The sequence below is a fragment of the Argentina silus genome (assembly GCF_951799395.1).
Source record: "Argentina silus genome assembly, chromosome: 11".
In the NCBI taxonomy this organism is placed as follows: domain Eukaryota; kingdom Metazoa; phylum Chordata; class Actinopteri; order Argentiniformes; family Argentinidae; genus Argentina; species Argentina silus.
In genome coordinates, this window is record NC_139665.1 from 19,058,534 (window position 1) to 19,202,712 (window position 144,179).

General features: G+C 44.3%; 3 protein-coding genes across 7 annotated transcripts; all 3 read right to left on the reverse strand.

Moving 5' to 3' along the window:
- Positions 1–9,625: 9,625 nt before the first annotated feature.
- LOC310811812 (receptor-type tyrosine-protein phosphatase U-like) lies at positions 9,626–112,871 on the reverse strand. Of its 2 annotated transcripts, XM_083680116.1 has the most exons (31): positions 112,764–112,871; positions 82,297–82,425; positions 60,989–61,260; positions 55,495–55,576; positions 51,376–51,491; positions 48,898–49,069; positions 47,751–48,044; positions 45,581–45,901; positions 43,267–43,376; positions 41,640–41,841; positions 39,774–39,876; positions 39,306–39,585; positions 36,785–36,821; positions 32,991–33,129; positions 31,894–31,923; positions 31,384–31,544; positions 30,841–31,028; positions 28,508–28,580; positions 28,205–28,281; positions 26,211–26,228; positions 24,309–24,345; positions 21,006–21,103; positions 19,468–19,584; positions 19,122–19,276; positions 18,802–18,937; positions 17,155–17,304; positions 15,064–15,378; positions 13,060–13,185; positions 11,720–11,871; positions 10,952–11,087; positions 9,626–10,738 (listed from the first exon to the last, which is right to left on the reverse strand). In XM_083680116.1, the coding sequence occupies exons 1-31, from the start codon at positions 112,831–112,833 to the stop codon at positions 10,676–10,678; spliced, it is 4,359 nt and encodes a 1,452-aa protein (XP_083536242.1). In that variant the 5' UTR covers positions 112,834–112,871; the 3' UTR covers positions 9,626–10,675. The 2 variants fall into 2 exon arrangements, with proteins under 2 accessions (XP_083536242.1, XP_083536241.1); XM_083680115.1 differs by lacking the exons at positions 26,211–26,228; positions 31,894–31,923 and having other exon boundaries at positions 11,720–11,877.
- A 10,003-nt stretch (positions 112,872–122,874) lies between these two features.
- gmeb1 (glucocorticoid modulatory element binding protein 1) lies at positions 122,875–129,963 on the reverse strand. 4 transcript variants are annotated; one of them, XM_083680189.1, is made up of 11 exons: positions 129,925–129,945; positions 129,762–129,839; positions 128,656–128,794; positions 128,323–128,384; positions 128,025–128,146; positions 127,658–127,761; positions 127,294–127,442; positions 126,877–127,014; positions 126,520–126,657; positions 126,054–126,191; positions 122,875–125,828 (listed from the first exon to the last, which is right to left on the reverse strand). In XM_083680189.1, the coding sequence occupies exons 3-11, from the start codon at positions 128,775–128,777 to the stop codon at positions 124,951–124,953; spliced, it is 1,851 nt and encodes a 616-aa protein (XP_083536315.1). In that variant the 5' UTR covers positions 128,778–128,794; positions 129,762–129,839; positions 129,925–129,945; the 3' UTR covers positions 122,875–124,950. The 4 variants fall into 4 exon arrangements, with proteins under 4 accessions (XP_083536315.1, XP_083536314.1, XP_083536316.1 ...); XM_083680188.1 differs by lacking the exon at positions 129,762–129,839 and having other exon boundaries at positions 129,925–129,963; XM_083680190.1 differs by lacking the exons at positions 129,762–129,839; positions 129,925–129,945 and adding an exon at positions 129,640–129,729.
- Positions 129,964–134,311: 4,348 nt separating this feature from the next.
- rab42a (RAB42, member RAS oncogene family a) lies at positions 134,312–136,323 on the reverse strand. Its single transcript, XM_083681068.1, has 2 exons — positions 136,103–136,323; positions 134,312–134,870 (listed from the first exon to the last, which is right to left on the reverse strand). Exons 1-2 carry the CDS (start codon positions 136,315–136,317, stop codon positions 134,444–134,446), a joined length of 642 nt encoding a protein of 213 aa, XP_083537194.1. The 5' UTR covers positions 136,318–136,323; the 3' UTR covers positions 134,312–134,443.
- Positions 136,324–144,179: the final 7,856 nt, after the last annotated feature.

Consider the following 144,179-nt stretch of genomic DNA (forward strand, 5'->3'; position numbering starts at 1 on the left):
ATTTCCTGGGCAAAACAATGTAGCACTTACAGACTGTACTCCACTCCGTCAGCATGTTCTTGAAACCTATAATTTGTAGGTCTAGCATGTGTGGGAACGTATGCTTCCATGAGGACTCCTTCATGGTACGCTGCAGGTGAGATTAAACCATGAGCACTGCTGCGCATGTGCATCCAATTAAAGCCAGTTAAACCAAAGGCAACTTGATGTTGCAATTGAGTTTACACTTTAAACTTTTCAGAACACTGCCGTGGTAATAAACCGGGGAAGTAACAGTAATTCCTGTACATTGCAAGAAGCCCACAGTCCTTCTAGAACTGTCTATATTGCAATTCAACTAAAGGTTGTTCAGAGTGCATTAGCAAGCCATTATCTCTCCGAAAAGTGATCCATTTGCATTTGATGGCCACTGTAGCCATAGCCCCTTGACTGTGTGTGCTCTTTTTCACTTCTCTTCAGTAGGCGTTCTGGATGACTCAAACCACTGCATCAAAGGGAAGTTTGTTTGTACTGGCTGGTCCGATGGCAGGACAACAGGGTTGTTCGATGTCCCTAATTAGGGTGAAAAACGAGCGAGCTGATAGTGCTCTTGTTCTCCACGGACTCTTAGCTTAACAATCAACAGCTGTTATCCTGTTTAGTTTAGTGTCCAAGAGGCCAGGAGTATGTCATAAGGAGTGATGCAAAGAAGTTAATCTACTTAGTGTGAAATGAGGCTACTATGGGATATGCCTGGCGAATTGCCAAATCAGGGTTGGTGAGCGAGTGAGTCAGTCGGGGAGTGTGTGTATATGTTTCTGTGTGCAAAGGTGTGTGCATGTACACTCACTGAACACTTTATTAGGAACACTTTACTGATACTGGGTAGGGCCTCCCTTTGCTCTCAAAACAGCCTCGATTCTTCGTGGCATTGATTCCACAAGATGTTGTAAACATTCCTTTGAGATTCTGGTCCATGATGACATGATTGCATCACGCAATTCCTGCAGATTTTTCAGGTGCATTTTCAAGCTGTGAATCTCCCGCTCTACCACATCCCAAAGGTGTTCTATTGGACTCAGATCCGGTGACTGGGAAGGCCACTGAAGAACACTGAACTCATGTACATGAAACCAGTTTGAGACAACTTTTGCTTTGTGACAGTGCATTATCATGCTGGAAGTAGCCATTAGAAGATGGGTAAATTGTGACCATGAAGGGAAGCACATGGTCAGCAACAATACTCAAGTAGGCTGTGGCATTCAAGCGATGATTGATTGGTATTAACGGGCCCAAAGTATGCCAAGAAAACATTCCCCACACCATTACACCACCTCCACCATGAGAAGGTGTACAGGTGTTCCGAATAAAGTGTTCAGTGAGTGTATGTGTGTTCACAATTAAGAGATAGTATGACACATCCTTTGATACTCATACCAATTGGACATAGCCTTGCTATGACTTCCCTTTATTGTTCTGTTGCGTGACTAAGCCTTAGATCTTTTCTAGGACCCTCTGGTCCTCTTAAAAGAAGTCTAACTAGCCAAAACAGAATTTAATTGGTGTGGCCGAGGGCGAGTATGGTGTGTATCTCATTAAAGTTAGCTTTAACGAACTAGTGTACTTGCGGATTAAGAGCAGAGGATACAGAGCCGGTGCTCTGGCATATTAGTGTGCTTTAAGGTCTGACAAGAGCAGGGCTGTGCCGTCATGGGAGTTAGTGAGTATCTTTTAATCTCTCAGATTTACCTTCAGAGGGTCATTCTTCAATTTTGAAGTGAAATACCGAAAATATTGTTTTAGCCCATACTAAAACCAAACAAATCAACCTAAACATCTTTTCACATCAAAGGCAACAGCTCAGTAAAGCAAACACAGCTGTGTGAAAACAAATAATAATGCACCGTAAAAAAAAAGGTCCCTCAGCTTAATCCATCTTTAATCGAGAGGGCTGTGCAAGTGCCTGTATAACAACCACTGGTGCATTCTTTATATCCCCCATATAAGCCCATTCTAGCAGTTATCTCTTAACATGCAACACTGATTTTATCCCGCAGCTCCATACGGTATTGCTTTCAATACATAGACGCACGTGGTTTGGTTTAGCCTGCTGCACACATCATCATTCAACCTGACTGTTTTACTATAAATCCAGCACAGCTATGGGGCTTTGATCTTGATGATAAAATTTAGTGCTTTTGGCAATTATTCTGAAATGAACATGTCCGTATTGATTTCTGTCTTAAATCACCTTTAATTGCTGAATGCTGTGTTAACCTTACAAATACGCTCTCAAAAAAGATGAACCAGGAGTGAACTCGCAGTGCTTTGTCAGTCAATCCTCACGGTAGTTTCATTACTGGGTCTACTACACCAACCCACAGTGAAGCACATTAGAGCACATTAGAGACATGAGGTGTCTATGACATTTCAGGAACATTGGCTAAACCAGATTGCCAATAGAATACCCTGCACTGAAGCCCAACTGACTGGGTGATGATGACAAAAACAGTGGCCACTATTGATTGTATTTCCCTGGTCCCTGCACAGAGATCATGAACAAAGAGAGTGTGGATGGACTACACAAGCCATGGAGAAGAACAGGTACAAATAGTTCATCAGACAAAATAATGTATTGTTTGTTTGATTCGAAGGGAACACACCCAGTGATGGTGAGTGTACTGCAGTTACCCAATTAATGTACATGTCCAACTGTATCACCTCTGTCTTTCTTTCTCTCCCCCCATCTCTCTCCCTCTCTCTCTCTCTCTCCCCCCCGTCTTCCCTCTCTGTGAAGCAGCTTTATCATGCAGCAACAGTTATGATGGGCCATTACAGTGCAGTTTAAGTGAGCTATGAGCCAGAAAATACATTTTCTCACATCACACATATAAATCACACAGTTTGCTTTTTATAACACCAAATCTGGTATTATAGCTGGCAGAACCTAGAGAACCAAATGAGTAATGACTTGTTCTTTATTTTATAGCACAGAAATTACCAGGTATTTACATACAAATGACACAGTAAAATGGCAATTACACAATAATAATTTATGAATTACTTCATTTTCTTTTCTTTGGGACATTTCATTCACCACAACACACAATTTGTGCTACTTAGCTCTCAGAGTCATATTCACAGTATGACATTACACTGAACAACAAACACACCTACTGTACTGTACATATAGTATGGTCATATACTGTGAAAGTGTGCACAAACACACACACACAAATGAGCACACACACTTGCGCACACTCACAAGCACACACACTATAAAATGGCTAAGACCATAGAAGTGTCTCTACAAAATGACCCAAGAGCTCTTTTGGTATCTTTCTTTCTTATCAATGAATGGAAGCATTTTACCCTCAGGTTAACCAAGTACACCTTTCCCTGTCTTTTCTGGGTGATTGGGTATTGATTTTATGTCTGCATTTTAGATTGGACCGGTACTGCTCTGGTAACTGCTGAACAGAGACAGATGAGAGGAGTTCTTGTGCCATTTCATTTTCACAACCATTAGAGGGAGAGGAAATTATCAAGCATTATACAGGCTTATTACACAGTGATGATATGTTCAAAAGTGAGGCCGCTTTGTTGCGCAAGAGTCTGCTAAGCCTAACCAAAATGCTACAGTATGTAATCACTTCAGTGATGATGGTTTGCAGTACATATTCTTTAAAGTGATTGATAATTTGTATAATTTCTGCCTGTAGTTTGTAATTGAGCGCTTATGAGCCAAAATGGGTCCCCATCCTGTGCCACCTGTGCATGTCAGTGCGTGCGCATTGAGATTCACTGAGCAAGAGCCACTGGCACGTCAAGTAAAACTGAAAGTAAAAATGGCTGCCTGTCAGCTTTATTATATTGGTGCTGATGAAGAGGGATTACCTGGGATTCTGTGTCTGTATGAGATAATACAGTGATTTAGTTCATAGATTATATTTGTGCGAACTCGGCATTGACCACCCCGGCCCTAAACATGAGGTTTAAAAAATGCAGACATACTCGCGAAGATCTTGTTCGATCGAAGTGCTGTAGGCATAATTCAAACCACACTACTGCCCATTACTACTACTGCCCATTAATGCTTGTCCAATACAGTTTATAGTTATATGCATACTGTAGATCACCTGTGGAAAAATGTTCCTGTCCTATTCCATGCCATTGGACAAAGAATGTTCTAAGCAGGAACAATGGTGGACCCAGGTGCTGCTTGGGAGGTTCTATTATGTGGGATTACCTTGGCTTTTCAGACATTCAAGCCCAGTCAAGTCAAACCGAGGCTGGAGCCCCATATGTTTAATGAATAGTAAGTGTGTATTAGTATTCTGTCTGTGCAGACAGCCCAGTCCTTCCGAAGCTCTCCTCTATGTGAATGACATATAGAAACCAAATGTATGTCAGACAGCCCCCCAGTCCTTTCATCTGCTACAATGCGAAACGAACTGACCAGCATGGGGCTGGGGAGAGATACATAGAGAGAGACCAAGACATTAGACTCACTCTTTGTACTCTGTATGCTGTAAAGTTCCATTTTGTTTTTAGTGGTGACCACCCCCCCCCTCCCTTCCCCCACAAAGCATACAGCTGTGTTTCAGAGATAATACATACTAATCTGAAGAAGTAAACACTTGTGAATGGGAGGGAATTCAACACATCTGTTTATCAGGAACAAACGTTTCCCTAGTGCCCGTATGGCTGATGTTAGTTAATGAGTCTGACTAAGGTGAGAGGAGCCTGCAATGAAAAAAGATAAAAGAAGTTTGAGGAGTGCAGAGAGATCAAATTATGTGTTGGCTGATAGGGGACCAGCGATGTAGACATACAGTACAGTTAGTCAGAGTAAGTTAGTGAGAGCGAGTCAGTGTCTGTCTGAGGTTGAGTGTCCGTGAGAGGTTTAGGAGAGTGCACATTTAGAGGAGACAATCATTTAGTCATGTGTCTGTGTGTGTGGGAACAGAACTTTTGACCACTATCTTAGTATTTACATGTGACTCACTTGTGAAGGGTGACCAATGCTCCTTTCTCTCACTCTAAGAGTTATCTGGATCACATTGTCACAGAAGAGTGGGCATGCCTGGTCAATGTCCTGCAAGATCTACCGCCTGATAACTCTGATAGTAAATTCATCGCTATTGTAATGTATAGTTTGCCAAAAGGCCAGTGGCATGTGATGTTTTATTGCTTGTTGGGATGGTACTATATCAGGAGGGAATAGGGATGTATATTTTGAGGATGGTTTAGGCCTGCAGTGCACCAACTCCTGTGTGTCGCACACAGCCTTATAGGCTTAAGGTAAAACTTATTTTTGTTTACAACAGTCTTCTATTTGTTTCTATTACGTTGTTTATTTTTTTATTGATTTATATTTATTACATGCCATCCATTATTCCTATTTTGCCTCAATCTGATATTATGCGCTGCTGGTAACGTTATATCAGTAAGTTGCATTGTAAACTTAAGCGCCACAGTGCCAAGTATTGGCCATAAACTCTGCATTTACTTTCTTACTTATACTGGAAGAGATATATTTCCGATGTACATAGCACGACAGGAAACATCCCTTCTTAAACTGGTTATCTGCATATGGATTCCCAAATATTTCTATTAAAAGATTCTAGGACATAGTAGATCTTGCTGAAGCCACAGCACACAGAGAATATTGTCTGTAAACATCGGCTCACATATTAGGCTGTTTATGAAGGGATGAGCAAATCATTATTAATCATTTTATTCATATTATCTTTTGTCAGTTTGTGAGAGTCAGATATTACTTAACGTTAACTTGTGTCACTAGGTCATGTGACCACTATTGAGTGTGCTTTTATCAAGTCCATCACCGTCTGAAGTTTATTCGAGAACAAATGTACAGCTCTTTACCGCTATCGTGTGTACTTGTGTGTACTCTTCAGCCAGGCATTGATTTACACTGATATGAGGGAACTGTGGGCAGCGGCCAGAGTAGTATAACTCATCTCAATGAGAAATAGGCAGGTCACGTCACCTTGGCCCCCAGAGTTATACGTAAGATAGATGCAGGCCTGGAGAACTGCAGGCCACTGGTATAATACAAGGTCATTATCGACGTGCCCTCGCCTCGCATCCTCCTCTGTGCCTCCATAGATTATGCCATGGGAGAAAAGAACAACATTAAATGTCATCCTTTCCCTGTCCCAAGAGATTTCAGCACTGCCTGGGGCTATCATCTCTGATGTGATTCGTTTTTACCAATGACAGATTTGTCATTAAATAATGCCTTCATGGACATTCTGTCATCTATGCCTGACATAATCAATGAGCCTTGCTGTATTGAATTAGACACTTTTCAAAACATTGGTTTTCATCATTACTGGAATACCTTGCAGCGGCTGTTCTCTGCAGACCTCTGCTGACTTTCACTACAACAGTCTGATAGCCTTTGATTTGAGTGCACTTCGAATGAATGTGTGAAGGATTTTGTCCCGAGAAGTGCATTTTAAATTAATGCAACGCAAAGTCATGCCAGAGATGAGCTGAATTCACACGCAGATAAAGTGGGCTCAAATTGAATTTGCCGTCGGGCAGGGGGGGGGAGCACACGCAGATCTCCACACGCCACCTGGCCCGCGGTGCACCTCCCGTAGGGAATCAGTGTCAGAAAGAGAGAGATATTAATTGATTCATGTGTCTATCCACTGCATGACTGGATCCTTTAAAATTGGGTTTAGACAAGGCCAGTGGGGAGAGATAAGCGTTCCGTATTAGCGTATTTGAGTCGCAGTCCTGCCGTCTTGAGGCTTTCCAAGATGCCACGGCAACCGGCCAGCGCCAGCTGCTCACACTGCTCGTCAGTAAACCTGGCCAGAAAGATCTGGAAGCCCCAAAACATTCTGTGACATTTTAAGAAGTCAAAAATGACGGGGACCTGCGTGAGAGTGATAAGGGAGCCACTCTATGTGGCTCGTGGCTCCTGGTGGTTGAGCGAGTCCTGGCATCCTACTGAGCCATCCTCTAAAGACCAGAAGCGTCCTCAAGCCAACAGGTGTTGAACAGGTTGAGGGGATGAGATCCAGCATTGTTTAGCATTGGCTCCCAGTCTCTTGAATGAGTCTCGGTTTCAGCTCCTCCTACTGCAGCTCTTATAACAGGAAGCATGTGAGTGTTTGAAAGGTAAATAAAGCAAGAACGCTGCGGCGTTTTGTACAAACAGGATCCATCAGAAATTACAAGTGAAGAAAATGTACTATTAAAACAAAAACGTTCACCATCGAGATGTGTGATAGGGTATGGTCTAGTGGGCTCAACTCAAAGTAAAAAGTAACAACTGGTATTAGGACCCAGTGTTGGGATGGACCCTAACCCCTAACATAGCGAAAACTTAGCCTAACTTGGTGTATATCATTGCTTTAATGCCTCTTCTTCAACTGGAAAAGATGTCATTATAGTATATATTTTCTGTGTGTGTCTGTGTGTGTGTGTGTGGGGGGGGGGGGGAGACAGCTTGTCAAATAAAGACAAAGACATCCAAGTGGGGGTCCTTAACCACCAACTGTATGACTGTCTCTTAACCGCCATGTTCATCTGCTTGACCCCCATTCAAGCACTCAAGAGCACCCATTGAATTTCAAACAAAGGAGCCTCTGCGCAGGAACAATGACTGACATTGCCTGAGCATTCAGATCAGCCTCGAGAGAAAGAGAGAAAAATGATCCCTGGAGATGTTTTTCTGTCCAGGAGTGAACACAATAGTGGATACATCTCCAGGTGTGTTTAATCTGACACACACAGGTGCTGAGTGAGGGGCTTCTTGCCCAAGCCCTTTTATATGAACACAATGGTAATTGTGTTTTACACCCATCATTCACAGTTATTCATAGCCTTCCAAATACAGTAACAACAATCACCTCCACTGTAGAACTCCCTTGTGGAGGGGTCAGTGGGCACACTGCATCATGTAACCTTGTTCTGGAAAGAATCCTTTGTTGATTGTTTTCACATTATCAATTGTTCTCACATTATCAATTGTTCTGCTCATGGGTGTTTGATATCATTTGTGTGTGTGTGTGTGTGTGTGTGTGTGTGTGTGTGGGGGGGGGGAATTGTTTTTGAAAATTGTAAGCATATTTTCTGCATTTCTACGCAATTTACCAAGACTCATACCACTTCTAGCAGGTCATTTAGAGGACAGCAAAAACTATGCAAAAATTGTTAAATTAAGTTAACATTAACATTGATAATAGATATCACTAGAAGAGAGGTAAGTCATATCAAATATCATCTTATTTAATTTAAGATATAATTTGGAATGGCCTCTCTTCAATGTCTAGAATGTAATTGAGTATTAGCATTAAAATAATACATGCATTTTGATAGAGGGGGGAAGCAGTTAGTTATGTTTTTAAATCCTAACTAAAAAGGATGGTAAATATATCCTGAGAAAGTCATCTGAAAGGTGGCTACAAAGTTTTAAGAAAGTTCTTAAAAGGTCCCCACAACGATGTATGTCCCTAGAATGTCATGAGAACGTCCTGGGGGACATGAGTAGATAACTGTTGTAAGAACATTCCAATAAGTTCCTAGTTTGGTCCCTAATGACGTCCTGGAGATGTCAACAGACCTTAGGAGGTCCCGAGGAGATGATTTTCATTGCTGTGACTTTTCCTTGTTTCTTTCTGATATGTATACAATGATACATACGGCTGACAAGATCTGACCTTTTACAATAATGCGAAAATCCTATTGAGCAATTGACATGCAGTTTTACAACTGGAAGCTAGCAGTGGTAAAGAAAAGGCACCTGCTATATGACGGCAGCAGCCAGCACGTTGGCGATGGCTATTTTGTCATGTTATTGGAATCCTGTAATATTACAGTGAACATTTATAGGAAATATCAGGGAACTCTTTGGCAATTGTGAGGCTCCAAGTATTCACTTCACTTGTCGGCTGGGCCAGCTCTGATCCTCTAATTTGGCTTTTTAATGCAATCCGTCGTATAAAAAGTGAGGAGGGGGACAGAAATGTCCCACCCATGCTTAATTAAACCTACACCCCTGGTTCTGCGATCAATGCATTCTCCTCAGTTATAAGGAGAGAGAGATAGTGAGATGGCCACAGATCAATGATCAGGCGTAAATTGAGAGGTGAGGGGGGTCAAACATCAATGCTTAGCAGGCAGTCATAAAAACAGACCAAATGGATTTGATACTCTTAATAGAACATGCAGAATGAAACCAGGCAGAATGAGTGGGGTGGGCTTGGGATCAATGGATCATCAAGCCTCTGTAACAGAACCAGACGGTCTATTTGGTTGCATGATAAAAAAGGCCATTATAGCTGGTAATTAAATGATAAGACTTAATGAAATCACAGGTCAACAGAATAGACTCTGGTACTTGTTTAAGCAGGAACTTCTCAATGGTTGTGCGCCCTGAAAGAAAATTGTCTTGGCATAAACACTTTCATGCTGCCTGCTCAAAACTGATAGTCCAAGCCAATTTGAGTGCATTGTAGATAAAAAGACTAATTCACATGATAAAGAACTAAATATAAATCACATATATTCTATTTATATTGAATATATTATATCTATGTTGCTATTGCCGGCATAATCATGTTTTAGAAACTTAGAAATAACCATAATCATATGATAAGCAACATCAGAATATTTTATTTCTTTTCATTTATACACTATTTAGAAAATAAAACACATTGAATAAATACAAATTTAAAAAGCAACTTGTTTGGTGAATTGAACACCTTGTTCCCACAGCAACACATCTTTTTGTTATTTTTACATAGCTCTCTCTGACAATGGGAGTCTCACATAGCGGACCCCTGAAGCAGACTGGGTCACAAACAATGGAACACTTACGGCTAGCATGCAGATGCTTAAGTGGTCCCCATTTACAGACACAAAGAGAATGGATTGGCACAGTAAAGACAACAACATCTAGAAACATCTGGAAAATACCTATTTACACAAACAATAAATAAACGAATAAAGAAAGTCTCATTCCAAGACGGTTCTCCTGTACAGTATGTCAATAGTCTAGCTAGCCAAGTCATTACTTTGTAAACTTCTCCCCCAATCAAGAAAGAGCCTCTCTTCACCATCACCAGCCTTATCCAAGAAAAATTCAATGTACAGAACAACATGGGGATATTCACCAACAATAGATCATAGACCATTTGCAGAGTATTACAAAACAACGCACAATATCATCCATTGGTTGGCATTTTTTTTGCTGCTGTGTTGTTGATGTCAAACTACAGCTTCTTCTTCGTGTTTGTTGTTGTTGTTGTTGTCATAAGTAAGGCAGGAAGTTGCAGAGCTCTGTAAGTCAGAACCACTCTGAGTACATCACTAGTGGTCAGGTGACCAGGAAAACGTCCTTCCAAAATGAAGTGACCGATCCGATACCAATTTCCTGGCCATGGTTTGGCAGAGGTGCGTGGCACAAAAGAGTACAAGTTGGATAAGAATGCAGGGTAAAGTAAAATAACTCCAGTAGTACAGTATGTTACAAGGTTGAAAGTGAGTGGTTGAAGGTTGAAGGTCTTATGTCAATGTCCTTTATGGTAGATGTAGTATTTCCTCCAGGCCTGGAAGGAGTTTTAGAGAAGGATCCAGAGCGGTGTGGACCCAGCCCTGGGCCCAGGATGCCATCTCCTTCCCTGGGGGCTGAACAGTATCTCTGCGATCAGTGCTATCTCACCTCCAGGCAGTCAAGGTACTCCAGTGCCAGGTCATAGCAGAACCGATACTGCTCCTGAAGAACAGGACAGGTGTTAACATCCTCTACAAGAGACTGTACTGATGACTATGGCCTATATTCAATGATATGGCAAACTGATGGTTCACACAAAGATGAAATATAGTTATCGCCTCCAATACAGTGTCATCAGTCTGAGTGAACCAGCAATGTGGTTTGCCTTTACCTCACTGATTTAGGGCCAATGACACACTGATACCCGACACTTACCATGGTCTCTACCATGTTGGGCTTGGAGTTGCGCAGCGTCTTGGCGGCGTAGAAGACGTCCACCATGCTCTGGTGGCGGATCATCTCCAGCAGCATGGTGCAGGCGCAGAAGGTGCCACTTCGACCGCCGCCATTTCTGTGGAGAGGACAAGAAGACACACACCCAGGCGTGAGTCACTTCTTAATGCAAGGCAGAGGCTCAGACAAGCTTTTTGGAGGGGGAGCTGTAAAGTTAAATGTCACATCCTGACTGAGCTCAGATCAAGAATGCTGCCAGAAAAAGGGCAACTTGGCAGGCTTTAAAGATTGAGGAATGTTCTCATTAAATGCAGAAACGTGAAGAAAATCGAATAGGCGTTTTGAACATGCAGCATGAACCCAGAGACATTTCCTGTAGATATGTAGTGTATGGGAATCCAGGGAAATGCATATGTATTTTTGCACTAATTATGAACATTGTTACGTTAAAAGAAGCAGCGTGCACTTAGGGTTTGACTTCTGATCCTGCTTCATTCAACAGCCAGCATTGTAAAAACTAATATCTTTGAAACATTTACCTTTTGAGGACTTGACCAGGTGTGATGGGAACCCACAGACTAACCTCTGGCGAGGTGTGAACTTAGACAGCATTGGCTCACACCTGCGTTCTGGATACTCACAGGCTGAGCCAATGAGAGCTGCTTGAACACTATTAAGGTATATCAGAGACAGCCGGCGTGCTTGCACCAGCGAAGAATAAAGCTGAGAGAATCAATAAACATTACTCACAGGCAGTGGACGATGGTGCGTCCCTCCCCACACTCCCTCTGCCAGTTGTGCACCTGGGCCAGTAGACTGAGGAAGGCCTTCTTGGAGTCGGGCACGTCACGGTACGGCGACCAGCGCAGGAACTGGAAATGACGCACCACCAGCTGACCCTCCTGAAGCTAGGGGGAGGTGGGAGGAAGAGAAAGAGAGTGAGGGGGGGAGAGAGAGAGAGAGGGAGGGAGGGAAGGAGGGAGAGAGAAAGAAATAATTGTTTTAAGGCTCAGGGGTCAGACTATATCCCTTGACAGGAACACAACACGCTGCACACCCTCAACACCTTTCAAACATGGAAAAGGCTAGTCTTGACACTTCTAATCCATAGGGGTACTAATAGAAATGCCCTGCCTCTGCTGACTCAGTACAAACCAGACCCCTCCCCCTGGGGCCCTCCTGTCAATCACTTTCACTTTTTCTATGCTACGGCGCTTCCCTGTTTGGAGATGGAATACCTTTTGGGTAATGTGATTATAATCCTCCCGCTCTAGGCAGCTCTGATTGGTGGGATCCTGTAGAGAGGCAATGTGGAATAGTTTCTGATTGTGACAGTGACATGGTGTGTGCTGTGCCTGCCCCCCCCCCCCCCCCTCTGTATGGTGTAACAGAGAGAGAGGGAAATGGGGGTGACACAGCTCTGACATGGCCGACTGTGGGTTGACATAGGGGGGCGAAGGGGAGAACAGGACTAGAGTTGCTACCTGACAAGGGCAATTCTTTTGCTACAGGGTTCTAGAGGAGACAGGTTAGCGTGTGTGGTCATAGGGGAGACTGAGGTCAAAAGGAGGTGTTAGGAAGGGTCTGTCTAATCTATAGACAGATAGGTAGTCGAAGCTAGTCAAAAACACTCAGACGACAATCAGTCTACGACAAAGAAAAGCACACATACACAGCTATACAGCACACACTCGCGCTCTCGCTCTCACTCACACACACACACAGTCAGGAACTGTCAAAAAGCATTAAAAGGCTAACAATTTCACCATTACTCTGTCAAAAAGGCATTTAAGTCATTGACAATAATTTAAACTTAACACTAATGCATGTCTGAATTTTCCCCATTTTCCCTGTTAAAGTAGACAGCCGATGAAAAAATAAGTTAGGCAACTAGCTCACTCTGCGAAATAAGCCTGAAAAGAAAATAAGTTAAAATAACTTTATAAAGATATTGAAAAAAATTACAGACTTGGCTTATGGAACCAGCAGATACTACATGAAATCAAACTGATAGACCACTGGTGGCAACCTTGACTAATTACAGCAACAACAGTGACCTTAACAACCCCAGAGTTGCAACGATGACCTACCCGAGTGATGTTCTGAACCCGGAACAGGCGAATGATGACATCGTCATCAGCCGACCGGGACAGGAGCTCCACTGTCATTGGTCCAAACTGCTGCAGGCCCGGTTCTGGCCAGTACTGGAGACAGGGCTGAAAGGAGGGGGGAGAATGAGAGAGGAAAAGGAGGTGAAGAGGGGGATAGCAAGTCATTAGCACACTACCGTAGATTGAGGGAAAACAAATCATTATGTCACCGACCAGGATGGCAAAACCCAATAACAAGACACCTGAGTATTAAGAGGAGAGACATTACCCTAAATGACAATGATTATCTACAAATAGCATTGTCAATTAAATTAGCAAAAACACCACTCAATCCCTCACATAAGCCAGCCACAGTTCCCTGTTTGAATAATTCATAACCGTACATAATTAACATTTCCACATTGTAAATGAATGCAGTGGGGACCCTGGCCTGAGTCTTTGAGAGATAAACAGAGGTGTTAGTTAGGGTTTGGTGCACTCAAACCCAAGGTATTTAGTCAATACCACACTTTACTGCTTCACAGCCTCTTGTCGGCCAATGGAAGTGAGAGGGACACAGGGGAGTAGTGTTTACATGCTAACGGTGTTACCAGTGACAGTGAGGGGAGATGGGTCCCCGGGAGAGGGATGCGATAATGCTTTGTTACAATGATAGAAGGGTATTAACAGGGTGACACAGGGCAGGGGGGAGATAAATATTTATACACAGAGACAGGCAGCAGTGTTAATCTACTGGCTGGCAGAGAGAGTGAGAAAGAGAGTGAGAGAGCTATGGAGGGAGCAAAGGGAGAGGTAGAGAGAAAAAAAGAGAGGGAGAGAGAGAGAGAGACTTTGTCTTTTAACACTAGTCGTCCCAAATGGACGTCCACAAGCCGACGTGACGCTATAATAAATCTGCCATTGTGAAACCCATACCCTCCTCCTTCCCTGACTTCTCCTAAATGTCTGTTTTTAACATAATAGGGTTGTTACAATTTCAAAATCACACATAGAAAAACATTTGGAAGCATTTTTCATGACTACCACAGCTTTTTTTGACAGCCAAGTCACGCCCTGAACAACTGTTCCCAAAAGGCTCACCGTAGCTTTTATCCTCATAGTGAATCGAAACTGACCTCCCAGTTATGAACGGCTTCCCCATTTCAACCATAACGGGTCACACACACAGACAGAAAGATAAGTATGCATTCATGCATGACAAGGTTGTGACAGAGCATGAGACTGTGGGTAAATAAAAAGTCCATCATCATCAGCATTGCACAGCGCATTATTACAGCACCAAATGTTCTTTAAACCTCATTGACAGCTAAGTTTCCAGTCGAGACCAACCCTAGCCACAACTAAGGACTTGAAAAGTGCTATGGTGTCTAGGTCCATGCCCTCCATCTTCGTTTATGTGCTTTACATATGACCAACTTAGCCTGGCCACAAACATTAGCAAGTCCTCAACTACAGCATGCCCTCCTACTCTGGGTATGCTTTACCCCCAAAATAAAGCCGACAGTGGACAACTTAAAAGACTAGACTTTGAAATAAAGGTTGCAGAAACATAAAAAGTGGGAGCAAATGGAAGAGAGAGAAAGAGAGAGAGATAGAGGGGGTGGGGGGTGGGGGGTTGTAGATGACAGCCGTGCAGCGGGCACCACACTGTGACAGGATAAAGATAGGGAAGCGACAGAACAAACCCACACATGAGCAAACACGGGAGACGCAAAAATGACAAGGATGTGTTAAAACACTGACAACCAGGTTAAAAATTAATCCTCATTTCAATTATTCAACGTTGCATTTCGGTAGTGCAGCAGCCTTGTTAGTGTCAGTTAATCAGACAGACAGTCAGTCAGTCAGTCAGTCAATCAGTCAGCCTTTCATTCATTCAACTCTCTCACAGATAACACCCAGACCCTTTTACCAACCCATTCCCTCCTTTCCTCCCTCCCCCTCTATCCCTCCTTCCAGTCCCTTCCTCCCCCCTTCTCTTACCCATGCAGAGTTGGACTGGTTCAACTGGTTGAGCATGACCACAGAGGTGCAGCCGTAGTCATACACTAGCCTCCAGAAGTCTGCCGTGGTGCCGGGCAGCGGGTGTGGCGTGACCACAAAGGCGGCAGGCCGGTGGAAGCTGTCGGTAAGCGCGGCATTGATGTAGTTGTTGCCCTCGCCCTCGGTGGTGACGAGGAAGGCCAGGGCGCGGTCGGGCGGGAGAACGTCCATGCTCCGGTTCTTCTCCCGGTTCCTGGGAAGCAGGGAGATGCTGCACTCCTCCACATCCAGGTGTGGGGTGACCGAGTTCAGGGTCTGAGGCAGAGGGGGGATGGAGAAGAGGAGTGATGGAACAGAGGATAATGCAAAAGAGGAGGGAGGAAATATGTATGGAGGAGAGAGAGAGGAAATACAGACAAATGGAGAGAGACACAGAGAGTGTGTGTGGGAGGGAGAGGGAGAGTGAATGAGAGATTGTGATAAGAACAGACAGACGAAGATGGAGAGAGAGAGGTGATGAAAGAAAGACAGACAAGGGCAATGAACATTTACTTGGCTCAAATTGTCCAACTTTCAATATTTGACAACTGCAAATATTTCACAGTCTAATCATCCCGCTGAAAGTTATAAATGCTTTTTCAGCATCACTCAAAACCTTGAAGGGGCTTAATGGATAAAAACACATTTGGAGCAATCGCATACATTATGAATGAGCACATTATGAGGCCTTGGAAAATGAAATTGGAGGGTAAATTAAACTGATTATTTAACTGGATGTATATTGTGCACAACTCCCTTTTGGTTTTGACAGTATGAATGGAGCATTCCGATTATCAGTATTTCGCATCAGGGTTACATCTGGGATGTGTGTTGAAATTGTAATCTGCAAACGCCCAATTTCAGTTAGGGTATTTCACTGGACTATAAGCATCATGGCATGCATCGAATCGCTTAGTTTGAAAGAAAGAACTGTAATTATTCTTGTTAAAGGTCACTTATAATGTGGGTCATTAAAATGGGAGAAGAGGAATGCATCTAGTCAGATGAAGCAAGATCATTTCATATAGAAATAGCACTTAGTGTACAATCTAATAATGTACCACATGAGAGCATAGAGTATGACTTATTTGCTTAAGAATACTGTACTGTGATATTTGGCACGGAAGTGGCACTGGATTTAAATTTGCATCACCACCCATGTTTTCAGTATGTGTGGTATACAATAGCCTTAGTGGGTAGCACCCATTCATTTACTGTAAGATATCTTACCCACTACTCTATTACAGGTTTTTCTTTATCGCTTAAAGCCTTTGTATGAAACCAGCGTTTCCATGCCCAACACAATAACATGTTTTTTGGCAAAACAGTTAAGTCATTTCTCATTGTTCACACAAAATGCAAATGCTAAGCACCTTTTTGCAAAACAGTAAACACAACTCTCTACATAAGAACTATTGTGAATTGAGTAAATGTTGACAAACAAAACTGAATTGTTTTCTTATAGCATATATTCTATTTCTACCATTATAGTAGTAATAATGCTAATCCATGTAAAATCTCATTGCTCAACAGTTCAACTGACAGTCAGTAATGCCATTTATGTTGTTGGAACTATCTGCTTCTTTCTGAATATTTTAGATGAATTTGATTTATATATATATATGGTAAGCATTCACATACTCTGTAACAGAAGCAGGAGTACAAATAAATATGTAGTACAATGTTTTTCTGCTGAGTGAAATTCTGACTAAAAGTAAATTAAAATAAAATAAATAAAAGTGATTTGTTCACCTTTGTTTGCAATTGAAAGTTTGTCAACCTGCACAATGTATATTGATGTTTATAGATACAATTAAGTGTGTCAATATGAAATTAATGGTAGAATGAATTTTTCATTAGATGACAAATTATGCTGTTTTGATGCATTGATATGCTTTTGTAACATGTATTGTGACATACGTTTTGAGAGTTAAAAACTCTAAAAAAATCTATAACAATGATCAAATGAGGAGTTTGACTATTGTCCTGGTCGGGAAAGCCTACTGTACCAGAGTTTGTGTATATACCGTAGTACTTGTGTGTGTCATTTACCTGGAATTCCTCTCTGAGCTGTGAGGTGTTACTCTGGGAGTCCACTTTTAGCATCTCCTTATAGGTGAGGGCAAACTCATTAACAGGGATGGCCGTCTCCCCACACAGACAGGCCTCCAGTATGGCATCATGGATGAACACATACTGCTCCTGAGGGAGGGAGGGACGGAAGGAAAGGAAGGGCGACAGACACAGATAGAGATTCAGAGATAAATACGAATTGTACTGCATCTTATCTTGCTGTGATAATAGGGTCCATAATTGCTTGCTTTGAGTATAATACTGTATATGATTTCTGTTGCCTAACTGTTAAAAAAGTCACATCACCATACCCACACAGACACTTTGTTTTTCTACCACTAAACTGTCTATAAACTGTCTACAAGTGAGGAAAATGATATGTCTATATATATCGTTTTAGGCAGAGCAATTAGCTGGTCCATTTGTTTTGACAGTTTGGAATAAAAACAATTACAGGAATCAGACTATAGAAGTTTTAGCTATAATATAATCATATATGCCATTTAGCTGATGCTTTTATCCAAAGCGACTTACATTGTAGTGAATGCATACATTTTCCTGCATATATGGTCCCAGCGGGAATCAAACCCATAATCTCAGCATTGTTAGCGCCATGCTCTACCAACTGAGCAATAGAGGACCAGCTGGGCTGCGCATATGTTTGTAGTGGATATCCCCTGGTGAAGAGCTTCACTTCCCCTCCCCTCCCCCCACACACACAACACACATACTTTTCCTTTCTTAGGTGGGAGACAAGGAACTAAGAATATGGCTGGTTTAGCTCACCTTCCCATGACCACAACAGAACTACCATTTTGTTGTACTGAGTGAAGAGAGGTGGCAGACTAAAATGATGTGTAATATGTGCTATGTTTTAAGATATTTTACTTGTGTAATCATGACATTTATGTGACTAAACACTCAACATGTGGTATATAGTACAAATATTGTTCTGATATTGAACACTTTCAGACATCATTGTACAGTTGATTGTATGTATTAAATAAAGGTATGAGATAACACGTTCCATAAAATAATCCATAATAAGAACAAGTACATTTAGAATTCAATGTTGAATGATCTTTGACCAATTTAGGTTCATTTGGTCATAAACTTGATCCAAACACCTCCCCTTATCAAAGACTATACAGAGGTCACATTAAGACACTCCCCACAGACAAGCAAACTCATGACTGACATGGCCATGTCACCTGGGAAGCTTAAAGTCCCTCCTCTAAATGGATCCACCGGATGTAAACAAAAGACAACGAGGCTCAGCTGCTTGGAAAGCATCGATTACCACCACCTAACATTAGCCAAAAGGCTAACCCATTAGTACAAGATTGAACAACCAAACCATCACAGCTAAGGCTGCAATGATACAAACTTTATCCAATCTGGCCAGATTCACTCGCTGAGTGTTTTCTTGAGATCACCAACAGAGTTGGACTTCCACTGCGTTTCTTCAGGAATCAAAGCTTCAAGACGCCTCAAAGTAATTAACAGTGTTTGCATGATCTATTTTGTACAGGGCATTGTGTGCTAGATGTAATGTTAGATAGGTTATTATTGTATTGTGTAGACTGTAGTCTTGTCAACCATTTATTATATGTCTCTCTGGCTCACCTCTGTTTGTATCATGTTGATGCGTCTAGAGCAGAGTGTCTTGACACAGTTGTAGATGTCCACCACTCCCTCACACTCAGCCATATCCAGCATGACGTCCAGCACAATGTAACAGCCTGTCCTGCCAGCCCCCATACTAGCACAGAGGAGAGAGTTCAGGGGTCAAACAGGGTCAACACATGGCGAGGTTACAGGTGGAGAGGGAGTAGATCTTCCCATCCTTTAGCCAGGCTAGGTCAAATGTCCACTTAATGCAGGGAGGACCATTTGACCCTAGTAGCACTCAGAGACAGGGGGGTGATGTTTGTTTGGTCAGTTACCTGCAGTGGACCACCACAGGCCCAGCGTCGGGGGGTGTGGAGGCCTTGACCCTGTGGAGGAAGGCCAGCAGGCCTGTGGCGTGGTAGGGCACCCCGTGCTCTGGCCAGGACGTGAAGTGGAATTGGCACACCTCGTGTTTGGTAGGGTAGCCCCTCTGTAGAAACAAGAACACAGTCAGTGGAGTACTATTATCAACATGCGGACATTAGAAACCTACCCAACTATTTACGCATTATAAGGATGGCTATCAATATAATTGTTTAAATGGGTACTGACCCAGGGATTCATTCATACCTAAACGTTTAATTATTTGTCAGAAATAAATGCGGCGAGGCGGTCACTCACCCGTTCCATGGCGAAGGTGCGTACAGTGTACTCTGCTAGTGTTTCAGTCTTCAGCAGTGTGATCTTGATGTCTCCATACAGTTCACTATCTTCAGGCCAGTACTTACAGCACTTCATCTGGACACACAGAGCACATACAGACAATACTGACTTAACCAAGAGTCACACTGTTATAGCTTTAGCTGGCTAAGCGTTAAACCTACATTCAAGAGCTAAATCAGTACAAAGTCCTTGACAATCATCTAGTTTATGTCTCTATGCTGTCACAGAGTAGTCTCATAGGTTACTCCATACAGTAGGCAGTTACTATGGTATAAGGCCTACTGTATACCAGCAGCCACACCGCCCGGCATCCCTCTGTTGGCTTGTGTACGAAGCTAGGCAGCTTCTGGGCAGACCTCTGCTGATCGAGCATGCGCACTGGGTTACATTGTTAGGATCACGCGGTATTGGGTCTTACCAACGCAAGAAGCAAACGGGAACGCGCCTCGGCCAGCAACAGAGCAACACAGGCTCAACCATTGGGTAAAAGCACTGGTTATGAATCTGATAGTAGCCTGTCGCTTTCTATTCTCAATCTGATAATGCATGGCGCTAGAAATATTTTCTATAATAATTTTCTTTTATGTTTGGACAGTTCCGTTCATTATCACAAATTATCCCATTATCACAAATCTCTCTACACAGTATGTGCCATCATTGTGTCATGATTGTCAACATCAGTAGCCTAATGTCATAATGAACAACTTATTATACATAGTAATCCTGAACAATTTATAATGCATCATTGTGTCATTATTGTAATTGTATTACCCTATATTATAGACGGACAACTTGGTTCATCATCACAAAGTTCTAATTTTAGAACATCATGACATTACAATCATTCCTTGATCATCGCAGACTTTTTCTAAGGCTAGTTTACCATCTTACATGATCTTGCAGTAGCAAATTAGAACCATTGTTGAGAACATCTGACAGAGAGTCTAATCTAATGTTCTGTACTAGTTGCGGCTGTCTCAATCAGTTTTCCACGTTGCTCACACATTCTCTGCACATGCTCCGGCTGGGTGCCTTGGCTGGCGTAGGCGTCAGTGCTTTATAAAAGTAAGAGAAATGCTTCTATTGTTCGATCTGGGCGATGAAAAACATTACAAAAGGCCAAGGTGTGAATTTGCAAAACATGAAAGTCATGCTGGAATCGACCTAATTTGGCCAGAAACAAAACCGACCGCCGTTGGAATAACATTGGGGAATTGAGCAGAACTACAAATGAAAACTACAGCGGTACCTAGAGTGGCCACTAGGTTTTCAGGCGTGCCCTTGGTGGCCTCACCATCAGTGAGAGTGGTCATCATTCATGACCTGAAGGTGGATTAGATGAGCTACTCCCACGTAGTGTAAAAGGCCGTTGATGTACGATAAATGATAAAGAAAGCTATACAAATATAACTCATTCATCCATCATCCTGGAGGAGGTAGAGGTCATGAGAGAGATAGAGGGAGGGAGAGAGAGAGAGAGAAACCGACAAACCTACCCTGCCCACCTCCACCAGTTTAGTGATCATGACGATACTGAAGCAGTTCTCCTGCCACACCATCCTCCAGAAGTCATAGATCATCTCTTGTTTGGGACCTGTGGAGGCAGAGGAGAAAAGGAGGGGGAGGAGGAGGAAAGGGGGGATGGGGGAGGGGAGGAGAAATGGGTTGATAAGTCAGGGGGAATAACAGCAATAACCATCACGCGCCCGTAGTACAATTCATGCCAAAGCATAGAGTAACAGTGTGTCATTTTATGGACTATAGATCTCTCTGTGTTGTTGCAATATCAGGAGAAATGTCATTTCAATACCCTCACAAATCCATGGCTGTTGTGCAAACAAGTTCTGCATATGTCTTTCTCAGTGTCGACTTGCTGACACAAATCACAAACTGCGGGGGCTGTGTACTTTCATTGATTTCATTATACTATGTGATAACATCATACGGCTATATCTCCCATACCTCTAGTATGCCAGTATAACGGTAGCTATGGCTTTTCAATGATAAAGATACAATACCAATTAATTCCAACCACTGCTTGGCATCTGAATAGTGTATTTAATATAAATACAGTGACCTACAGTATGCTGTAGTTAACAGTGTAATGTCTCGTCCTGTTTCTTAGTTTATGTTTGTCATTGTTTGATGTTATTCATTTAGTGTTTCCTGTTTATTTTTGTGTTCCTCACCTTGTCTCTCCTTTCAGACACTTCACCACCCTTGTGTGTTGTTTGCCCTTGTGTGTTTCCTGGCTGTGTGATTGTCTACCCCGCCCTGATTGGCTTCACCTGTTCCTCATCATCCTTCCCTGTGTATTTAGTCTGTGTTCCCTGTCTCTGTGCCAGTTTGTCTTTGTACCTTTGTGTTATACGTCCCAGCATTTCCTAGTGATAAGTATTCCTTTTTTATTTATTTTTTTATCTCCGAGTGTGTTTCTGACTTTGCCTTTTTGCCTACCCCTTATCAGATTACCTGCCTGCCTTTTTAAACTGCCTGCCTGTGTACCAAACCCTGCTTTGCCTACCCCCTTGGATTTAAGTTTTGTCTCTGAGTCGTGCATTTGAGTCCTCTGCCTAAGTACAACAGTCATTACACATAGATAAGGCATTGTTAAAAGAAGGTCATGCCGTATCATACATGGCCATTTCTTGTGACGGTGACAGGGTGGGATTGCTTTCTGCATTCTATTGCATATCATAATAGTAGATTTGGATGCTTTGTTTTTTTATTACTCTATTTTATTTCTATCTATACTAGGATATAGAACATGTAGAGTGTATTGTGCTTTGCTGTCAAGAGATAAGCTCAGGTACATGATCAAATACAGTCAAGGGAGAAGTAACAACACTCTTGTGTATCTCATAGTTGTCTTAACACAATGACTCAAGGATAAGCATTCGACGGCTCGCCCCAGGGCAAACTAGGCAAGGCTCTGTGAAGGCTGTATGCTACACTAGGGGGAGGAAAACCTTGCCTAGCATTGAAAAAGGGCTTCCACGGGAATTGCCTGCCAGGCATTGAGTACTATTTTCCCCTCCAAATCCCCCGTGACTGGGCTGTTCTGTGGCTGTCTGACCACAGGTGACTTGGTGACAGGCGCCTTGGGCTTTAAATATAGGATGTGAGTTGAGTTTTCTAACAACACTCCCTATGCCTCTCTGTGGGGTAATCCAGTACAGTGCTCCCACTTGAGAAAGGCTGCCAGTGAACCAGGCTCCATGTATATTATTGATATGTGAAGTTTTTCTTGTCATTTTCATCACTGCAGCGCCAACAGCCCCGGTCTGTCAGACGAGGGCCAGATGAGGCTTGATGTGCATGCTGTTGGCATGGATGCAGGGATTCAGAGCTCACAAGGCATCCTTCTTCTTCTCCTCCTCCTCCTACACCTCATCCTTGGACACGATACACAGTTGGCCCTGAGCACCTGCTTCCTCCTACAGTGGTATGTCTGCCTTCAGGCTCATCTGAGCTAAAGCACACCAACAACAATTTCCAACCTCCCTCTTCTTTCTCATACATATATACACTCACCAAACACTTTATTAGGAACACCTGTACACCTTCTCATGGTGGAGGCGATGTAATGGTGTGGGGAATGTTTTCTTGGCACACTTTGGGCCCAATAATACCAATCAATCTTTGCTTGAATGGCACAGCCTATTTGAGTATTGTTGCTGACCATCCCTTCATGGCCACAATTTACCCATCTTCTAATGGCTACTTCCAGCATGATAATGCACCATGTTACGAAGCAAAAGTCGTCTCAAGCTGGTTTCATGAACATGACAATGACTTCAGTGGCCTTCCCAGTCACCAGATCTGAATCCAATAGAACACCTTTGGGATGTGATGGAACGGGAGATTCACAGCTTGAAAGTGCATCTGAAAAATCTGCAGGAATTGTGTGATGCAATCATGTCATCATGGACCAGAATCTCAAAGGAATGTTTCCAACATCTTGCAGAATCAATGCCACGAAGAATTGAGGCTATTTTGAGAGCAAAGGGAGGCCCTACCCAGTATTAGTATCGTGTTCCTAATAAAGTGCTTAGTGAGTGTACGTGTATTTCTAGTCAATATACACTCACCAAACGCTCAAGGGAGGAACACTCAATTCTTCGTGGCATTGATTCCACAAGATATTGGAAAAAATTATTTGAAAAACATTCATGAGAAGGTGTACAGGTGTTTGTAATAAAGTGCTTGGTGAGTGTACATACAGAGTATAGTGTGTGAGCATACGTGAGAAGTGAGAAGAGAAAATGAGTGAGGTGAACTCACAGCACTTCTGTGGAGTAGTGGGAATTAGGACCAAAGAGAAAGAGGGAAAGACACCAGAGGGGAATTACACACTGAGAAAAGAAGATCAGAGCTAAGAGAGAATGAATTATATGTTTCTCTCTCTTTCTTTTGTTTGCGTGTATGTGTGTGTATGTGTGTGTGTGTGTGTGTGCGTCATCTGTTTGGGGGAATGTAACTTATATTCTGACTTCTGACTTCAGGGAGATGGCGCACATGTAGACTGAGAGGAGGAGAGACACTGAGAAACTACTGAGCAGTGTTAAAAAAACAAAACAGCGATGTTCGGGTTGTAAAGATCTTCCCAGAGTGTGTGATGAAAGACCAGTCTGTGTGTTTAGGCATGAATTATTCAAATCACTCATTTAATTTAACGGGGAGGCTTAGCTGTTCTGTACATACAGTACACACTCAGAAAATATAGGAAAAACCCACGCAGACACAATAAACAGTCCTAACAAATATTTTAGAGAGAAAAGTGCACCATGGACACTCACCTTGGGTGGCAATAAAGTGGTTTGAACGCTGGTATCCCTGTGATGAAAATAGAGAGACAGAGAGAGGGAGACAGATAGTTAATAATTACAACAGTATGAACAAAGACCCTGGGGACTTGAACACTCATCTTGAACACCCCACCGAAAAACATTTTTGAGTTTGCATTGCATCTACTCTGTGAATAATACAGCAGTTTTCATATTGTTAAGCGTGGATAACTGATTACTGAAGGGACAATTGTCTGAAGTGGTATTGAGGGGGCTCTCTTTTGAATGGGCAGATTTCTTCCAATTGCTTTGTGATTACTGTTGAGGCCACGTTCCGCCATTATGGCGCAGAGATTGAGCATTAAACACAAAGGGTCCCATAAGAGTAAACACATTACAATAATTTCAGGTTGCTTCTGCCAGGTCGGTGACAGTCCATTTCCAGCCGAGTGACTGGGGCACCATTTTACAGATAGGCTGACAGTTCTTTGCATGCAGTGCAATGTGATGGGCTAATCAAAAGCGCAGCGACAGTGAGGAATCTTTGACTCCAGGAGCAATTCCACCTGAGTGACAGTGACTGATGTGGCTCTCTCTTTTCTCCTCAGCTTTGCATTAGTGCTGGCATGATGCAGCATGGAGAAGCTATTCAGTGTTCACTGGCCCTCACCATGCCAACCCTATGAGGCGAATGCAAAGCAGTAAAGCAAGACAAATTCCTGGCCTTAACCTTGGTCCCCTCATGTATAATGGAATCCCTCCCCACCCAAAGCCCCGCCCCCACACACATGTTCACACTCACCCCAACACATTCCATAACCGCCATGCTACATAGAGGGAAGTGGAGATGGATGACCATTGCCATGCAAGAGTACAGTGAACCGTCTTCCCATGAGCCTCTGGTGCTGAACTGCCCTGGGCATCGCTAGCTCAAACACTCATCCTGTCACCTAGGCAACCACACTGTCCAACAGCAGACAGGCAGGAACATATCAAGCATTGTGAATTCAAAATGAGATGAAATTATAATAAAATAGGAACTTTCCATGCTTACCACAAAACATGATGAAAACCAATCATTCACATCACAAAAAAATATGTTTTTACAAGATGTCAAACCAAGAAGTTTTTAATGAATTAGCAGTTTCTTCCACTTTTGACAAATCTAGTATATCTTGATGGCCCAACAGAAGGGCCACCTGACTCGTAAATATTTCGGATGTTATCTATATCCAAAACAACAGATGTTTTACGTTTGAATAAAGTAAATATACTGTACTGTATATACTATGCAGTGTGTGAAAAAATCCTCACAAAATGGGACAAGGGGGCAGTAAACAGACTAAAAATCCCTGAGTTGATGTTAGTGTGCGTTGTGTCTGGCTCTACCCAGAACATGAGCATGCTGTAGTGCACCTGCTGTGTTGTGGCGTGTTATATATTCTGGCTGCTACCTGTGCATCTGCGTGGTCCCCTCTATCGCCTACAGTTAAACCCCCCTCTGGGTTGCTGCTATAGCTCTTTCTCGTGCCAGTTCGGATGGGTGGAGGCCTAATCCAGACCCCTAACTCCAGGTGAGTCCCATACCTAATCCAGACCCCTAACTCCAGGTGAGTCCCATGCCTAATAGAGAGCCCTAACTCGATGTGAGTCCCTTGCCTAATAGAGAGCCCTAATTCCATGTGAGTCCCAGACTACAGATGAAAGAGTGGGGGAGACAGCAGTAGTAAGTTTGGGTAAATTAAGACTCGGGGGAGCAGCAGTGGCCTCAGGCAGAGAGGTGGCTCAGAGCAGGAAGCACTAAGAGCTTTGGTTTGGGAGGAGCAGTGGAGCGGTGGAGAGGTGGCAGGGGGTACAGAGAGGGCACAGGGCGAAAGTAGGAGAGATGGAAAGAGAGAGAAGCAGAGTACTTACTTCCCTGTTTATCCGAATCTAAGAGATCCCAAAGGTTGAGAAAGAGGGGAGGGAAACGAGAGAGAAAGAGAAGAGGAAAGGAAGGAAACAGAAGCTATTTAATGTGGTCAAAGAGCAGGAGAAGAGGAGTGAGAGGTTAGAGAACATCATACCAGGCCATCTGTAGAGAGAACATTATTCTTAATTGCCTGTTACTGTACCATGACAAAGAAGTGAGAACCATATATTATTGTCACCTACTTGACAAGATTAAGCACCATTTACAATTTCTCCATAATGAGCGTGGTTACATTTGGGTGACGTACAGTATCTCAGATAAACATGAGAGACACAATATGCTGGTAAAGTGGAACACAACTGGAGACAGACAAACAAACGTTCGGAACTGCAAAACCGACATGAAAAAAATTGGATTATATGGGTTCTTAATGTACTCCCACCATAATATCATTGAATATTCTTCTTTATTTCGCTTTCCCCACCATCCCAGAAACAGTTAGATGATTTATTTTCAAAAATCGTTTTTCGGCTATATTAACGACTGGTCACAGCCACGTTACTTCTACTAGCACACGTCTCGAATACCAAATACAAATATTTGCTCACGTTTAACAATCGAGCTAAAATAGCTGTATTTACAATATCCTATGGAGCTTCCTATACAAAGGTGTCTCTTGATATTTTCGTTGTCATGGTATTCTTTTCACTTTACCAGCGTATAAAGGTACTAGACACCAGAATTCTAGAATTGCCTGGAAAAAAAAATCCTTTGGAGCATGCGCTGTTTTTCTGTCATAACCTCCTTCCTCTTACTCAAACCCCAGCCCCATCATCCTTGAAAAAATGTTAAATAAACCCAAATCGTGGCGAGACAGAGGTGGTTGCTTTTCCAGTTAACCTTTGGAGAATGGCAGTGGTCCCACCATTCAGCCCCCGGCTCCTCCCATTAATCATTTACCGCTACGACTAGCCAGGGGTCCTGCCATGACACGGAGGCAACAGTGTAGACAGCACGCTTAATGATGCAGGGGTCCTCACGGCTCCCATGCTAATGGAGCCCTTAGAAAGGGTGAGGGGGATAAACTGGCAGAGCGCTCAGCGGCGAGTGCTGACCTTAAGCACTCCCTTTCAACCAACCTCCACCCACACATGCTGAGTCAGGCCTCCACTACCAATCTAGCTCCTTTTGTCCATTTTACCTTTCTTTTGTTAGGAAAGACACTGGTGAAACAATGGGCGATAATAAAGCATTCAGGGAGTGAAGCGAGCCCTGCTGAAATGCTGTCCAATGTTCTCCGCTCTTATTGGGCACTTAACTTGACAGGGCTGCGTTTACAGCAGAGGAGTAATTGTTAAGAGACGTTTTTGCAGTCCCCTTTGAGTAACCTGTACTGTATGAGTGAATCACACATTAGCATACACGCTAGCACACTAACATGTCACTGTCTGGGCCCCAGCTCAAGCACAGAGTGGATATCCCTCCGACACTATACTGTACATGTCGCTATGCTTAACACAAAGCTGGCTAAGATAACATCTAGCAGGATTATGAACTGCTGCTAGGATGGTGCAGGCTCCCTGGAAAATTCACTGAAGCTGAACTATAGGTGAGATCAAAATCAGCCATTTTATAGCAGACCAATTGTTGCTCGGAGTCGGACTTAAAAGAGCATTTGGCGAGTCAGAGAGCAGACATTCCAAGCTTACGGGATCATGCCGGATCTTCGGTGTTACTGAGACAATGCCTATCTCAAAGCCCGTATCTACGCTGTGCTCGGATACAGGACAATGCTAGGCTGTGTAATCACTTGAGGGACAATCCTCAGAGATTTACAGAGGTGTCACATCCTCTATAAGAGTACCCAGGAGTCTCCTAGTCTACCAGTGGGCTACACAACCCTCACGGGAGGGACCCCATACCTGTCTCAACTCTAGGAGACAGCAGTCGGAAAGAGGTGAGGAAGAGGACAAGCAAGGGTAAGAGGGTAACTTACGTCGATGTAGTTGGCGTTGACGTAGTCTGAGTTGGGGTCTGCGAGTAGAGAGTGAAGCTTGACCCGATGACGATCATCTGTGAGAAACACGGAGGGAGGGACTTAGATAGAGGTTCCATAAAAAAACAAGTTGGGAGGTTGCAAAAAGTATGAAATGTGTTGCATAGTGGATCTTTCAAAATGAATCTTGCATTAACAATTCTAGAAGAAATAAGGTCACACTTTACCCACTGACTGAAATTGTATGGTAATGAAGTTGAGTGGTTTGTGTCAATATGCAAGTGGAATAAGGGTTGAACTTACGACCAAGCAAACTATCATGTCTCCCCTTGGTCTTGTCCTTCTTCTTGGTGACATCCCAACCATCAAAAAAACTCTGAAAAGACAGCAATTGATACCAAAGGAAGTGATATAGTATATGTGTGTCATCAGATCGAAACATCTTATTGAACCAAATACTTAGCTACTCTGTTACCAAAGCAGTATTACCCTGAGCTTGTCTGATTAACTTCACTATCACACACCACTTGTCTTTTTGTTAGCCACCATCTTTTTGTTAGCCGACATCCGCTGGAGCATTGTGAGGAGAAGCAGAGGCTGAGAGATGACACACGCCTTTGAAAGATGGCTGTGGCCTTGAGGAGGGGAGGGGAGGAGGGCTGGCAGACTGGAGTTACTCTCATCCCCTATGCAGCTTTGCGCCCCACAGCCCCAGTGCTTTATAATACCAGTGTTAAAGTGCTAAATTTGTGACAGCTGTTTATGACACCCATCTCCAAAACCTGGCAGCGTGGCTGAGCCATTGAATCTCAGTTCACGTTATGAGAGTGAGAGTCTTTGAAAGAAAAAAAACAAAAAACACAAAAACAGAAAATGAGCGATGTCGAACACCTGGGCCAAGTCATGTCACGTTCCCACCCTGCCAATGTTAAGTCAGGATGATCTCCTCTCTGTGTCCGTGGGCACATCCAGGCGCTCCGACCGTAGTGCGCTAAGTCCCTCATCAGATCCGGCCCAATCCCTGTGGGCGAGGGGGCCAGAGCCAGCCCACCTGGGGCCCAGGGCCAGGCCAGGGAGAGCATGCTGATTAGGGGATTACACCTGCGCCTGTCTCCTACACAGGTAATTCCAGGTTATCTAATCCTTCTTAAGAAATGCTCCTTCTCTCACTCTTTCTCCATTTCTCACTCTCTTCTTGAAGCTTTGCTGACAGCCAACCCAACCCAAGGACTCCGCTCTCTTTTCATTGCTCATGCCATTCAGAACCAGTGCCTCAGCTGCTGTACAGCAGTAGATTATCACTGATGGTGTGGTTTTTTAATCATTGTTCCCTCTAACCATCAAGCCCTATGTTGATAAAGACTACAGAGGGGTCCTGACGTTAGGGTGATTCATGAGGCTTAGATCTACCATACATTAGGCCTGTGTCATGCCACACACAAACCCCCACAATGCTTTGCGAAAGCCTGATCAATGGCAGCCGCAGCGCCCCTATGGGAAATAAGGGTTATGAAGTCTGACAGGAGTGCTCACGCTGATCCCCTTCATCTTGTTTATTTCTCCAGGCAATGGGGAGCGAGATGGGGGAGTGAAAAAGCAACCTGGGTATTGATTTTTTGGGAGAATTTGTAGGCCCCTCAGGGGATGGCTTAATGAATCGAAAAGCGCATCTGGATTCCTGGAGGTGGAATTCAGGTACAAACATGGCTAAACACCGCTGGGTGCATAGGGGGACTTTGTTATAAAGCACAAAGAGAACAAAAAAAGTCACTTGAAAGGCTTTAACGTGTCTACACAGCAGCAGAAATGTACCTGCAGTGGAGATGGAATGAAATAGCTTTTCAATGAATGCTTCTGAATTATAACTTCCAGCCCAACCTTCAACACAGAGGGCTCCAATTTGCTGGAAAGTGTTTAGCAGAGCAAAAAATATCACCAACAAGAATACTCTGCAGCATGACTTTTATTCAACACAATCTCCTAATCAAATTGCGTACCTACAGTAAAAATATACACTACAGTACGTGTAATTTGCGTGACTTACAGTACATAAGAAGTTAATCTTGATTTGTGTGCCGGTTAGGCAGTATTAGGCATTAACTTTGAGTGGTTAAGGTAAGGGTAAGTTGTCAGGGAAAGAAATTAGCAAACATTAGCATTAGCAACAATCATTTGCAAATGTTGTGGTTCATAGTGCAATTCGACATCCAGCAAAGGCAAGCAGTATTCAAAACTCACATTGGATCATGTATCATTGTGTCTATTAGAAATATTAAGGTAAATATGGCAGACTTTGCTCCCATTTTACACATTTTTGCATATGCAAATTGGAGTATACTGAACAGCCTGTACTGTACCTTCTACCTCCAAATTAAATCTCAAATTCCTGAAGGATGCTGCCTCCCACTTTCATTCTTCATTCCACATCTCCTCATCCCCCCCGCCCCCTCTCTCTCTGATAGGCCAAACAAAGTTAGTGACTTGGAAGATCAGAAAGCATAAGATTGTAGGGCAGGGTCTACAGATGTTAGAGCTATAATGATGGGACTGGTGGTGGCAAGGCTACGGTTGGAGTTTGGTTATTACAACCCTGTCAACACACACACACACACACTCACTCTCTCTCTCTCTCTCACCTCATACTCGTGTTTGAAGCCATAGCCCTCAGCAGTCTTCATCTGGTTGATGTGTTGGAGGAGATCAGCCACGCGTACTGCGGGGTGAAGCTGACCCGTGTGATAGGGTGAGCTCTTCCTCCGACAGTGTCGGCGAGGGGAACCACCAAGAAGGCTGCTGGACTCGTTCACCGAACTTCGCTGCTCATCTAGGCACACAGACATAAATGTTATTAAGGATAACACAACATTATAGATAGTTAAATAAGCTTTGGCTGTGGATGTGTGTTTTCTAAATGCATGGCTCTGTGAGCGGAGGTCAGTCTACACCTGCTCAAGCCCACTCAATTCACAGCCTGATGAGTCAGCAAACATGTGTGATAACTGGCACTGTGAAATACAGTATTTCAATTGAGGTTGGAGGCAATTTCTGTGCAGCAGCACATTGAGGTGTGCAAGTGAACAGATGGAGATACAGTGCACAGTGAAGTAAACAAGACTGATAGACTGTATAAGGGAGGAGAAGACCGCAGTGCCCTTGCTCAGAGTACAGGGTGTTCTTACTTCGAGTGTTGCAGCTGCTGGCGTCCATGAAGGAGTGTGCTGTCCGTTCATCCTGCTGCAGGGTACTCTGGTCCGTCATGCTGCAATCTAAGGAGCCCTGCTTCCTCGTCTTCTCCTGCCGATATGCCATGGCCGCCTTGTTGATGGCTACTTTCTTCCTGCTGCAGAGGTAATGTCAGAGAGGGGACAGAGGAAGGGGGGCAGAATGAGAGAAAGCGAGATAAGGAGATAGGAAGTAAAGAGGAAGGGGGTTTGAGGAGATGTTGAAATTGGAAGGAGGGGGGATAAGAGGTACGAGATTGAAACGGGGGAGAGGGAAGGGGAGATTTGGTGATAGCAGAAGAGGGAGGGGGAGAGAGAGAGAGAGAGAGGTAGAGAGAGAGAGAGAGAGAGAGGGGAAGGATGAGGTGGAGATAGACTATGCTTGTCTCATAAGTGTCATCCTGGCCTATAGAGGGCAAGCAAGTGAAGATGGGCCCCTGAGTGGAGGGGGAGAGAAAAGTCACTTACGGGTAGTAAGAGTAAGAATAGAAGTCCCTTCTGATTAGCATGAAGAAAGGGGGAGAGATAGAGAGAGAGAGAGAGAGATAGAGAGAGAGTGAAGAAAAAAAAGAGAGGTGAGAGGTGGCCATGGTTATCAAGATGGCCTCCAGAAAGGCAAATGAAAATGCTCATTGTTAAATGTTGAAATGTGTTCTGGCAAGCGACCATGGAGCAAACAAACTAGACGTAATAGGTAAGATTCCTAAATAAATTGCTTATCATCACTTTTGGAGCACACATGATCAACTAGAGAAACAGTTAGCTAAGCTTGATGTTTGATTCATGGCACAAGGGGGAACACAGAGGCTGCACTATATTAGCTTATGGCTGGCTAGCATTGTGCAGTCGATTGGCCGAGTGGAATCAGCCTTATCTGTCTGTCACTATTCTCCTCTGCTTTCCTCCAGACATTCATTCTCTCCCCCATAAGAGAAAACCCTGAGGTGGAGGAGCACAGTAATTCTATCCAAAAAGGCAAAAACACCATTCCTACCCAATTACTAGCTCATCCACCGGCACCACACAGCTGCTCTCTGCATGTAATTGAGTGGGCAATGGAATAACATGCCCCTTGATGAAATATTTCACACTCAGATGAGAGTTCCACCCCAGCACGGCGAGGAGAGAGGAAGAATACAGTGCAGGTGCTGTCTACAACAGAGGCAATTTAAAGGTGGAATACAGCCAATGAAGGCACATTTGAATTTTCGGGTTAGGTGTGTGCAGCCAATAGACAGACCTTGAAATTGAAAAATGAGATGAAACACAAAAGCTTGGCTAGTACTGTATAACTGCACAGCATTTAGAATTAATGCTTTGCCATGTCCCTAGTTCTGGGGGTAATTTGGTCTCAATACCTGCTGCTTAGAAAATGGCGGTGGACTATAACTGCCAAGATTTGTGATAGAGAAATTGTCACTCCATGAATAGGATGTGCAGAGCACAGTAGAATTGGGACATTGGTGACAGGCAGGCAGGAGTTGGCCTTATATAGGCCCCTCTCACCTTATATAGGCCCCTCTCACCCGGAAAAACCTCAAGGATGGCCTTTATAACACACTCACCCCTTCTTGACCACGATGACAATGGCCCCCAGAAGCAGGATGAGGACCACCAGCCCCCCAGCACAGGCCCCCAGAATCAGCCCCATGTCCTCTGCATGCTGGGACACCTCCAGGGCTCGCTTATGGTCCTTACAGGCAGCTAGAGGACAGTGACAAAGACAGATCAGCATCGAACAAACAGGCCACCAGTGGGAGGTGAGTCAATGGAGCACTAATTAACACCTCTGCCAAGAGTAGCATCCAATGATCTATCATGGTTAGGAGTCGGAGACGTCATTGCATTTTAATGATTGATGCATGCCGAAGTAAACAAACCAACTACAAAAGTAAACACACTACACCGGGACATAGATTGATGCATGTCAATGCATGTTTTGATGAAATGACATATCACGTATGGCAAAACTAGGAATGTGCAAGTCATTGCATTTTAAATCATTCAATTTGTGATTTGTCATCGCCTCGTTCATCGTGCGATGTGCTGCATATGGGAGGCTCAACATTTCATCCCAGGGATGTGGAAAACATGAATGTGTAATTTAATTACCATGGGCTAGGCTTCTGCTGAAACAAGCCAAATCTCAGCATTACAATGATGTGAAAAGTCACCTCTCTATCCCCAATATTGAGCGATTGACATGTCATTTTCCAACTGGCACTATACTGAAAAAAGGCAACCACAACAGCCGCGGTAAGGTGGCAGTGCGGGTAGGCAATTAAGGCTGGAATTCTGTCATATGACAGTCAACAAAATAATATTTATCAGAAATATACAAATACTGTATATAGCCCTAGGGTCACTTGTAGGGTGGGCTGGCTCTGTGTTGCAAGTGATTTTCCGCACTTTGTGGGCTAATATATTCCATTAGACCAACAATAGCATGTGTTCCATAAGTAACATTGAATACATTGCATCACTGTATGTCAAAATGTTCATATTTTACAGGAGAGTGATGGGCTGTATTGCACTTGAATAATAAAAAAAAAAAAAAAAAAAAAAAAAAAAAAATATATATATATATAAAATTGTTTTCTTGCAGTTATTCCTCATTTCAAGTAATTCACATCATGGCTTCTTAATAAATGTGTTATTGTTTTCCTCAAATAAAGAACAAGTACTAATGTCAGAATTAGTCCAAATTAGATGCAGACATAATATAGCAGACATAACATCGATAATTATATTTAATATATAATTAATATTTAATGTTATATTTATATTTTTTATATACAGATATATTTTTTTTAATCTTATTTTCATATCTCATGATGAAGTTAATTGAGTTTAAACATGTGAGTAACCTAGAAAATAATACAAATTTAACTCATTTAACTCATTTCATAAGAAATGTAAGACACTGAAGTACTGTGTGTGAAATTGCGTTGGTTTCTATGGGACAAGTGAGCCACTTGGGTGTAGTTGATGAAATCATGCAGTGGCATCATTATAGCGCCCCCTACCTCCTATCCAGGTATATAGCTCAGTGTGCCATCCTGAGCCAATGGCAGACTAACAGTTTTTTCAAGAAAATACAGCTGACATCACATGATCTTCCTGTGATTCTTCCCCAGGTTCAGCTCCATACAGAAACAAAACACTGCAATAGAACACTGCTGCATGGGGAAGACCAGTGATCCCAATAGCAGCAGGTGTTGTGGTATTGTAGTTACGTAGGTAGCTTGTCAACTATTTTTTAAATGATTAATCCTTAACAGGTTTATTGTGCTGCTCAGAGAGACAGAGCGAGGGGCTATCAGTGGAAAGCAGGTTATTATCCTCATACAGGGGAATTATATTCACCTGGGTGAGTCCACTGGTAAGGAGAGAGAATCGGGCTTTGTCACAGGAGTGCAGCTTGTCACAGTGGTGCAGCTCTGGCTTTGTCACAGGAGACCACTGATCCACTTCTGTGTTATTGAAAAATGCCTGCAGCTAGAGGACTCAGAGTCCAAGCACACTTCCGCACGTACTCCCAGAAACACAGACACCCACACCCCTCACAATGTTCCATCCTACTAAACAGGCTTGGAAAAGGGGGAAGGACATTTAGTATTGAATAGTTTTGTTTTCAAATATTTCAGTCTGAGCAGCCAGAGTGTGTGTGTGGCCAGAGTAGAGTAGCAGCTGGGCACGCTTGGCTTGCTTTAGGGAAGGCCCTAGTTACCACAGTGATTACATTCAGATTCATTCAGTCAACCATTTTCCTGAACATATGTCACAGTCTCACCGTTTTTCTCCCTATAAATGTCCATCTCAGCCAGAGAACGGCATGAAATCTCTTCCCAGATGAATCTGAGCTCCCATCACTTTTTTTTTTTCCAGAAATGAAAATTGCCATTTAGAGATACTGACATGGAGAAGCATTATTCTGCTGTGCCCCTGCTAGCCTACTGTTAATTAAAAAGTCGTCTCTGAGACGAGCAAACAAATAAGGAAGCGGAAAAAAATCCATCGCTGGAGGCAAAACCAAAAAGCAATTCTCTACTGTATTTTCATCTTCTATCCTGGTGTATCCAGTAAGCTACTATACAACACATTTAGACATTACCCCGACACTTTGTGTGCGGAGGGTTAATTTGTTGAACGCCTATACAGGGACTGAATAGCATGCTGTGGCACGATGTGGATTGGTGATGATTGTATCTACTGGCTTTCCGGCCCCCAGGCCCGCTATCAAACCAGAACCTCGCGATGAGTCACTCTGCTCTTATCTGACTCATCAGAAGAACGTTGCCATGGAAAAGTTCAGACCATAAAACTTTCAGCTGCTCTGAGACAGCGAGGGAAGGGTTGAGGGAAGGGGTGATGAAAAGCACAGAACACACATTTCATCTTCATCTCCCCGCATTAGTCTGTAATTAATCAGATATTGTCATTGTGTCAGCGAGGAGCACCTGAGGTGTGACGCCAGTGTAAAAAGCTGCCCTGTCTTCCTGCTTGACATGAGCCTGTACCCTTTCATTACATAGTCAAAGAGGGGGAGAGAAGGAGATAATACATGAGAGAGAGAGTGTGTGTGTGTGTGAGAGAGAGAGAGAGACAGACAGAGAGAGAGAGAGAGAAAGCGAGCAGGGACCCTCTTCATAGGAACCTCCATGCCACCTCAGAAAGAAATGGAGCGGAGCCAATCAGTCCTCAGGGCCTGCTACTGCCATGTACCAAATGACAGGCACTATAAATATGCCCAGAAACCCTCCCCTGCTCTGCGCGTGTGTGTTGCGCCGGCAGACACGGTGAACCGAAACCCTTTGATGTCATCATGCTTCACATAAGAGAGTAAGAGCAGGGAGAGGAATGGAGTTTTTACAGACCCCCCTCTCATGTGCACTCCGAACTCCTGACACAAAGAAATGGGGAGACGAAGGAAAAAGCCTAACATTTTTTCTCTCACTTCTACTGCACAATCTGATAGACTTTCTCTCCTCACACACACACACACACACACACACACACACACACACTAAGAGGATACTCTATTTCAAACCCATCTCTGGGTGTCATGAGGGGATGCCAGAATGTCAAGGCTGCATGTTTGTTTTCACTTCTCCTCTGCATCTTCTGTTCAGGGAAACATGGCTAAGGCTTGACTGACAGGGAACTTCCTCTTTCAAAGTGCTCCCTGCAGCACCCTAAACAACACTACCTTCGCTTCGAGTCCATGTAAGATCAGCCTGAACCACAATAACCGTGTTGGTCTGTCATATGTAAAACAACTTGCCATTAGGTAGCATTTATTCCTAAAATTAATCCACACTATAATGCAACATTAAGAGAAATAGCTGAACTAGGTTACCTTTACGGGCGATCCTGATGCAGTTGATTCTTGTCTCCTGTGAAAAGAATGGCAGATTATCAATTATCCAGGCATGGCAGGGACAACAGCCAATGGTGGTGTCAAAGTCTTTTAGCCTTTTGTGTTATGTAAAGTCAAATGCTAATTGAAATCTCAGAGCAGGTGACATTTCATTGTGATGTGAGAGACCTCTGTCCCCCATCAACACGTGAGGACCTGTAGCCTAATACACCCCATGCCCCCCATCCTGTCAGAGAGATAGAGAGACACATTATCAAATTAAGATTTACAGATGCTAAATCAGGCTTTATGGGCAATTATGCAAATCTCTGTTCCTAGATTGGAGTCAAAACCCCTTCACCTAAACTGCTGCAGAATTGCCTTTTTTAATTGAAAATCTGTTTCAAGTGGATTTCCATCTCCGCCCACCTTTTACCCTGGCAGATACGTCATATTTACCCTAATTCATCTGTTAATAAAGCACCTGCAGGTGATGTCATGTGTCATCTTGTCCTCTGTCAAGGTTGCCTTCAAAACATTAGGTGATATTAGCAGACGCCATACTGATTTTTATCTTATTAAAGGATCCACAGATATGCCAATATTATCAGCCAATATTAAGGGTTGGTAAGTGACATGTAGTTTCTGATCATGATTGATGATAATGAAAAACTGTACATGATGTTGAAGGGAAATTAGCCATCAGGCTCAACAGTGCGTAGCATTTCAATAGGCGGGACCTTAATGCCATTCAATCTTGACATATTGCCTCAATGTAGAATGGCAGAAGTGTCAATTGATTTATGACGTTTAGTAATAATTAGTTGGAAAGCAAGCCCTGAAAACATATTGTGGTTTCTCTTCAGGTTGATTAGAAACACTGTAATGTATGTACGTAAGACAGCAATATAGAGATAGAGATACAAAATGTGTGTGTGTGTGTGTGTGTTTCTAAAGAACTGATTGCACAGATCTTCGGTCTTTCAAGCTTCAGTTAAGACATATCCGTCAAAGCAATTACAGTGGCAGCTCATACTGCATGCTAAACCTACATCTTTTTATCCAGAATAATTGTCAAAATAATGTGCTTTTTGCCTCTTTTTCAGAGCAGCCCACATTAACCAAGTCTCAGGCTGACTCAAACAGCCATGGTTTATTGAGATGAACATGTTTGCCGGGCAAAGAAACAATAATCTACATGAATTGAATATTCAGAGGTTGTTTTGACTTACGTCAGAGTGGAGTGGCTCAAAGTGCTTAGAGAGGCTTCAGTTCTAAATGAGGTAAACATGGATATCACGCAAATAATAGGAATTACTATTCAAATACACTCCATAAAATCCATTTAATTAGGTCTTATGGGAGAACTTGTTCAAAATAAAAGTCCTTGCCATAAAATAGTTAGCACAGTATTCCCTCTAAAAATCGATACAAGCAGATTTCAATCAGAGAGTACAGACCAGGGACCACAAAACTGAACTTCTACTCATACAATAATTGTACCAGTCTTATATAAGCTACTGTACAGGGCTACAAAATGACCATCAGAATGTACAGTAGTTCGTTGAACTTACTTTCGGTTCAAGCCCATTTATATTTCCCATCCAGATTTTTTCAAATAGGTAATATAACTAATAGGTAACATATAGACTTACAGTTTATTGCACGTCTTCTTGTCCGTGTTTGATAAGTCTCTAAGTTAGCTTAATCATTTTCATGTTTTGACTTGAAAACAACAATTGAAAAACGTTTACCAGAACCAAAGTACGCCTACTGTATGTGTCACACAACACTTATATTAGCTATTTGAAAATATAAATCAGAGGTAAGTTCACAGACGTCATTTTGATTAAACCACTTAAACCACTTAACCTCCCTGGAAAGCTTCATTCAATGCTACAGTACCACAACAACACAAAGTGATTGCACCCTCCAAGACAAAGAAACCAGTTCTCTATGAGAGGCTTCAGGCAGACCACAGTTATTCTCCACCATCTGGGCATAATGATTTCAACAGTATTTACTTTCCTCACACCTGTGTCTACTGCCCACCACGTTGCCTATTTATCCATGCTTGAGACTATTTTTTCTTTAGACAGATGTTCCTTTTTTGAGAGGCTTCTATAGTGAGTGAAAGTAGTGTATGGTGTCCCCTGACAGATGGGCAAAATAGTCTAGGTAGTGTATAAAGCTGATTGTCCTCTGCTATAGTGTCAGGGCAGTATTTCCTCAGATCCTAACCTAGACCAGGGCACTGGTACTTTATTGACAGTATTGCTATGACGTCCCTGAGTGATGTTGAGATATGAATATACATGTGGGGTGATCAACTCCGGTCTGGAGAACAGCAGGCTTTTGTTCCATCCAACACTAACACACCTATTAAAATAATCATGGTCTTCAATTCAGACCACACGTTTAATCAGACGTTGGACCTGGGCTGGAACTTAAGCCTCATTGCGTTAGCTATAATCCGGTTACTTCCACTGCACAGACAACTGACTTCCACAATCATCCTTACCCCTCTGAAGTTACTGGCAGCTTGGAAGAAGATGAGGTAGTTCTTGGTGGGGTCCAGCGGTGTGTTCCAGTAGCCATTATAAGTGTGGTTGTCTCCCACAGTGAAGGGAGTGGCCTCGGGCAGGCTACTGGGTGGAAGCTCGGCGGTGTAGTAGTGGGGTGTCCCTTTGGCCTGGGCCTCGCCGTGGGATGCGGGCACAGGGAAACAGTCCGCCATGCCCAGCTCCCTCCTCCTGACCTGCCTAGAGCCATCCTCCTCCACCACCACCAGCTGGTAGGCACTGGAGCAACAGGACAAACAGCACACTGAGGTTATGGAGGGCTGGAGAGCACAGACATAATTGAACACAATGGAAGTGGAGCAGCCATTTTTGGACAAAGTATGCATTTTGTTTGTGGTTGTACTGTACAGTGTCGAGTCGTGAACATGATTGGCAGGTGGGAGGTCCATTACTGTGAAGACAGTTACCTGACTGGAGCACCTCTTCCCAGCGCTGGCCGCAGCAGCACTGTAATGGTGCTCTCTGACTCACTCAGCGGAGACGGAATGTCCTCATAGTCAAACACAGGAGCTGAGAGAGGGAGGAGAAGTGGGAGACAGAGAACAAAAGAGAGAGAGAGGGGGCAGACATTGAGAATTAGTAACACTCAAAGATCACATATAGCACAGAAAGCGGTAGAAAAAAATACCTGCCTCTCCAACAAAGAAAGAGGCTGCATTCCTATCTTTATGCAATTCTTGTGCACACAAAAGCAGCCAGAGCTCTCACACAGCACGTAGGCAATTAGCCGACGGAATAGATCAGGCTTGATCACAAAAACAATACAAGTGCCCTGCAATTATGGGAAGGCCTAGGAGGCACTTCCAACAACAGGGTGAAGAGAACAACAATACCACAGAGTGTTCCTGTTTCTGTTTACTATCGGAGACAATGAGTCAGAGTGCAGCGAAGCGCATCAGTCAATGGCTTTCTTAGTAAAGAATGATAATTCATAATCAGCTAAACCAACAGTCTCTGAAATTAAAACAGCAGTCTCATTTGTGTGCAGAGAGTCAATGGATCATACTGTGCTGTACTGTACATGAAGCCACACCGCAGGGGAACATATATGCACACAAGCAGAGACTGCAAGAACAGATACAAGTACACACACAAGTACACACACACACACACACACACAAGTACACACACACAAGTACACACACACACAAGTACACACACACACACACAAGTACACACACACACAAGTACACACACACACAAGTACACACACACACACACAAGTACACACACACACAAGTACACACACACACAAGTACACACACACACACAAGTACACACACACACACACGCACACACAGTTGGCTCCCGACATGCCAGTCCTGCATTAAACATACAGGTGTCCGTATGTAGTTAAAACCAGCATGAATTATAGACAGACTAAAAGTGTTACATTACGCATTAATGGTTTCTACTGACTAAGTGTGGGGAGCTGGCTTCCTGCTGTGCGCCTTTGAAAGGAAAAACCTTGGGAACATGTGTAGGGTTGAATTAAATAACTAAACAGCACAATACGTGTCAAGGCAAGTAGATAAAGTAGATAGAAGCACACCAAGGTAGACAAGGTAGAGACCGGAGATATAGACATGTGAAAAGGTAACAGTTACATTGCTTTATCCACTGTAGCCGCCAGCTTTCACTGGGCACAAAAATCATCATAATAGACAAGAGGTGCTACACAAAGGTGTACTGTGAGAATAGAGAGCACTAAGGCATGTTAGGCTGTTATTTCATTCTTTAAAAAGGTGTAAAAACAGCTGGGTAGCAGCGTAGCTGCTAGCTATGGGTGGGCCTAAGTGGGCCCAATTACCTTGCTCTTTTTCAGTTTCGCTCATTATACCCCAGGTAATGGCAGACTTTTGTAAAGATGAAAAGTAAGAGTAAGATAACCCTCCCATTAAATCTGACCACAGCACAAACCCCAAAAATACAACTCAAAATCCACATTTGTCCTGAACAATGAGCATCAGCCCAGATGAAACAGCAAAAAAATTGCATCCAAATCCCAGCTGTAGTGGCCCCAACTTACTGTAAACACTGATCTAACATTGCGTTTCGCCTCTCAATGTAAAGGCAGGCTGACATAACGGTAATGTCCTGGACCGCCTGTTTAAATAAAGGTGAAATGAATAAATACAAGGTGGTCCAGGACATTACCGTTATGAACAATGACAATGGACAATCTACAGGCAGCTTCTCCCCAGATCGCCGTCCCTCCCTCTCCAGTCCCAGAGCCTCGGTGGGGGGGGGGGGGGTCATGCACACACCCTCACCGGAGATGTTGGTGGTGATCTCTGTCAGGGCAGTCTGGCCGAAGCCCTTGGCGGTGCGGGCACGCACAGACACCAGGTAGGTGGTGCCCGGGTACAGGCCCGAGAACATGTGGTAGGTCTCGTTCCTCAGCTTGGACACGGCACGGCGGGGCCCTGGCACGTTGATGCCCGGGTCAGAGGATTCGATGCTCTGGTAGCTGATCTGAAAAAAAAAAAAGAGGGAACACAACACCAACGTATCATAATGAGGCGTTGTTATTGTTATCGGTGGTGGTGTTATTGCAGTTCTGTTGCTTCCGATAAGAAAACCAAATGATCATCATCACAATACGGTATTGTCGTTGTGGCGTAGTCGTTGTTGTTGCATGGTGTTTCCGCCGTGGTTGTTTGAATGTTGTGATCTGGCGGAGCTTTGATAAATGAGCTGATTCTGGGAGGTGTCAGTGTGCCTCAGACTGTGCTTGCCTGCCCACCCGCTGACTACCACTGCACACAGCCCAAAATGAGATCAGTCCTGTTGTCATGTGTTCCACAGGCCCCGAGCCTCTCTCTCTCTCTCTCCCACCGCACACCATCCCAATTATTTCCCCTGCAATCTTTATTCTGCTTCACTCGCTCCTACTCTGGCTCTCACAGAGCTACTGTGAATCTCTCTTCTCTCACTCCTCCACTCACCCGCTTCTAAACTGGCTTCTTTCTCTTCCGTTTCAACAGGTTCTAGGTGTTTTCTCTCTCTCTCTCTCTCTCTCTAGCATCTTACAGTACTTTATCCTGGCTCTCCCCCATGTCATACCCAATAACAGTGTGTTTTTCTCAACACTTCCTGGTTCAATCAGAACTGACTCAAGCCTTGGCTAGTCTTCGAACACCTTTCATTCAGCTGTGAATCTGCCAGTCTTCTCTCTCCACTGAACAGTCGGTTCAAACAGTCTCACAGAGGCAGAGATCAATACAACATGCCACCCTTTAATTTGTGTGACAAAATGGATTTGCTATCTCTACTAAAGGTTGTTGTGCAATTCTGTAGAAAGTGAACCAGTTTTAAGACCTTAAGACCAGTGTGTGTGTGTGTGGTAACAGCAATAGCTTTACTTCTACTTACAGTAAGCTCTAAAAATGGGCTACAGAGGTCTGTGGTGATACAACGACATAAATAATTAATTAGAAACATTTAAAGTTGCCCCCATGAGAAGGCATCTCTTAGGCAAATAAGTAATTATAATGCTTGTCCCCCATGTAATTACAGCCCAGAGTCAGAGCCTCAGCCTCATTACCATATGAACATATAAATCCCATGAACTGTGAAGAAAGGATCCACTCCCCTGTAATGACTGTGGTTCATGTATACTGCAGCTACCCATGAAGAATCAAAAACAAACTGCACTGAAAGTAAAGTAAGGGCAAAGGAGAACAGAGAAAAAATATGTGATGGCAAACTGGAAAGCTATCTTTTTGTTATTGTCATACAAGAAAGCACAGATATGGTAAAATAATCAACAAGGTCATTGCAGAGTAATTGTTGTAATTGTAATTGTTATTGCAGAAATAATTGTTCATCATAACCCACTAGGATAATTCAAGAACATCGGTAGCTGTCATTGTGGTGCGTTGAGGGCAGATTTCATACCTCATACTGTGTGATGAGGCCATTGGGCTCCACAGGCTCCTCCCACTTGAGGAATATCATGTCATCCAATGGGGTGAAGGTCAGAGACTCTGGGGCGATACCACCGGGAACTGCAAGAGCGTGGGAGTGCAGTGCTCAGAAACAAACACCAAGACAAGGACTTCAAATAATTACTTAGGCCAACAGCGCAGCACAGAGGGAGAGATGAAGGGGAACCATGGACAGGTCAGTTTCCAGTCCTAAGGATGAATTGAAATTTGGCAGCACTGTGGGTCCACAGTATCTGATAACAGAGCACCCAGGCTCTGAGGATGACAGTCTATTTTTCTTCTTTAGCACCACACTGACTGAAAAAAAAAAAAACGGGGAAGTGAGCCAAAGAGAGCCACAAACGGGGGCATTTGTCTTTCGTCGTGTGAAAACTGCCCTGCCTGTGTACTGTACTGCATGTAATTCTGCATGTACCGTGTGAAATGCATACTCTGACTCTCTGACATATCTCCCCCTCTGGCTAAGAGAAAGAGAGACAGAGACAGGCAGAAATAGAAATAGAGTGAAGCAGACAAACACACAAACAGACAGACAGACAGACAGACAGACAGAGACAGACAGACAGGTAGAGGTGAGGTGACAGAAATACAGAGATGAAGATAGTCTCAGTCAGTTGAAGTGAGGAGCAGAGGTTTGGACACAGTGGAGGAGTGAACATGTGGGGCAGATCATACAGGAGGAGAGAGACAGCTGAGGAGATGATTATGTGACTATGACTGACTATGGTGCATCTCAAATGTGTGTGTGTGTGTGTGTGCGTGCGCGTGTGTGTCTGTGTGTGAGAGTGCAGGTGAGAAGTGTGTCTCAGCTTATTTATACGTGTGTGTGTGTATGTGTGAATGTGTGAAACAAGCTGGTGCTGCTGCAAGCTGGTCTCATCCACTAACAAGCTCCTCTATCTGAGTGGCTGAGGCTCAGGTTGGTAGAGCACCCCAGGCAAAGCCACGCTAGGAGCACAGCACAAGGCCAATGTGGGATTCTACGACCTAACAGAAAATTGGCAATACGACAGTATCACCAGGAGCCCAATTACTGTAGTTTCGTCTATGATGGATACTCTTATTTTGAAGGTGGCTTTTATTTTGACAGGGGGATTGGAGACTGTCAGACTAGCATTGAACGGATCAATTGGCATTCAACGGTGCTCAGACACATACACAGTGTCTCAGTACAGTAGACTTGGTTCATCGCTGCAGCAGCAGAGTGTTAGGACAGTTTGGGGGAGAAAATATGGCTTCTTTATTCTGACAAATGAGCTCTGGGTTGACCCTGTTCATACTAAACCAACCAGCCCACTCTAGTAACTATAATGAGGCAATGCTAAATTCACTTTTATTTCACCTCCCCCCCCTCCTCTTCTCCTTTTGCTCTGCAGGTGCAGATAATTGAGAGGCCCTTTTCTTTCTCTCTATATCTCCTCCCATGCTTGCTCATTTCAAATGGTGCTGCTCAACTGACTATGAAATATAGAACATTTGCATCGGGAGTACAATTTTCTCAAATGTATGAGAGGACCCATGCAATTTGGAGACTTTGAAAAGCAACCGATTTCATACGACACAATGTTGAATACATCCTTCTCATGGCTCGATAACGGCTGTAAGAGATGTTTTATTGCTTATTTTACATGCGGAGGCTTATTTCACTTTCCATTCATTCAGACTCAGGAAATTTGCATCAACATGTGCTTAATCCGCTGCCGTACACAGGAAAATATGAATACAAAGATAAGCCAAATCATTTTACCATTTTACTGGCGGCCATGACTTCACTGATTAATTTTGGTTCCATTTAAAAGTCTGATCTTCCATTTAGTTATGCTGATTCAGCTTATTTTACGAGTCAATATTTGTGGGGTTTTTCCATTGCTGGTATTAAGTCACAGGAGGCATGACAAATGTGTGTGACTTGTACACAATAATTATTTGAAAATAATGGAACATGCACTGTAAATGATTGATAATTCAGGCTATAACGTAGTCATTTTTCTGTATTGATTTATGGTACTGCATGCTACCACTAATAGAAAACAGTGCTTTTCAGATCAATAGAGCTATTTCCTTTAGACCCATCAACCCTCTGCTTTGTAGAAGAGGTGCTGTTTGATGACCGGTGCCATTCAATACGTTGTCCTTGATGTTCAGTTCTGAATTGATATGCAGTAACTGGGTGCTTGACCTTCACTAGTGGATCCTACTGTATACATATATATTGGAGCTGATTCCTCTACCACAAATCCTGGGTAATAAAACTGTCCACTCACTGTCCTCTTCCGTCTGGAAGGTGACCTCTCGACTCTCCTTCTTGCCCTCTGGGTTGGCCAGTGCCAGTCGCACGTGGACTGAGCGGAAGGGTGGCAGGTCTCGCAAGGTGAAGTGGGAGGTGTTGCGCTCCACAGAAAGACACTCGCGCACGGTGGCGTTGTTGCCCCCACCACCACCTGCTGGCGTGGAGTAGCGGTAGCACAGGGACACAGAGTAGGTGTGGCAACGGGTCAGGTTGTAGCCCAGAGGCTCCCACTGCAGGGCCAGCTGGCGGGGCTGGATCTCCGCAGCCGTCAGGCCCCTCAATGCCCGCATGGGCTCTGAGAGACGGAGAGAAAAGAGAGAGAGGAGAGAGAGGGGAGAGAGAGGGGAGGTGGGGGGTAGGTTAGAGAAAAAGAGGGGGGGGGGGGGGGGGGGAGAGAAAAACGGAGAAACAGGAGTCAGCGAGAGGTGGTATGTGGTGGGTATGAAGAAAGAGTAAGTTAAGATTTAAAGAAAAAAAACTAGTTGAAGCAGCCTAGAGAGAGAGAGAGAAGAAGGGGGACGAGAGAACACTGGACTGTACAAGACACGTTATTCATATTATTGCACTAATCCCTTAATTCTCTCAGAGCAAATATAGCTCAAGTCAGGAGCGAGGGCGATGCCCCGTGAGATGATCTAATGTGAGCTGATATAAGCTAATTACTCATGTCATGTGTGAAGCCGGGATTGTGGATCGCTCCGTCCCCGTCACGTAAATGTCCAATTTCCAGCATGCAGAGGTTATTTCTGTCATAGCCTTAGAGGGAACACATCGGTAAGGCATGAGAAAGCGGAGGAGAGGAGAGGAGAGTGCCCCTTGGTCTAGCTCTTGCGTGATCAGGCTGCGCTGGCAGGAGAGTCAGTCCCCAGCAGGGTGAGACCAGCCTTGCCACGGCAGCCACAGAGGCTGCTAGGGACACCATTGCTCATCACACCACCCAGGCAGGCAGGCAAGCAGGCAGGCAGGCAGGCAAGCAGGCCTGTCCAGCACGCCACCATGCAACCTGTACCGACAGACTCAGTTTGATTAGAATAATCAAAGGGACAGACCACAGGCGGGAAGGGATGAGTGGGGAAGACAGATGAGGGCAAGGGTGGGCTGGTGCTGGGGAGGGTTGGAGAAAGAGGGCTGGAGGAGGGGGTGACTCTCTGCTGGCCCTGAATTTCATCCTTCCTGTCTTAAACCTCTGTGTCACTGAGAAAATGATGTGGCCATCCTCTATCCCATCAGTAGGTCATCGGCTGTTGCAACAGTTGTGAACAGTACAATCAGCGCCCTCATGTCCTCCCAACCCATGGGTCACACGCTGTTAAAACACAATCTTAGCCTAAGGAGGCGAGTGGGGGGGGGGGGTTGGGTTCTGGCCGTTAGAATCATTACTGAATAACTCTCATCGGTAAAGAATAAAAAGGGTTACCGATTCTGTTAATGGGATAAAACTCTGGATTACACACCAATGCCCTGGGATTGCCAACAAACAATAGCAATTCTGAGAGTGGTTGGCATGATCAGAGAAGACAATACAGGCTGTATTGTCTATCCCATTTAACCCCCCCCATTGCTCTCCCATGTGTCCTCACATGAGGTGTCACATGACCTGAAGACTGCACATACACTGGGATTCTTATATCTGTGAAACAGCACTCGGATGAATCACAACCCTTCTGTGAAGTTGATATCATATTATACACATAGGACAACACATGAGTTTAATCCGATGAAGATCATCCTACACTAGCCTAAACAGTAGGTGTACTGAACATGGTGAAGTTATTCATCCAGAGTGGCGTGTCACAAGGACTCTCTCTACTGCTTCCTCCCCAGAGACAGCCCCACATCTGGGCATGGGGAGTTGACAGGAGGTAGAGGACTGAAACAGTGTGACAGGAAGGATCAGAGTGACAGGTGACAGGATGTCAGGTGGTCTAATTGACAGAGCCACAGGGGGCCTTATTCCCATAGACAAGGAGGAGGAAAGAGTACAGATAGATGTCAGTCAGGGACAATGGCTCTGTGCTTCAATCAGAACATAGAAGGTAATCTGCCCATTGACACCAACAACCTTCTAAAGAGATATGTGCAGAGAGTATTTCAACCCCTGTTCACTCAAATACATTCACTGGGTGTCAGTTCAGCCCACTCACCGGCACACTTGGTCCTGCTGATCAGGGGGGGTCCGGGCGCCCCTGTGCCCCCCTCTCCGGGGCGGGTGAGGAGCACGCTGATGCGGTACTCTGTATCCGGCTCCAGGTGCCACACCTTGTAGGTGAGCGAGCCCACTCCGTGAGTTTCCGACCATGGTGATTGGCTGGCCCGGTACTCAATCTCCCGGCGGATCACAGGCCCGTCCCCCACGATGGAGTTGGTGTTGAGCTGGATGATCAGGTAGGTGGGGCCCGCCCTCAGGAGCTGGGGGGGTGCGATAGGGGTGGGGGGCACTACCGAAGGAGAGGGTACAGTGTTATACAGTAACTAGTCTTGCGTAGCCTTACCTCCAAATCATGTTGTTTTCATGCCTCCTTTGGAAGTCTGGAGAATTTTAGATTAGCCGATCTGGCTTGGATTGAACTGGACGGAATTATGGGAGAATGTGCTCGCAATTTTACCGTATGTGACATTCCAAGAACCCTGCCCCCACATGCCTGTAGAATGGTTGCTTGTTGTTATGTGCGTCATCTTTTCTGACCAGGTAGGACTATTTTGCAAAGATTTGTTGCCTATGCTAGCGCATGCGACATTGAGGAAAATGGAAGAAAACCTTGTTCTTGGGGACCTTCAATACTGCAGAATTATTTTTTTTGTACCCTTCCCCAGATCTGTGCCTCGACACAATCCTGTCTCGGAGGTCTACGGATAATTCCTTCGACCTCATGGCCTGGTTTTTGCTCTAACATGCACTGTCAACTGTGGGACCTTATATAGACAGGTGTGTGCTGTTCCAAATCACATCCAATCAATTGAATTTACCACAGGTGGACTCCAATCAAGTCGTAGAAACATCTCAAGGATGATCAATGGAAACAGGATGCACCTGAGCTCATTTTCGAGTGTCATAGCAAAGGGTCTGAATACTTATGTAAATGTGATTTTTCAGTTTTTTATTTTTAATAAATTAGCAAACATTTCTAAAAACCTGTTTTTGCTATGTCATTATGGGGTATTGTGTGTAGATTGATGACGAAAATTTAATCCATTTCAGTGTCTATGGAGGGTGTCTATGGGGGGTGTCTATGGAGGGTAGGGTATCACAGATAGGGCTATGGTGGTGTGCTTCACAGTGCCATACTATACCTCTGACGATGAGCTCGGCGAAGTTAGAGACGGCGGAGCCGCGGGAGGACAGGGTGATGCAGCGGTACAGGTCCTGTTCCCCGCGCTGTGCCTCCACCTGGAAGGTTGCCATCAGCCGCTTGTGACTCAGCCGCGCCACTGAGGACGTCCCCACCAGCACCCCGTTACGACGCTGACACCCAAACAAAGATGACACAGAGAGAAACAGAGAGAGAGAGAGACAGAGACAGAGAGAAAGAGAGAGAGACAGAGAGAGAAATAAATAAATAAATATATATATATATATATAGAGAGAGAGAGAGAGAGAGAGAGAGAGCGAGCAGTGGTCACGCCAACTGACCCATACACAGCCAATTATGTTGATTACGTGTGGCCATGAAGCTAAAGAAGAAGCGTGATTGTAGATGTGTGTTTGTGTGTGTGAGGGGAAGAGACACAGTGACAAAAAAGGGAGAGATGAGACTAGGTGTGCGTGGGAGGAAAGGATAATAAATGTAACATTATAAAAGTCATAGCTAACATCTCTTGGCAGTGAGGCTGGTGACAAGAAGCACATATGCAGCCCTCCCAGGTTCCCTCTCAAACAGGACTGCTACACGTAGCTGACAGCTCTCGTTGGAAACCCATGCTAATGTGTCACTGCTGGAGGCACCGGCGCTCAGCTCATCAAGTGGAACAGGAAATCAGAACCTAGCGCCCGCTTTTCCAGGTGCAGGCTATGTGCCATTCACTCACGGAATAAGCAGGATGTTATGTAAGCTGTCACCCGTTCCTGCTTAACACAAGTAAAAGGGTTTGACATCCAGATATGTGTATTGGTTTAAGCTGGAGAGGTAGCAGGCAGAACGTTAATCTGAAAAACGAAATTGTATACTGTAATACCGTATATATATATATATATATCATACATTATGAAGGTATAGATTATTGCCTCAGTCAAAAGTTAGCATTTGTGCAATTTCTTTTGTGTGTTGGCTTAGTTATTTACATAAGCCCCGTAGACCGTTTGATTCGATTTTCATCTACAGTATTTGTATTTTAGTACAGTGCAATGCAGGTTTGTGCATGGTGTGTATGTGTGTGTGTATATGTTTGTGTGTGTGTGTGTGTGCTTGTGTGTGTGTGCTTGTGTGTGTGTGCTTGTGTGTGTGTGCTTGTGTGTGTGTCTGTGTGACTAGTCACATCATAATTCTATTCACATCCCTCCAGTAAAAATAAACAGACAGACCTTCAGTACAGCCTGTCATGCAAAATACACACACCTAAGCTAGTCTGTCTCCCATATCATGCCACAATTCTGAGTTTCTGTATAAATTAATTTAGGATTCAATTGAAAACAAACATGTTGATGTTGTCTCAGATCTAAACAGTAACGGAAATAGTAGCCTGTGATGGAAGACTCAATACACCAAGGAAAAAACATTAATTGAATAAGAAACCTTATGTAAACAATTTGTTTGGACTATTTAAACACAGGAAATAGAAGAGAGGAAAATATGGTCCATTGAGGGCCCCCTTATATCCAAGGAGATCAAAGTGAAACTAGCAATTAGTGGGCTCACAGCACATAGAACACTGATGATCAAACAGCCCCCTACACAACAAATTGAGAAACCAAATGCAATAATAGCTTTAGATAAATCGGCTGTTACGATCATTATCGACCTTAATGAGTAATGTGGGTTGGAGACATAGGAAACATTGGTAGAGAGTCTCCCAGCACGCAGCATTGTGACGAAGATACTTCTCCATTGAGTTGATGTGTGTGTGTGTATGTGTGTATGTGTGTGTGTGTGTGTGTGCATGCGTATGCGTTCGTATGTCTGTCTAGCTGTGTGTCAGTAGTGCCTTGAAAACTACAGAGAGGTTAAAAATTGCAAGTTTTTTTAACAGTTGTACGCGCCGCGGCTCCACACACAAAAGGCTTCAAAACAGAAGGAAGAAGAGGAGACGAAATCAAATCAACGATGGAAGTCGGAACACCCACTGCGGTGAGATCTCATTGGCTCAGAGCCTTCTTCCATCCATCATTTCAAAAGCACAAGATGTTCAAGCGAAAGGAAGAGCAGACGCTTTCCGAGATGGATTTCTAAAGACTAATATTAGCTCAAATGCATGGTAGAGAAATTGAAATAATTTTGAGTTTGGAAATAACAGAGGTTTGCTTTACGGGAGGTGGCTAACTATATGCTGTAAAAATCTAAAAGGCCCTAAACAAACAAAGACACAGCAAGATGGTGCACTTACTGACAGACTCCATGTATAGTTTATCATATACAGCTTACCATATTACTGCTCCATGACGTATTAAAATATTCATCATGTTGTGTCGACTGGCTTGATAAAAGGCTGTATTCCACTCAAGTAGCCTACTCTTTCATGTCACACCTCGGGGGAAGAACTATTCCTTGCCATGCCCTAGAGGTGTCCTTCCGCCCAAGACTCCCAGACACATCATTCACTCCGCTCCACACTTACCTCCAGGAGGAAGGGCTCAGTCTCAGCAGTCTTGCCCGTCGCAACACACTGGAAGGTGGCATTCTGCCCAGCGTTGACCTCCACGTCCCCCAGCCGAGAGAAGTGGGGCACCTTGTCTGTAAAGGAGAGGTAACCTCTGTGAGTGACACACCAAGAGCTCATTAACACCACATGCATAGATCACACACACACACGCACGCACACACACACACACACGCACGCACACGCACGCACACACGCGCACACACACACGCACACACACGCGCACACACATGCGCACACACATGCGCACACACATGCGCACACACATGCGCACACACATGCGCACACACACACACATTAGGGCGCCAGTGTGTCTCTGATTTTAATTAAGGTGTTTTTCAATTGTTCCATCATGCGGTTTGAATGGTATTGAATTTGAAATAAAAGAAAATCATATCAATTCATGGAATTGCCTTTTTTGAGAAAAGTAAATGCTGTGCAACCTTGCTATCAGTCAGAGGTTGGCTTTTATGTCTTAAGTGCTACTGAAAGTTTTTTTGTTTTTTTTCATATATATATAAAAAAGCAATTGAACACATTGTTAAAGAGCTATAGAGATTTGAAGAGCCAAATGTCTGACGAATATCCAATATAAAATTAACTTCACCATGGTATAACATATTAAGCCTATAATCAACTTAAGGGTATACAAACAGTCCAGACCTCATGATGTGAATGAAAACAACAAAAATATTAGGTGGCTCTTACGTATTATCCATCTGGATTTTGAGTGTAGCATTTTTTTCGTTGGTGATTCTTGCCAGATTTTCTCTTTTTGATTGCGCTCACCTCCGCACACAAATGCTGCATAGAACAGTCTTTGAAAATAGCTTCTCAATACATAGGCACAGCCTTGGCGCAAGACAATGCACACAAACAATCAGCTTTGAGTTTCTTTGAAAACCCTGGCTAAACTCTACATATGGCTTAAACAAATGAATGCTGAAATCGTCTGAGAGCTGTAAAATGTCTTTGTATTGATAGAAAAGCCATGGCCCCCCTGCTGTTTCAGAAACCGAGTGCTAGTTCACCCACACTATACCAAAAACCTAGCCTAATAAGACTCTGCATTGTGAGCTTTGTGGAACACAGAATGAGCTGGATTGTACTGCTCCTAAATGTCTTTCCATAATTGGACCTGGTTTCACTGTCTGATTTGATGACACCCAACCTGTATAAGGCTCCATCAAACAGCAGGTTCTGCCTCAGCTGTTGATGGAGTAAAATTGAGAAAAGGTCATTTACTGTAATATAGGCTTGCTCATGTATTGTCCGTCCAATAACGCATTAGTGTTAATACTCACCTGAATTAATGTCACATTTCACTTTGATGAGCAGCATTTAATTGCCATGGTAATTGGAATAAATGGGTACATTATTTCAAAATAAGCACAAGCAACTGTCGAATAGCTTTTATTTATTGAACGGGATGGTATCATATAATATTAAAGTAGTCCTAAGCCTGTACAGCTAATACAATATATGAGCTCATTGCAATAGCTAATTTGCTGCCAAATCAGGATAGTCTACAGTAGTAAAATATACATGAATTATCATGAGCAATGAATTAGCCTTTAAATTACAGTGACCACTGATTGTAAAACACTGACTTGGCTTAAAAAGGTCTAACACAGGGGCACTCTGGGATACATACTAATATGCCCATACATCTATGGCTTGGCCAACCTATCCATGTGCAGAGAGGTTTTTTCATTGATCAGTTTCATATTTCATAACATATACTAATAGAATTAGCCGGACAAGGTGAAGGTAAGTGGGAAGATACTTCAATTGTGTCACAAATGTTTTAATTCATGATGACCAGTTATTATTTATGGGGGCAAAGGATCTTGTCAGGCTGCGCTTGTGCATAGCGGTCACTCTCCTTCAACAGTTTGGCTAACATGTTCCGTTCTGTGCGGCGAACGTATTGTAAAACCCGAGACATTACACAAATTTAGCTCAAATCAATAAGCCCAATGTGCTAATAATAGTAAAACAGTCCTATTATTTTCTACTCATAAAATCCGGCTAGGTCTGCCAATTTTTCACAGACTCTTGCTCCTCCTGTCTCTGTGGCCGTACCCTACTGTATAGCTTCTTCTTCTTTTTTTCTTTTTAACGAGAACAGAGCACTGCATTCTGGGAAGGGTGATCTAAGGGAGCCGAGCAGCCGTGTGACTGTCAGTATTTGACTGATTTATTTCGCTATGTGACACACACATCTGTCCTGTCTCCCTCCATACAACTGACACTCATATGAGGAGTATCCATGGAAACGATCTGGCTGTGAATGAGATGATAGAGACGGCCTTTCTGCCCTCCTGTCTTGTTCTCTTCTCCTCTGTCCATCTTTTTTTTTCTTCCTTTTCTCCACAGAGCAGACTGAGAGAAGGGTGCTTCCGTAATTGATTTTGAATTTTAATTTTGAATTCTGCAAGTGGCTGTTTTACCATCCCAGCCTGGGACTAATGTTTAATTCATAATCCATGTTGTTTCATGAGCACACATCAAAATACTAAAACACACACAAAGGAGTACAGTGAATGTAGTTTCATACAAAACACTTCCCCCATCTGGTTAGTAACTTCTTATTCACAGAAGTCACACTATGTATGCAAAGGAACTTTTTGATTTGACAAAGATTGCATTTGACCGTAACACATGTTTGGAATAAAGATGGTGACTCCAGAGAGAACAGAAAATGTCAAGCGTGCTCGAATGTGAATATAACAGAGTCTGCACTGCAGGCCAAACAGTTACTGTATTATTGCCTGTGGGTGACTTGTGCCAGCCTGGCCCGTATGTGGCAGCATGAGTGTGTGTGTGTGTGTGCGTGCATGTGTGTGTGTGTGTGTTTGTGAGAGAGATGAGGCCCCTGGTAAGCGCAGCATCTCCTTATGAGAGTGCTGATTATTTAATGGGGACGGCGGGGGCCTGAGCGTTGCCATCTGCATCGGGGCCAAGGGGAGCCCCAGTCACACGCAGGGGGCCCCGAAAACCACACAACCCAGCAGGGTCCCGAATTGCCATGGAGATGCATGTGGCTACTCCGAAGTTCAGGTGACAGAGGCTTAGTGGCAAAAAGTTTGAGAGGAGCTTATCTGAAACTAGGCCTGGTTTGTTTTAGAGAGGTTTATGAGGGTCTCCGGCAGTTTTCCTAGGAGGACTTGGAGCTCTTAATGATTAATGAGGGTCTGGCTGGTTTTAAGAGGCCGTAAAAGCTCCCGGAATTTCATAAGCTAATCAACGCCCCCCATTACCATTCACTGACTTCAAATTTTTGCTCTTCAAATAGGATTATCCTTTGAGGGAGAGAGCGGGTACAGGGGCCATCTTGGTTCAGAGACAGGACCAAATCGCTATCCTCCATTTCGGCTCTGCTGCTTGTGTTCCCTGAGGTCTACAGGGGTCAGTACTAGCCATGACAGGCCTCATCTCCAGTTCTACCCACTGTTATCAGAGCAAAATGAGCTGGGGGCTTTCTGTCTTTCTGTGAGCCTCGTCTCCAGTGGAGGTAATAGGCTTAGAGACTGCAGGTGAGGCTGTGAGAGAGAGAAGGTCAGATAGAGAGATGGAGGGGGGCTACACTGAGTGAGGGGAGTATAATGGGGAAATCTCTCCGAGTGTCACCATGATGTGACATTATGGAGGTGCATAATGTGTCTCGCCTCACACCTGGATGGAGAGCAAGAAAAACCAACACATGGTGAGTGGCCATTGGCTGCATTTTCTTTCCTGGAACAGCACATTAGCTCTGATAAAGCACGGCTTGGGAATCAGAGTGCAGAGCCGTCAGGAGGAAAGGTCACCCGTTCAAGCGGGACAAAGGGTACACTGCTGCGCTGTCGTGCTCCAAGGGATGCTAGGGAGATGCACAGACAGGTGCCAACTTGCCAGCCAAGAGCCCCCCCCGGTCAATGGCATTGAAAGGAGATTGCATCCCCCACTCTCAATCACCGCACTGTGCACTGGGCTCTGTCCAGGGGTTCTGCCTCAGCTTCCATCAGGGCGCCCACTCTCCCATCTCTCTGTAAAGGTCAGTGGCTCTGTGCTGGGGCGGTGGTGGGTACTTACAGCAGGGGTAGTTTAGCAGCAGGATATCGTCCAGGGCAATGTAACCTCGTCGCTCTGCTGAGACAGACGCTTCGAACACGACCTGTGGAGACAATGGAGAGATGAGAGGAGAGGAGATTCCAGGTTGTATAACAGAGAGAATGAGAGAGAAAAAGTCCTTGTCATACAGCTCTCCTTTGAAGAGCACAGAGCCTTCATCCTCAGAAGCCTGTCTGAAGCCAAAAACTTGTCCTCAAACACTGATCATTTAGCTTGACTGTACTCTTGTTGACACATCGCCTCCATTTCTCTTTATTTTTTCTGACTGACTATCCGATCCCCCACACTTTATAACAGACCCACAGGAGTCTTTGAACACTGCCCTAATCTCCAGTTGCTCATCGAAATGAGCGTACCTTGTGTGGAGAACCAAAGTAAATCGAGATCCCTCCTACAGAGAACCGAAGTGAATCACATCTTTGATCAGTCATTACAGTGGGAATAAACGTTTATGAGCAACACTTTACTTTTACTGCAGCACAACAAACACTGGACTTTTTTCATAGGGTTTTACTGTTTACAGCCTCACAGAGAGGAGTGTATACTAGATGTGCTTCGCCTACACACATCCGACACAATCGGTGATTGAAAAGCTGTGATTGAACCCAGTCAGATTCCACTATCATGCGTTCAAGCGAGCGTTGCGGTTCGGTGTTGACAATACATCAGTCTCTAAGTGCCTAGGCACGATCGATAGCGCACAAGGCCTCCGCAGATGGATACAGGCTGAGGCTTTCTCTCCACTAATTTATTTTTATTTTTCATTCTTATGTGGAGCCATTAGAGACGTCCGGCCGATTAACTTTTCAATTAATCACGCACTGACGCACTCCCTCGCCATCGATTCACTCAGCACTGCGCCTTGACTCTCCCTCATTAAGCCCGTCCACATCTGCCCTCACTCGAAGTAAAGAGAGAGAGAGAGAGAGAGAGAGAGAGAGAGAGGGAGGGATTGAGATCATTCAGTCATACAGACATCTGAGAGAGAAAATTGCCACAAACAGGTATAACATAAAGTAGAAAAACAGAATAAACTTTGTGGGCTTGCAACGTATTAATTTGAATGATAGATAAATATTGCTGGGTAGTTGAAAACAGTTTGAAGTCAAAAGTTACCTTCCCTATTGTACAGGACACAACAGAAGACAAGGTTGTAATGTGTTTGAAAGAGTGAAGGAAAAATGGAAAAGAAGATGGACTGGTAGTCATGTTGAGAGAGAGAGAGACACAGTGGGGAGGAAGAGGGAGACACAGCAAGAGAGAAGGAAAGAAATAAAGAAAGGAAGAAAAAGAGAGAGAGAGAGAGAAAGAGAGAAAGAGTGAGAGTGTGGGGGAAGCGAAGCTACATTGATATTGACAGTCACAGTGGGGCCGATAGCATCGTTAATATTTGATAGCAAAGTTCCCTGTCACCTCCAATACCCACACCAGCAACAGAGGAGAATCCATCGCTGCACACAAAGTAGCTGGTGGATTTTTCAAATGAAAAAAAATCTGCAGTTCAAGGTGATGTCAGTCTTCCTATTCTCTCTACACGCTTCCTCTTGTAGCATCCAGATGAGCAACAAAGGGAATGAAAAGCTGTAACACTTTAAGACACAACAATGATGTAGGAATCAAAGCCTGGCTTATTGAAACTGGTGGAGTGCTGTCTCTCAGGCTATGAAGCTATTTCATCATCGAGGAGGAGGGAGAAAAAAAAAAAGCAGCACCAAACCAAAATCTAGATCAGATATATACACCGCCTTCAGACATCAGGAGGTGTACGCTACTGAAGGAGAGGTGGAGAGGGAGAAAAAAACATGTGAGCAGCAGCTCATGGTGGTTCGGGGTAAAAGACACGCGCTCATGCATTTTAACATGAGCTTCCTGCAACATCACTCGTTTGACTCATAAAATTCAATGGTGCATAATTACAAAATCCATGCTACCATCCCCATGTTCCCTCAGCCCTCAAAGGGAATACATAAAATCAACAGCGGCTGGTGCTGAAAGGGATTGTAATACAGGGGGGGGGGATTTGTACAGTAATTAATATTTCTGGCTCCTGGTTTTCATTATTGCACAGAGTGAGTTATGTATGCTAATGATAAAGCTTTTAATTTGTATGCGGACACCATCGATCTAGACAGACAGTAGAATTAATTTACCGACTTCCAGCAGTCATTTGAAAATCATGTTCAACAAAAATTGCCACGATGTTCTGTTAATTCATCTGATCTGGAATGAGGGTAACAGTATGGATTGGTATTGACACTGTGGCAGTAAAACACTGAAAATACACTCACCGAACTCCTGTACACCTTCTCATGGTGGAGGTGGTGTAATGGTGTGGGGGATGTTTTCTTGGCACACTTTGGGCCTGTTAATACCAATCAATCATCGCTTGAATGCCACATCCTATTTGAGTATTGTTGCTGACCATGTGCATCCCTTCATGGCCACAATTTACCCATCTTCTCATGGCTACTTCCAGCATGATAATGCACCATGTCACAAAGCAAACTAGTAATAAAAACTAGTAATCTCAAACTAGTTTCATGAACATGACATTGAGTTCAGTGTTTTCAGTGGCCTTCCCAGTCACCGGATCTGAATCCAATAGAACACCTTTGGGATGTGGTAGAACAGGAGATTCACAGCTTGAGAGTGACCTGAAAAATCTGTAAGAATTGCATCATGGACCAGAATCTCAAATGAATGTTTCCAACATCTTGAGGATTCAATGCCACAAAGAATTGAGGCTGTTTTGAGAGCAAAGGGAGGCCCTACCCTGTATTATTATAGTGTTCCTAATAGTGCTCGGTGAGTGTGTATGACTGTGATTCTGTTTGCCTCTTTCATTTATTAAGATAAAGAAATGAGGGCACAATCAACATAATACAGCATGAGTGCACAATGCACAATGACACCTTATTTGCAGTAGTGAAAAGAGTAAGACGTGGCTGTGTGTGTGTGTGTGTGTGTGTGTGTGTGTGTGTGTGTGTGTGTGTGTGTGCGTGTGCACGTGTGGGCGTGTGTGTGTGGGCGTGATAAAGAGAGAGAAGGAGAGAGATGAAAAAAAAAGGCAGAGACAAGAAAAAAGCATAACACACATCGGATTTAGATGAAGAGATACAGAAACAAAACAAAGGGGGCGATGTACAGTACAGTACGAAGAAACAGTGAAAGAGAGGAAAGTAAAACTTCCTTCATACATCTGGCTCAGATCCATGTCCCTGTCCCCTATTTCCCCTAAAACCCAAGCTGTTCCAGAGAGTGCTGAGGCCAGACTGGAACCAGAGCCAATGAATATTCAGAGCTTAAAGCAGAGACAGTGCACATACTAGCTCCGCCGCTTTACTTTTAGTCTGAGGAGACACTGGGATCAGTCTATGGGAACTGTTCTAGCCCTCTTAACTTCGGTCTTAGGTAGGATTTGGACTCATTCGCCTTATCGTCTTTAAGATCAGAAGGCTGATACACTTTACCTGTCGCAGATGCAAAGGTAGAATGGATAGCATCTAAACATTCAGGCTAATCAAACTACAGTGTTAATGTTAGCACAAACTGCAATATAGCTCCTCTCTGTCTCCTGATGACTGTGGTAGGCTAGATATAATAGACCTCAGATCAGTCTCCAGCAGTATGTACATACGTCCATATCTATAACCCAGTCTGTCACACCCGCAGGGGCTGTGGGAGCGACCTGATCTCCATCTCAACTAGCTCTCTCTCTCTCTCTCACTCACTCTCACTCACTCTCACTCACTCTCACTCGCACTCTCTCTCTCTCTGTGAATCAGGCTGTGTTCTCTCTGCCTGTTCCTGTTCCTGGCTTCTCCTCCAGGTCCCATAGGGGCGATCTGTTGGCTGTGGGACTGGTGGACAGTGATCCTTATCTAAGGGATTGGATGAGTGAGGCCTGTGGGGCCTGCGCTAGGCTTTGAGCCATAACAGAGAGAGAGAGAGAGAGGGGGAGAGAGGGAGAGAGAGAGAGAGGGAGGGAGAAAGAGGGAGAGAGAGAACAGGGGAAAGGGAAGAGGAGAGAAGAGAATATGGAAGGGAGGCGGCGATCCCTGCCTGAGGGTTCAGTTCTACCTCCTTCACAGTCCAGAGAGACACTGTGGCTGCAGGGCTGGATTTAAACCCCCCTCCATCGCTGTCTCCTCTCTACACTCATCTGCTAAGCTTCACCTGCCTCATTACCTGCTGAATATCCTTCACTTTTATGAGATAAACAAAGCAATCTGTCCCATGTCTGCGTGCCCGGCAGGGAGACTTAAAGAGGAAGCACTCACACGTCTTCACTTTCACTTATATAACAGCCAGGCAGCTTCAGCATATATCATCAAGGTAGTAAATTACATTGCTAATGCATTCCTGTTCAGATAGCACACTTCTGCATCAACCAGACCCCAACGAAGGCTTTGTCTGATTGGCCGCCTCTGCATCCCATATCACCTTTCCCCCCCGGGGTGTTCACACATCCTTCCCCCCCTCCCCTCCCCTCCCCTCCCTTCTTCCTCCTCTCCTCTCCTTTCTCCACTGTGTGAAAACTGTGAGAGGCGATGGCGGCTAAACTTTCAATGTTGTTGCAGAAGGGAAGAAATCATTACTCTAAATCAGGCTGGTTGTTTGCGAGGGCCGAGCAGGCCTGGACAGGAGAGCTGAGGATAGTAAAGCGCAGGCTGTCCGCATTGATCCACACAGCCCTCTAATCTCATTAACTGCCTCTTGATTTATTGAGATGGGCCCAGAGCGGACCAAGGTTATGGAAGTAAGCAGTGCGCTGCTCTCCCGTTTCTGAGGGTCGCATGGAATTGAGGTCAATTGACTGCTCAGCAGACCCACACACCCACAATCCTTTACAACATCGGCTTCTCATTAAGCTTGTTTTTTGGGGAGGGGGGGGGGGGGAGGGGGGGGCAGTTGAGGGAGAATGCTAGGGGATAAATCAAAGGCTTTAATGAGGTGAGGTAGGGATGCATCCACCCTTCAAAAAGCTACTAGGAACACAAAAGAGATAATAACAAACCATCAACCAAAAAGACACACAGAGGTAGTGATTACATGCTATGCTACACTCAGAGAGATGAACCAGACAACATTTATAAAGAGCACAGGCAGCACTATGTATACACCTATAGTACTACTGCCAATGTCATGGTGTATGCAATGTTATAACCTCTTGAAGTAAAAATAAAATACAAATAAAATAAAGAAACCATAAACATGCATATAATGCAATTTTACAAGACATTAAGGTAAAAGGTATAATTAGTAATTGACTGTATTATTCGTTTATAAATCATAATAAACTGTTACACAGGTTTGTGCTTCACGTATACAGTAGTTACATTGCATGTTGATGCACTGCTATAAATGCTATATAAACGCAAACAGTTCTTATAGTGCGCCCCTTTATAAACCCTTGCTATTGTTAAGCAAAGTGTACCAATCCATGTAATCTCACCTGGTATTCACTGGGCCAGAAGGTGCTAACGGCTAGCTCCACTTGGTGCCACTGGCGTCCGTGGGACCCGGAGATGTTCCATACGCTGCTCCCCCTCGGACCGCCGTTCACCCGTATGTACACCTGCAGGTCCCCGGGACTGTGGCCGTCACGGCTGTACAGGAAGTAGCTGAACTGGATGCAGTGTGTGTCGTTCTCACTCAGCGAGCGTAGTAGTAGGTGAGCGCGCTGCCCCGCTGCATGCTGGGAGGAGTTCACCATCATGAAGGACCCTTGGGGAGAGAATGGACATGAAAGGGTTGAATGTTAGCAACACAATTACTGTCACCTTAACCCTTTAAAGCCCAGCGTTTCATATAAGCAACAATGTCTTTAAACACCTGGTAAAATGAGTGTGTGTGATCAATTCACAAAAGGAAACTACTGTCTTGAACAAGAGATCCGAACTAGAAAAATAACTTCCAGAAGAACCTGTGTGGGAAAAAGTTTCAATGTTTGGCCGATAGATACTGTAAACAGATTTGCTTTGTCGTTGAAAGAAAGTGAGATAGTAGGATTGGACCAATACAAGGTGATCAGAGGGTAGCATATAGATTAGATTAGATTAGATTAGATTAGATTAAACTTTATTGTCATTGTGCAGAGTACAAGTACAGAGACAACGAAATGCAGTTAGCGAGCAAAAAAGCAGAAAAGTGTAGTGTGAACAGTATATACAGGTAGTGCAGTGTATGAGCAGTTGAAATATGAAATATGAGCAGATGAGAGAAGCTCAGATAGATAGATCAATGGAACAGGGTATGTATATATGAAAGAGGGGAGGAATAGATCAATAAAATGGAGTTTCATATGTAGCGGTTTTACTGAATAAAGGAATAATTACTGGCGGTATAGTTGAAAGAAAGTGAGATAGTAGGATGGATAGAGGGATAAAGACAAAAGATAGCCAGATAGACGGTTTCATTTGCAAGTGTAGTTTTGACAATGTTGCATAATTCATTATAAAACAAATTACTTCATCTAAAACTAGTTGCTGGGCAATGCATGCCTCATGGCCGCCATTAACTTCCTGTAAGTTGCTGAGTTCCAGTTTTACAGGGAGTTTAGTGTTTAACACCCATGTTAACTGCTGGAGTTACAAAAAGTTGAATAGTTTAAAAAGTATAACAGGTATCATGTTTTATAGGGTTGATCATTTTGAGTTTTTGGCACACATAAATTCTGCACCCCTGAAAGAGGCTTGTAAGTGGTCTAAAAGGAATGTTTTTGAAATTCAATGGATACAAAAAGCTCATAAGATGTCCATGAAAAAGATTCATTTTTGGCGATGTTATAGTCACTTGAAATGCTCTTGCTGCGTAAAGCTGAATGAGCAGTCCTAATCTGCTTAATTTCCATGCAAGGAAAACTGGGTCCGGGTATCTAAGGGTTAAGAAGTACATGTGTAAATTCGCTGCCACCTGTGTCTACTAGACAAAGCACAAACACAACAGAAAAACACTTTTTAATCGACATTCTGAACACACTCCTTTGTTGTTGCAAAAATCAACTGTATATAATCATACCTTGATCACAAACAGTGGCATTGTCTATTTTTCAACCATTTATATGTTGGAGGAAGAGAGAATCTATGCTGAGAGTACAAACATATGACAGGGTGAGGTTGCAAGTATAACCCAAGATTAATCTGCCCTCCAAATCTCAGTGTTTGATCTTTTTCCAGTAGGTCTGTACTATCCACAAAGGCACGGCTACTCTAAGCTGACTGACTCTGCTTCTGCCAGGCCCTCTAAGGCTGTGTGTACGTTTGAGTCTGCTGCATGCTCTCACATCCCCCTTGTTCAAAGCTGTGGCATTGGACCTGGGAGAAAGACTTTCATTTAGAAAGGGGTTCACAGAGCAGAGAGGGCCTCATACATAGCAATATGAACAAAGTCAAATCAGGAGCAGCAAACAAAGGGAGTTTCGCATTTGACAGCAGCTTTCACAGCTGTCCACACATCAAGGAGAGAGGAATGGTAGGATAGTGTTGTTCAATTGGGGACTCTGTCCTGTCAATTCTCTGCCATAAATCACAATGACACAGTTATTAGTCCATAATGGCAACCAGGGGAATACTTAAAACAGAAAGATGACACACATACTGCATATTGTCCCACACACACACAGGCACGCACACATGCACACACACACACACACCTGACAGAGTGGTGGGCTCAGGTCCAAATCCCACTGACCTTCCAATAAGTGAGAGCTCCCCTCCACCCTCTCCTCCTCATTGGCAGGTAAAGTGATTAAGATACTACAGTGCCTTTATCTTGGGCCCTAGCGTTCCCTATATCAGGAGATACAGTACAGTATGCGTCATAGTTACCGTGCTGGCTCTATTCCAGTGACCATTAGTCATTTGAGTCAGCTGATATATGACATCCTGGTGCTGCACAATGTTATTGCACAATGATTCAAGTCGGAAAGTTGCAATTTAGGTCAAAGTCTGTGTATGTTGGCCAACACATTTTATTTTCTAAGCTCCTCTTAAAACGATTTCCCATATGCTGTGATGTACGACATATCACACAGCTCTAGGGCTCCAAAATGTGACATGACTAGCCTGTTTATAAAGTTAGTGCCCAGAGTCAAATTTAACCTTTGAACCCCCTCCACCTGCTCATTTTGCGACTGAGTCAAACAATCTTTCGACACATTTTATTGAGAATTGCTCCGAGCAAATATTTGGTGATACCAACCCGAATAGCTCTGTAAATGATTACATACGCTACTTTGCGAATGGTACATTTTCTAATAATACAAACGCTTACTGTAAGCTGGTTTAAACAGCTAGCTAGCTGGTGGTTTACCAAGTAGAAAAAGCATCTCTGCTGTTTGACAGACGATTATTGAAATCAATAATGACATGATATTTAATATTAAAAAGATTGAGATTGGATTGAGCAGGGGTTTTAAGTTATGAGTGGATGAGAGCAGACTACACTGTAGCAAGACTTTTCACAGGTAATAAATACAACATCAAAGGTGATCCTTTGTCTAGCACATTCAACAGCATTCAATATTCAGATTATTAGAAATGTTTAAGAGCCTGGCCTTGTCTGTTTGCTTGCTCGATGAGAGGGGAGTGGGACACAGAGTAGTTCAAATCCGGGAAAGTTTAGATTCTCTACATCAAAAGTGGATGGAGGATATGCCATATATCAAACAACGATCCATCAGCGAGGTCAGAACTCAGACCAGCTCATTGTTTAAACAACTTGTAGATGTATGTCACAAAACTTTAGAGTCCCTCCACACATATCCCTGAGGTCTCTCTTCCCCGGCCCTGGCTTGGCCAGAATGTCAAGCTGCCCGATATACCCTCTTATAACTAGCAGCTTCGTCTAGGGGGGATTCACAGTATTCTCAGAAAACATCGATTTTTCACTTCCTCACCTGCACCGGACAGGCATTGACTTGGCCCTTCGGCCTCTACCACCTCTGCCACTGCTGCTCTGATGTGTGGAAGCTCTAGGGGTCCTGGGCTAAATTGCTTTTTCCCAGCTCAGAGCCACCCCTCCTCCCTGTTTGAGAGCAGGTCCTAGTCCACTGAGTGAGATGAGCCACATTGGGGAGGGAGTGAGTGACACAACCGCTTGATGCCATAGACTACTAAAACCTACTACTCGCAAATGTAGCTTTCACTACAGAGTAGAGTGAGCAGATCAGGCACATCTGCTAATTGTTAAATAATGGGGGGAGGGGTGGAAGGAGAGAGGAGAGTAGATTAAAATATGTTTGAGTAATTCCGACAGACCCTGAAGCCTATTTGGAAATCAAATTAAGATATGTTCTATCTCTGGTGCATAGCATTACACTGACTGAGGCAGCTCCTCTTATCAGTGGTCTCTAAACTGAAGCCATAGAGGGGGTGACTAGGGGAAGTAAGTATAACATCATCTTAATTTTCATAATTTTCAAGATCTGAAAGGCAAGATCTGACCTGTGATATATTTTTCATTGTGGTGAGGGAAATGATGTGAGGGTTTTTGCTCAAGATTAGTGTTAAAAAAAGACATGCCTGTTATACAGTTTTTTTATTAAACAAACCAAACCTTCATTCACTGCAGCTTGATTGAGTATGTCAATTTGATTAATGCATTAATTAAGACATCATTGATAAGAATTCTATGAAATAACTGCAGTGCTTCTGATAACCTTCCCTCTGCATCATTGAGGAGAGGCACACACACACACACACACACACACGTATAAAAATATCCGGTGCTGAAATATTCTCCATAAATCCATAAAAGCTGATAAGGCCCCATCTATTTCCCCTGTGACCCTGCCAAGGACGAGGGAACATACATTAGGAGATTAGGGGACGGCCCTGGCTTTCTGAATTCATATCAGAGTGTAGGGTGGGACCCTGAGTCACAGCTCTGCCTGCCTTTATCACACTTACACCAGGAAAAGGGAGAGAGTGCAAGAGAAAAAGATAGCAAGGGTCTTAATCTTTATAGTTCTCTCCACCATTTGTCTATGTTGTTCCACCTCCGCTCCCATCAATAATGCTTTGTGTAACTCAGGCAAGCTTATTCTACACCGTGACAAGACCATCTTTCATGGGAAAACGCCAAGCAAAACACCATGCATTTTAATCAAAGCATTATATCAATAATGTTTTTCTTTTTTTTCCCCTCTCCCAACAAATAGTGTTTAGCATTCTGGCAGCATTTCTGTTAATTATGCTCGTGTGTCAAACCTGCCTTGATTTCTGTGAGTATGCTACTCTATTTTCTCCTGCCGATATGAGGCATTCAGAGAAGGTCATCCCGGAATTTCATTTAGGCAGTTTTTTTTTTTGTTTTGGTGTTTCATTTTGTAATACTGCAACCCGGGGCTAGTTTCACCTCAGATGATATTTCGAAGGGCGTCAGTGGTTGATTGGGAGCACGTACAGATTCATCTTGCTGTTTGTCTGTCTTTGTATCTGTGCTCTACTCTGTGATCTGCCAGGCTGGCTAGAACTCTAGGGCTTGTACGTGTGTTTACTGAAGCCGAAAGGCAATGCAGATTTTGCCATTTACAATGTGACACAGTACTTACACCGTGCAGATGGGAAATCTACTAACCAACACCAGCTGGTCATGAATGAGCCACAGAATCAGCTAACCTCCCGACAAACAATCAGAGTCTGTCTCGCACTGAGGCTGGAAGCTAATGGATTCCCAAGGTGATAGTCGGAACTTCACAGACGACCTGGAGTCAATTCAAAAACATTGAATCATTACCAAGCTTTGTGGGACTGACTACTAGCTGTGTAAATCAGAAGGCAGGGCACTTTGAGGATGCTAAAATCTATGTTGTTGTTTGCAGCCAATATTTTTGGGTGTCACAATCTACAATCTCACACGCACGCACGCACGCATGCACACACACACCCCCCCCCCCCTCCCAACACACACACACACACACACACACACACACACACACACACTAAGTAGCGTGAGTAGATCTGGGCAGTGTCTGTCTCAGGATGCCAAGGTACCTTCTCCCCAGCAGAAATCAATAGCGCATTACCAGCCAATGAGCCACTGTGTAGGCTGACAAGCCAATGCTCTCTCCAACCACTCCCCCCCCGTCCAACACCACATCTAGATATAACCCTCCACTGCCCCGAGACCTCTGTCTCTCCCCCATCTCTTCCTCTCTGTCCATTCAGCGTATGCCTGTGATCTACTAATTGTTTCATCTCTGCACCTTGCAGGCGTTTTTGGCAGCCTGGGCTGCCTCCCTGCTCTCTTCTCCTTTGTCTCCCCGCTTCCCTCCTCATTTCTCTCTCTGCCTCTCCTGTCATTTCTCAAGCAGAGCATATATCTTTGTCTTTCCCCTCTCCATGGTGGGGAGTACGGACCCTGGGGGGACAGCCTGGTTTAACATGTGGTAGTGAACTCTGAGATGACTCTCTGCTACCTTACTGACTCAGGCTGTGTGCTCAGATAGAAGAATGGGGTGGACTCCTGAGTGTCAACCCAAACATCATCAGAGCTGAGGGAGGGAGGGAGGGAGGGTGGTACTCAACCATCATATACTGCCTTTGCAGTAACAGATACTCCATAGGGTCACTTTGGATTAGGTTGCCCATATACTATACCTGTGTAGTACCTTAGTAATTACTCTAGTAACAACATTGCATTAATATGCTATAAAAGACTACATTAGTAATTACTTTATTAATTGCATAGTAACAGAGTTGGTTTGTAGCACTATTCTAAAAATGATACCTCAGAAACCCAATCACATCACTTTCTTGATATACCCTAATGGATATGGTTTGGAAAATAAAATTGCCATGTACAGTACAAAAATATCACAATGGTTTGTATCAGCAGCGAGGAAACAGGAGAACAAGGCATTATCTTAGATACGTGTCTATTTCTATCACAATGCAGACAAAGAAATGTCACAGGCATCAAGACTTCACGGAGATACAGCTGAAAGAAGACACTAACCATGTCCTGTCCTGTAAGTGGATGAGCCATTACAATGTGCAACATGAGCACATGTACTCAGGTAAAGTAACCTGTGGGGAAGCATTGGAAGAGGAGGAGGAGGAGGAGGAGGGCGATCGATAAACCAGAGCCCTGAGGAAGACGAGACAGTGAGGGGAAACACTCTCGCACTGCTCCGAAAAAAGACAAACAAAGCCTTCTTCCCAGAATCCATCTCTCCCAGAGATAAGCCCAGGGGGCCGTGTGGAACGTGTCAAGGAACTTTGGGGGTGATGGCCCAAAGTCAGATTTGCATCAGTGGTGCACTGCAGAGCTGCAGCATCTGGATGGATGAGGTGGGAGGGGAGATGAGGGGAGATGAGGGGGGGGGGGGGGAGGAGGGATGGGAGTAGAGAGGGAGGAGGGAAACAAGAGAAGGGAGGGAGGAGGGTGGGGGGAAGCAGGGAGGGAGGATGTCCCAGGTATCTGGTCTGCCAGGCTGGAGCAGGGCCCAGTCCTTTCCGACCCCCTGTACCCCCCCCCCCCCCCCCCCCCGCCCCGCCCCCCCTCCCTCCACACCTCCACATAGAGTCAGTGTGATAAGCCCCTATCAGTTACAGCCCTGCTGGTTGCCAGCGGCGGAAATGGGGAGCTAGAGTGCATCTGGAGAAGAGAGAGTTGGCCATCTGGCCCAGATCACCTTCAGGCAGGACACAAAGGCTCTACCCACTGCTCCTCCTTTACCCCAGCGATAACCACCTCTGACCCAACCAGATACTCTATGGGGGCATCTTTTGAAGGCTGTGGGGGCAAGGTTTCTGAACTTGGGAGTCATTCAACTTGACATTTGACATTTGAAGTATCTGTCCACACATGCTACATTACATTATCACTCAGATCCTGTCCTGCAAAAAAAGTCTAAATAATGTCCTGCAAAAAAAAGCTGAAATACATGTTGAGATTGTGTTGATTTGGGCAGCAGGGGGCAGACTAATACTTGCCTTGAGTGTTTTCTGAGGGTGCCGGCACAACAATGGGCCAGTGTGCCTCTAATCCTACACGCTGTGCTACAACACATGGCATGCCACTGAATTAAAAAAACAAGGTGGTTTAAATTTTAAATGTGCCACTGACTGAATGGGCTACCAGCATCTGATCTAAACAAATCAAATCCCATGTGGGTGCAGCTACCAACGGCCAAAAGAGCCACACACAAGCCTGTGCGCTTTTCAAACCACCCCCACTCAGCCACCTGATTGGCCACCTCTGCCACAAAAGCAGCCAATAGGCTGGTGCGGGGTTAAAAAAAGGCAAAGAAAACATGCATTAATTCAGGTTCATTTGCCTTCCAAGGCACACGCTTTACCGTTACTCATTGGAAAGTCAATGCTCTGCGAGACACAATTGAAAGACGTTTGTAATCCCCAGGATCTTAATACATATCCTGCGTGGCTACAATTTTAATGATTAGGTTCAAGCAAATAAAGCCTTGGGAATTGAAATCAATAGTTAAATCAGCATAACGCGCATCTCACACATAAAAAAAAAAAATCACACGCTGTTCTCCAGTCCATCAGACATTTATGAGCATTACGCCTAATCTCCAGATCCTCCGACCAGAGTGAGTGTCCAACTGTAATTGGATAGAGTGGGCAAAACAACTGACCCCAATGCCCACAGCTGCAATACGCCTTAATTAGAAGTAAAGTTGAAGCTTCATTAAAAGGCTTAAAGCTAGAGAGAACTTTTTTGTCAAGAAATATGATAATTATGAGCTTTATTAAGGATTGTAGTCAGTATAGCAATGCAAAGGAAATGATCAAAAAAACATATGGGAGCATGTTTTCTACATGATCACATACTGTATACATACAGTACACACAAGTAGTTTTCTTACATTGTTACATAAATCTCTTGCATGAAAACATGGGTAAAGATCGGTTTCTATATGGAATGTTAGGGAGGAAGCCGAGCATTGATTCAGGATGACTGGAGCTGAACAACAAGCGTTAGGTCTGTGTGGTGTGAGCTGTCTAGTCTGGCTAATTTCTCTTCTATGCCCTTTCTTGTTTACTCGTTCCCTCTGGTTCCCTGGGCTGTGGACTAGAGATGAACTGAGGACCAACGGCCCCCTGGTGTACTCCATAAATGCCATGCAGACAACAATAGCAGTGACAGTGGCTGTGGCAGCTTCGACCAGGCTGCAAGATGGGGGGGGGGGGGGGGGGGGGATGATGAATAAGAGGGGGGCTAGCTTTGTTTGCCTGCTGTTGCTGTCCTATGGAGGAGGGGGGAGGGGGGGCAGCAGAGGGACAATGGGCCTGAACAGACTAGGAGCAGGGTGGTTGGTGACACACGCACCCCGCACCCCCCGATCCCCCCCCCCCCCGCCGCCACCAGAAACACTCCTTACACACCAGCCCATGACAACCCAGCCGGTGGAGGCAGGCACATTCTAGAACTGGGGGAAAAAATACATGACAGAGAGGGAAGCTGTTTGGAGACAACTGTTGAAAGAGAGAGGGAGGGCATTCCACAAAGCAACTGTGTGTGTGTGTGTGTGTGTGTGTGTGTGCTTGTGTGCGCATGTATGTGCATGTGTGTTATTACTGTATGTATCTAGACACTGAAGGTCCTTCACAGTGCCGAGTGTTTGTCAACTTTTATTTCATGCCTCAACTCAACTCCCTACTGCACTGTACCACTGTACTCCACTTCCAGTTATAATCCTCCCTCAGCTCCACACAAATCCTCCTCTACTCTACTGGGGAGGGACACTGCGACCCAGGAGAAGTTTGGAGGCGCCGCAGTGAGAGTGTGAAAGTGCTATTTGGCCCCCCTGAGGGGAGGATGTTAATGTGAGGTGCCTGGGCTGTGCAAATAGGGTGACAGGAGGAATGTCAGTGGTGCAGTCACTCTGGAGCAGGGTGTCAGCAGGGGAGATAAATAATGTAATGCTATGTAATAGCAGCCATATGATTCAACCCTGTGACATTCCTGGGGATTACGGCGTTCTAATGGAACACAAATTCGGGCCTGTCATCCGCAGCTCCAGAGTCAGCATCTCACCAGGCACGGGTGAGGAGCGAGAGTGGAGAGACAGGTCGGGAGGGAGAGGGGGAGAGGGAGGGAAGGAGAAGAAGAGGGAAACTGACTCCTAAAACTGAGTAAGTAGGCAGAAGATATGGGAGGAAGATGATGGAGAGGTAAGACAACAGGCAACAGCGTGAGAATAAGAGACAAATGGAAAAGATGTGGGGAAATAACTGACACGGTGCTAGAGAAGAGAGGGGAATGACAGAGATAGAGAGATAGACAAAGGGAGAGAGAGAGAGAGAGAGAAGGGAAAGAGAGAGGGGGGGAGGGAGAGAGAGAGAGAGAGATAGGGGAGAGAGGGGGGGGAGGGAGAGGGAGCGAAGCGAGAGAGAGAGAGAGAGAAGGGAAAGAGAGAGGGGGGAGGGGGGGGAGAGAGAGAGGAGGGGAGGGAGAGGGAGAGAGAGAGGGAAGGGAGAGAGAGAGGGGGGGAGAGAGAGGGAAGGGAGAGGGAGCGAAGCGAGAGAGAGAGAGAGAGAGAGAGAGAGAGAGAGAGGGAAGGGGAGAGCAGGGTTTAATCAAGGGTTCGAGATGCTCCTGGGCGCAGCGAACTCTTAACAGCGGGGCTGGAAAAGCGCTCCCATGTCTGCAGAGAGGCGATCAATCAGGAGGGTGATGCTGCAACGTCGGGCCGCCACGCAGCTGCTCTACCCCACCGCAGCTCCGATGCCGCAGCTCACACGCCTGTCCGCGACAGTGATGAATTAGAAAAACGCTCAGACTGTTTAGGAGTCTCCTACGCCCCTCATCTGCATAATAAACTGCCGCATGCCCTCATCTCACTCTGTTCTCGCTTCTCCTTCCATGTCCTCCGCTCACCTTCTCTCCTCCCTCGTCTACGCAGTCCTCCTGTCTTGTTCTCCCAAAATCTTGTCTGCTCACTGAAGACTTATCCCAGCCAGAGCTGATAGAAGATCACTCTCCGCACACACACACACACACACACACACACACACACTCACACAGGCTTCTATCCCTTCCTGCACTTCTCTCTTGTCATCTCTCTTCACTTCGACTTCCCTTTCTGACTTACACACTCCTCCTCCTAAAGCTCTTAACACAAGCTTTCTGACATGCACCCAGAAAAACCAAAGTGATCTGAGCGTTTTGGAGTAGCTAAAAGTTCATGTAAAGCAGAAATATAATAAACCTTTCTCTATGGTCAGGATGTAAAGCCACTTCATGATAATGAGATCCTTTTGACAGAATAAATGGCAGCATGAACTACCCTGCTATCCAAGAACTGTAAAGGTTGGACTTAGTACACAATAGGATGACATTACAGACAGACACGCGCATGCGAGCGCACACACTGTGTCTAACCACACCTTGCTGACGGCCCTCTAAAAAGACTCTCTTGTTGTGCAAGGGCTCAGTGCTTTGAGTTCTTAGAAGTCAAGTCCTGATTTGAAGAGAAGTGTCTACTAGCTGGACCGCCAGAGTATCTAAGTGCCCTACTCTCAGGGTCTTGAGAGGAGGGTTGAGCCCCATTGAGCTGAGCTGTCACACTGAACACCAAAGAACTGACAGAAGATCACTCTCTCTATACACACACACACACATGCTCACGCACATGCGCACGCATACGCACACGCACACGGACACGCACATGCACAGGGACTCGTGTACTTACTTTCTCACTTACTTTCTGTCCTGCCTATAACCCTTTTGAGCTCCTATTGTCTCTGTGGAATACATGTATCTTAGGAACCAGAGTTGAATTTGGCACAGAGAATATAGAATGCCTGCAGGAGACAGGGACCTAGCATCATACAGGGCACTGCAATGTACAGGACTGGGAGTGAGGCACTGGTCAAAATGTCTACAACCAATATTTCAGGTGGATTGTTTGTTGTTTTCTGTCACAAGTGGTAAAATCCAGGCATTTTATTTTTCTCACTTTGAAATATGTCCTCTCGCCCAGAGCTCATATGTATTTTTTATTTGGGGCTTGCTCACAAAGAGCATTCAGAATAACGATGAGTACACCATGGGAGTGTTGTACAAAAGCTTGTGTTATATTCTACATTTATCACTATCTAGTGAAGCAGAGAGCTGACAAAACCCAGATTTTCCACAGAAATGAAAAGACAAAGACAGACACAGACACGCACACGCACGCACACGCACACGCACGCACACACACACACACGCGCACACGCACGCACGCACACACACTCACTCACTCACTCTCACTCACACACTCACTCAATTCTCAATGTGCTGCAGTATCTGTATCAATCACACAGGTCTGTGTGAAGTAATGGACTCATCTTGGGAGATTACCAGGACAGTCAGAACATTTGCTTGAGGTTTCACCACCCATTACTGTCAGTAGCCCCTTGAACGTAAAGAGAATCCATTGAAAAATCGAATTTCTCCCAGCAGCACATATCTAAGATGCTTATACTGTAGCTGTACGGAACACACATGCCAGTACATGTACCAATAAAAAAGACAAACACAATACTGACAAAACAACACACTGTAAGATATCGCTAGTACAAAGTCACTCGTAAACACAACAACATCAGACGTACATTGGTGCATTATATTCACACTAATGCACAGCAAAGCAGCGTTTCCTCTCCTAACCATTTCCACACCAGACTGAATTGCTTTATTACACCTATTCCCACTTGTCGACAAGGCATGATAAGCCCTTTGCTTTCATCCGTTTTCTGAGCAGACAGGTGTGAGAAACAAAAGCGCTGTGAAGTCCCAGCTGTGGAGATGTACCTGCAGGCAGTGAGATCATTGGCATCACAAACACTGTTGAGAAACAAGAGCATCCCACCCAAACAATCTCCTGAACCCCTAGATTTACCTCAGAGGGGGGGAGAGAGAGAGGTAAAACAAGATACCCATACAGGAGCTTAGATTACCCACATCCTCCATAGATACCTATCTATCTGGGGCCTCTTCCTATAAAGGTAGTATAAAGGAGACCTGGTTGACTTCTCATACAAAACTAATTTAGCTCCATGTTCAAAGTATGTCCAACAATGCAGCTTTCTCCCCAAGTACTGTACCACTCAAAGGCAAAGTACCACCAAAAGCTGCAGTACAATTTGATACACTGCACAGAGAGAAACTTTACTGACTTTTAATTAGTTTATCTCTTTTATTCTCTCTATATATTCCACTTTGGAAGGGAAAGAGAAAGAACGAGGAAGGGACAGACAGGGAAAGATGTGCACTTTCCTCCGTCTCTATGAAGTCCTGTCGGTTGTGCTTTGAAGTGCCTGGGTCTACTTTCCCAGGGTGAGGAGGGTTAAGGGCCGTGGAAAACAGGATTACACAACCCCCGCTCCTCCAATTAATTATCCGCCTGTTTGGGAAATAAATCCTGCTTATCTCCTGCTCCGATCGTAGTGTAAGGCAGCACCCACTCCGACGGTCAGGGTTTCAAACCCAACTACTTGAAATCTCTGTAACCAAGCCGGAGAAACACCCTCCTCTCCAATCAGGGAGATTGTTCCATGGCCAATTGAATTGTAGACATGGTCAATGGGCGCCAGTACATTTAAGCTAGCTATCACTGCAGAGTGCGATTGCGGGCTTAATTGGTTTTGTGAACTCTGTCACAAGTTCAGAGATTTGTGGACTATCCTTCAACATGGCTGATGTGGTGTGACAGTCCAATCAGGGTTTGCCACATGAGATTTAGGTTGTTCTCTGTAAAACAATAGATAAAGCCCAGAGCTGGGCTTCCAAGACTGGTGTAATCATTATTTTCCCTCGTTCCCTGTGGAACCACTGATGGCACCAGAGAGCATTCTAATGCCAGCCAAAGTCAGTTCTCAGGGTCATGATCAGCGCCCCACATTGTTTTACTCGACCCCCATGTAGAAAAAAATGGCAACATTATAAGCCCCTGGCTCTGGCCCAGATAGTACACCAGTGTAGGCGGCCAATCAAAGTTATGCACTCTCCTCTGTGGGAGTTGCAGCCCGCGGTCGAGATACGAGCCTGGCGCGGAACATCCCGGAGTCGGGATTAACCCCCGCGAGTGTGTGTTCTCTCTCTGAGGCGAGTGTGTGTTTCTGAGAGGGCAGCCCCAGGTGTCCTCTGCCAGTTCATCTCAGCGTCCAGCTGTGCCAAAGCCCCCTCCGCTATCTGACCCTGGGAGACTGATAAGTTCATCTCCCAGAAACACTGGGAGAGGACAGCAGCTCAGTGTGGAGCAGCCAGGCACTGACCAGGGCAGTCTACTGTTTGTGGTAGAGACATAAAAGTTGTTTATGTGGCTGAAATGGGAATGCGAGAAACCATGAGACCATGAGAATGCGAGAAAGAGAAGAGACAATTATTCAGACAGGCCAGTCACAAAGCTTAAAGTCACAAAGCTTAAAGTCAGTATTAATAAGTATTAATAAAGTATTAAGTATTAATACATGTTCTTCACTTAAAAAACATGACTTGAATCTCTGGCATAAAACACTTTTTTTGTTTCATGCCCGACAACAGACTCCAACATTTCCTTGAGCAGATATGAGTGTTACACAGTAAAAATCATTTCCTTTGACATCATCATCCTCCACCCCCATCCATCCCCACCCCTTATCTACAGCATTTGTCAGGTCTTTTTACAGGCAGAGCTTTAAAGATGTTTAGCAGCACCATTTTCTTTTTTTAATCCAGCAAACTTCCTTTTTTTTTTTTTTGACGTGGATGAGAATGAAAGAAGAGAGAGAAGAAAGACAGAGAGAGGAAGAGAGAGAGAGAGAGAGGGAGAGAGAGAGAGAGAATCCAAGGCAGCTTCTTTTGACAGCCGTTTGTCAGTGGGAGGCAGAGAAGAAGAAGCCAATTACCCGTGGGGGGAACCCAACAGTGGGGAGTGGTGAACTGGGGCTGCCTGCTCTGAGACCGATAACCCTTCCTGTGTCATCCCTGCGTGTCAGCCCCCATTCACAAACAGTCTTACCATACGTCTGCACTTTATCTGCTCCTGGGGGGAATGACAGCCACCACGCAGGCAACAACAACAAGCAGCAGGCCATAGGAGCCAGAGAAGCCAGGGAGCCAGTGGAGCCAGCGGCAGTAGAGAGACAAGGAAGAAGAGGAGCAAAGGGAGGTGCAGGGGCAATTGATATATGCACACACACACACACACACACACACACGCACACACACGCACACACACGCACACGCACGCACGCACACATGTATGGTGTGAGAGATTCAAAACATACTCTCTGTCAAGAAAAAGCAGTGTGGGGAAAACTAAAATGCCTGTCTGGGGAAAACATTAAATGCCTGTCATACAAACTTGTATCTGGAAAATGCATCGTGAATATATTGCATCTACCTCAAATGTATTATAAAACAAAAAGTGCTTACTTTTCACCTCTAGCACTCTACTCCGCGGTTTATTCTAGATATGAAATAAATGCAATGCAGTATTTAAATACTTTCTAAGTGTTCACCGAACCATCATCATGACCATCTTTTAAGAGAGCAAATTTGAGGTATATATACTAATAATACAATATATTTTGAACCGTTTGTGATAGACTTCTGTAACTTTGGTTGGAAAGTTCATAGAGATGAGGAAATTCAATTCCAATAATAAAAAAATAAAAAGATTTTTCAAATTCTGATTCTGTATTTTTTGTCGTTATTACACATTATCTACCAATAGAATGTCATAGAAGTACATTCTGATGCCATGACTTTCATCTGAGTTTGTTCTGAATCAATAGATATGAAACACATGGTGGCGCATAGCAGGAACAATTCTATGCTATTCTCGTTTTTTTTCTTTTTACAATACACTGTAAAGGTAGCGAACAACTACAATTCCAGGGGGTTAATCAGAGTCAGTTTGGTAATATCACTCAATACACTTAGGTTATATGTATAATTCCTGTTTCAAACGTAGCTTTTTTCAAAGAGATGTTGGAAGATATTAAGGACTCTGAGCAGATTAACCTCAATTACAACTTCACATATTACTTCTGCAAAAGAGAAGTAATATGAAATTGGCACTTAGATTTCACTAGACTCTCCAGACTCACTACACTTGCTGGAGTCGTTAAAGTTTCTGCTCAATACATGTGGACAACAACCTAGCCTTTCATTGATTTCAGTAAATAATCATTTAATTAGCATCATATTCAATTCTATGGAGACAATTATCGTTTAGAAACAGGGAGCTATTTTCAAGCATTGATGATAAAAGGTTCCGGTAGTGCTAATTACCAGATGGGCCATACAGAGAGGCTGCAACAGCTCTGCTCAACTCAACTGAGAAGTCTTTATTGACTTGGCATTTAGAAAAGCAATTATATGACTCTGCATAATCTCCAATGGTAGTCTAGTTGTAAAGAAAAAATAAATAAGTAAGAATTAAAATAAGAAAGCCACAGTGTGCCCTAAATCGTCTCATCACAAATTAAAGTGTTTCAAAACACAACTGCTACAGTAAAGACGTTGATTGCATAACCTGTCTGTCAACCTCTTAAAAACCTCTTAAAACTGTTTTTGTAATTGAATAACTCAAGTTGTTAAAGATGCATAACAGAACTTCTGTTGCTAATTATTTAGGGTTAGGTTATCACCATTTTACCAATGTGTTGACTGTATGGTTAATGATATACTATGAATTAATTTCTTATCTTATTAGACCACACAGTCTTCAGTTTAAAGCCAACAAACTTTAGCAAAAGAAGCTTTTGCTCATGGGTGTGGACGTGTACCCTTGTCTGTCCAATCAGGCAATTTCTTGGCAATATTTCTGTCTATTTAGGGGACCCTTTTCTGGCTTGTCAGCCCTAATTTTAGAACTAGTGGCTGAAAGTATCACAATCTGTCATGGCTTAATTTAAGACCATGTAATACCACTGTAATATATTGATTTCTTAGTTACATATACTGTAAGACAGACCATCTGCACTGTCTCTGTTGCTTGGTTACTTCGCACCAGCTACAGAGGAAACCACTGTAAATGAATAATTAGGAGAAATCTAGAGTTCAATGTTCAAGTGACTTCTGAAATAGGCTATTACAGTGGGCAGGATCAACACAGCTAACTGCACTGAGCATCTCTCCAGGCAAGGACTGAGGTTTGGACTGGACCTACATGGGACTAGGGCCAGGACTAAGAGCCTGCCCTCAGCCTGGGGCTAGCAGGCTAGAGACAACATGAGAATCAGGAGCAGAGACTTGTTTTTGGTGTTCATACAGAGTAGGTCTGAGGAGATAAGAGGAATATTCTCCTCATATGGCCCATGAGCTCAGAAGGCTTCGTCAGACTTATTTGATCTGTCATGGAAATACTGCGCATTGTGCATTATTCAAATGGCCATCAGTCTCGTGAGGCTCACCCTCCACCCTCACCCTCCTTGCACAGGGCTCTGAGCTTCCATTATTACATCCGTTATCAGCCCATTCTATGCAAATGACTCCGCCTAGCTCTGGTGCCTATATATCAATTATTGTGACAGTTAGATGTTCACAAAGGGGGTTATGGAAATGTCTCCTGAAATAGCCCGCACCTGGAAGTGGTGTGTGGAGGAGGATGAGCAATGCAATGTTGTTTCTACAGTAATGACAGTGTTACTACTGCATAGGTATAGGGGCAACTTAATTTAAAGTGTGACTGAGAAGAGAAGAGAAGAGAAGAGAAGAGAAGAGAAGAGAAGAGAAGAGGAGGGGAGGGGGTGAGTCCTCTCATTCTTCGCCTCTGCAGCTCAGGGTACTGTAGTGTGTGGGCTACCTCTGAAAGACAGATGCCCCAAAGAGATCCCATCTCAATTTACATCCAATACCTTAATCCCAGATACTGTTACCATAAACCATGCACTGGCAATCCCCATAGATAATAAGACCGCCTCGACACGTACAAAAACAAATCATAAACTTCTACACTCCCACAAGAAAAGAAAGTAGAAAGTGAGGAGGGAGATTACAGACCAACTCCCCCTCCCACAGGTCAAATGAGTGTGTATATGTGTGTGTGTGTGTGTGTGTGTGTGTGCGCGTGTGTATGTGTGTGTATGTGTGTGTCAGAGAGAGAGAAATAGGGCGCAGAATGTGATTGGCAAAAGTCAGTCTGAGCCCTGTTGAGAATAAGAGTCAGTGGGAGTAAAATGGAGTAGTAGGTTGGGAGTTAAGGGACCTGTTTATGCTCTTGAATCCCAGACAACACACTGTGGGGTTAAGACCAGGTATTAAAAGCTCAAGTAAATGTTGAAGGGCATTAGCAAAGCTAATAAATAATGCAAATCCTTTCGAAATGCCTTTTATAAACTGTAGGGAGCTTAGAGAGGGGTGCCTTGATTGACCCTCTCGTTTTGCATACAGTATGACTCAAGAGTCATGTCAGCAGGTTGCTGTCTAAACTACAGATGAGACTATTTGCACTCTTAATATGTCCAATTCTCTGAGCCCTGATGACAATATCCCTAAAAAATGCCTCTCTCTGCTTCCTGGCCAACACCTATAGCAAAAGGGTGAAAACAGAAACATCGGAGGTTGGTGGCAGCCATTTTGATGGGTTGCCCCAGCAGGGTGAGAGTGGGTGTCTTCTCTGTTCTTAATATGGCCTGCTACGGAGAGACTACTGCGTCCTCCTATAATGACACCACCAGACTCACAATAGGCTCATTTTAGAAAGCTATCATTAAAGTAATGTTAATTCCAGGGAGATGCTCACATTATCATACCAACAGAGAGAACCCCGCTGCTAGATATGAATGTCAGGACATAAGAGACCTCTCTGTATAAATCTACGACGGCAATGCACAATGCTGGGGATTGATCACAGCAAGGCCGCTCTATAAAAGGAGAGCCTCTGTGGACACTGCTGGTCATCCTGCCCTCACAGAAATGAATGAAAGCTCACAAGGGGTCTATTTCCTTACAGTCCCTTTTTCCCGCCAATCCTGTGATAACTGATGCATATTACACACTCTCCCATCTGCAAACTGGATATTGAATAGACTGATTGGACTGGATAAGCCACAGCTCAGAATCAGACACAATTCAGAATCAGTCAGTGTTGCTAATCACACCACTGCTTAGCAGCACAATAAGCCAATCAACGTGTGCAGCGTCCTCACGAATGAAAGGCGGCCGGGACGTCAACCGCGCAAATGAGTCTGCTTGCTGACAAAAGCCACAACAGCTTGTTTCTCCCCCTGGACTAGGAGTGTAAGCATGGTTCATGTCCCATTTCCAGCTGTCCAATGAGGAGTGGAGGGGGGGGGGGGGGGGGGCGGAAAGGAGGAGAGAGGAGAGAGTTTTGGTGAACTACATCTGTCTTCTTATTATCTTCTCTATGCCCCATGAACACTGAAAATGTTCATTGTTTGCTCTCAACTTTTTCCTTCAATATGCTTGAGGAGGATAAGAACTGAACATCCTTCTAAGTTCCACTTGACAAGTCTTCATGATGGTTTTACAGGAAGAAGGACAAGCTGCATCAGTCGCCCTCACCATATCACTCCTGAATCTTCAGATGTGTTTGGACATGCCGAGTCCTCCTGCATACATCCCCCATGTCTCTCTCTCGTTTTATCTGTTTAACTGACATTTTCCCCCTTCAGTTCATGCTCTGGTCCTTGTATTTAATTTAGACTTACTCAACCAGTCGAGATATACACAGACAGAAGTTACATGTTTTTGCCTCTTGAATTCCACAAGAGACTGATAAGGACAAGGATGCTCTGTCATCTGTGAAATATCCTCTCTCCTCAAGCCTCTGAGGACATTTTGATCATCCATATTAAACTGACCAGTAAAAGTATCATTACCTTGGAAGAAAAGAGCAGCAGCCTAAGAGGTAGGATGCAATTAACGCATAATACCATGTATGTAATAAGTGCTAATGAAGTCTCAGTCTGAATTAGCTAATCCATTCAGTAAACGGTCCCACAACAACACAAAGCAAAGCATTTCCTTTTGTACAGGCAAAGAGGAAAAACTCAGAGCTCGGCCGTTTTACTGCACCTCCTCCTCAAAGAGAGCCATTACCTCTTTTCTACCGTACAGCTCCTCAATAAAAACAGAGGCCGATCAATGGACCGACCGCACTGCCACATGCACTTGATATACAGCACAGTAACACTATGCACTTTACGTAGTCCACTATAAGCCCATGAGGTGATCATGATGATGATAATGATGTCTATTTGAGTGTTGATACATGTTTGTTTAATGTTGTGCAAGGGGACAAATTCCCCTTGGGGCAATAAAAGGTTTCATTCACCTCCACATTAAAGAAGCCATTGCCCCCGGACTACCAATGCAAATGACAGCAAGAAGTCGTGTAGGAATGGGCAGGAATCACACTCTGCTAATGTGCCATTTAAATGCAAAGAGCCATTTCACCACCGCTAGTTAGCTTTACACTCTGGAGCACTGATCATCAAAGCCAACGAAATGCAGGGGACGTCCCGCTCCCGAACCACTGCTCAGGAGTGGCGGAGAGAGGGGGGGGGGGGGGAGCGCACCAAATGCCCATTTGAAGTCTTAAGATGCACACACGCAGTACACTCTGATATCCCCCAACCAGTCACTGCAGCCATTTCTGGGCCTATATTTAAATGCTGAGAGTGGACCGGAGAAAGTGAAGAGGCGTTTACAGTGATGACCATACTCCAAAGCTGGAGCCGCAGCACGGTGTCTATTCACCGCAGCATTCCATGCCATTGGTATTCTGGTGGTCTATGGTGCAAATCAATACTATTGAGCTGGTGGTGCCCGATAAACTAAGCTGTTGTCTCAATTGGAGTCTCTTTAGCAGCTCTGAAGAAATTTAGAACCCTTGAAAAGTTATTGGTTGGACATGCGTTTACAGTTAATGTTTCAAAAAATCCCATTGTTACGTTTATAGATTATATATGCAGTTTGGCATTTGTTTCTAGATTCAATATGCAGTTCTCTATGAAGTGGGTTTGTTACTGTCTTATAGTAAGTAGACCACACAATAGGTACTTGAAGAATCTTCAAAGAGATGTACATTTGGTCTTCATTTCTCATCCAAGAGGGGCTGTGAAGAACAAAGACTTTAAAGAACCGCCACTTCAAGCTTGAATTTACCTCGTCTGACAACCTCCTCCAATGGATAAAAGGAAGATAAAAGCCAGTTTTGTGCTGCTGGCCCCTGTGGAACACCAGGAAGTGTAATCAGCAGTGACCCATGCCTCACTCCACCAATCCCAGGGAGTTAGTTAACATACCCAACCTGCCTCCGGAGAGGTGTGCCTAAAACAGCGGAACAAGCATTTGATAACAGCAGATGAATTATGCATTCCGGACGTCTGCAAGGTCCTTTTCCATCACAGCCGTTTCCATGAAGTTTCCACAGTTCATACGCACTAGCATACATCGCATAATTACATGTGCCGTCCGCACTTTGACAGTTTCTCAGAGGCGGGTGTCTCACACACCATCGCCCAATTGTTGCAAAATGTTTTAAATAAAGACATATGCAGCGTGTCCATGCAGAACGGGGACGGGGCCCCCTGTGGAGGCATGACTAACTCATATAGATAGAAAAACAGTAAGGGGTCACATGCAGGGAGACCAACTGCCGGTACTGAAATAATTGGACCAGGGTCTGTTGTAATGAAAGTGTCCTGTGTTTTCCGTCTGTTTCGAGGAAGCATACTAACCTGGAATCACATGAAACAGTCCAACAAGAGAGTCCACCTTAAGAGAGATATGGATGTATGAGGTGTATGTTTTGGGGACTGTTTTTGTTGACCAAATTCTGAAACTCACCACGTAGAAGATCAGGAGTGGTGTGTGGCAAGTTGTAGGTTCTGATTAGCTGCCAGTCAAAGTCATCCTCTTGTCCCTGTTTGTACTCACACAGGCTGGGGTCTGCGTCCTCCTCAAAGGTACAGCCAGCTGCAGAGAGAAGAAAAAGAGATGAGAACTAGTGGTTAGTGAGTAGTACTGGAATTACCAAGGAAATCTACGGATCATACTGTATCTTTACTTTGTTCTTTGGAAGCACATGCGAAAATTGCTCCCAAAGACAGGGAATAAATAATAGCTTCCATCAAAGGAACAACACAGAAAGTGGCGCAGACCGGTACTCAGGATCGAAAAAGTGACATCATCATAGCCTGCTGTAAATGCCTTAATACATCAAAACCCATAGAATCCTTTTTTCTTCTAAATTACATTTAATAGCGGGAGTCTGGCTGCAGACATGGTCTGTCTGAGTGTGATCCTGTCCATTCCCTGGAATCTACGGTCATTTGGCTCAATTAGGCCTGTGGTGGGGAAATAACAGGGCAGCCACAGGTCGCTCAGACAGCCTGAAATGACAGGCAGCGGTGCCAGGGTGCTGAGGTGGCACCATAGCCCATGGGGGGGGGGGGGGGGGGGGGGGGCATGCTCAGTGGGGCTCTCAGCCTGTCAAGGTGACCCGCACGGCCTGGGTTAGAACGGACTATAACACACAGGCCTCTCAGCTCCCATCACACGACACACAGGCTTTTAAGGCCAGCTCCACATAACAACTGATACTATGAGAAACCACAAAACGTCAATGCCCATTTCCCCCCCATGTCTAAATTACAAATAAAAACAAGCCAGGAAATACACCGCCTTGTTCCTAGCCAAGTCTTTAGACAATACTAGTCTTCTTATTTGAGGCCTTTTAGCTCATCTTCTCTGCAAATCTGTATGGCTACATTGTCTGTAATGTGTCTGTCATGTATGTACCATGTATTTGATATTCCCCATTATTGACTCTTAGATATACAGTATGTGGTACCGCTGTAATAACTGTAATAACATGTTGATATTATAGTAATACATATTATATGGAGTTAAGCAGTTTAAAATCCTTACTTCGCTTGTATAATAATAATATAAACCTGTCAACTCCATTACTACAGTATACAATTATAAAGCTATTACTCACAGACAATATAACATCATGTTAATACAATTAGTACAGTTAATATTATAATATATCAAGTTAATACAGTTCTTGCTAGAGTATTTACAGAGTTATTACATGACTATGTAAAGTGTAAAGTGTGTAATTAAATGTGAAGTGTGACTGGATACAGTACCAACAGAGTTCCACAGTCCCATCTCTCTGCCGTGAGTACCAATAAAGCGGGGAAGCAGCAGGAGTGGACTGTCTGCTGTGCTGTGGTGCTGTGATAGTGGAGGGCCGTGCATCGTACCAGCACATTTACACCACATACAGTCCACTTCCACACGCCAGACCGGATCCACAGGACAGGCCATTCCTCAATCTGACCATGGTGAGCCAGATAGGACAAGCAGCCTCCACTATAACTCAAACGGCCCTGAGCTGCTGTTGTCCCAGGACCCTCTCCACTAAGTGATCACATTATTAAGGCTTGGCAACAGCCGTGCTTGTGTTAAAGAGCCACTCTGACTTCATGCCAGGCCCTGCTTCAAAGCATTCCGGCCGGAATACACCCGTCGCCGCTCTCGGTGTTTGGTTCGGAACTTCATCTGTTTTCTTTATGAATGCACACTAACTTTTTTGGTTAGCAACATCGTGCAGGCAGGCGTTCCCTTTGCAATAAACAAGCAGAGCCACTCTCTCTTCAGGAGACGCGTCAGCAAATTTGGGACTGCCACTTTCGCCCGTTCCTGCTGACAAACAAATATCACCAAACCCCAACCACTCTTCTCCCTGTCCCTGCCCTCATCCCCCTCCGCATCCTGCGGGGAGCTGTGTGTTTCCGGGTGTGTAAGCAGATCAGAGTTTTTAATTGCCTCATGTCTGAGTGATGATTGTTGTGCTCTGCCATGCCCAAGCAGGCGGGTGGAAAGGAGAGGAGTAGGGGAACAGACCCCATGGCTTAGGACGTATTTCCTGCATGGAGAGTGCCTTTGTTTCAGGAAGAAATGTCACCATCAGACACGTCTCACTGATTTCCCTCATTAATACTCATCCTTCCCATGCTCCTTTGCTCCTAGAACACACATTCCTTTCCGTACCCAAATGAGCTTCTCTGCTAGCAGGAGGGCAAGGGAGGGCAAGCCCATATAATTAGAAAGTCATGTGCATTTTTGCGTATCTAGTGTGTGTGTGTGTGTGTGTGCATGTAATTTCAGCAAAGATTAAAGTGAAAGTATAATACAAATGAATGATTTGTATTTTATCACTGCCTTGAATAAAGAGTGTTTGTTGAAATGTCCAGAGACAGAACAAGAACCTAAGTGCACTGCTCACCATGTAGCAGCGTTTGGTTCTGGGAACTGCTAATTGCTAGCACACGTGGATCCCAGGTCCGGACCAATGTGCGTCAGACATGCATTAACACACACACAGATGGGGTTACCTTTCGACGTAAAAGCTAGACATATCTTCAGTGAGCCACTGTCACTCCTGACAAGTCTCTGAGGTAGAGGTTAAAGAGAGAGGGAGAACAAAGCGGTATAAATAAATAAAGTTTGAGGGAATGGATCGCTCTCTACTTTAAAGGTGGGAGAGGCAATTTGCTTGAACACCACCCCAAGCTTGTCGGGGGCTGCCATACAAGGGGATATCTGGAAGGTTCTTTGATGTCAGCATGCTACCCATGTTCTAACTGTCCCCTTGTGATAGAAGAAAGAGCAAGGAGCCATGTTGCGAACATAAATCCCATTCACAGAAAAGCTTGTTTGTACCGGTTCACTCTTCCTCCAACATTTCCTGTTTGCGTTCGGCTGACAGTTTGCCATGTGTCCCCCCCCCCCCCACACTGTCTGTTCTAGTGGCGGAGCATAATCCTGTTAAAAATAACTTTGGGGAAAAAACAGAAAGCCTCTAAAGTATCTTCCTCCCAACCAACCAACCACCCAGTTGTGAAAAAGGGGGATGAGCTTTGCTATGACTTTAAGCCATTAAGAGTTGCCCAGGCCATTCAATGGCTTAATACCTTACACTAGGAGGCATTAATTGAATCCCATTAGTGGTCTTTGGGCAGGATCAAAGTCATGCACTAGCATTGAGACTGTAATTCTCCCTATTCAAGCCTTACTGTTAGCCAGAAGGAAGAGGCCCTGGAGGGAGATAAATGGAGGGAGGTATAGGCAGGCCTGAAGTGTCTGTGATGGACCCCTTGCCTTGCTGTCCAGCCTGCCTCCTTTTAAGGTTGCATGCGCTGACCTGACTAATAGCCCACGGACCAGGCACATCATAAATCCATCCTGATGGAGGGAAAAGAGCACAGGCTTCTTCCACAGCATTTATCCCAGAGAAGGGGGAGATAAATCAGAGGAGAAACCATGGGATGGGTGAAGGCATGTGGGAGAGGTAGAGAGGAAACAGAGAGAGTGCATGGGGAGGAAGAGAGGGAGTGGAGAGAAAGGGGGCAAAGGAGAGACAGTCAGCAGGGGCATGTGAAAACGGTTTCCAAATGCGTTGTAGATCAAAAGCTAGGTAGCGCTAGTTTGAGGATTTTATTTGTGATGTATTCGGGGGTAATCACTTGGTTTTTCAAACTACACAGAGCTTTAGGGAGGAGTCTTAGAACGCTTACTTTCCCTAATTAGCTACTGCCTGGTTTGTTTCCATCCACAAGCACGGCACCAGCACAGGCATCTATCAAATGTGTCATCATCTTAGCTTAGACGCGCCTCCTTGACTGGCTGGGAGCCGCAAAGCACTATGGATGTGCTAGGATTTCATCATTCTGAAATATTAATTCCTGGTCCGATAAAAAGCTATTTTCTGGCTTTTTAAAATATATTTCCTGGTTATTTAAGACAACAAAGACCACTTATAACTTGCTGTTGAGTTGTCTTCCTTTAATAGAAAATGGGAAATGAGAACACTGAAACATACAGAGAGAGGTTTGTATGACAGAAATGGTAGGCTGCATATGTGACTCCTGATATGTCAGAGTTCACAGATGGATAAAACATCGAGATACGGAGCTAACAAGGAAACGCAATCACTGGAAATTAATTAATTGTCATTAATTAATGATTTAGGATTATTTCAATGTAATGGCTGTTCAGGACCTGAAGAGAGCTGAAGGAACCACTGACCACTGCCACTACCTAGACGTACAAATCTACACCAAGTCATTGGTATTCACTATGACTCACAAACATCTATGAATAGAAATATGAATAGAAATCTCTTTTCTTTTCCCATCATTTGACATTTTTGCACCTATACCAAATCCTGTGTAGGCTTATTGAAAAACATAACATGAGACAATTTAATGGATACAAACCTGAGGTAACCTCATCCTAAACCTCAAACAGTGTATGGAGCCCTACCGCAAAGCTTGTGTGTGCAGTGCCAGCACAATTTCTCTGGCGCCCTTCCAATCACAAGAGCTAAAGAGGAGGAAGACAAGATGAAGTGCCATGGGGACTTTCCAGAATGTTCTCCCTCTTTCCTGTAGGTTGAGAAATAGCAGTGTTGCTCTGTGATTTGCATTGAAGCAAGTATGGCCCATGCACCAGTACTGACTGGTTTACGTATTCAGGGGAGAACATGGGGAGAGATGCAACCATGAAGCAAGGAAACCATCCCACCAGAGCCATTAATAATACCCACCTCTACATCTACAGTGCCCTGCGTAAGTAATGGGACAGTGAAGCATTGTTTGTTCTTTTGTATTTGTACAAAAGTTTTTGATTTTAAATCAAACAATTATTATGGGGTTAAAGTAGAGATTCCCAGCTTTTATGTGATGGTATTTGTGTACATTTTGACTTGGGGTGTGTATGATGAAAGAGGTGAGATGCATGGTGGCAAAGGCAGAGTGTAATTTCTCTCTAAATGTATGCATTACCATTTGCAGTTCCGAGGTGGAGAGTTTGGCAAGATTGGCACTGGAGGGCAAAGGCTGTTGTGTGAAATTGTTTCATTAATGCACCAAAATAGTTCCTGTCCCTACCCACAATAGGCCCCGAAACCACCTACCCCAAGTGTTCTGCAGAGATGAACCTCACTGGATGAGGAGGGAAAGAGGAGGAGGAGGAGGAGAGAGAGAACAACGAAATGCAATATTTTCACAAACAGCAAAACACAGAGAAAATACATTAATTATCCCTGACAACAATTCGTTTAGGTGAGGTAGAGAGAGAATCACATCCAGTCACCGCTGTGGACAGAGCACTTTCTTCTCATTAGGAGAGCCCCATCATTTCTCATTTAATCTTTTCATTTCCTTTTCCACAGAGACATCAATTGGAGCCCTCGTCTCCCACAATCTGACGGTCCTCTTTGAAACCCATCGGAACTGTTAAACCAGTTAATGCTATTGTTGGAGATGACACAGAGTGAGAGGCCCGTGAATGGGCTCTGATGAATAAAAACAGTCACATACTGCATCAGGTTAATTAAGTGGAAGGCTGGGCTTTATTTAGCATCTGCATTACTCGTTTCAGCACGTCTTGTCTCCAATGGGGAGAGAGGGGGGGGGAAATGACAGATACACTCACTGGTGGATGAACATTCAATCCAGAGTTCTGGAGTAGAACTCTGGCAGAGAAAGCAGCCATAAGGAGTTATGTCAATGCTTTTTGTTTTCACAACAGAGGACTATTCATTTAAGGGCTGACCCAAAGCTTGACCCAAAGCTTGCTTCAAAGCTCGATACTTTTATTTTGGTGGGGAGTGGAGGCTTATTTAAATTTGAAGCTAAATCATACCAGATATTTTATCCGCCATTTTACATAGTTACGTACTAGGCATAGTTACATAGTCTACTCTATTCATGTGATTATATCATCTCAAAATGCTCCGACATATTGTAATAATAACAACAGACAAAGACAATAAAGACACTTTTTCAATTCAAACATCAAATGCTGTTACAATCAACATCATCAGTCATCTTTCTTTTTAAGATATTTCCAGCCAATCCGAAGCAGCAAATAGATCTTGAAATGGCTGCAAATATGATTACATAATAGTTTCAACACCTCAAGGTGTAAATGAAGATTTCCATACAATCTCCAAAAGGGTAGAAAATAAACATTCAGAACAGTTTAAATCAGTCGAAACAGACCAGAACACATGTAACTGTTTCCCATACAGTTTATTCATTTTTTGGCCATTTTATTCAGCAATTCTTGACTTCATCATCAGGGTTTATGCGGCATTGGGACATGCCGCGGGTGGCTTTTATGGTGCCTGCTGAGCCAGGGACAGAGAAAAATGCTGCAAGTCATTCCTTATTCCTTTTCTTGCAAAATTGTAACTAGGGTGGAAAGGTGCATGGAATACCAAGTGACCAGATGCCGGGAGTGATGAACCCCCCCCCCACCCCCCTATTTCGGCTCCACCACAGGCCCACACTGATCAGGCACCTGCTCTGTCCCTCCCCTGGGGCCTCTGGCCGGCTGCAGGGGCCTGACCTCCATTACTAAGACATGGACCTCACTGCAAGGACCCACCGCCAGACACCAGACTATAGGCCACACCAGCACTACACAGTACAGTAGGATATGATAGAAAATCGCAGATCCACTCTATTGACACAACTAGAACGTATGAGAACACGCACAGCAACAGCCTCAATTATATAACACAGACACAGACACACACACACACACACACACACACACGCAAATGGTATACTAAAGCTGCTTAATGGGACTCCATAGATATCAGTGCCCCCCTCTGAGAGATCAGTGGGCCCTTGAGTGCACCCCTGTCTTTCTTTAGGTTTAATTACCGCTCTCACCTCCCCCTCTCACACTGAAGAAAGACAAAAGAGGGGCTTTGATTCATATGCCCTGTGGAACACTTGATCTTTGCCTTCCGGTGGCATCATTTGCTCCCCCATCTAAGCCGCTCCTCTCCTCTTTTCCTTTGTCTCTGTCTCTTTCTTCCTGCTATCAGTATGTACTGTATATCTCTTCAGCGTTGGTGCCAGATGCCAAGTGGTGCTAAATGAAGAACAAGCTGAAGCATTTGCACTGTGACCTCCCCGCATGTATGGTCAGGTGGTTGTTGTAAAATATTGGCAGCTGTTGCAGGGTGTGAATGTGTAATGACGATGCAGGCTCACAGGGGGGCACAGCCTTGCTGGAGTGATAGACAGGGAGCATTAAAATGTTATCTGTCCGGCGGCTTAAGTGCCATAATGGATATTACCCCGTCGTAAACTTTCATTTATTGGTTTCAGCTCTCTCTCTCGTCAATGTTTTACACTGTAGATGTACATGGGACCTGCACTTGGTTAAAACAATGTTTTTCAACTGCAGTATAGAACATACAATAACATACCTGCCCATGAGACTGTGGTCTATTGCTTCAAGGTAGAATAATTGCATCTCAAAACACTTGACATCATTGTACTAAATTCTTTTAATGTACCTTTTAGAGATAGTTAATTCTACCACTTTGGCAAATTATAATAATGGCAGCTGGCGGGATGAACAATTTCCATGTACTTTAGCAGCCTCCTTATCCCAAGAGGCAATGAATTGCGTCCTCAAAATCTGAAAAAAATAAAATACTGCCAGCGTCTTAAACTCAAATTAGTTTTTGTTATAATCATCATCACACATTTCTATGTCTTATATTAATTCAAACAAGTCCAGACACACTTCACGCCTCTCTCGGATGCACATACATAAAGCCACACACACACACACTCACTCTCACACACACACACACACAAACACACCCACACCCACATACTGTTTATAACTACTTATGCTAACTTACTGGTTAGCACATTCATATACAAAACTATCTACATACTTCAAACAAGCTCATCCTATTAGCAGTATAATGATTTCTGTCCTACTTTGAGTTCCATAAGGACTGTGATCTTCTGCTTCTCCCTCAACAATGTAAACAATGTGCAAAACATGACATTTCTCAGAGATAAAATGTTATCAAAATAGGCAGCACTGACAGCAACAGCCCCATGGGCAAACGTTGACTAAAAATGAAACATAAATGGCCAAAAATCAAAGGTCAGGCCTCTAAGGTTGAACAGTGCAAGGTCAGGGAGGTCAGGCTTGAGAAAGTGTGTCCCATCTAGAAGGCCTCTCACATCAGGAGGAGGACTTGAAGTCACTTTAAGAGAAAAGGCGTGCAGAAAACAGTAGAAGAAGCCCATCAGAGGACCCGTCGACCCCCCCTGGAGCCTAGGAGGCTAAATTAAACATACAAGAGCATTTTGCACTGATTACAACCCTTCACCAGACAGCGGAGGAGGCATCAGCAAAACAAATATATAATTGCAGTGCTGTGTTTCAGGGACCTTGTGGTGGGGAATATAATTACCTCAGTTGGGAGCCCAGTAGGATTTGTGCTCTCCTGTTCGGTGGGAAGGCTTCGACACCTACGCACAGGGCTGCCATAACCTCAATGCCATCGCAATGTCAGCCCTGCCCCTCGGTGTGCTACACTCACACCCAGATACTGGATAGCCCACTTGCAGCGGCCGTAAGATGATAATGAGGTATTTAACGATGGCCGTGCCTACAGTGCTACATGTCTGAGATCGTAGCCTGTTGAATCACAGGGGAGGAGTTAAAGAGGACAGAGCAAGGGAAGATGATACAATTATGAGAGGCTGTGATGTGTGCTGCCTGTTAATGGCGCCAGCATGGAGGAGTTGTTGGCCATCTGGGCAGGGTGAGAGGGCATCAGGGACTCTGGAGTGGTGGGAAGAGCCTCAGTCATCAGTCTATAACAAAGGACAACATAGCAAGCCAAAAGTGTGTGTGTGTGGGTGTGTGTGGGTGTGTGTGTGGGTGGGTGTGTAGGTGTGTGTGTGTGTGTGTGTGTGTGTGAGAGAGAGAGAGGTAGATAGAGAGAGAGTTTGCACACAGGCTTGTGTGTGTCTGTCTTTAAAGCAAGGGGTAATATCCCCCCTGTGAGCCTGCATCGTCATTACGTATTTACAGTCTCTGCAACAGCTGCCAATATTTTACATCAACCACCATACATGCTAGGAGGTAACAGGACAAATGCTTCGATTCGCACCACTTGGCATCTGGCTTCAACAATGAAGATGGGAGAAAGAGACAGTGAAAGTACGACCGAAGAAACTAATGAAATGATAGGCAGTGCACGCACGGGCACACACACACACACACACACACACACACACAATGAGTGCTAGTCTAGTTACACATCTGAGTGCCCTGTCAAGGTCAGTTTGTGGGCACCATGCCACCGGAAGGGCCACTGCGAGTACCTGGAGAGCAGGTGGAGGGGATCAGTGAGCCCATATGTCTGCCTTCAGCAGGGTGGTCGTGTCAGGGGCACCAAGCGGAACCCTGTCATCTCCAAGAGGACATCGCCCTCTCATTAGCATCACCACCACCCTCTGGTGGAGATCAGGTTAGCTAGCCTAGCCTCCACTACACCCACGGAGCAGAGAGGAGAACCTCTGACGAACACACCAGGCCCATAGTGTCTGGTGCTGGGCAGGGTGACTCCCCCCCCCTCAGCCTTAACCTGCCCCTCAAAGCCCAGCAGAGCACTCATGGGTGATGGAAAGGCCAGGCTCGGCCCATGCAGTCAGAGGAGAGGGAACCAGGACCACTGATCATGGAGGAAGTGGGGGCTGGGAGGGGGGGGGGGGGGGGGGGATCTGTCAACTTGGCTTCGAAGCTTTTGTTTCACACCAGTAACTCCCACCCACGTGGTTCCTCTTAACCAAAGCCAAAGTAAAATTAGCTCTCTCTCTTTTCTCAAACGCCACCCCCCCCCCCCCCCCCCCTTTTTGCCTTTCTCAGACAAAACACTCCCCCTCCTTCTTTTTTTGTCACAGTCTCGTCTTCTCTGTAATATTTTCTATCTGTCTCATCCCTGTCTGTCTGAGTGCCTCTTTCAGTGGAATATTGTGCCAGGCAAACTCTCACCAATCCGGGGGGGGGGGGGGGGGGCGTTGGGGGGAGTGAGCAAGTGCCAGACGCGAGACAGAAGAGAAACAAACATCCTTGGAGGAGTGTAGCTATTGCTAATCTTGGAGTGCCATGAAAAAGAGCATTAGCTGCAAGTCTCTGGGGATCTAATCAGCCCCAAACTCCAGTAGTTCCACAGCAGCATCGGTTGACCATATTTTTTGGCTGCAGTCAAAGGCAATGTGGGGGGAAAAAAAGGGTTTAAATTGAGAAACAGTGAGAAGGAGATGGAGAGTGTGTGTGTGTGTGTGTGTGTGTGTGTGTGTGTGTGTGTGTGTGCGTGTGAGAACGCAGCCCACCATTGTATTATGGTTGATTAGGCTAATACATCCCACTTCTCGGCACACCTCAGACATCTCAGCTGACGTCTGTCAGAGTGAAAGTACTTTGCACCTCAATTTTCTTACTAAATAAGCAATAACATAAACCAGGAGCAAGAGACAATCATTAGCCTAAGGCGCCACTTTTTACATTCAGGATAAATATTGTTTTGTTTTTTATCTAACGGATCTTTCTTTTTCCTGTAGATTGTTTTCAAAAAGCAATCATGTGGTGCTCTCCCCCCAAGGCTTCAGTTAAATGAAATGCTATAAAAACACTGGAGACGCAGAAGAAGAGAAACAACTCAATCAGTCAGACATGGTGAAGCGCACACACATCCACACACACATCCACACACACATCCACACACAAACACGCTCTCATGAAGTCATGAATGTGGCATAGCTCTGTGATATTACCCATGACTCATCAGTGACCAATTATCTGCCATTTCAAAAGAAGAGAGGAGGAGAGCTAGAGAGAGGGAGAGGGAGAGAGAGAGAGAGAGAGAGGAGGGAGGGAGGGAGGGAGGGAGGGAGGGAGGGAGGAAACACAGGCGGAGAGGTTGAAAGGACACTTTAATTTAATCTACCATTCCCACCTGACCGCAGCCAATACCACCGGCCATTATTCTGACCTGAAGCTAGTGGAAGCATACAGTAGCAGTTTCAGAGAGACACAGAGAAAAGGAGATTGAGAGGCGAGGCAGGATGCTATCACAGGCTCATGAAAAGTGCTCAAGAGAGCTTTACAGGAACATTCTCAAGTGGGTCAAAGTAGATGGACTGTCTGAGTAGGGAAAAGGAAGAGGAAGATGGAGAAAGGGAGTGTGGGGACTGAGAGATAATTAACGTCTGTGGCAGAGAAGCTGAATCCCTCTCGCCCTTGCACTGCGTGCCTCCAGAGTCAAGTGCTTCCTGCGAATTATGCTGCCCCTAGTGGAGAAGACACCACTTTGCTAAACATGTCATCTTCACAGCATTCATTTTTAATTACAAGTGGCAATTAGCTCTATTTGGGGGAGAGAGAGAAACATGTACATGGTGAAAATGCAGGTGTGTCTTTCTCTGACTCGCATTTGCAGTGCTGTCATTTGGGATGAGACACTCTGCAGCGACTGAATACATCAGTGACTAAAATAGAGGGGCGGCAGGATGGTCTCTGATCATTCAACCCTCTCTCTGCATCTACAAACAGCTCTAATTACCGCCATTTACCCCCCCCATCTCCGCTGAATGCCCACCAGAGCCCCCTGACGAGGTGAAAATTACCCAAAACCCCACCCCATCACCAAGTGTAAATCACAGAGTCTAGACGACCCCCAGGGGCTTTGTCAAACAGCAGCTCATCAGAACGGAAATGAAAGCGAAATTACTGGAAAAGAGAATAGAGTGCTTCACAACTCAGGAGAGAGTGATGAAATCCAGGGTGTCTTTCATGCAAAGACATGTCACACCTCTGTGTACTCAACATAATTTCCTCTGAACGGAACAGCAGGCGTCGAGATTTAGGGAGAGCAGACAGTCCCCAGGTAAGGCGGAGGAAAGTCAATGGGCCTTTTGATGTACTTGCTCCGACTTTTATGGAAAGCAATTTGAGATGGGATGGCATCACTCAATCACACACACACACACACACACACACACACACACACACACACACACACACGCACACACGCATGTGGGGGTGTGTGTATGTGTGTGTGCGCGTGATGCACTTACTCCACATGTATGCCTACGCCAGACAGGGTGACATTAGGGAGATTGGAGTCACAGCGGATGCTGGCTGGTGCAGAAACAAAAGCCCTGCTAAAAGGCCCATTTCAGTTTAATATAGTCTTTCCCCTCAGGAGAGCCAGTTTCACTAGAGTCTTAAAACGAGGTGCTTGCACAGTTCATTTGTTTTTTTCATCAGATAGTTCTTCCTTTGAAAACACCAAATGCCAAGGCAGCCTAATATGACACTTGATTGGCCCCAGCAGTCTAGCGACAGCCCCTATCTCGGGGATAGATTACACAGTGTACTGATCGGGCCGATGGAACCAAACCTCATTCCATATCGCGGATCTGAAGCCATTAGCCATAACGGGTAAATCGGCAGGGGCTTCTTTTAATTCCCAATGGTTCATGAAATATTCACCCGTTACTGACAGTGACGTAGCCGGGTGCAGAGAGGTCATTTGAGGATTGGCGGGGGTGGGTGGGCGGGTGGGTGGGTGGGGTGGGGGCTAACCGTGCCGCTTCCACAGAGCCACGCGGTGCACAAAGTCACAGGCCCTCAATTAATCTTTGTCAGCGCTTGGCCAATGTGACCTATACCTGTCCCTCTCTCTGAGGACTTTCAGTGTGGGTAGCTTTGCTTGGCTGCCATCATCCGCTCAATTTATGGATGTCCTTTGGGGGCCAGTGTGCTGAGCCTGAGGGTGGAGAATTATTGATTTAACATTCAGGAGTACAGGCGTTTATTCAGCCATACACAGAGTTGGTTTACAACTCTATCACTCTCCATTCTACTTTTATTTGCAGTGCTCTGGCTGTGTGGACCAGAGGGAGATGACTAGAACAAGGTTTGGAATTGTTGTGCCATTCATACAGGAACACACACGCACGCACGCACGCACGCACGCATGCATGCATGATGGAACACAAGGTAATAAATCCCACAGTATAGCTGCCCACCATCATATTAAAAGGTCCCCAGCTAAGCAGTGCAAAGAATCCAGATAAACAAAATCAGGGAATGAGGTCAATGAATTTAGTGAACCCGTCATGCTCGCATAGCCTAATGATGCCCGAAGACACCGAGATTAGGCTCTCTCCCGTTTGGACAAACAACTTGCAATGTGTGGAAGTCCACACTACTCCTACACTGTGCTAGCTGCACTCCCTACACCATACAGTCAGTAATGAGTGTTTTCTGGTTGTATAACATGTGCCTAGAAGATGGCTGCAACAACCACAAGGACCCCTGGGACTTTGCTGGAACTTAGTGAAGGAGAGAGGACTTCTTAAGGGCCATAATGATGCGCTAGCGTTTGGACAAAACAAACAATGTCATTGTTCAAATGTAGATATAGCGTGTTTTTTTTTCCGGGGGAAATCAAGTTTGACATTAAGAAAGAAGTGAACGTGATCACACTCCACTAATGGTCTGCCTATGGAAATGGCCAAGAGGCAAGGCGACGTAATGATGGCAGGAAAGAAAGTGCCTCAATCAAAATGTCGTTGGACAACATTATTATTTCTCTGTCTGTTTCCCTGCCACCTTCCTTGAGGTTGTGCCCACTGTATGTTAGAGAGCTATCGATGCTTTGCCACTCTCAGATGCCAGGTCACATGACCAGGGTGTGCTTGGCTCACACTTCACCTCACGTAAGCATCAGAGCCAGACACGAGCAAGGGGCTGAGAGACTGAGCACAGGGCCAAGGTCTGTGGTGGTAATAGAGCACGATGTGTGTGTGTGTGTGTGTGTGTGTGTGTGTGCGTGTGCGTGTGCGTGCATGCTCGTACGTGCGTCCGTTTGCGCATGGGTGTCTGGAAAATGGTAGTACAGTACGTTCTGGTTTTATAAAACAGACAATGAATGCTCAGTGTGTGTTCTCCAATCCAATTATGTCTGCAACTCTGACCTATAACAGAGGAAAGGACTAACGTGACACGCAAGCTACTGCAATACTCCGAGACAAAACCCATCTCCGACACAATGTACATGACTCACACCCTTCAGGTAAGTGAAATAGGTAGGTCATGGACACTCAATCAAACACTGTTCTCAAATCAAGGTAACCTGCAGCAGCGTCAGCGAAGAGAATCGGGAGAAGAAAAAAAACTTGCAACTTGGCTAAGTGGGCATCCGGCCCGTCTTGTCTTGAAAGCCTGAGATGGTGAGGAAGTGTCAGAGCCTGAGGGCTAATTAAGTAGCCGCTAAACACTCCATCTGGCCGCTTCTCCCGGGGGTCAGGAGCGCTGAGGAGCGGCCGTGCCGCCACCCAGAGATGATTCATACTTAAGACCAGGTCTCTCGCAGGCTGATTTATGGCACGAGTGTCCCACCGCCCCCTTCGTTTGAGGACGCCGCCTCCGTCTGTTCTGATTAGGGGGGGAATAATTCATCGGCGCATTGACGGACGCAGGTGTCACCTCGGGGAATGAGGTGACATCAGCAGCTTCCGGCAGAACCGGGGGTGTCTCTGCCCACGGCCTGTGGTGGTCACGCCGCCGGCCTGGACAGACAGGGCTTTATGTGTTTGTGTGTGTGTTTGTGTTTGTGTTTGTGTGTGTGTGTGTGTGTGTGTGTGTGTGTGTGTGTGTGTGTGTGTGTGTGTGTGCGCTCATCGTGTTGGCCAAATCGGGCTGGCTCTGATCACTCTGACATCAGCACAGTCCTAGAAGCGCAGCCAAGATCTGAAGGTCGGTCACTTTCTAGACCTAGACTCAACCTTGTTGCTATGACGTTGCTATGATGATTTCGGATCAGTGGTGTGAACCCAGAGGATGACAGGGGTCTGACGTGACATAGCATCAGGGCAGAGGGACATTACATTGCATTATTTTGTGACACCCTGCATTCTTACCCATGAACATGGGATGTAGGCTCCCTGACACTCAGATAGACTATATCAGGTATGTGCTCCCTCTTCCCTCACCCTATAGGTCAACCGGTATTTACATAGGGGTGTCAGTTGGAGAGGTGTGTGTGTGCTGTGTGTCCCTGGTGGATTCCCACCTGTCACTCACTCAGTGGATAAAGCAGGGACTTGGCCATGAGAGGCTCAGAGTGGTGCTGCCGTAGGCTAGACCCCGTAGGCTAGATTCACTTGCTGGGCTAAAGTGGATTTCTGAGGAGAATTAGAGGCCTCTTAATCCCCTTTGTCACTGTTCCATTCGACTCAGTGGTGACAATTACTTTATTTTGAAAAGAGTAAAATGGACGATTTCCCAAATTAAATGTAATAATAAATGCAGCGTGGTTTAATTATTTTTCTCTGAATAACAGAGACAATTGGCTTCAAAGTCAGTAATAGGTTTTCTAATGATTCATACAGGGACTTAGCTGCTATAATGGCATATAGCAGCACATGCCTAAAACAAATCCATTCATGTCTGTGGAGAAGACAGTGGTACATTCCTCAACACAACATCCACAAAGCATGTTCTATCTACAGATTTCAACTCAGATTTTTTGTGAGATGAACAACACCAAGGCACCCCACGCTTGTGTCTGCATCATCTAAAAGGCCTGGTCCAGAGATACAGATACGGTACGGCCCACAGTGTAGAACACTGTCAATCTCCTGGTCTCTCTCTCTCTCTCTGTTTAAGCAGAGTCATGTGTCCAATCTCCCAGGCTTTACTTGGTCCTCTCCAGGTCCCATCCACAGTTCTGATTAGCATGGTGTGCTGGGAGGGGGTCCGGGAGAGGAGAGGAATGAAGGCAGCTCCAGCAATTCCAGCTCATCCAAGCCTGACTGAGGAGAGACAGAGACGTGTCTGTGTGCATCCCTCCTCCTGTTTAGCCAACCAGCCACATTAATGCCAGTCATGCGTGGGGTACAATCAGGGCCCACGGACGTAATCCTCCCCCCCCCCCCCAAACTGTGTAAATAAAGACAGAATAACTCTGCAAAGTGCTGAGGGGGGTGTGTGTGTGTGTGTGTGTGTGTGTGGGAGGGGGGGGGGGGGCATTATGAAGAGGTCACGTACAGGATACAGTTTGGTTTTAATGTCCCCCTCTAGTCTGACTGCTAATAGAGACTCGGGAGTTGGTGGGGGGGTTTTTTCCCCCCTGTCAGCACTGCAGAGAGGCGGGTTGCGACGGGCTGTTAGGAGAGGAAAGGCGATATTAGTGGATGTTTGTTTGGCGTGTTTCCCCTGTCGCTCTGTCACTTTGGGTCAGGATCAGATGATCTGACTGAGCTGGACCGACGGCTCCTCTGTCACATCAGCTATCTGTACCCATAAGCTGAGTGACGGGCAGGCTAAGAGGAGTGCAGGGCGATGTGTGTGTGTGTGTGTGTGTGTGGGGGGGGGGCTCTGGCTGTGTGTGTGTGTGTGTGTGTGTGTGTGTGTGTGTATTTGTGTACTCATGACCTGTTTGGCCCAGGCCCAGGCCCAGGCCCTAGCCCTGGTCCTGAGACGGCTCACTGTTCTGCTCTATGAGGCATGCTGGAGCTTCTCTTCATGTCCCCCAGGAATTCCTGTATACTAGAGACAGAGAGGGCTAGAAAGTGGGCGGTGGGGCTGACCCAGCGGTGCAGATCGATAAGGACAAACACAGCTCAGCTGATCCTGAGGGAGGGCACTGCAGAGGGCCTTGCGTGGGAATGAAGCCCAGCTCCTGATCCTCCTATCAACTGTGTGTTATTCATATTCAACCGGCCACGGGCACAAACACACACATTGGTGCCTGTAATATTCATTTGGGATGTTGTTTCTAATTTAGAAATGTCTGATAACACTTATTTTCATTAAATATGAAATGTGTTAGTAGGCGATGGTGGTTATTTGGTAAAAATAGTGTGTGTGATTTTAAAGTGTGGGGGGGGGGGGGGGGGGGGGGCAGTTGCTTCGTTTGCCCTATGGGCCAGGTGCTTATGATGCCTATGCACACACACACACACACACACACACACACACACACACACACACACACACACACACACAGCACTGTATCCCTCTCAAGGTAAAGGAGAAACTGTATTCTGCCTCTACAAATACACACAGCCCCTATGGGGGAGCACATTCCATAGAGACGAAATCTCTGAGGACATTCCAGGAGAATTGACTTGTACATCAGAGAGAGTACAAAACTGTCATGCTGGAGCTGCACAAGCAACCACATAAACCTCCCTTCTTTAAATAGGGGTAGGGTTGAGCGGTATAATGGTGATACGGTACCAATTTCAAAAAATGCCCACGGTATGATTTTCAATACCGTCATAAGATTTCTGTTCCATTATTTATCAAACTGCCAAATTAAGCGCTGTTTGTCAATTGACAATGTGTAAAAGCACCGCTGCCAACGTGGTCGGAGAAAGAATTACAAGTGTAACTTTTCGGGTGCTGCGCGTGACCTCTTCCACCTAAGAAAAAAAAGATGACGAGCGCTAATGACTTGGTCCCTAAAAAAAATGGCAGCATTTCGGGTTCCGTCCCGACGATAAAGGAGAGCCTGCAGATTTGCACGAGGTTATTTGCAAGATTTGCATGAAAAATTTAAAATTGCATAGTTTAGTTTCACAAATTTTTAATCGGGATGTACAATTTTAATTATTGTTTACGCTCAATGTCATACGGTACAGCAGTCACCACATAAATAATTCAGTTTTTCAACGTAGATTCAATATCATATAGCAAATCAATAGCAAAGACGGCTCCTGTCAGCCCCGCGCGACGTTATTATTTATTTATTTTTTCGCTGATTAACATATACCTCGGTAAACTTTGAGGACGGTATAAAAAGGTATGAAAAAATGTATACCGCCCAACCCTACTCAGGGGTATCAAGTGTAAAACAAACCCACGCATTATGTAAAACCAATGTGAAGGACACGTTTGGTGCTACAGTATCCTTTGGAACCGCCACAGTATGGCCAGCCTACTCAGAACAATAAAGTAGAAAGCTCTGGGCCCATTATAATTAGATCCTATTATGCGTGAGCTATAAAGCGGATGAGTGATTTATTTGGTGTGAGACTGTACACTTAACGGTTGCTGCTTGCTGTGCCCTATAATAATGGCATTCATGGAACTTTTTTTTCCAGGGATATTGGGATAGAGACAGTAGAGATTGAAAGAAAGGATGGGTGAGAGAGAGGAGGGATGACACGCAAGATATGTCGGGGGTCGGAATCGAAGCAGGGACTTTGCGATTACGTGGTGCTATGCCACAAAGCGCCCCATGAAACGGTTTTGTTCACAAAGCGTGTCTCAACTTTGAGAATCGAAGGGTTTCTGAAAAATACATTAATCTGAGCGCCACCGCATCTGCTGTCTTTCAGAAATGGCTCAAGGGCACGATGGCCATCACCAAAATGACGGAGCCATCACCAAAACATTCAAAATTCGAAGCTGTACAAATTCAATAAACTGTTCAAATTCATTAAAAAAAGGTCTCTCTCTGGTTGAACTACTCCTATTTCTCTCATTGTCTTTCATCTTTCTACTAATTTAGACTCTTATTATCAGCATGATCAGCTGATGTCACATGGGGATACAATATGATACCCAAGTCCATGGTGCATGTCATAGATTGATTATTTATTTCGCTCTGTATTTTATTTCTAATTCATGTGCTTTGTAGTCCCAGATCTCTTTATTCATATTCTGACATTAAAGTGATCTAATGAGTGATTCTGGGCACACTATGTTAGCTCATATTTAAGTTTTCATGACGAGTGAAAATGCATGAAGGATCACAGGAACTAGGCACATCAGACCAGAGCTCCTCCTGAGCACAGGGGTCAGAGGTCAATCCCAAAGGAGATTAATCCAGGAGGTGTGAATCTGCCTGTGGTTCATCCCAAGGTCATCCTACAGTCAGGAGACATTTTTAAATCTAGGAGACCATCCATGAGCTTGTCCATTTATCATCACTAACCCTGAAGCAATGCAGACGACAGGCCGAATCAGGCGTTAATCATGAAAGCCCAGAGCCGGCATCAGGTTTATATTTAAGACACTCTCAGGATGGTGTGCTACTTAGAGGGCATCACTCTGCTGGAGATGTCCCAGAAAACTAGCAGAGCCCTTCCCTAAGTCGAAAAAGGCACTGAATGAACCAAACTCTCTCTCTCTCTCTCTCTCTCTCTCTCCCTCTCTCGCACGGTTTCGAGGCAGATTTTCTGCAGCTGCTCTTTGTCTCCCACACCTGGTTTGTGAGAGTGAACTGTTGCAAAGCTCTCTCCCATGGGTGTCTCTACGGGGAGACAGAAGACAGAGTCAGGCAGTGGGCCAGGAAAAGAACAGACTGCACTCTCTCTCTCTCTCTCTCTCGCTCTCTCTCTCTCTCTCTCTCTCTCTCCTGACAGCTCCAAAGAGGTGCATGCTGAGCCTCACCACTACATAAAAAATAGTCACGAGAACATTGTCTTATCCAAAATAATGCGGTCCCAATTATGAAACACCTACAGGCCAGCTCGACTTCACACCAGTAGAGGACATGGTAAAAGATTTATACTCAAACATGATGTTGTGCAATATCTTGACAAATGAGCTGATCTTACTGGGTTCTAATGGTTTCTAAAAATGGGATTGTTGGCTTTTCGTGGCCCACATCACAGTCCCTCACACTAATGAGAGAGGGATGATAGGACTATGCCCTTAGGCCGGGGCTCTGCGACAGACTGGGAGTGGAGCTGAATGCAGCTGGAGACAGTGGCCCTGCTGTGTTCACCCAGGACAACAGCCTCTCTGTCCCCACACCGTAATTGCCCCTCTGATCTACTCTATCTTACCTTATCTTCTTCTTCCCCTCCCTCTCCTCCCCTCTCCTCTCTTCCTCTTCTCCCCTCCCCTCTCCTTCTCACCCCTCTCCTCTCCTCCCCTCTCCCCCCCCCCCCCCCCATCATCTCCTCCTCTCTTTTCATCTCCTCTCATTCAGTCTGTTTACTGCAGCCCAGCAGAACAGATTTTCACGTGTTTTACAGTCCAACGTTGTGTCCTCTATCCACTTTCCTGACTCATCCTCACTCAGGCATTCTCTTTACAATTCAGTCTTTACTCTTCTTGTTCTTTTTCCTCTATTCCCTCTTTCTTGCTTTGCCCTTTCCCTGTCTCTCTTGCCCCCTTTCAGACTTTCTGCCTCTCTACCCCCCCCCCCCCACCCCCCCACCCTCCCCACACTCTCATCCTTTCTCTCGCCCTCTCCCTGTAAACTCTGATAATGAGAGAGTGTATGGTCTTGCTTCCCTGCTCTCGTCTCTCTGTTGGAGCGTGCACCCCCCTCGTTCTGATACAGCTTAAATCCTCCAGCACAGCCCAGCGTCACTGCTGCTACTCACTGGGCCGGAATAAATCCAGGAGCCGCCGGTCTCGCCTCTGAATAGGCCCACACCCCGAAACCGAGCCCAGAACAAAACCCCTGTGCCAATCCAACAGCAATGAACCCAAAAGCCTTCCTCCGGGAGGTTCAGCTTCCCCCCTCGTTCCCCTGCCTTGACAAAAGATGACTTCAACTGCTTAATCGGCTAGAAAAGGCTCGTGCCCCCCTCCCACTCCCAGCAACCCTCCCCGCCACTACCCGGAATTTCACATGCCAGTGATTTTGTTTTTCATAACATGAAGGGTGAGGGGAATTGCTCAGAATAGCATTAGCGCACAAGCATATTTGACATGTCAACATCATTAAGCCCAGCTGTCAAAGTCGCCAACTGTCACCGATGCGTACCTATTCATTATGCCCTCATAGCAGATCTTTCAAGTCGGAAGGAAAAACACTATCTTATATTTCACGGAGCAGATTCGAACACCACGAGAAACGAACAAATCTCTAACACCTGTGGTAGGTCTCTCTCTCGAACAGTGCTCAGCAATTACTGCAGTTTTTTATTCATGCCCCCGGCGAGGTCAATCCACACACCCACAGATCCTTTGGTGTCCACCTTCCCTGCATCAATCCCCTGTCTGCTACACTCCAGCATCTCTACCTGCGCCTCAGCAGCCCCAGCAGCCCCAGTGCCATTATGCATGTGTAATAATACAAACCACTCAATGCTAAAATACCTGTAATTATGTCCAACAATATGTTGTGTATACCATAATCACAGCATCACTATACAGAAGTATATCGGCAAATACAGTGTACTAATATGTGTGTCTGTGTGTGCCCCTGTAATACAGTACAGTATGTAAACGTATGTGTAGACTACTAAGTGTGTGTTTGTAGCTTTATGAGGTCACGTGTGACTGTGTATGAGTGTGTTGTTTCTTACACAGAGACACAGTAAGTTTAGATCCTGGGTATTGTCACAGAGGTGCTGTGGTAAGCAGTCCTGAGGGGGAGAGGATCCAAATGTGTCTCCGGCCCAATTAAGCACAAACAAATCAAGCAAATTAGGCAAGAGCGCTGAGGTAAGGATTTACGATAACCCCCAAAAGCCTGCAGCCCGGCACGAAGAGAGACAGTTTGCCTCTGCCTCTCGGGCAAGTGAAACTAGACTAGCATGAGCAGGCAGTACCCCATGCAGGGCCAGGCTAGCGAACCGCACCGAACACTGTATTAATGACTCCTTGCTAATGTCCTCTCTCCCCTCTCTCTCTCCTGATCACTCTGCTTTGGCATATAATCCCTCTCCAGCTGATTCTTAATTAAACAGAGGCGACACATGGGACCTGCGATGTCACCCGGCCCCGGGAGGGAAAAAAGAGACGTGCAGATTGATGTCTGAGTAGGTTAAGGAGCTTGTTACTCAACCCCTCTTCCTGTCGCTGTAGAGAGAAAAAAACCTGTCGCTCGTGACAGTAACCCTAATCTGCTCTTCCAATTAATCGACCCCCCCCCCCCACATCACATCTCCCCTCACTCAAGTTTTCATTGTCCCAGGATACGGTCTCAACAATAGGGATTTGGCAGACCCTGTTAGGATAGGGTGCGTCCTTCAGCGCACAGAAACCTTTCTTTCTCTCCCCCCCTCCCTCCCTCCCTCCCTCCTCTCTCTCTCTGTGATTGGCAGGTTTAATTAAGAGCAGGTCTTCCAGCCCAGCAACAAAAAGTGGGTGACAGAGTTGGCGAGTGGAGGAGGAGGAGGGGGGAGGTAAAATACAGATATGAAAACAATACATAACCTACTTTCCTCTGCATATGATTACAGACCTCTGGGACTGTGAACAAAACCCATTGGGTGTGGCTGGAGAGAATGAGGCTGCTTTATTTATGTGGGAATTGTCTCTGAAGAGTGACAGTGACAAACATGTCATATATTACTCTTACTCTGACTAGTTCTCTTTCTTCCTCTCTGCTAACAGTCTCTGGGCTTGCTCTCTGAGTCTCTGCACTTAAATAATAGGTTATTGACAGAACGTAAAAAATTATATATATATATATATATATATATATATATATATATATATATATATATATATATATATGTAAAGGATGGTGGTAATAGTTACATCTCTGAAAAGCCTTGTCTACCACTCCTCCTCCTCATTCCTCTCATGAACTGAGCCAGCAAGGCACCACCAAATGAAAAAGGCCTTGCCAACACAGTCTCTAGAGCCAGTGGTGTGTTCAACTGTAAGAAAATGATTTTCAGCTTCATGTGCTTAATATATTAACATTGGTGGGAAAGAGGACGTCCTTCTAAAGAGAGAACAATTGAATTTTTTTTATAGGATTGCTTTCTATCCGACTCGACACTTTTATGGGTCAATGTGCAGGGGTCGCTGTTAAGGATCTCACAAACAACATATGTCCACTCTGTTGCGTTACACAAGGGCAAACACAGGAGACCTGTTATTGTGTTTACCCGGGTCATCCCTGATCTCATCCCTGCGTCTGGCCTCATCCGTCATCTGAATAATTTGTCTATCGTCTCACCATCCCCTGGTCACAACACCATCTGTGCAGACACTAGTGGTGCTAGGATTAGGGTTCGAGGGCAGGAGGGCACAAGGGCACAGAGGCACAAGGGCACAGGGGCATTCCCCCCCACCCCACCCCACCCCACCCGTGACTTTCAACCCGGGGCAACACCAAGACGACAGATCAAGGAGAGAAGTGAAAGAGAGAGTTGGAGAAACAGTAAGACCACCAGCTGATTTCCAAGCTAGTCCCTACTCCTCCCCACCTTCCTCTCTCACCCCTCTCTCTCTCTCTCTCTTCTCTACTCTACTCTGAAAACTGCTTATACAATTATTGATTCTGGAATTCTGCAACCACCTGCTTATAAATCCTTAACATGGTAATCAGAAATATTCTGGTATTCATTCTGCCATCATTGGGTTGGGTTACAGAGTTGCAAAAACACGCCACGGGGCTAATTGACATGCAGGAGGGGATACCATGGCTCCTTGCCCATGAATGTTAGCCCCTGTATCTATAACTTTCTTAGTCCCAGAGGCCAGGGTGCTCCAACCTCTGCACCAGCTTGTGATGGAGTGCTGTTGGGAGATGAACACAGCAGCTGTTGTCCCAGGTGCTGCGCTGCACACAACTGCCAAAATACCCCTATCCTTTGTCTCGCAGCCAAGGTGTCCCCTCTCTCTCTGCACATAATGTGAGGCAGTAGGAGCGAAGGTGAGAGAGAGACAGAGAGAGAGAGAGGACAAAAGAAAGAAAGAGAGAGAGAGAGAGAGAGAGAGGACAAAAGAAAGAAAGAGAGAGAGAGAGAGAGAGAGGACAAAAGAAAGAAAGAGAGACAGAGAGAGAGAGAGGACAAAAGAAAGAAAGAGAGAGAGAGAGAGAGAGAGAGAGAGAGAAAGCTCACGAGCGAGGTCAAACGAAATAAAGAGAGAGAGAGAGAGAGAGAGAGAGACAGAGAGAGAGAGAGAAAGAAAGAAAGAAAGAAAGAAAGAAAGAAAGAAAGAAAGAAAGATTCAATGTGAGCCTTCCTGTGGTGATAAGAACATGCACAGGTGTTGCTGTTCACACTGCATAGCTGCCCATGCTGCGCACAGGGGGTCAAAACTCACCTTCACAAGGGTGAACAGGAGCTGCAGGCTCTGTTAAGGGACAAATCCACATTCAAGGGTTTTTTTTCTCCTCAACAATTCAAGTTTCCCCTCAACTTTTAATATCTCTCATGCTGCAAGGGGAGCCCTCGAAGGCCCACAGGTTTGATAACTTTAAACGAGTGCTTTATAAACTTTAATATCTCAACAGCAGCAAGGGGACCCAAACCACATGGGTCTCATACCTTATCGCTAAGGGTTTCTTTTTGTATGTCAAATTAAACAGAGGGCATGGATTGTGGAAAGTGAAGTGGAATGAGGTCATAGCTCATCTCTGAACACAAGTTCATCTGCACAAAACAGCTGACCTGCGACCTGAATAAGATTGGGGATTGTTTGCTTAATATTAGAGAGGGAAATACTGTAGAGGGAGATAAAGAAAGGCAGAGAAATGGGGAGAGAAAGAGAGAGAGAAGGCAAGAGGCAGGAATGATAAGAAATCAGTTTTGGCTTCCTTATTTACCCCAATGCTATACGGGAAAGAAGCTTGTAAAAGGATGTTATTCTGCAACTCAGGCCAACCCGTCATCAACATCTCTAATGACATTCACTGACAGCGCTGCCAGAATCATCAAACGGGGTCCACTTTGACCCTGACTACTGCCGACATTGACCCGTTGCCATGGTTACGTCACACCGCAGCAAAAAATAGACCACCGCCTTGTTTTTGTTCTCGACCTGTCACCGGCCACATCAAGTGTCATCTGTCAAGGTGGACGGGTCAGACTGCCGGGGTTTGATTAAGAGGGAATCGTTGGGGGGGACAATTGGCTGAGCGACAGAGTGTAAACATACCATCGGCGTAGCGGAGGCGAGCGGGGAATATTCATAAAGAATATTCATGGGGAGATGTCTGTGCCAGTGACATCTCTCAGAAGTAATCGGCACAGCTGGCAGTGCAGGGAGGCTCTAAATGGACAGGCGTCACAGCAGAGCTGGCTGTGTCATATCTCATCTCAGGTATCATTCCACTGTCACAGGCCCCCCCCCCGAAATAAACAACAATATCAAACAATATCACACTATTCTATCAAATGCGGTCACTTTTTATAGTAATGGTAATGATTCCCTGACATCATGGCAAATGATCCTTAAACATCCCCTACAGATTTGAATAGTTTCAGCAGTACTTGGTGTCTTGATTTGTTTTGCTTGTAAATATATTTGTTTGATAATGTGACACTGGCCACTAGAACTTCATAATCACACATTGAAACACATCATAATCACATATTGTCAGGAATCCATTTTCAGCAATCACGTCGGCTATAGATATACTTTATTGTCCCTAGAGGGAAATGTGCACATTTAAAGTACTGCCGCTTCACACATCAAACTAAAGAAACAACAACAAAGGTACACTATACACATAGATAGTACAAAATGACATAAACAATAAAAAAAAAAGGAAACACACACACACACACACAAACGTGCATGCAGTCGATGGAAAGATACTGTTCTACACACCAACACATCCACACTCACCCACACAATGACCCACAGAATGACCCACAGAATCAGATAATGGCAGGTAGTTTTCTACACACACACCACTACACACGCAAGACTCCTACATAATCATATACAGTAGGTGTATAACTGGTTGCAATCAAAGCATCATTCCAATGAGGATATGCTCACTGGGCAGTTTGAAAACTCAAACGAGGCAGTTTCTTCTAAGGATGAAAGAAGAGAGAGAAAACAGAGAGGGAGTCAAGGCCTCTGTCACATGCACTCGTGCCTTCCTGAGACTTGCTGAAAAGCATAAAGAGTGACAGTGTCTTCTGCAGCTCAGAAGTCTGGACACTTTCAGCTCTGAGTTCCCCTGTTGCTGTGGCAGCAGCTGGAGCCCAGCCAAATCTCTTGGGAAAATGACATTCGTGAGTTTAGCGACATTCTGCATATCTGTCACTGACGCCAACTTTCAAAGAGGGATAACCCACCGCTTTTAGAACAGTTGATTTGTCACAGACACAGTGGATTTTATTAGCTTTTATCCACAATCCTGCTGATTCCTTTTCATCTACCCTCCAAAACATTATGACATAGCTAATCGAAAGAAGAGTTCAAACACAGAACTCCAGGCCTAAATACCTTATATCTGCTGCTCTTTCAGTCTATAATGCTGGTGTTTTACTGATGGCATGAGTCACAACAGAGGCACCTTCTCTTCATCATTGTGTTGATTACCGAGTTGACATTTGCCTCTTGCCATAAGTGAGCATGTCTGAAACAGAGAATTTAAATGGAGTGTCTAAACACGTTAAGAGGCAGGGCTGTCAGGCACGGAGCTGTCTGAGAACGGCAAGTTGGTGTTGAGGGAGAAGCAACACATTGATAACACCTGGAGAAGCAAAGTGACAGCTAGGGGGCCACCACTCCCCCGCTTCCCTTTCCCATGAGGCCCCGTGGCTCCGGGTGCGGCGATCTGGGAACGCTGTCAGCTTTGTTAAAGGAGCGTGGCAATGACGGGCGGACACGCCACTGTGACGCGAGCAGAAGCGGTCCTGGTTGATCAGCATCAGAACCGTAGCACAACACAGCACAGCACAGCGCCACGGTGCGCTATGATGTTGACGGGCCTGATGACCAGCACCGTGACCGAGGGACCCGCTGTCTCAAACTCACTCCAACTCAGGATACTTCTGTTCACTGCATGAATCTGCCAACTCTCTCTGCCCCCCACTGTACACCTCAGACACGCAGGAACACACAGAGTCAAGCATGCAAACAAACACTCAAGCTCACAGTGGACATCTCAGTCAGTGTTTTGTCAAAGTCATGATAAAGTATTCTCTACTGAAGAGCAGAAAATCCTCAAAAAAGAGGAACATTGCCTCCTCTTTGTCTTTGGCCCTTTATCCACATCCTTTGAATACACAGACATGGCCAACAGAGACGCTTTAGGGCTCTGGCCTAGAAGATGCTGGTATACTGTGTCTAACTGTGACTGGGAAGTCTGCTGCATGGGGACAACACTGCCTTTCACCCTCTGCACTCACTCTCTTACATTCTGTTTAGCTCCCACAGAGAAAATAGACTTCACTGCCAAAACATCCACTAGTGCGCCCCAGTCTCGACCTACAGCGATAAGAGGAAATCATTTTTAGATATAAAGTAAACAATAAATATTGTAGTGATTCACAAGTCATATACAAAAGCAGAGGAGATTGCCACGTCCCTTAGCGATTTTCCAGCAACTTTTCAGGGCATTTAGGTCACTTCAACTGCAGCGACTAAATGCAAATGTCAATAATTTCAGTTCTGTTGAACACTCAAACCAACAACATTGCCAATAAATACATTAGACTAGTAATAGCTACCTGAGGCCTAACAGTTGTAGCAATAAAACCTGAAAATGCTTCCTGTGTTATAGGGAATAGGGAATAGTGAGTCATCCTTCCATCAGGATAGTCAGTCTGACAAGATACCATCTATCTCAGCATGTGTTGACCTTACTCTTTGAGGTGAGGTAAAGAATGCCCGAGTCTAAAGATATTTAAAGGCACTTTATGAAAAATGCGTCTTCTGTCTAGCCTAGGACGTTAGTCCTTGAGATTAAAGCCTGAGATAAGGGACTTGGATAAATATGTAGTTCAGTGAATAAAAAAGCATAAAAATACTTTATGTTAGTCAAGTCTCTTTTCAACATATAAGTAGCCCGATTATGTAAACCAACAAATGAACAGAGAGAAAGAAAACAAGCTGACATAATATCAATCGATACTCTAGTAACAACATTGTTTTCACTTGTTTGTCATACATGGCAATTTTGTGATTATTTTGTACCACATACTATGTTGTATCACATAATAGTCAACCGTTTTTGTTTAAATAGATAAGTCCCTCATCCACCCGTGTTATTGGCCAAATTACTCATCTCTATCACAATGCAATCCCATTACAAAGCAATTTCTGAATTACCATAACAACACATTAAAGGGGCAATCCAGGTTTCAAATAACAACAAAACTGTTTTTTGTCACTTTTTTGGTAAACAGCTGAGGAATGGGATGGGAGAAATGTAACCAATCTAGATGGAGACAGACCATCCATGAGAGCAAAATTATAGTTTTGACCACGATTTGAAGCTAAAACAATTGCATTGTTTACAAACAATGGAGTAAAACAAGCTAATATTTGGGGTTATGATGGGGTAAGACAGTTAAACTGAGCTCATGAGACATTTCTAAGTCATATTCTTTAAGAATCAATGGCTATATATTATTAATTTAAAAATCCAAAAATGGATGTACCAATCCCAGATTGCCCCTTTAATGCAATGTTGTTATAAAGCAACTGAATACAAAGTGTGACCAAAAACGAAATTAACCTGTCAATGATATTTGTGTGGAATTTCACACTAGAATGACAAAGCAAATCACTGTTTTGTGCTCCATTTTCCCCCTCTGCAGCATTGTGCTCCCAAGAGAGCTTTGTGAGTGTTTGGCCATTTTCTTTTAGATTAAAATCCAAAAGATTCACGCCACTGCACACAGCTCGGTGAGTGCAGCGCACCCCCTTGCCCTTGGTATACCCCCTAACGCCCACCCTCTCATAGACCACACTTTCCTGTGTGGTCTGGTCTCTCTTTCCCCACTCACCCCCCTTCACCCCCAATCACACTGCATTTCACACTGCATGTCAGTGTGCTGAGAGGGGGAGACGTGGGCTCATTCCGGCTCGCAGATTAAATTACCTTCCTTTCTCAAACTCCTCTGCGTCTGGTTTACAGGTGCTGCGTGAAATGATCTGACACGGTGGGGTTTAACCCCGGACACTCCGAAGGTGCTACTACAGCATGGCAAGGCTTGAAAAAGACCCACAAGTGCAGTCAGATATGGACAGCCCAGCATGTATACATGGGCCTAGCCTATAGACTCCTGCAGTAGCCTCTCCTGTAAGGGAGCTACAAGGAGCAGTGGGACCAGTTGACAGAGCTATTGGGTGAAGTAATGAGATCAACTGTGTAAGTTGTACTTACGCATTAACTCTCAGAGCAGCTGGTTCACTGTAGGGCGTGTCATGTGGGAGTCTGTACAACAAGAATAACCTCAACATCTAATAAAAGTCTTGGTTGCTGTAAGAGATACCCACAGCCAGAGTATTTATAACATACCGTACAACGTTCACACGGAGAGTTCTGCCACAGGCTCGTCTCAACTGTTGAGAGAAACCAGTGTTGTCTCTGCCACTGTCTAAAAAACAAATCCTTCACGTATTAACTCTACATAGGCCAGTCTTAATTCCACTGAAGGGAATGTTTTTTCTCAGTAACTATCTTCCAGAAATGGAAACGATACAGTTCACAACAAACACTGCATTGGGCCTCAAACCTGTCTCAGCCAGATGAGAAACAGACATTGATACTATTAGGTGTCAAAACAGTGAACATGATGCTGGACCTTTGTTGATAGTGTGTGTCTTGAAATAATTAGATTTCAAGTGTGCCTTCTGCTCTTTATCAAAAGCAATGGCTACATTTTCTTATTTCTACAGTACTTTAATGTTTAATTCTAAATGTGCACACTTTACTTTACGCGCGCGCGCGCGCGTGTGCGTGCGTGCGTGTGCGTGCGTTCGTGTGTGTGTGTGTGTGTATGTGTTCCGTAAGTGAACAAATTACGCTAGAATAGGAGAATACAAGCAATCATAATATCCTACATCTGCGGGTTGCCGAATCTCGGCAGTTAAGGGGGACTAGATCAAGCAATCTTCAACAGTAACAATCTTCAAAATGAATAATCAACCGGTCTCGATGATTACAATAGGATAAATATGTAAGTATTTGCATATTCCTTCCTGAGGAGAAACATGCCATCCTACCAGAAAGCATTTGAAAACCGGTGCTATTAGCCTGTATCATATGTTCATTTGTCAACAGTAATAATTACAATATTGATAGCTATGCAATCTTTTTTTACTTCCAGGAATGACATCATTTCGAAATATCTGCAAAATACCTAATTCCAAATGTGCTCGCTATACTCACACTGGCCGGGCCAGGTAGACTACAGTATCACCAAAAAATAAAACTCTACAACAGCCCATTGCCCGTATCCTAATACAATTTCTTACTTCGTGAAGTGACTGATCAGTAACCAGACCCTGAATAACAGAAATCAACAGTTATTTTAGCCCACAATCTAATTGTTAAGGACAACACTTTCTTAAAAGTTGTTCCTCGACCGCGCAATTGAAGCCTTTTGTTTACTATAAAAACACAAACAAACAAAAATGTAATAATAAATATCTGTTTTTGTAACTACTTGCGTATTACAGCTTTTTTAGTTAAATCATCAGTTAAAACAGTGAGAATGACATCTTCACAGGTGCGCAGTGGATGACTCGAACGGGCGAAAACGATTGTTTACCTGTTGGCCCTTCCATGGTATCGGCGTAGATCCTGACGACCAGCATCAATATAAAGGCTCCTGAATTCATTTTAACGTTTTAGTCCAGCTCGTTCTATAAGACGAAATCCTTGTAGACACTCCGGTAGGACTGGTGCGAAGTTGTACGCTCGAGCCCATTGATTGCAGATTTCCTGCTGAAGCGCTGCCGAGTCCGTCCACGCGAAACACAGAGGCAATTTGAGCTGCTCCAGCTGACGTAAGGGCAAAGAATTCAAAAAGAACCTTTTCTGCCACACTTATTTTGCGGCATCAAGCTTGTTCGCTTGAATACAGGTCTACTGCGCCCCCACGTGGTGGCTTTATTGTTACCAACCATTGATAATACATAAATATCCAAGCATATAACTGCTAGGCTATGTTGTGTCAAATCATATTTACATAACTATCCTCTTTACATAGACAAAGAAAAGCCTACTATCCAGATGGCCACTCTGTAATTGACATGTGTGGATGTATGCTGTAAGGAAGGATGTTTTTCCTGAATATTCTGATAATGTGAATCTTATCTACCTTCTGTAATACACCTGGGCTCCAGAGCAGAGTGGGAGTAAGAGCCTAATCCAGATGCCTGCAGTGGTTGGAATGCAGAAGGGGTGGGTTTGGAGAGCTCAATATGCCACTCACAATAGGTCAGCAGGAGTCACTGCCTGTCTCTCTAAATCCTTCTCCCTGGAAACCTGGAGCAAAGACTACGTAGGGAAAGAACAGTGGTGGGAGCTGGAGAAGTTAAATAGTGTAGGCAGGTTTTTCGTTTTGTTTAGTTTATTTCCACAAATGGAAAGGAAACATTGGTGCACAGTTCAAAACAACATTATGTACAGGAAGAGCAAACAAGTCCAAAAGTGTTTCAATTAATTTACATCTTGAATTGGGGTGAATGTGGGTTGATTTGGCAGGGGCAAAATAACATAACATAGTTGACAAGTAGCACCCTAGTCACTCAAAATTAAGATGGTGTAATAGATTTAAAAAACATTTAATTCTGTTTTTTTTATTTATTTTTTTTCTTATGTTTTGCACCCCTAAATGAGCAAAAGTGAGTATGTGGAATGTATATATATATATATGTATATATATACAAAGACATTCCCTCTGTGAATAATATATCTTGAGAATAAACTACTAAGTCATGCACACTAGTTTCAAGGCCTTGTACACACACCCACGTATCATCATTATTCAGAATGTAATTACTTATGACAACAGATGTAGAATAATTAAATAATTAATCTTCTGTGAAATGCTTCAAGTTCAAACATGCACTAGATATTTCTTATGTATGGACTTCCTGGCCATTTAAGCATTACCTTTGCAGCTCTTTAGCTGAAAAGAAAAAAGGTTTAGCGCTTGAGTAAAATTTCTGTAAAATATGCTGACCTTTTTCAGAATGTTGCTTACTTGTTCCCTGTGCAAACCTGTATTGTATGTGGGCATGACTCACACACATTAACATAAATCTGAATTTATGCATATTGTAAATCAGGACACTGTTCTCTTTAGAAAGTTGTGAAAAAAATCTGTCTACTTTCACTGCAAGCAATCTATTATGATCATGGAGCCCAAATTGCCTGCGGTAAAGCAAAAGACCTGTTTAGGGGAGTTATGGACAAATGATACAGTACTTCTCTCAAAAAATCGTTTGCATTGAGCCACCAATGTCATTAGGTGCTGCCCATTGACATGTTTTTATTTCATTACATAAATTTTCCAATCCGCTTGAGTTGCTTTAGAAAGTATGTCAATAAAACAAAGGGTGGAATCAAATCTGTCTCTGGGAAGGAAAATGTGTGAACACTAATCAAATGACAGTTTCCTGCTTGCCTAGTATAGAAATAACATTACAATTAATAGCCTTCCAGAACAAGGTTGTTAGAAGTAAGAAACAGGTTATTACTTTAGCATGACATTTAAAGCCAGAAATTACTGAAATTGAAATGCACCAAGTAATATCATGTTTTAGGAAATGTACATGAACATCTGAAATGCAAAACCATCATTGATGTATTTTGTTGACAATAGTCAATGCAATTGATTGAGTTTGTCCACAGAAAGCTGTTGATCCAGTTGACCTGGTTGACCCAACACTGACAAACAGTCACATAATGAAATACAGTAGATGTCACATACATGTATATTGAGATAAATGATGACATCCAAAAAAAGATTTGTGTGAAATGTAGGTAGCTAACACCTACACACACTAATGAATCATCATTCAAGCCATTTTTGTTATCAACTCCATAGAACATTTTCAAGAATTTGCCAGAGCTTGAGGATGCAGAGCATACGGACCACTATGCCGCCACCGGCAAGCCGCCCAGAAATATGTTGCTCTGTGAGTCTGTAAAGTACAGTATGTGTGGTAGAAAACAGCCAATAGCAATGCAGAGGATGTCAGGGGAAAGTACAATGACAGTCCGAAGCAAAGAGACAGAAATTTGGGCAAAGGTGCAGCGACAGAGGAGCAGAAGCTGCCATGGAATACTGATAGGGGACATGTGGCAGTAGCTGTGAGGCATCCGTGCCCGAGCTCACCCGTCAGCAGAGTTTGGACACCGGGAAGGGGGGGGTTTGAGGCAAGGGGATGCATCATGCATCTCAATGCAAACCAGGCACGTCGGCTTGTCAGCCCAAAGCCCCATCTCTCATGGCGCTGACACCCGTGCAACCCTGCCAGTTCCCCCGTCGTCAGCATTTATTTTCATAAGCGGAGGAACGGCGAGCTGTCAGCGTCTGGGTGAGAGTGCCACCCAGGATCCCCGTCCCATGTGGACACACACACACACACACACACACGCACAAACCCAACAGTGACTTACATATTATTCCATTTTTATACTCCCATTGTCTCAGCAAGGTATTGGTAAAAATAAAACTGCAATAGACACACACACTACCATATAGTTTTAGCCGTTTATTAGATAAAGACAGTGGAGAAAGTATGTCAGCATCAAGGCTGGATTATGGACCAGGCCAGTGGGGCCAGTGCCCCGGGGCCTCGGACTGCCTGGGGGCCTCCAAGCCTCAGGCCGCGTACGGTGCATGGCCCAAGACTTCCGAAGGAAGTTGAACGCCAGGGCCCTCAGTACGCACAGCGCAAGCTGACCACTAGGCCCCTGGGTGCTTATAGTGTGAGATAAGCACCAGGGCCCCCCAGACCCCTCAGCGTTTACAATGTGAGGGCCTCCGGGCCCCTTGGTGTTTAAAATATGAGCTGACCGCGACTATCCCCCAGACCCCTCGGCGCGTACAATGTGAGGGCCCCCAGACCCCTTGGTGTTTAAAGCATGAGCTGACCATGCCTGGTCAGCTGGCATGAGCTTTTAACTAGCTGCCCATTTTCCCTAGCTAGCTGCCCATATGATTCAGCTTGTTAACAGATATTAGTTAGCTAGCTGCCATTTTTTTTAGCTAGCTGCCTTTACAACCAAATTAGCTGCACTAAAAAGCCAGCTAGTTAACTAGCTATCAGCCTAAAACTCAGCTGTCTAACTAATTAGGTGGCACACAACTTAACTAGTTAGTTAGGTGGCATTTGTTCGCGGGTCGTCTGTGTGAAAGGGGTATAAGATAAAAGGGTAGCTAGCTACAGTGGGTTGAATACATGTTAAAACAGCATGCCATAGTCATGATGCTTGAATCAAAGCTACTAGCTAGCTAACTATTAGTGCTGTTAGTTCAAAACTACTATTAGTTCAAAACATGGGATGCTTTGGCCGTGGAAATGAGAGCTTATTAGCTAGCGGTTTTGTGAAACATAAAAAAAATATGCCAAAAGCTATATTTTTTCATACACTAACGCATATATAATCAATCCATACTTAAAGATTAAGGAAAATCCCATAAATTTTTTCCATAGACCGTCTGTTTTTAGATCCATGGAAGTAGATAATGCGAACGTTGACATGCAAATTGTCGACAGCTCTTACAAGGTCTTTTTTCCCCTCCCCATCGATGGAGTGTGGCCTATGTGCATCGATGGGGTGTGGCCTATGTGCATCGATGGGGTGTGGCCTATGTGCATCGATGGGGTGTGGCCTATGTGCATAGTCTCCACCAAGTCATTCACTGACATATCAGAAACCTTTGTTGGTTGTTCAGCCAATGAAAAAAAAGTTATCTTTTGAATTTCAAGCAACATAATTCTCTCTGTGTCAGGCAGGTATATAAGACATTTCTTGGTAGGAAAAGCCACAGCCACATAGTTCTGAAATATGGACCACAAATGTTGGAATAGTGGTGTTTCCAGAAGAAAAGCCAAAAAAGAAAAGGAGGGAAGAGAGGCAGTTTTGCTTCATAGTGTTCCACTCATTGCCAACTTCTTTCAAAAACCATCTGATAGTAATAATGATGACAGCAGCACTATTGTCAGCTCTGAGGAAGGAACTAGCACTAGTTCAGTTTCCAGTAATGTTATCACCGCCCCAGAGCCATCCTTTGAAGGCGAACCCTCAACAACTAATGGTATACAAGAACCATCATTTCCACCTCAGGAGCAGTTGGGCAGTTCACAAGAATCAAATCAGCAACCAAGCCATTCCTGGTGCTATGAGGTCACTGACCCTGCATTATGGCAAAGCACTTCCAGTGACATTGTTAAGTCAGTGCTTATTGAAAGAGGAGCAGTCCCCTTCCAAAACTGCAGTGAAAAATACCCAGCTTCAGTCCGAGATAGAGCGCTTGGTGGAAAGACTAGAAGTTTCAACAATGAACTTCTGAACTATATATTGCCAAATGGGCAGAAGGTTTCTAGACAGTAGCTACTGTACTCACCCTCAACAGGTTATGTGTACTGTTTTGCATGCAAACTGTACTCCAGCAAGCTTGTGGCTTCAGTCAGGGGTTTAGTGACTGGAAGCACTCTGAAAGAATAGGGGAACACGAAAAGAGTGCAGAACACAGATCATGCATGCTTGCCTTGCACCAGCGGACAAAGGGCAGTGCTGTAGATGCAGATCTCATGCAGCAACTTGATGGGGAACGTAAATACTGGAGGGACATTTTGAAAAGAGTTGTAGCAGTGATCTTCTTGGGTGAAGTTCTTGGGTGAAAGAGGACTTGTGTTTAGGGGAGATAATGAGCGCATTCAATTAACTTAGTTGGTGTTAACACCTTAGACGGCAGTAGCCCAGAGGCTGACAAGTTTTTTTAACATGTTGCAGTCACTGTACACATTTTGCTCTTCATCCACACACAGATGGGGGAAAGTCTTTCGGAAGACAGATGTCAGACTGAAATTAAAATCGCTGTTCAGTACTCGATGGAGTGCTCGGGCAGAGTCAACCAAGGCACTGTGGAGAAATTACACCCACATTAGAGAGGCCTTCGGTAGTATGTGCAATGATGATAATGAGAAAAGAGATATTCGAATTGAGGCTGCTGGACTATGTGCTAAATTGGACACCTTAGAGATGGTGTTCATGGCACATTTCTGGGACATCATACTTGACCGGTTCCACGCTACAAGCATGCACCTACAGAAAAGTGACATTGACGTCTCTGTAGCAGCACAGCTTTTGTCTTCGTTGAGGGAATTTGTGGCGGGACAGCGAGACAGCAGTTTGAGGCTTTTGAAAGGGCAGCCTTAAATATGACAGGTGTCTCTCCATCATATAAGCACGATCTTCAGCGAAAGAGGAAACGCAAAACATTTGCAGATGAGAGCTCAGAGCCAGGTGTGACACTTGAGGGGAGGGAGAAGTTCAAAATAGAAACATTTTATGTGGTCAATGATAAATAGTGGCATGCCTTGAACATCGCTTGGATGCTTACAAGCGTCTGACCAGTCTCTTTGGAGTTCTGTTTATGTCAGATCAGATGTCTAACAGTGATGTCATAGTGGAAAAGGTAAATGCACTCTCCGCTGCATATCCATCAGACCTAGACATATACTTTGCCAACGAACTCATCCAATTCAAGTCTTTCATGTCTGACTCTGAGGGTGAGAAACACCCAACTAAATTGAGACGTTGCAGGCAGTTAATCTGCAGTCCGTGTTCCCCAATGTTTTCATGGCACTTCGGATTTTCCTAACTTTGCCAGTGACAAACTGCCAGGGTGAGCGGATGTTTTCCCTTTTAGGCAGAATAAAAAATGAGCTGCGGAGTAGCATGTGCCAAACACGTCTCAGCTCATTGTCACTTATGTCAATAGAGGTAGACCTTGACAGGCAGCTAGATTTTGACGATCTAGTGGATGATTTCGGTTTCAAAAGACATGTGTCTGACTGTTCTTTTTGCACTGACTGTTCTTTTTGCACTGTTTAAATTATTTTTATTGAATGTTTTACTTTTAGTATGTCTTATCTGTTGTGCCTGGGCACTTTATCTGTCTCACCGTGGGAGAGTGAGGAACGTCCTCTCGTTTCCTTTGTATGTCTTGACGTGAAGAATTGACAATAAAGCCACTTTGACTTTGACTTTGACTTTGACTTGACTTTGATGTGACCAGGGGCCACACAGGACCATGATCTGGCCCTGGTCAGCACACATGTGCACTGTATGTTACAGCACTAGACCACAGGATCACCGCATTTAAACATTAAACGTTCACCTGAATCATCCTTTCACTCTGGATAAACAGCAACAATTACTTAATTGCAAAGGATGGTTGACTTCTGGTCTCATACCAAGCGGTATCAAGCTGGCTGGCTCAGATTGGTAAAAACCAGAGAGGGCAGAGACTCTCACTTCACCTGAATACAAGCAGGATATTTTTTTCTTTCACTTCCATGGCTGTAATTGCAGCATAAGATGGTACTTTAAGCCATGCGGTTCTCATCAGCGCAGAGCAATTACATACGCCCCTAAGGGTACCGATAAAACCACAAGCTGAGAATGAACTCAGCAACACCAGGTGATGAGAGAGAGGCAACAGCAGGCCCATATTAAAACGGGGGCTAGGTTGTGGATGAGAATACCGATTATCCCCCTCCAGCTCGACCCAACCAGCTCTATGGATTCAGAGTGGGAGAGAGGGGTTTGTCAGTGTGATGACCTGTGAAAGGGGGTACTGTATGCACCCTCTCATTTGCTTTATTATACTGAATTGAATTTGGGTGCCAGCCAGGTAAGTAACCAAACACATGCAACATTTTGGTAGGACACCCAATGAATTTTATTGAGAATCAGCAATACCATCAGACATTTCTATATTCTTATACTGTACATGTAGTGGATTTTAATACACACATCAGAAGGGTAACACTATTACTGCAACCTTCTTATTTAGCAAGTAGTGTACATGTTATTGAATGAGTATTGGAGCAAATAAAACACACTTGTAGGTGTTGAATAAGCACCACTGTTTTTTAAATAAATATAGTATATATTGAGGATAAACATTTACAAATTAGAATGTACAGTAATGGCAAAACACACACACACACACACACCATGCCAACCCATAGTACTCAACTATACACATCACACTCCTTGTTTCATTGCAACCCCATGTTTCCCTCCCTCTATCCATCTCTTTTGGTCTCAATCCCCGTCTCTCCATCTCCCTGTGTGTCTGTCTTATCTCTCCAACCTCCTAGAAGCACACAATTTCAAATTATAATTTTCTATTCAAATGGGAAGTCCCTCTTTATAGAGAGATAACACTTTATTTCTGGCATTTTAACGAGAGGAAGACAGAGCATGTCTCTTTTGAAATCCTCATCTCACCAGCTCATCGATCAGTTTCCGCACAATAGTAGATATCAATTTGTGAAGAATTCCAATCCCAGTGCCAGTCTCACTCTCTCTGTTCTCATATCGCCCCCTCAGTCCTCGAAGCACAAGCCAGGAATAACTGCCCATCATCATAACAGCGCAGTCTGAGCCTCTGCATACCCTATGGCTCTTCAGAAAGTACTTCTGTATCCTCATCTGGCTGCGGCTCCGCGTACTTCACTTCTGCTACACTTTAATAACCCATCTGACATCTTGAGTTAATTTCACTTGATCACTCGCTTTCCAATTGTTTTCCCAGAGCTTTGTCACTTCACCTGTGTGACAGATAAATACCCTTGTCTAGCCATCACAATACAACCTCAAAGGTGATTTTAATATCTCATTACCAATGAAAATTCCATGGTGGGTTAGATACCCTTTGTTTAGATCTAATACAGTAATGCATCAGGGGAGGCTGGTGGAGGTAGAAAACTGTTAAGCGAGCATCGCTTCATCGAAGCCTAGCATTACAGTGGAGGCTGGTGGAGGAACAAATCGGAGGACGGGCTCATTGTAATGCAAGCTTCCTTAGGCATCAGTGAAGAGATGCTCGCGTAACAGTTCAGTCCCTCTGGCCCGCTCTGGCAAGTTTACAATGAAGGAATGCTATCTGAGGACAGAGAATCACTTGTGAGTTTTACATCTTTAGACAAAAAAGGGAAAGTAAAAATAAGGCATGAAGGAAATGATGATTTATGGTGATGTGAGTCTGAGACAGCTCTAACAGCTTAGCCTGCTGTCTCACGGAGAGATAAGCGGAAGGAGATATGCCACCATGACAGACAAGGTGACGATCCACGGCTCAATCGCTCGGCAATCGGCCCCGACTGTGTAAACAAAAACGCCCCTATCTCACTGCTGAATGATGGAGTTCACACCTCTGTTCACACCTCCCTTGCCTATTCGCCCCCGCCCTGTCCTTCTTTCTCTCCTTGTCAAGCTCCAACAGGAAAGTCACACCTTCTGTCTGAGGTACTGCACTCAGACATGGCTGCCAACATGGTTGGCACAGGAAGGTGACAGTGGCATGGAGTGGCAGCGGCAGCCATGGTTGTGTGTCTGTCTGCACAGCCACAAAAGCTCTTCACTAGCAATCTGGTAGTCATGCTGACAAGGTCTTCCTGCGACACTTGCCTTGTAAATACCTCTGTCTTCACAATGTAGAATCCACTAGAGGAGTGCTAATAAACTCTTTTCATATCTCTCTTGCAGTGAACACAGATTTAAGATCTATACTTCTGATCATCGTTGGGGGGTGTAGCATCATCTGCAAATCCATAACATTGCAGAGTTAATCCCAGAGGGAAGGATTGTGTAGCTGTCATTAAGATGGGTTTGACAGCAAGTTTCACTGGCAGGTTATTTCAGAATGCAGATTAATGTGTATTAAGATGGATTTAAAAATAAAGTAGAAGATGATTCTGAAAAAAAAAGAAAAAAAAAAGAAAATTGTCTGCTGATGATGTTCATTGCCATACCTCCCTGCTGCCTTTTCTATGCTTAAGCCCATGTATATGATTACAATCAATGTGCCTGTTGTAATATCATATAATTCACAGTGGCATTAGGAAATTTAAAAGGGGTTACATTAATTGAATTGGACCCACGTAAGAATCACTTTTACAGTTTTACAACATAATGTGTCCTGCTTAGCCACAGATCTATTTTGAAATCTAACCTTACTCCTCCCCCACATATCACGGTGATAACATAGTGTCAGTCTTATTTTGGAAGTCTTCTTTTAAAAACAACTGCGCCCTTCTCCTCTGCGTGGAGATGGTATAAAGAGCTTGGCAGCCAATGTATACTTGAAACACTTAAACCCATGCATCTATTCTTAACACCGTGTCAACAGTGTTGACTCAATCCTCTCAATCCTGAATATCCTGTTCTAACCACTGAATACCCTCACCATTCTACCTTGAAACTGACACTGTTGTCGCTCTTTCTCTCTCTCGTCAGAACCTGTGAGGACACCTAATCCAAGCACCCATGGAACACGGTTGTACGCCTGCCTTGCCCTGTGTGTGTGTGTGTGTGTGTGTGTGTGTGTGTGTGTGTGTGTGTGTGTGTGTGTGTGTGTGTGTGTGTGTGTGTCAACACAGCTCAGCCCAGGCAACAAGCCTGCCCATCACGGTTACCACCCATGACAATGCAGATTGCACAGTGCGCAGCATTGAAGATGACGGACGGAGACATGGGAGATTAAGGGAGTCCAGCCATCTATTAATGCAGCAGCAATCGTTGACTCCCACCCCAACACACAATGCAATGGGTCTCTAGTGCCCCTTGGTGGTGAGATATTGACATGACCAATTTATTCATTGTTTGTATTGATATTGAAAACACATTACAAAGTCAGTATGTAAATGCCCTCATCTGTTAATTCAAGGCTTGGCCATTTGTACAAGCATAGAACACATCCTTACTGATATAACTTAGCTTCCCTGTACCCTGCAACTATGTACATTCATTGACAGAAATCCTAAATTCCTAGTTTTATGTCACTCTCAACACTTCCGAATCTGATCATAGAACTGTGTGTGTTAGGGGTTAAAAAAACAACAAGTAGATGAAGAACTACAGTTTTTCATTTGTATCTTTACAAGGAAAACATTTTGTTCAGCCTGACACCAGGGTAACACTCACTCTTCTTTACATCACAACCATGTTTTAGGTCCTATCTTAGGTCCTATCTTAGGTCCTATCTTAGGTCCTATCTTAGGTCCTATCTTAGGTCCTATTGTAGGTCCCTGTATCTATGAAACAGGGAGGTAAAAACCCACTAAAATAACCACATAGTAAAAGTCATATACAGAGGGAAAAAACTATGGAGTAGTGAAATAATTGCATCATTTCTCGCCATGCGTCAGTGTGAAAAATAAAAACCTGACAAAAAGGAAAACCTAGAAAAATTAGCTTTAAAAGCTCAGTGAAAACTACAAATACAAAGAATGTGATTTTTTTGCTTTGTTTTTCAAAACTATAGAACACAGACTTCCTCTCAATGGGTGCAGAGGAAGAGTGGTATTAAGGGGTCTAAGCTGTAAAACTGCGTAGAACCCTATTGTGTTTGTTTCAGTTGGCTATTAAGCAGTCTTTAAGGGTCTAAGCAGCGAAGCTTCTTCCGTCATTTTCCAATGTAATGCCAAATAACTTTTACATGGTAAGGCATAAGAACATGCAACTTTGCATGACGGCAGAGGGCTATAAGCCACACCCTGCCATGCAATGTCATGTCAGGTGGCGCTATAGCATGCAATTGAAAAGTGCACATTTTGAAAGGCCACGCCCCTCACCCTGTATGACCGAGAATTCTGAAATTTGGTACACAGGTCTGTCTCTTCACAAGGAACACATCTGCCTCAAGGACCCATGATGGATTTCCCACCATTTTGAATTGTGTGAAAAACACTCAAATTACATCTCTTCTGCAACCACTGGACCGATCTGCACACAAATTCATCTATGAACCAAGGCCATCTATGGACCAAGGTCTATCAATGTAAAATATTTTAGCCAAGCAGCATAAACAACATGGCCGCTCTGATCCAATGAACTTTAATTCAGGTGTGTCCTATTATTTACATACTCAGACATGGTGGGGTGCATCACTACCACACTTTGCAAACATATGTCTCACATTCTCAGAACCTGCAGTCAGAATGTGCAGTCATTTTCTGATCTGTCACATGGTGGCGCTATAACAAACACATATTTATATCTCTTGATCTGGTTGACTTAGTCATGAAATTTGGCACAGATGGTCAGGGGTATGGGTCATCGTGAGCATTTCTCTGACTTTTAAAAATGACAAGAAAAGCTAACAGAAGTTTATATCAGTCTTTCTGTGTACACACAAGTATTCTGTTGGTAACCTGTAAAATATGCGGTGCCATATTGTGCCATAGCTTAGACCCCAGGCATGGTTGCTCACAGCTATATTTTCTTTTATGAATGTTTTTTGTGTGTGTATGGAGCAGACTTCATTGTTTTAATCCCTAGCTCCATACACAGTGCAAAAGGATAACACACCTTTAGATTCATCACTAAACAGAGCTATTAATCAAGTCAAGTCCCCTGGATCTGATGGCTGATGTGGACTTATGTATAGCATTATTACCAGCAAGTGCTGGGTTCTGCTTCCTTGGAGCTTCTACATAATAGTGCATTTTGGTGTCTTCAAGTTGTTCATACAAATGTGGTACAAAACAAACGTAAGATACTGTGCCTGGCTGTGATGTCATTTTGTTTTCATAAAAAAAAGAACCAAACAACAATGGAAATAACGGACGCCCCTAACAAGGACTACAGCTACTCTGACTAAGGTTAGGTCTTTGGCAGCACTTTATGCATTCCACACTGTCACATGAGGCTGCCAGCGTGCTCTGTCTGTGTGTCTGTAGTCTGTTGTCTCTGCAGACCTCTTATTTGGCCTGGTCTTCGTCTCTAGTCCCGTCCTCTATCACCACTATCCTTATGCCAGACAACTGTCCATTGGCGTCCAAATGAAGCGCCTGGACCCCTTCAGACCCTCCCTGGGCCTCCCCTGATTCCCCCTGCACCACCATCTGCTCCCCCTCTGTGACCATGGCCATCTCCATCCCCCCCTGGACAACCATGGCAGCCCCCTCTCCACCTGCCTCCCCCGCCAGCTGCAGCTCCATCAACCCCATTGCCTGGTCTCCAGGTGCAGGGTCGATCTCAATGACCGTGGTCTGTGCTTGGCTCTCGTCATCTACCACCCCCTCCTGCACCAACACCCTCCCATCCACCACCTCCCCCTCCATGGGCACTGCCAGTCCCTCCATGCCAGTGGCCTGCTGGGTCAGTTGGACCAGCTCCACGGGGCTCATCATGGTGCCCAGCTGGTTGGGGTCCTGCATGTTGGCCGTGCCCACCAGTGTCAGCCCGGAGGATGGGTGGAGGGTGAAGGTGTCTTGTGTCTTGCCGTCGGCACCCACCATGGTGGTGGTGTAGCGGGTGAAGAACTGGGAGCCGGCGGGTAGCAGGGTGACGGTGTTGGATGACTGGGCCAGGCTGGCCATGGGCAGGCCTGGTATAGTGAAGGACTGGCCCATGGAGGAGATGGTGATGGGAGAGAGGACGGTGAACTGCTGGGGCTGCAGAGTCGCTGGCTGGGCCACAGTGGAGGTGAGAAGTGTTGTGGACGCAGGTCGCTGAAGGCGAGGTCGTTTGGTCTGACGCTTGGTTGTTGTTTGTTTGTTGTTTATGGGCGGTGGGTTACAGAGCAGAGCTCGAGCTATCTGCTGTTTCCTCTGCTCTTCCAGCTGATACTCCAGACCTGTGAGGATTGAAGAATACATCCAAATAATGTGAGGCCATATCTGACTTTGCTATTGAATGTAGACTTGCCTTTTATGTTTCTAGAAAAATAATTCAAAGTAGATATTTACAAAGTAAAAATAAAATACTATCTAAATCTCCCTTCTTATATGAAACCCTGTGTGTGTGTGTGTGTGTGTGTGTGTGTGTGTGTGTGTGTGTGTGTGTGTCCCTCTCTACTCACTGTTGAGGGTGTTGAGGACATTCTCCTGGCTGGGGTCTGTTTGTTGCCGCCGGTTGTCCAGGATAGTTTTCACTGAGTCCAGTAGGCCGAACACCTGAGCAAGGTTACTGAGCACCGCCACCTCTACCAGACAGGAATCTGAGATCAGTGAAGCAGCAAATGATCATCAGATGGTCACTCAATCAGTCAGCAACAATAATTAATACATAAATATTCTGGTCAAGCTTTTTAGGGTTCATAACTTTATCCTGCAGAACATTCAAATGAAGACGTGAGCTAAAATGTATGAAGATGAGTATATCTCTTATGGTTCTTTTCATCCCAGTCCCCGTTTCATCCCAGTGACACCAAGATTCCCTATTTGTGACGCCAACATTCCCTATTTGTGACACCATATGCCCCTAAAGATTACCTGTACCCTTTATCCTGTGTCCTCTATCCTTAGCCTGTGTGAGTGAGTACCTACCGGCATCCTGAATGACAGCCTGTTCACTTCGAAGCTGCACTCCTCTCAGCATCTCCAGCAGTTCAGTACGAATGTTGGTCACCACTTCCCCCATCAGGCCCACATCAGCGATGCCCTTCCAGAAATTCAGTGTCTCCTCTGGAAAACAGCGCAAGAGACACAGCAAAAACAGAGTCTCTCGGTTATATTCCCGCTGGGATCATATGTCCTGAAAAATGTCACTGCAATGTAAGTCGCTTTGGATAAAAGTGTCAGCTTATGGTTGTGTGGGAGTGTGAGAGGTGAGTAGCTGCAGTTTGGGGGTGTAATTAGAGTAAATAGTCACAAGAGGGAGTGCAATCTCACTGAGGAACCCACCTGAGATTTCAATGGTTTCTTTCTTGTCAGTTGTCTCCAAAGCCCCAGATGCTAAGCTCCAGTCAACTGTGCCAGTCAGAGCCTCCGACCTGTCCTCTGCCACGGCAACCTGACTACCGTTCCCTATGACGACCTGTGCTGCATTTTCAACAGGGGAGATAGAGATGCATACATATATATATATATAGAAGTATCAGTGGAGGCTGGTGGAGGTAGAAATTGGAGGATGGGCTCATTGTAATGCATGGAATGGAATAGGGAATGCATTACAATGAGCCCATCCTCCGATTTCTACCTCCACTAGCCTCCACTGATGCATATGCTGTTCAGTATTTTCCAATTAAAGGACAACCTGTTCAACTGCTTTGCCACAGGCAGCCTAGATCTTTCCAGGCCTCAGGCTACGTCTGGTCTCACCTTGAGAGGAGGTGGGTGTGGCCAGCCCAGTCCCATCAGGGGGGAAGCGTGTGTTGCTGATCAGAAGGTCAAACTTGGTGCTGCGACACGTGTTAGTGCACAGGGTGCTATGCTGATAGAAGTCAAGCTGGCCTGAGTCCATCATTTTTCTGAAGTATACAGATTATAAAAGACAAGATTGAGGAAAGAGAGAGGGGCAGAGAGAAGATATTTGGCATTAAGGACCCCCTTACCCTCAGCCTCCTTAAATCCCTAACTCCCACCTCCAGACCCCTATACCCTCTCCCACCGTCCTCCCCCACCACCACCACCACCACCACCACCACCACACCCCTGCCCCACCCACCCGCGGTTTACTCCTCACCTGATCATGACTCCACCCATTCGAATGGCTCTCTTCCAGTCCTTCAGTGTGGCCTTTCCAGACATGTGCACAAACTGCTTGGGGCTGATCAGCTGGTCCTCATACTAACATGGATAAACACATTATAGGAGGAGCATTTTAAGCAGCCATTTTTGCTTTCTCATAATAATAGTAACAGCAAAGAAACACCACGCCAAAATTCCCCTGATGGTAAACTGTATATGACACCCCTCAGTCCTCACAAACTCACTCAGGTTTGAGATTCTAAAATGGATAGGAGCAAAAGGCATGGTGAGCTGTTCCTTTTATTGTGCACTGGGAATTGAAAAACTTTGATTCATGTAAACCAATCAATGCCATTACAAACCTTCACACATTTGACGTTGATTCCGGGGCATACAAATTTCTTGAAAAGTAGCAACGCTTTGCTTTCTCCACATGTGATTGGATAGCCAAACTCCACCTCCTCCCCTTCAGCTGTGGCTTCTACTGAAGGAACACACACACGCACACGCACGCACACAGATATATTTGATGAGAAAAAATAAAGATCTGAGGTAATGACTGGAATACGACAATGAGGAACAAGAGAGTACTTGCTGATGAAAGAAAAAGATCACAATGTGTCTCATGAGATAGGAGTGCTTCAGCATAACATAGCTTACCCAGATGGTGTGCTTCAACAGTCATAACAGCTGTGTCGGTCTCCTCTGACTCATCCTCGATTCTGTAACGGAAAGTAGGTTTTAATTTTTTTTTTTTTTTTTTTACTTTTAGGCCTATCTAACCTCTTCAATATAGTGGTTTACAGAGCTGTACTATTAACCTCTATATGACTCTCCAATCCTTTGTCAGATGATACTATGAACAGAAAGCACAACATAAAGGAATTAGGGCATATTCTAAATTGTTGTATGGCATCTCTCTGCGATACATTCACTGATATTCACTGATAAATCAGTGTGTCTTGGCCCTTTTCCTCTAGCCATTGTACCTACCCTGCAGAGATGGGCTGGAGCTGAAGGATGACCTGTGTCTTATCATCAGGGTCCTCCTCTTCTTCAACAGCCTTCACCATCACCACGTCCTCCATGGACACTGTAACCTCTGTATCTGCCATCGCCCTCTCCAAGTGTACTAAAGGGGAAGACAGTGAAGGAAAGCGGTTACGGTGACAACAACTAAGATATGCCTTTGTGAAATCTATGGTCAAAGCCCACAGACAGTGTTTCTATCATATTCATGACGAAGTCTCCAGACATAGCTTAGTCATCCAACTCTGCATTGATTCAACAAGACGTTGCCAGACTTTCACAACAAGCCAGAATAATGGGGATGGGATGCACCCAGGCAATGCATAACCATGTCAACTTCAATTGCCCTTCAGTTTGAACTTTTTTTGACTCTGCTCTGTATTAGTTAAATGTATTGGTTCATGGTCAAATATGGTCCTAATTGCAAATTAGCTTGCTTTCCTTGTTTCCTTTCCTCCTGCACGACCACTGATTTGAATAGGCTTGATAGGCTAGTAGTACATGAAGGGGACAGGCACTACTACTAGGCAGATCCAGAAAGCTTTCAAACTAGCACACCCCTGCACTATTTGTGTGTTGTGTTCTGTGTTGAGAGGAATGGTTACTCAGTTCGCTATCCAGTAATCATACAGCGCGGCTAGCTTTGTAGCAGCACAGATCAGCTAGTTAGCTGGGGTAGCTAGCTAAAAGGTACATTATAGGTCCTCTATGTTCACACCATGTTCACGTGAAGTGAAGCATAATGCTGGCTAGTTAAATAGCAATTCCCCATTTTACAGAATACGCCCAATGCAGCGCATGATCTTGCTGCAGAGTTCAAATCTAGAGGTGGATAGCATGCCATGCCATGGGTAGCAGTTGTTGTTGGGCAGGGCAAGAGAGGGTGGAATTTAGTCAGACACTGTGGCAAGCAGACAGCGTAAAGGTAGCTAGACGGCAGCTAGCAACCTTGATATTTACGCCATGTGGTTACGTGCCGCTTGTTTCTGAACTGTACGTCCCTTCGTCGTATGCTTTTTCTTTTCTCCGCTCCCCCTCAAAATGACGTCTCCCTGTGCGGCAGCACGTACCGTACACTAAACAACAGCGCGGCGACGGCGTTGGTCCGCCATTCTGAACAAGCCGGTGGTTGCCCCTTAAATTCCAATCTATTTGGATAGATCGTAAAATGAAGTAGTATTTCTGTGCCGAATAAACCTAATATTATATAGCCATCGATTAGATTCTCCTTACCGTTTTTTACGAAGTCGAACACATCCCTACATTCTGAAAAGCTTCAGAGCATGCGCACTTAGTGCAGTTACACTTCCTGCAAATAGTGCGCTCTGGCTCTGTGCTAGCAGAGTACTGTACTCTAGCCTTTGTAAACCGTATTCGTAATGCATACTGGCCTTGTTTATTATACTTCAAATAAATGAGAGTACAGCGAGAGTGTATGATACAAATAAAGTGTGAGTGTGTATGCGTTATGAATTATTCTGATTAAAGATGCTTTGGGTTCTTTTGCCATTGATAATTTACACCAGGATCATTTCCCTGAGCGGCAAACCGCTTGTCCGTTCATCACGTGCTTATCTCCGCTGAGATGACATTAATTCTATCTTTTGACAATTTATTTGGGGCGCCGAGATATACGATCATCAGCAGCCCCAGGAGTTAAAAATTATGCTTCCGAAATCTCTTGATGTCGATTCCGCAAGAGGAGTGGTATTTCCCCACCCTTCCTGTGCCAAACATGGCAGAAGCCCTTTTTAACTTCCAGTGATAATGTGACCCACCGGGTCCTGGGACACATATTCTTCAGTCATGGTTGTTATTTTTTTATTTATTTTACATTTTCGTTAAAATGTGTAATTTTGCCATTGTCTGTAGTATTTACTATTTCAATTACATCACCGTTGAATAAAACAACATAAACCTGATAAATCTAACACATGTAGACGTATTTCTATATATTTTACTCTACGCCAAGGCATCATGGGAAAGAGAGTCGGAGTACCTGACTCTGATTGGTTACAACGGTTTGGCGTTTAAAGGGATAGCACAAAGCCTTGAACCTGCCAACCTCGTTGGAATTAGATGCTAGGTTGACTAGGGCAATTTTATTATCAAAGTACACAAAGGTATCAAGCCTTTCTTTAATTTAACATTTTATTTTCACCACATATCAAATAATCACAACGCAAAAAATAACAGCTTACAAAGCCATATAGCTTCATGTACATTAGAGATTTCTGAGTGATTTGCACAGTCACTTTCATTAATTTGCACATTTAGCACGTGTGAGTATGTGGTCACAATGGGTTTAGCCTACTCAGTCGGCTCTGGGTGAGCTGAACGTGGGTGTTTTGTGTTACTTCTGATAAGTACTTGCACAAGGGAGCCTGGACAAGGGACAGCAAGTGAAAGCAGCACCAGTGAACTCATACTGACCAGTTATTGATGTTAATAAGCAGTTTAAAATTGTGATTTCAACCGAGGCTAATGGAAACACAGCCATGTTGTACTTCCTCTTCCACACTGTCAGCTCTAGCTATTAGATAAAATAAACACATACAATAAACACGTTATCTCAATTGTTTCCATACATACTTTCAGGATTTATTATTAGTTAAAGAATTATTTTATGTATTAGCATTTTATTTGCACTGTGATTTAGGTGCTCTTCATTACGTAGGGCATATATGCAACTCTATCATTTTACCAAAAAGAGGGCACCAAACCCATAGCAAGGAGATGGTCCATGAGAACATGTACATACAGTACTGCTTCAACAGTAAAGTAGGCTTACCTTGCACAGAACAACAATATAAAATAACCACATTTATTGTGTCAAGCTGTGAACTGTGAGCTGACTAACTCACATGGAGGTCAAATAGATTGTAGTGTAGACTGTCCACATCAACTCTAGTGCTATTACGTTGTGCCAAGGCTACTGTATACCTATGGCCAGTAGCATAACTCTGTGTTGCAAGTAAAATGCCTGAAAGTGAATTGTACTATCGAGGACCTGTATGGTGCTAGAGTTTTGGTGAGATTGAATTCAAATGTTTGTCAACTGGTATTATCACAATGAAAATGACATGTTTAATTAACTAAAATGTTGGAAAACATCAATAATCTTTTTTTTTTTTTTTTTTTTGTGCTAATCTAAAATGTTCTAGTTCTACTAGCAACTCTGTCTCAAGAACCAAGCTCATTCTTTTGCCTTAATTCAGTGTTGCACAGCTGGTGCACCCCTTGATCCTAGGGTGCTCCTCCCATATTTATCTCTCGATAATGCTCTAACTTCACACATACTGTAGTCCCCTGCTCTTCACCACAACCTTGAAGCTGCCTGTTTCCTTCACATCTGATACAACTCTACAGCCATCCCAATCTTACAGTGTTCAGGATGCATGCACCAAAAAGCAGCTATGTAGCTATTTTACAGCACAATTTGTAAGCATTAAAAAACACACCTGTACAAAATAAACCCTGTATAGATTACACAAAAAGATGAGAAAAGGGTACATAAGAACTGGAAAGGAAGATTATTTGACTCTCACTCCTTGGGACTTGGAATGTTTTGCTTTTTAAAGGAGTTCTATTCTGCTAACCAAACGGACAGGCAAGCAGCCTTAAACATGTCAACATATAATAATAATAATAATAATAATAATAATAGGATAATTCTCCATTCCTTTCTCAGGCTATACTAATTAGTTGATTGGTATCTGACTCCATTTGGTATGACCTCTCCCTCATCACAACAACAATATGGAATGCAGACACCTGATTGTCATACAAAACAGAGTTAGGTAAGTTACATGGTAAGTTAGGGTTAGCTAACTAAAAAAATAATAGATAGAAGAAAATCAATTAGACATGTTGTAAATACAACCTGTACTGACTGACATAGCCACGGCCTGGCTAATCAATGCTGAATAAACAGGCTGAAGTGAGCATTTAGCCACAAACTAGGAGTATGGCGCTGATCAAAAACAAAAAAGAACAACTAAACAAGGTTTGCATCAGATTTTTGTAAAGCAAGTGGCAACATGTTTTGCTGTTGTACAGTATGTACATTGAAAAAACACTGTTTCTAAAAAATGACAGGATGCTGAGGCTCTGAAGTTGCTTTAAAGGCTCCCAAAAGATGCTAGTAGACATTCCTTTCATCAAGTGAGGTCAAACATGACCATATTTTCCTGGTCTCTGCCAACACAAATAAAAACACATAGGCCGACATAGCTCATAAAGTCGCAGTTGCTGAATGCACAATCTCTCTCCTGTCATCTACAGTGTGTGTGGTGTTTTGGTGAACGTGCTGGTGAGAGATGAATGAGCTTAAGGGGAGTGCCCAGGCAAAGTGAACTGTTATCTGTGCACTGGGGTTTGCATTAGAGGTAGTAGCACAGGTTAACTGCTGTTATCTTCCTGTGTCTGCAGGCAGTGAAGGCCAAGGCAGACATCAAACTGGTACACCTCGGATGCTTTGCCTTCATGGCACAATTGGATGGGGGGGGACATCTAGAAATCCCAATTCAGGATGCATTATCCTTATCAGAACATGTATAAAGTGTCAATTTGAAAGCTATGGCACTTCTGTATTAGGAGGTCAGGTTGTGGGGATATTAGAATTGGCTGAGACCCACAGCATAAGTCTGTGCTGACACTCAGAGATTTTGTGAACATGTGAACAGTCTTAAGAAAATCGGCTTCAACCAGCAGCTCCCTCTGTGAAAGGAAGATTGTTTTGTGGCGTTGTTTTCCTTTTGGGTGAGGAGACCCTGGGGCATGAGGCTACAAAGGGCATCAAGTGATGCTGTAGTCATTACAAGTTTTTTTTTTTTGTTCCTCTAAAGATGTAAACCTGACAACACAAAAACAGTACATCTGCACTTAAACAGGTCTGATGTCTGAGGAAATTTCTCTCTACAATACAATCGGTTGAACTCTTGTGCCTGTTTGGGAGAAGGATTGGTTCTTATATGCTATACAAAAAGCAAAGAAGGGCAACCATTGCACGACAAAATGATAGATACAGTATGTTAAGAATTACAAAAACATATTTCATGAATTAAGAAAGGTTGAAACGATTTTGGCTTGTGTGCACATACATAATTGTCTACAGGATCATATTGATTATCAAGGTAGGATGGTGGTGACACATACACATATATGCCTACTCTCTTCCTATTATAAATCTCCAATTAACCATTACACTCAAGTTCAATATAGGTAACCATCCAAGATATCATGTACAGTCACAGAGTTAGTGTTAGACAGCAACAGCATAATGGGAGAAATACCAGACCACAATCACGCATTGTCAGCCAGTCCAGACCTTGCCTACTTATAGGTCAGATAAATCCAGGACAACAAAGAGCATCCGAGAATAGGTGTCATACCCCACGGCCTAATCGTTCTTGCACAGGTGTCTCTGTGGCTGCTCCTCAGAACTAGGCCCAAATCAACCCGGATGCTAGAGCATGTGGGTTTAGCATGTACGTGTAGAGAAGCCTAGGTGGCACATCAAGATGTGTACTGCAGAGCTCCCATCAGAAAACAGCACCGTCCTCAACAGGGACTGATGCAAAGGGGACAGCAGGCTACACTAAGCACAGGGTGGGGGGGGGGTGATGACGTAACAGGACAAGGGCCTCATTTAGACAGTGGCTTGGTTTCAATGGGAGACAGCTGTGAGAAAACGTGAGCTTATTTGTGGAGAGGGTGGAACAGTGGACACATGGATTAGGTCAGGGGTCAGTCAGCAGTGGCAGCCCTTCTCCTGTTCAGCCTCCTCCTCGGTTGGGTAGAGGACCTTGGCGGTGAGGCCACTCTTGACGCCGTCCCAGCCATCTCGGGTGGCAATCTCCCCCATCTTCATCAGCTCGTAGATGTCTCGGGTGAGCAGCTCAAAAGCCCGGTCCACGTTGACATTGCACTTGGCTGAGGTCTCCACATAGCGGATGCCCATCTCAGCGGCCAGCTGCTCGGCCTCGTCCCGCGTCACCTGGCGGTCTTTGCTCAGGTCGCTCTTGTGTCCAATCAGGATATAGACCATGTGGTGGGGCAAGATGTGCTCGCTCACCTCCTTGTGCCACTCCCTCACATGGTCAAAGGTCTTGCGATTGGTCAGGTCGAATACCAATAGCCCACCTACTGAGTTACGGTAATATGAAGTGGTAATGGACCTGTAAAAAGCACATCAAGAGATGGTCAATATATTGAACACATTTGACAATGTTGCAAGGAATCAAATCAATTGCAAAATAACCACATCAATGTGAGCATTCATGAGAAAAGTAGTTTTGGTATCTACAGAAGAGAATACAGTATAAGCAAAGCAAAAACCAGGAAGACAGACTGTATTGAAGTTGTGTAACCCTGAAATTATTAACAACAATCTGTCCTCATCTGTTACATTCACTTTCAGGAATGATTCCAGGCAAGTCCAAGAAAAGAAAACCCACAAGAAACAAAAAAGAAACACACAAAAAAATACTTCTGAAAGAGAGATTTCTGCATCTTGAGTCATTACACTGTTTTTTGCAGACACCAACCAGAGGAATGATTATGGTCAGACCTGTTGCGACAGTTCTTTTTATGCAGTTGGAAATCTTAGGTGTGTAAACCTCCTGGGGCACGAACAACCATTTAAAAAGAAGCTGTCAGAAACACAAGTTAGGATTTCAAGAGGAGATCAGAGCAGAGTCTACAAATACTTTGCGTAATCTAATGTTTAGATGTTGAATATGACAGGGGAGGGGGGCATCTATGAGGAATGAACTAAGTCAAGTTGTTTCCCTCTTTCCCTCATAACAAGCAACTGAATATGTGCAGAGCCATTGATAGTTTGTCTTATCTATGACGCTGAGTATGTGCATAAGTATTCAGGCCACGGAGACACATATCAACACGGATGCCTAAGACATTTCTCGCTTCTTCAAAGGCCATCAAAAACAAATAACAAATGCAATATAAACGGATTTGACAACCCTCCAGGAATAAGACGTTGTTTAGCATATTGTAATATAAAGAGAGCGTTAAATCGTATATGTGACTGTAATAGACAAAATATAATAACCAAGGCGTCGTGAGGTTGTCCATCATCCATATTCAATGATGCGCCCCAATTGCTGGCTGTTTTTATGCTGGAGTCAAGGCCAGCATAAAGATGCAGGGTAAATTGACAATAATGCACAGTGACAAAGGTTATTATTGGCACATAGGCCTACACATACAAGAAAACGTTTGATATTTTCTTGTTAGATGTCACACGTCCTCGGATAGGCCTATATAGGCTATAATGGATGCTGGTGCGTTTTATTTGGCTGATTCATAATTTATATTGATGGTATTTATTAATGAATTGGTCTCCATATTATTGATTTGTAGGCTATAATATTTAATGTCTATATCTCACCTGAATCGTTCCTGGCCAGCTGTATCCCAGAGTTGGAGCTTGATTTTAATCCCTGGCTCGATATCTAGCGACCGAGCATAAAAATCAACACCGACTGTCGGATCTGCTACATCGCTGTATATTCCATCGGTGAACCGTTTCAGCAAAGACGATTTTCCTACCGTAGAGTCTCCAAGTAAAATGATCCTAAATTGATATTGCCACAAAATATCCATGGCATGGCTAGAGGAATATCCACAATGGTGGTTCTGAAACAAAGCGGCTCTGCTTTCACGGTGTTTACATAAAGCCAGTGACTGACGCTGTCTGCCTTCTGGACAGGAGAAGATGAGGGCGCAAAGAGCGAGGGTGCTGCAGTCATGTGATGGCCTACCTATGTGGTCTATATGGGTTCTTTATCCTATTTCAGAATTTGAAACGTAGGCCTATTTTAGGGAACTTAATAGAAAAAAACATGTCAGTAGGGTCAGTGTCATCTCAATCGATAATCAATTGCGCAATTTAATATGTTGTTTCTCTTTATTCTAAGAAACACTGCGCCCTCAGAGCGCTCATGGTAAATACTAATAAATCATGATTCGCACGTAGTCGAAGCATAGGCTATTATTGATGTGTAATGATTGTTTCAAATTATGAGTGAGTGTGGCTACAATCGAGTGGTTGGCCATTTGGAATAGAATGAGTCTATAGGACTATAGGCCAAGAAGGATCCGTGTGTAGGTCAGTGTACGCTTATCAGTTCGTTCAATATCAGAATTTCAAATTGATGTAAAAATGTGTTTGAATTTAGAATTTGTTTATCGTCGAATTTTACCAATATCTAAAATTTGAAATTTGAAATATTGAAGGAAGGAAAATTGAGAAGTGATGGTATGTTCGTTTGGTTCTCAGGAACTCGTAGCTACCAGTTGGTGAAGTCATAACTTGAAGTGCGAACAACTCTTCAACCAATGCAATTTCGTTTGGAAGGTCGCTCTAGTGGTTATTTCCCACTCGGGAACTCGTACTTCCCAGTTTCTTACAGCTGCCGAACGCAGCATGAGCATGGAGACAAATGGTAATCGTCGTATTGGTCAGTCCAGCTGTCCATCAAGCATGCCAGGAGTAGGAGGACAGGATTTAGCTGAGAGCATATAGTTTTAAACACTAGAGGGAGCAAGGGAGCACCCCCTAAATTAATATTTGTGGACTCCCAAAGAGATGCAAACGGTAGGCACATGCTTTCTTTCCCTTCATTGCATCATTGCATGAGGAGAGCCATGTAGTCAACTCCAAGGTGGGACTTCCTATGAGTTGGAAAGGTATCAGTCAATTGGATCAAAGGCACTGTCTCTTATCACATGACTTTCAATATGCATTTGAGCATTGCCCCTTCATAATCACTCACCACTGCATGTCCAGTATGTCTCCTATCTGGAGGCAAGAGCTCTTGGGAAGGCAGAAGCAATATTGCCTCAGACTGACCACACCACTACTGGTGTCACTATAAACAATTCTATTCATCTTAAAATCTCAAAGCCCTCTTTATTATTCTCTCCTATTTCTTGACAAATCAAGCAGTTTTATTCCTGCTCTTTAAATGACAAATAGATTTTGTCTTTCTTTCCTACTCAGACCACAAGCCACTGGTCATTTATTGGCACCAGTAGATGGCGTCATGCCCTTGAAAGACATTTACAATCTATCGATAAACCTATTATGAAGACCATGCGTTGATCTAATTGATGCCTGCTGATGCCTTCCCAGCTTATAGGAAATTCCACTCTAGCTGACTTCATAGCACTACTCATGCTGTCACAAATGAATGAATGAGAAAGATGCTAACAGGTTCAACAGGTTCCGACCAGGTTCAGGACTAACAGGCTACCTCCAAGCTATAAGACTTTTGAACTGATAGCCCCAGCTGCCCAGCAGCACTACCTGCTGCTCACCTGCACTAGAGACAATGTGTGATGAGGTAGCCCTGCCTGAGACATATAAACTCAAGTGTCGCCCTCCGACCTTAAGGATGTCCTCTCGGCCTGGGTAGTCACTTGGATCTTCCATGTGGAAGACCCAGGTTGAAAATATCGCCTGTCACATGAGAATACGAATCTGAGTCAGAGTGTAGAAATGCCTGTTCAACCTGTAATTTTGACTTTTGGATAAGGACAATGTTTTGTTTGAGTGAGGGATGTGCAGCATACCGTTTGTTGTCATATTGTTTGACAAGGTCTTGGTGAGATTCATGTTCAATAACGGAATGCCATACAGCAACACAGCATAATTGGTATAATATAATGATACAAGAGGTGTAATACTCATTGCAAACACTGGATGGAAACCTCTCTCTACAAATAGCCCCTGTAACAGATAGCTCAACAGTTTATCCCATTACTGCAGCAACGGAGTTGACCTAAAGGCAGTGTTGGAAAAGCCACTCTTAAAATGTATTTAACTAAATTACCAATTATTTTACAAGGGAAGAAGTTTAACTACATCAAAGTTACCATTGAGAGAAATATAGTTTGCCAAAATAAAACTACTTTGAAAAAGTAGTTCACTTCATTCAAACACAAACAGTAATTTACTGACAGATGGCCAGTCCCTCTATGCACTGAAATGCTCTGAATCACTGATAGAGAAAAACACAGGTGAGGTGGAGCATGTGGGGAGACAGGAAGAAGTGAGGAAAGAAATAGTAACAACATTTGAAGTTCAATGGCTGGAATAATAGTTACATTCCAGTTTATTTTTTTGTTTGGGGTAAAAATGTAGTGAGTAGTGACAGTAGTTAAAAAAAACTACTGGAAACATATTAATTGCGTTTATCTTCCACTAAGCTACTGCATAATGTAGTTAAACTAATAGTTGAGCTACATGTAGTGGAATTACACCCCAACACTGCCTAAAGGTCTCTAACTTTCCCCTGCATAAGTCAAGTTCACTACCCATTATTTATTGGAGGAACCGGTAAATATTGTCCCCACCGCATCTCAAAGAACACACCTAAATTATTATTTCTAGCACCTTATATAGTATAGGTATATATTATATATACCTATATAATAGGTGATTAATCTACCGCTTATTCGAATGTGACAAGAAACCCATAAGTGGTGCCTAAACAATGAGAGGGGGATACTTAAGTAAGTAGGATACTTAACAATAACATTTGACAATTTAACAATAGAATCGCCTCCTAGTCAAAGGTGTGAAATGCCTGATATTACCATCGATGAAGACAAAAGAGCTGTGTAGAGCTGTGTGTTCAAGACCAGCGCACTGAAGCATCAAGCCCTTGATGAGTAGAATCGCGTTAGAAGCAGTTGCGTTTTGTGCTAAGCTAAACCAAAAGCCCCTACACCTTAAGTCACCTTGGCCCAATGTGAGAGACACTTACAGCCAATTGGCGCAACAAACTCTGATGCAAGTAAAGTGCAAAGGAGTATAATTGATCTCTCGGCAACAGGTGACCATGTTCGCTGAAAATGGGTTTAAGTTAATTAAAAACCCTAATCACCACCGTTCCTTATTCCTCGAGCAAAGCTCCAGCCTCGCTCGCGCAACGGGAATAAATGGGTCAGGTGTGTAACCATGGAGATGAGCCCCCCCCCATAACCCCCACTTTCCTACCCAAAGCCTATACCAAGACTTGCCGCTGTACCGCCAGCTCGCGCTTAAAGCCTACCAGTCGCATCCTTCTTGCGCTCGCCCTCCTCCCTCTCTCTCTCTCTCTCTCACTCTCTCTCTCTCTCTCTCTCTCACACACACTCTCTCTCTCTCTCTCTCTCTCACACACTCTCTCTCTCTCTCTCTCTCTCTCTCTCTCTCTCTCTCTACCTCTACCGTATCTCTTTCGCCGCGCCTTGGATGCAAAGAGACCAGCCAAAGGAGGACCGTTGAGAAGCATCGCCGTTCGCGCACCAGCAAACCAAAATAAAACTCAAACGATGACATTCTCAACGATACAACAGAAGCAACCCGTTATCTGACAACTTGACCAATACTATTTGTTCTCCGCTCCTTGCCGTAACTGGTAAGTGTTTTTGTTTTGATATTAATCCCGTTAATTTGAGCAAATTCTGCCAATAATACCCATTACCGCACCGGGTAAGGTATCATAACAGATGGCGCGGCATGTTGATAATAATCATGATAATGATATAATCTCGTTTGGATTTTCTGCAGAATGCCAAATTAATATAATTAGGGACCGATATTAAACAAATCATGGAGACTATAGAAACAAACCAATGTCTCCATTTGCATGTATTACTATCCTAGGGCCAATGTTAACATTCTAATATACAACGTTGTAATATATTTCACTGAAGATATTTGCAGGGCTGGATTTGGTTGTCTATTATTCCCTATCACACATTACCATTACCAATTTGTGAAAGCACAATTCTTATCAAGATATGATATCACTGTTTCTTTGGGATCAAAGATTGCACTTAATTTAGGTTAAATGCATTACCTATTGTTAATTAATTTAAGGCTGAAACCTCAACCCGACACTTAAATAGTAATAGGCTACCTTTGCTTGTTTATCACATTGATCATCATATTTGATATGATTGTCACCAACTATTAGTTACTTATGTATTTAGCCAACTAGATCTACTTGAGCTTATATTACTTTGTGTTGCGGTTATGGATATAACCCTATAGTTGCATCTATCAGGGATTGTCAATGAGAACGATGGACAATCAACCAAAAGGAGAAGCATCAGCCAGGTTTCTTTATAAGTAGGTCCCAACTGAATTTGTGTGAACGTTTCTCTATTCCAATACATTCATGTGTTTCTTGGGTAGTCACTGATAGATGTGGAGCTACTAATGTTGTTGCTGTGTTTATTTTATTTTTGTAGTCTTTTGTTTATCAAAACATTATGGTTACATTTTCTATAAGCAAACACTCCATGTGGATGAAGAGAAGTTCAGCTCACCCTCTCCCAACCATGACTATTTAGGGAGGAACATTTATCTGACCTTAGATCAGTGTTTGGGGACAATGTCATCATATATCCTGTTCACTGCTGAAAGGTTGGGTTTAATGGTGGGTTCCAAGCTAGATCTATGCGAAGACAACTCTGCTCATTGCTCAGATACATAGATAGAGAGGGGAAATGGAGGTACTGATGATGTGTTTGTGTGTGTGTGTGTGTGTGTGTGTGTGTGTGTGTGTGTGTGTGTGTGTGTGTGTGTGTGTGTGTGTGTGCGTGAGGGGGAGAGAGAGAGAGGCCATGTTCTGAAGCTGCTCCTCTCTGCCAATGCTTTAGTAAGCATAGGCCCAGGCTAAAACACATGCTGAGGTGTGAGAGTGTCAGATGGGCATACACACACACACACACACACTCACAGAGAGAGAGAGATAGAGAGAGAGAGAGAGAGAGAGAGAGAGAGAGAGAGAGAGAGAGAGAGAGACACCGACCTTTTAGAATATTGTATATCGATGTAGACCATGCTTCACACCTATAGATGTAGATTGTCACTTGTGATGACACCAGGGAGGGTTTTCAGTTTGCATCCAGTCAGGAATGGGGAATCTTAACAGTTGTTTTAAATAAAAATCAGTTCTCACCATAAAAAGAAAATTCAGTTCTCACCATTAAAAGAAATCATCACCCAGACCTCACCAATGAAGCACACACACACACACACACACACACACACACACACACACACACACACACACACACACACACACACACACACACACACACACACACACACACACACACACACCTAAGAACAAACACTTGGAAAGGCCAAGCATAAAGGCCAGCACACACCTACAGTGCAAGCCAGCTAGAAGTTTACCTCAGATGTAATCTCTCTCTCTCTTGTTTCTATATATCTCTTTAGATTAGGGATCATAACCAAACAGAGCTGTTACCTATCCTAGTAATGAAGTAATGAAGTTGGAATTATTCCAGTGTGTCTTTGTGTGTGTATGTGTGTGTCTGTTAGCTTGAGTTGTGAGTCATGTCTGTGTGTCTTTGTGTGTCTGTGTGTGTCTGTGATGAAGCGAGGTGAGGTTGAAGGACAATAAACCTGACACACTGGTCGGGAGGATCAAAGAGACCAGGCGTGATGATGTAACTATGAGAAGAGCAGTGTTGTGTTGTTCGTCTCCACTTCAGTTTGGGTTTGCTAATGAAACAGCTTGGTCATTGTATAACTCAATGAACACACACACACAGACACACAAAAACACACACAGACACACGCAGACACACACAGACACACATGCACGCACGCACACACACACACACACACACACACACACACACACACACACACACACACACACACACACACACACACACACACAGAGAGTCACACACAGAGTCACATGCACAGGTTGCTAGGATCCCTGCTTTTGTAGTTTGAGTATCTGTTCTGTTTTCATGTGTCAAGCTGGTTCCTCCTTCTGAACTGGGTCAGTGAGGAAGAGCTGAGAGAGACAGACAAACAGAGAGAGAGAGGGAGAGAGAGAGAGAAATAGAGAGAGAGAGAGATAGAGAGAGAAAGAGGGAGAAGATTGATAAGAAAACACGCTCAGAGTAAAGAAAGATAGCGATAGATATGAAACACAGGGAAAATGAGTATTTTCTTGCCCCTATTAGCTTGACACAGACTGAATTATACAACGCTTGCTGACGCTCAACAGGAAAGAACACACTGTGGAGCATTGGTTGGCTCTTCTAATATCTATAGGCACATTGGAACCCTCTGGCTAGATATGCACTGTCTCAGTCAGCATGAGGTGAGGCCATAGGGTGAGGCACGGGGGATGTGGGGTGAGATAGGGAGGCAAAGCACTTTGCCATTCTACCCTCAGGCGAACGAGCAGTGCCACGTGGGATGGGTTGAGGCAAAACAGTGGTGGAGAGGGGGCGGCAGGGGCAATATTAGTCACCACAAAAAAACAGGCCATGAGTCAGGACAGCTCCCAGTCTCATCCATCATGGACCCTCTTAACCCACTTTCCTTCAGGCGAGAGGTTTTATCCTTTTATTTTTCTGATTTCCTCTAGCCCTCCATCCTCTGCTGACAGTGTAACTTTCTCATCCTTCTTGTGCTGGTGCTGGCTGAAGGCAGTGAAAGCATATAGAAATGTTTTAGTTTAGTGTGGAGAGAGAAAAAGGGATGAAGGAATAGATGAGTAATAGTATAACTCTCTCAGCCGCTTTAGTTTGTTGCTGAGAGAGAAAGGGAGTCATAGCAGATAAGATCGTTCTATTTTCATTTTCTCATTCCTTTTCATCCATATTGGTTTTTTTCCAATCCTCTTACTCCTTATATATCCTTCTTAGTTCGGTGGGAGAGAGAGGGATGAGAAAAAAAGAGATGAGCTTGTTATTTTCCCATCTGCCTCACTGTGGTGCTTAGAGAGAAACAGTGTGAACAGGCTCGAGTGCTTAGGGTTGGTACTGATGATACGAGTGTTGTCCCACTTCAACAAAGGTTGCCACTTGCCAGTTCCAATCCTTTGTGAGGCAATTGACAGGAGGAGAAAGGCACATAAGTGGAAATGTTGGTACTCAGCTGTGGAAATCAAAATACGGAAATGTGAAGCGCGTAAGCTCCAATTCACAATCTGTGGTATTAAGAAGAATGGCTGACTGACGTGTTTGAGAAGGTCCAAAAGGAACCTTGAGTTTAAGATGTGTACCTGTATAACAATACATGGTCCTGTGAATTAGATGTTACACCGCGGTATACCAAATCCGGCCATTTATGAACCCCATGACACTTGTCACAAGAGTAGGGGTGCTTATCCCAGTGTCTTGGTAGCTACCCAATTACCCCCAGCTTTCAGTTGGCTCATTCAACCCTTTCGTCCTCTGCAACTCTCAATTACTCTATTCTCTATTTCTTCTATTATCATAATACGTTCACTCTAGTTTCCTGTCTACTCAACACGACCCAGGCAATTTTCTTGAAAACACGGCGTGACCAATGACATTCATGTCTGCTGTCGTCGGGCGAGGTAGAGAGAGTGACTCCATGACAAACCTTATTAGGGATTTGATTAGAATGGACAATTAGATTGATCCAATGGGAGGAGCAAAACCAAAGATTC

Bases quoted from the DNA above. Each gene is read 5' to 3' on its own strand.
- LOC310811812 (XM_083680116.1), bottom strand. From the start codon at position 112,833: ATGAATTCAGGAGCCTTTATATTGATGCTGGTCGTCAGGATCTACGCC. The intron at 36,822-39,305 runs GTAAGGATGATT...TTCTTTTCACAG, and splicing joins CTGCCAGTAACTTCAGAGGG to GAGACAAGAATCAACTGCAT. The intron at 21,104-24,308 runs GTGAGTGTCCAT...CTGCCTCCACAG, and splicing joins CCACTTTATTGCCACCCAAG to GTCCCAAACAAGAGATGATC.
- gmeb1 (XM_083680188.1), bottom strand. From the start codon at position 128,777: ATGGCAGATACAGAGGTTACAGTGTCCATGGAGGACGTGGTGATGGTG. The intron at 128,147-128,322 runs GTAAGCTATGTT...GTGTTCCTTCAG, and splicing joins TGTTGAAGCACACCATCTGG to TAGAAGCCACAGCTGAAGGG. The intron at 127,015-127,293 runs GTGAGACCAGAC...TTGAAAATGCAG, and splicing joins CACACCCACCTCCTCTCAAG to CACAGGTCGTCATAGGGAAC.
- rab42a (XM_083681068.1), bottom strand. From the start codon at position 136,317: ATGGATATTTTGTGGCAATATCAATTTAGGATCATTTTACTTGGAGAC. The intron at 134,871-136,102 runs GTGAGATATAGA...TGCTTTTTACAG, and splicing joins GCTGGCCAGGAACGATTCAG to GTCCATTACCACTTCATATT.